The sequence below is a fragment of the Camelus bactrianus genome, chromosome 18 (assembly GCF_048773025.1).
Source record: "Camelus bactrianus isolate YW-2024 breed Bactrian camel chromosome 18, ASM4877302v1, whole genome shotgun sequence".
NCBI lineage: Eukaryota > Metazoa > Chordata > Mammalia > Artiodactyla > Camelidae > Camelus > Camelus bactrianus.
In genome coordinates this window covers 29,024,589-29,148,896 of record NC_133556.1, presented here as the reverse complement: position 1 = coordinate 29,148,896, position 124,308 = coordinate 29,024,589, and the positions used below count along the sequence as shown (strand labels likewise).

At 50.6% G+C, this 124,308-nt stretch overlaps 5 protein-coding genes across 17 annotated transcripts; 3 read left to right on the top strand and 2 right to left on the bottom strand.

Annotated features, from left to right (window-relative positions):
- Nucleotides 1–8,415: 8,415 nt before the first annotated feature.
- Nucleotides 8,416–36,589, top strand: FAM234A (family with sequence similarity 234 member A). The gene is made up of 15 exons (XM_045513680.2): nt 8,416–8,486; nt 24,085–24,172; nt 24,994–25,085; nt 26,290–26,339; nt 26,737–27,034; nt 31,748–31,864; nt 32,150–32,341; nt 33,162–33,292; nt 33,558–33,690; nt 33,877–34,006; nt 34,277–34,417; nt 34,706–34,781; nt 34,942–35,097; nt 35,492–35,594; nt 35,686–36,589. Exons 5-15 carry the CDS (start codon nt 26,770–26,772, stop codon nt 35,895–35,897), a joined length of 1,656 nt encoding a protein of 551 aa, XP_045369636.1. The 5' UTR covers nt 8,416–8,486; nt 24,085–24,172; nt 24,994–25,085; nt 26,290–26,339; nt 26,737–26,769; the 3' UTR covers nt 35,898–36,589.
- Nucleotides 36,590–37,759: 1,170 nt separating this feature from the next.
- RGS11 (regulator of G protein signaling 11) lies at nt 37,760–48,104 on the bottom strand. Of its 12 annotated transcripts, none has more exons than XM_074346698.1 (17): nt 47,850–48,100; nt 47,378–47,474; nt 47,252–47,302; nt 46,981–47,087; nt 46,420–46,471; nt 46,265–46,323; nt 45,973–46,049; nt 45,733–45,814; nt 44,627–44,695; nt 43,320–43,343; nt 43,157–43,218; nt 42,929–43,042; nt 42,728–42,843; nt 42,525–42,612; nt 42,293–42,431; nt 38,626–38,708; nt 37,760–38,547 (listed from the first exon to the last, which is right to left on the bottom strand). In XM_074346698.1, exons 1-17 carry the CDS (start codon nt 48,021–48,023, stop codon nt 38,424–38,426), a joined length of 1,518 nt encoding a protein of 505 aa, XP_074202799.1. In that variant the 5' UTR covers nt 48,024–48,100; the 3' UTR covers nt 37,760–38,423. The 12 variants fall into 12 exon arrangements, with proteins under 12 accessions (XP_074202799.1, XP_074202798.1, XP_074202797.1 ...); XM_074346697.1 differs by having other exon boundaries at nt 43,320–43,349; nt 47,850–48,098; XM_074346696.1 differs by having other exon boundaries at nt 42,525–42,740; nt 47,850–48,101.
- A 143-nt stretch (nt 48,105–48,247) lies between these two features.
- On the top strand, nt 48,248–52,770 carry ARHGDIG (Rho GDP dissociation inhibitor gamma). The gene is made up of 6 exons (XM_074346707.1): nt 48,248–50,412; nt 51,469–51,648; nt 51,723–51,806; nt 52,056–52,132; nt 52,214–52,277; nt 52,370–52,770. Exons 1-6 carry the CDS (start codon nt 50,340–50,342, stop codon nt 52,567–52,569), a joined length of 678 nt encoding a protein of 225 aa, XP_074202808.1. The 5' UTR covers nt 48,248–50,339; the 3' UTR covers nt 52,570–52,770.
- On the top strand, nt 52,768–56,047 carry PDIA2 (protein disulfide isomerase family A member 2). The gene is made up of 11 exons (XM_010950902.3): nt 52,768–53,116; nt 53,706–53,912; nt 53,994–54,127; nt 54,206–54,343; nt 54,426–54,542; nt 54,638–54,763; nt 54,832–55,029; nt 55,122–55,242; nt 55,316–55,497; nt 55,676–55,786; nt 55,915–56,047. Exons 1-11 carry the CDS (start codon nt 52,921–52,923, stop codon nt 55,957–55,959), a joined length of 1,575 nt encoding a protein of 524 aa, XP_010949204.1. The 5' UTR covers nt 52,768–52,920; the 3' UTR covers nt 55,960–56,047.
- Nucleotides 56,048–56,391: 344 nt separating this feature from the next.
- Nucleotides 56,392–115,026, bottom strand: AXIN1 (axin 1). Of its 2 annotated transcripts, XM_010950900.3 has the most exons (11): nt 114,836–115,026; nt 109,961–110,921; nt 77,313–77,453; nt 74,015–74,111; nt 68,791–68,928; nt 64,696–65,225; nt 63,931–64,101; nt 61,720–61,965; nt 59,851–59,958; nt 58,024–58,191; nt 56,392–57,244 (listed from the first exon to the last, which is right to left on the bottom strand). In XM_010950900.3, exons 2-11 carry the CDS (start codon nt 110,836–110,838, stop codon nt 57,118–57,120), a joined length of 2,604 nt encoding a protein of 867 aa, XP_010949202.1. In that variant the 5' UTR covers nt 110,839–110,921; nt 114,836–115,026; the 3' UTR covers nt 56,392–57,117. The 2 variants fall into 2 exon arrangements, with proteins under 2 accessions (XP_010949202.1, XP_010949203.1); XM_010950901.3 differs by lacking the exon at nt 59,851–59,958 and having other exon boundaries at nt 114,836–115,024.
- Between the last annotated feature and the right edge of the window lie 9,282 nt (nt 115,027–124,308).

Below are 124,308 nucleotides of genomic sequence, written 5' to 3'. Positions count from 1 at the left end.
TTCAGTTCTGTGACTACTACTTGGTGGTAGTCCCTCTCTGAGCTCATAGTCTGCCATCCACCAAGGCTACTGCAGGTCTAGTACACCCAAGACTGACAATGTACCATTGAGAAGTGCTCTCCTTTGACGGTAGGGGACCGCGATTCACCCCTATGGAACTGCCAATGTATCCAGATGTGTATTTGCTTTTCAGGAAAGCTCCACACCAGCACACCACACGCTATGGCCTGCAGAATGCCTACTTCACTGACATGGGATCCAACACAACACTGCCTCACATCAAGAAATCCATTTGATGATGAAGCAGGTCAATTATTTATCTCTGTGTAACAGGCCACTTAAAAATTCAATGGTGTAAAACAAAAATGATTTATTATTTTTCATTATTCTGTGACATTCAGACAGGGCTTAGCTGGGCCCTGGGCTCTTTGCTCTAGGTGGTTTGGCTGGGTTCACAAAATTGCTTGTATGAACTGGGCTGAGCAAAGAACCCAGAAGACTGCACTGACACGTCTGGCCCCTCTGTAGTGTTCCATATGGCTTCTATCTCTGTGCATGAGATCATATCACTCAGAAGTCTAGCCCAGGTTGCTTCATAGTGAGGCAGCTGGCAGCCCCCAGGGAGGGAGTAGAAGCTGTCACTTCTTTTAAGGCCTAGACTTCAACTCCCAGACCTCCTCACCTTATCTATTGGTCAAAGCAAGTCAAGAGGCCAACACCGATTTGAGAGGAGGGGAAACAGATGCTACCTTTTTGTTGTTGTTGTTGTTGTTGTGGGAAAGTAATTAGGTTTATTTACTTTTTTTTTTTAAGTGGAGGTACTGGAGATAGAACCCACGACCTCATGCATGCTAGACACTCTACCACTTGAGCTATACCCTCCCCTCAGATGCTACCTTTTAATGTGAGGACCACCTTGTGTGCACAAAGATGGGAGGAATTTTCAATAGCCATATTTGGAGACTCTGACTGCAGTCTCCAGTAGCTAAAACATACAGGCTCTGGAATGAAGGGTGGGAAGCAATACTGACATCTCTCCATTGCTCCCAGTGACCACCTTGTGGAATTTGCACTTCTTTCCCCAACAAGGTGAGGTGGGAAGCCCCATGAAAAAGAGCAGGACCCCCAGGCAGGGCCACTGCCCTCCTGCCAGCACCATTCGGTTCCCTGGCCCAGCGGCATTATTTCACTTTTTAAACTCTGAAATGGCTTACTTCTAGGAAAGCAGAACTTACCCCTAAGAGTCTATTGTTTCCTGAGCTAACTCCTGATTGGTCCATTTCTCTCACTCTTGATTGGTCCACTTCTACAAAGCTTGTTCCTAATTAGTCACCTTTGTTATACCTTATTTGCACGTGATATTGCAAAATGTTCCAAAGTCTAGAGTGGTAGCCTATAAAAGCCTGTGTAAACCTACAGATAAGGTCCAGAGCTCGAAGTGTTAACTCCTCTGGGCCCGCTGGCATAATAAACCTGAGTTCTCTAACTCTCCGAGTGCTGCTTGGTCTCTCTCCTGGATCCAGGTTGCTGTCACAACTGAGCTGTAACACGCTTTTCTGCAAAAAAGGGGCTTCCCTATTGTCACTGAGTCCTGCCATGAACACACATGTGCAACCCAGAAGCACAGAGGAGTTACATGCTATGTGATGGAACTTAAACTTTGACCAACTGGAGATGGAACCTGGTGGACAAACTCATGTCTCTTCCCATACACACACTCCCAGCCCCGGAGATACAAGAGTAGCCCATACCCTCTCGGAAAGCATGCAACCCAGAGTGCCTGACACTAAGTAGTAGCAGTGACACCAGCAACTTCACTTTAGTTCGTATTCTCCTCCTGACATGCCTCACTCCTTTCGCTGTCCTTCCTAATTCCCTGGGACTGAGGCTTTTAATAAAAGAATTCTAAAGCTTCTGCTTTCTGGGGAGCTAAAGTTAAAACACGGCTAAATCTAGGTCTGCACTAAAGGAATAGATGCCACTCAGAAAGAAAATCATCTTGAAAGACAGTCTGAAATGTAAGAAGGAATGGTGAGCAAAGAGGGGAAAATGGTGAACATATAAAAAATGGAAACAAACACTGCTTGTAAATAATAATAATAAGAATGGTTGTAGACTTTTAAAAAGCCTGATAAAATAATGAACAACAGCATGTTAGTCAGAAGGATGAATAATCAAAGAGCTCTATGATCCTTGTACTGTTCCAGAAGCGCATTAAGATATTGTTCAAACTCAGGCTTTGTTAAAGTAAATATGCATGGTATAATTTCAAGGGTAACCACTTAAAAATATAAATGGATCATATAAATTTGAAACAGGTGGATGGGGAAAAAATAATGAGAACACAAGCAAACAAACTTAGTCTAAAGCATGCAAGCAGCATTGAAAAAGTGGGACAAATAAAAATCTTCAATAATATGGCTAAATACAAAGTGATAGCCTGGATTGGATCCTTGAACAGAAAACAGACATTAGTGGGAAAACTGGTGAGACTGAATAAAGTCTGATTTTGTTAACAATAATGTACTGATATTAATTTCTTAGGCTTGACAAATGTATCATAGTTGTGTAAGATATTAACCTGAGTGGAAACTGGGTATGGGAACATTCGCACTATTTTTGCAATTTTTCTGTGAATCTAAAATTTTTCCAAAATAAAAATTTTATGTAAAAGATAATATGTAGAATCAAATTCAAATAAGTTATTATCCCAATAATTATAAAGAGATTAAATTCATTAGTTAAAAGAGAAAATCAAACAGGATTTCATGAAAATCCAGTTTTATGCAATTTAAAAGCAATATATCTGAAATATAAAGATATGTAAAGGATGAAAGTAAAAGTGTGGGAAAATATGTAGGCAAACACCAACATAAATAAAGCTGATATAGTTACAGTATAAGGTTTAAGGGGGAAAATATTATTAAGAATAGAGAAGTCATTGTATTGAAAAAAGTTTTGTTCTTCACAGTAAGATATAGTTATTTTAAACTTGCATGCACCTAGTAAAATGGCCTCAAAATATGCAAAGCAAAAGAAGACAAAACTGCAGGAAAAAACAAACATACCACCACAAAAGAGGATTTCAATATCCCCCTTTCAAAATGCATTGATTAGACAGCCCCAAAATCTGTAAAGATATGGAAGAGTTGAAAAACAAATTAACAAACTTGATATAAAAACACATGTAGAACTCTGCATCCAACAATTGGAGAACAGACATTTTTTCTCAAGCACACATGGGTCATTTTCAAAAACTGATCATACATAAGCACATAAAGTAAGTGTCAATAGATTAAGAAGAATCAGTGTCATAAAGCTCACAATCTCTACCCCAAGTCAACTAAATTAGAAGCCAATAGTAAATAGGTAAATTTAAAAATACCCACATATTCAGAGATTATAAAGTACAATTTAAAACAGATCATGAGTAAAATAAAATATACTTAGAAACGCGTGACAGTGAAAAGCTTACATATTTAAACTTAGCGGATGCACCAAAAATAACATTTAAAGGGAAATGTATAGTTTTAAATGCTTAAAATATTTTTTAAAAGGCAGAAATTTAATGACCTGGTGAGGAGGGTATAGCTCAGTAGTAGAGTGACTGCTTAGCATGTATCAGGTCCTGGGTTCAACCCCCAGTACCTCCATTAAAAATAAATAAATAAATAAATAAATAAATAAATAGGGGGGAGGGTATAGCTCAGTGGTAGAGTGCATACTTAGTGTGTACCAGGTCATGGGTTCAGTCCCCAGGACCTCCATTTAAATAAACAAACAAACAAACCTAATTACCTCCCCCACACAAAAAAGAAAACAAAAACAGAAAACAAAGAAATGAATAAAACACTTAGTCAATGTGTATATATGTATAAAGAAATATAATAACCTAATAAGTATTCGATTTAAGGAGTTAGAAAAGGAAAAACAGAATATGACTGAATAAAGCAGAAAGGAGATGACAAAAAGAGGACAGAAATCAATGTAGAAGAAAATAGACATACAAGATCAACTGGGCCAAAAGGTGGTTCTTTAAAGAGACAAATAAAACAGACAAACTTCTGGTGAAATTGATGGAAAAAGAGGGAGAGATGGTATAAAATAAAGAATAAAATAATACAATGGGAATGCAACTATAGAGAGAAGGAATTAAAAACTAGGAGAACACTATGGACTTTATGCCACTATATTTGAAAATTTGTGTTAAATGAAAACATTCCTAGAAAAGTAACTTATTAAAATTGACACAATAATAACTATAAAGTCAGAATTGTCATGTAACTGTTATATAAATTAAAAGAATAGTTTAAAATCTTTCTCGGGCTCCTTCAGCAGTTCGGTGAGCTCTGGAAGAGAATGATGGCCCAGGAGGTTCATGTGATGCTTAAGCCCTGAATTCATATATTACAATGTGTGTGAAAGTACAAAGGAAAAAAACCATACCCTTATATACTAGGGAATATTCTATTTTGCTCCTTCTTTAAATTTTAATTTCTCTCAACAGTCAAAAGGCTATAATTGTGCTTCATTTTAAGAACAGCAAGCAAGAACTGTCAAAATTTAGAAATGTCATACATCTTGGGATAAAAACCAGACTTATGCTATCAACCTTTAAAAGCTTTAAGCCTGCTGCCAACTAAAGAATGTAGCCTGCCATCCAGCTGTACAAGGATTGGTTCACTAGCCACCGCAGTCACTGACCTTCAACACACCCTGTAAGGATTTCAGGGCAGAGATGAGGAATGAGGCTGTCTATGCTCTGGGAAAAACTGGCAGAACTGGCCTTCAGATTAGTCAGATGTTTTCAGGAGGAAATTTTATGATCTCAGTTTCTTACATCTTCTCATACCTAGAAAAGCGCTCAAACAATTAATGGAGACATCTGCTCCTCATGACTAGTAGCAACCTTCTAAGAAGGTGCGTGCTTGATTGCACATACCCCTTTCACCAAAAGCATATATACATGGACCTCCTCCCTACCTCTATGGAGCAGTTCAGAAGTTCAGAGCTATGTGATGAGGCTGTCCCCCAGGATATGGTCCTCATTAAGCCCCAAATAAAACTGAACTCATTGCTCTCATGTTTTTTGGTTTTTAGACCCCCTCCCTCCACCATGTTGTATTTTTTTTTTTTTTCAGTCGACATTGCCCAGAACTTCACCTGGGTATCTGAAGTTTCCCTGTCCCCTCCTCCTTTAATAAGTTTGTTTTTTATGCACCAGCATTAAGATAATAATAAATCTTATTTTCAAATTCTTCCTCAACAAATGCATCAGGCCCACCTAGTTTCACTGGTGAAAACTTGGTTTTCTACCAAAATCTTTAAGGGCACAAATCATTCCAATCTACAGACCTTTTGAGAAATATAAAAATATGAAATATTCCCCAATTTATTCTACAAGGCCAATATCATCTTGACAGCAAAACTAGACAAGGATAATAAAATAAAGTCAGTATAATCCAATCTCACAATTGTAAAGGTGAACATTTTAAACAGTATCAGCAGATGAAATCTAGCAAAGTGTAAAAGGATAATAGGCCATAAGCAAATTGGTTTGGTCTTGGAATGCAAAGATCAATTATCATCAGAAACTTAATGACATTTACCACATTAAAAGATTAAAGGAGAAAAACCACATAATCATCTCAAGAGATGCAGAAAAAGCAGTTAATAAAATTCAGTGCACACTGATGATTAAAAAAAAAAACTCCTTGGAAATTAGGAATAGAAGGAAACATTCCTAACGTGTTAAAGAATAGCTACCAAAAAAACAAACAAACAAAAGGACAAAAAAAAAAAACAAACCTCCTACAGCAAATGAGCAACTATTGCAAATATTCCCTTAAAATCAATCAGGAACAGGACAAAGATGCCCACTATTGCTTCTATTTATCACTTCAGAATGGCAAGAAAAATAGACAGAAGGATTGAGGAAGAAGAAACAAAATTATCTTTATTCAGATGATATGATTATATTCTTGAAAATTCAAAAGAATCCAACAAAGTATTAAAAATAATGAGCTTAGCATGGTTGCTGGTTAAAAAGCAATATATGGAAATCTATGAACTATTTTGACATGCTAACAACAGAAAACAACTTTTAAAGACACTATTTTCATTAACATTGAAAACCACAAAATTCCTGGGAATAAATCTAGCAAAAGAAATAAAAATCTTACTGGAAGACATCACAAAAGGCCTACGTTAAGTGCATAGAGAGTCTGCTCTTTGTAGGAAGACACTATCTTGACAGTTCTCCAAAGTGATTTTATAGATTCACTATAACTCTACTAAAAAGCCCTAAGGGTTGCTTTTGTGAAACTTGGGCTGATTGCGATTTTTACTGAAGAATGAACAGCTGAAGCTTTCCAGTAGAAAAATAAGGTGGAGGTACCTGTCCAAATAGGTATCATGAGTTATGATAAGGGTATTGTAATTGAGACTGTGGGACCAGCACAAAAAGAGTGAGAACAACAGAAGAGAATGAAGACCCCCAGAGAGAAGCTGTGGGGAAATAAAACTTCCCTCCACTTCCCAGTGCTCCAGTAAAAGGTCCTAGTTGCCTGAGACTCTTCAAATACTTACGAGAATTAAATCAGTAGCCATTTGTCTAGTTAAGTGCTCTGATTCAAAAGTATAGTAATTTGCCTTATCTCTTTGAAAGGGCCAAATGGTTACAGCCTGGATTAGGTGCCCAGGTACTGGTTGAGGATGGCAGGGCTATCTTTCCAGGCACTTATGTTTCAAGGAGTCATGTCCAAGAATTTGGATGAGTCTCATGGTCTTAAAAGTCTAGACCAGAGACCCTGGGGCTGCCTGGCCCCTGGAAAGAGTCATTCATATAGCAAAGGACTTGAGTCAGGAAGAGAACATTTCAGGAGACTAGTAGGACAGCTGCCTCTTCCTCTTTATGAACAGACGAAAGTCATTTTTCCTAATTCCTCACCTATGTTGTGTGGGGCCACTCATAAAGGAAAAACTTTCACCAATTGTCAATGAATTGCCCCGGAGGGAAAGGCCAGTGCAGGGTGTGAGGGATATTTCATGCTTACTATTACTGTGGGGTAATTAATAAAAAACCTGATATGATGCAGAACACTTTGTGTGAGCATTAGGATAAAATTAAAGGCAATAAAGCTGAGTATTAAAAACCCAACAGAAACTCATGCATATACAAATTAAATACATACATATATAGTCAGTCCCTTTGCACATCTCTGGGAAAAGAGGGGCTAATAGAATATATGGCATGAGGACTTCTGGTTATCCAAATGGAAAGAAATGAAATTACCTTCTTATCCCAAGCTAAATCAATTCCCAACTGAATTAAGGACCTAAATGTTCAAATATGTCAATGAAAAATTTATCAGTCCATCTAAGAAAGAAATGAAAAATTTTATTCAAGCCAAATTTGGGGTTTATAACCTGGGAAGAGCATCTCAGAAAGCCCTGAGAACTGTTTCCCCCGTTAGAAATCAAGGCGCAGTTACACAAGTTTTTTGGAGTCAGACATGCTAGCATTGCGCCACAAGGTCACAATGTAAGTTTTTTGAGACAGAGGACTGTACATCAAATGACATATTAACGACAGTTTACATAACCAGAGCTAAGCATCATTGTGGTGGGTCATTTGACTCCTTACAAGATCAAGAAGGAACGTTATCTTTTAAGGAGTTGTCTTATTGATGCTAAGTGAATGTTGCTCTTTATAGTTGAGCAGGTATTCCTACAGTGAGCGAGGTTTGGTCCATATATAATAAAGATACACAGTGCACGGTATAGGGAGAGAGGAACCCAAAGGGCAGAGAATACTTTTATGTTAAAATTTTTGTCTTGGCATAAAATACAAATTTTACTTCACAAGTTTAAACTTTAAAAACCATTAGAAAAGTACATAGGAGAGTAAGTTGGGGTAGGAAAAGATTCCTCAAACAAGACACACAAAGTACTAACCATAAAAGGTTGGTAGTTTGTTAATATTAAAATAGAAACCTCTGTTCATCAAAAGGCACCATAAAGTGAAAAGAGGAGACGCAAACTGAGATATTTACAACAAACGTCACCTACAAAAACTTAACCAATACAAACTGCCACGAAACAATGAGAAAAATACAAGCCACTCAGCATAAAACTGGACCAGCAGCAGGAGTAGGCACTTAAGGAACAGGAAACGTCAGGCCAACCACGTAAAACTAACGAGATGGTCAGACGTGTTAATAACTGTGGGGCAAGAGCAAAGCCACAGGAGCCCTTCCTTGGAACCCGCAGGACTGACTTGGGGGGCGGGGCAGTGCCGGGTCTGGGGGTTATCCGGCTGGGGTCCCCCGCCACCACCCGCGTTGCTCAGCAACCTGGGCCGGCCGTGGGGTGGGGCCAGACCGCGCTTCCGCCCCGCCCACCCCGCCCTGACCGGAAATGACGCTAGGGCCAGGGCTGAGCCGCCTGGCAGCAGCGCATTCGGCAGCGCGAGGGTGAGGTGGTAGGTGAGTAGCGCAGGCTCGTCCTCCTCGCGCGTGCGCGTCCTGGGGCTCGCGCGGTCCCCACCTTTTCCCTCCTGGACCGAGTCTCTCTGCCTCGGCCACTGGGTCCCGGGAGATCCCAGCCCCAAGGGCACCTGCCCATACTTTCGCCCACAGCCCTGTGTTTGAGTCCACGCGTGTCCGCGCCGCCCTGTGGGTGGAGGAGCAGCCGGGGCAGCCAGCTCCGCGGTCCTTCCAGACCCAGCCTATCGGCAGGTCCCATTACCACGACCTGGGCTTCAGTGGCTTTCAGGTCAGCTCCGTTTTCCCTCACATACGGGATTTAACTCCCATTAGGAATCTTCCAACCTCAATGCTGCCTGCACAGTGGATAAGTCAGCCATTGCTGCATAGGTTGTTGAGAGTAATTAAAACTATATTAGTGCTAAAACAGGATGTCCATGTTGTCTCTCTCCGGGATCAGATCTTCATGCCCTCTTATTAGGGCAGCGTCTGTTAGACAGTTGGCAAAGTAACCTGAAGCTCACCTGACGGTTACTCATCTATAGAGGTGACCACTCACTACAGTCTGCCTTACTGAGCAAAAGGCAAGGCAGAGTTTAAACGGGGAAAGAACACTGTCGGTCTGCGAGAGTTCCCAGCTCCCCCATGAATTGATTGCCTGGGAGCTGACTGATAAGTTATCAGGGTAGACAATTGCAATTACTTGCAACCCTGTGATTTCAGCTGAGGAGCTTGTGTGGTGAGCTCACCTCCACCTACAGCTGATAATGTCCTTCTGAGCCACAACCAGATCACACTGCGGTTACAGCAGCTTAGATGAAGGCAACAAATACTGAGTGTCTGCTGGGTGCCAGGCATGGTACCAGGTGCTGAGAATATAGCATTCAACAAACAGAATTCCTGTCCTAAGGATCTCCAATTCTACGGAGGATATGAGGATATAGATAATAAGTAAGATAAGTAAGCAAAATATGGAGCATGCTAAAGAGACAATACAGAGCAGGGAAGGGTGAATTGGAAATGACCCTGTTGTCAATTGAGTGGACATTTCTTTGGGTATTTTACCAGTTCTCTGAGTCCTTGTCACACTGGTTGGGTGCTTTTGGCTTCAAGTGTCAAGTGTCCATTAAAACTAGTTGAACCACTGGAGGAGTTCTGCTGGCTTTCATTCAGGAAGGTCCAGGGGAGCAGAAATAGATGGGGCCTGTGGCTTAAATGAAATCATCAGGATTTGGTGATGACAAGTGTAGGTCTTACTGGTCCCCCACCCTCTCATAGTCCTCTTTGTCCTATTTCCCTCTGTGTTGGCTTACTTCTTAGTTTACTGCCCCTGTCCTACCTACTTGTATTAATTATCTTCTGTGTAACAAGTCAACACAAAGTTTAATGGATTAAAACATCAAACATTTATTATCAATTTCTGTGAGTCAGGAGTTTGGGAGTGACTTAGGTGATTATGTTTCAAGGACTCTCCTGGAGTTGCAACCAAGATACTGGCTGGGGCCTCCATTATCTAAAGTCTTGATTGGGACCAAGGATCTGACTCCAAGCTGACTTATTCACTCAAGGCCTCAGTTCCTTGATGGCCTTTGGCTGGAGTCTTTATTTCCTAGCCTAATGGGCCATTCCTTAGGGCCCATTTCCTCACTTGCAGTTGTCTTCCCTCAGAGCAAGAGATCAGAGGGGAGAGGGAGGAAGATGGGAACCACAATACCTTTTATGATCCAGTATTGGAATTCTGTTGCTCCAGCCACATTCTGTTTGCTGGCATCACTAAGTACAAAAGACTTTGTCTTTGAAGAGAGGCATATCAAGAGCTTCTGGGCATATTTTAAATCTACCATCTCACTTACCACTCCTGTGGGAAAAGACTGCCTATTCCTTTTAATTCCAGATGAAGTTCGAGACCTGTTGTTCAATTGTGTCTTAATCACCATGAATCTGATTAGTTAGCTAGGCCTGGGCAAAGAACCCTTCCCAAAGTTAACAGAACTCACAGAGCATGTGAGAAGGTGGATTTAGTCAGTGAAAATCCAGATGCTGTTATAGAGAAAAGGAATGGGTGTCAGGTGATCAAATTGACCCCCATATCTGATATATACTCTCTATTTCAAATCAGGTTTTAAAGCCAGGTGCTCCTACAAGATGTAGATTTCAAAGCAAACAGTAAATAAATACTTTAATAAATTACTCTTCCAAGAAAAGTTTATGAGCAGAGCATAGTAAGAATTGGATGTTTATTCAGACAGGTGAATGTGTGTGTTTATTTTATGCCAAGCAGTATGCTTTGTCCTGGAAAAACAGACAATATACAAGTGATGCCATCTGAAGTTCCTCACCATCTGAGGGAGAGGTCTCACCAGTGGCTCACTGAGAACGGAGGAGGTGGGGGGCATCTGGTTTGAGTGGGCTTTGAAGGCCCAGTTGCAGTTGCTAGATGAAGGTGAGCAGAGGAAAAGCAGGTGCAGAAAGATTGGCCTTGTGACTGGGGAACAGAGGCTGGGTAGAGGGTTTGGGGACAGATGACACTAGAAAGATGTGCAGGCAGACTCAGGTGTCTGGGCTTTGCTCTAAAGTTGTGAGGAGTTGTTCGGGGGTTTCAAGCAGAAGAATGACATGATCAGGAGATACTTTAGAAAAGTGTCTCTTACAGCATCAAGGAAATAATATTTGAGAGGGCTACAGTAGTCCATGTGAGAAGTTATAAGGATATGACCTAAAGCAGTGGTCCTCGAAAGGAGGAGCTAAATTGAAGAGATGAGTTATAAGAGATAAATTATGTTGTAATTGAAGTGATAAGTTGGAATCTACAGGATTTGATGGATGTTTCAAAACTTACTGTATACCTCACTAAGAATCAGTCTTTGTCAAATCCTTCACGGAACTTAGGTTGTCTGGATGTAGTGTCAAAAAAGAAGAATGCTGATTCCTAGATGAATAACCAGGAAGCAGATCAAGTGACATATCTCTAATTTTAAAAAAGTCAGAACAGATTTTTAAAATAATTAGAGGTGGGGCCTAGGGAGAAGTGTGCTGGTTTGCAGGTGAAAGTGATTGGCTGTGTGTTGGTGATTGTTGAATTTGGGTGATGGATAAATGGGACTGGTGGGGTCTACTTTTGTGCATGTTGAAACATTTACATGATGAAAGGTTTAAAAAAAATAAATAATAAAAATTAAATCAATTGAAATTAAAGACCTCCTTGTCTTATAGGGTTGGTCACAAATGATCAAATAAGGGTTATTCTTTATCTTTTCAAAAGCTTCTGCTCCCCCCAGGCCCCTCCCCTTAATGTTAGGATGAGAAGAAACACTGATTTGTGGCAGGGGAATCAAAGCAAATAAAATCTGCCTTAGAATTCAGGAAAAAGGCTTACTCCATGCTATTTTATGGACAAACATACAGAACTTTATTCTGTGTAGTAGTTACTAGTCTGAAATGCAGGTAGATGTTCATCCTTAACTTATTTTCAGCAGTATGTGTGAGCTCAGGTACTCTGAAAGTTCTGCGGTCATGTAAAGGAAAAGCTGTGTGCTAAGGGCTGGTTCCTAGGTTCTGACTGTGTGTCCTGTGAAACATTTGCCTTTATCCCGGAACCATAAAATTTTAAGGCATGACCGTAAATTTGTTCTCATTTGAAAGATGATTAAGGGCCTGTTCTTTGTCTTGAGATTATTTGCTTGGTGAAGAGAGGGCATAGTTGTTCAGCTGTAAACAACTGAACACTATAGCTGTCATTGTCTGACTTCTGCTTTGCTCAGCCGAAAATCCAGTGCTGCCCTTGGATTCTGTGGGTGCCTCTCAAATACCTCTGGCTGAACTGCTGTCAGAACACTTGGGCCACTCGGCTGGGAGCAGGCCTCCTAATGTGAACGATGTTCCTAAATCATTTGTATATATTACAGTCAGCTCTGGGGACAAGCATTTGGGCACATGTGCTGTAAGATCGATGACAGAGCATGAGGTCTGTGCAAAAAGATAGGCCCTTGAGTGAAGAGAATGGTGAGCACTGTCTTAGTCACCTTCTGGTCCAGGGACGGCCCCATAAAGCCCTCTCCTCTGTCTAACTGACACCTCCCCAGTGTCTGCCACTTGTTTGGCATGGGGACACAGCTGAGTCCTCCTGCCCTTAAATAGCTCTTAGTTGCCGACCATGGAAAGAGGATCATGAGTGCTTGGAGAGAAAAAGGCTGAGTTCTCTGGGGGTGGGGGGTGGCTAACCCAGTCCGACCAACAGCGCTCACACGGAACTCTCTAAGGCTTTATGCTGGTCCAGCTGAGGCTTGGAGGACTCAGAGACAGGGTGTCCAGGCGGGCGACTGGCGTGGGAGGTACTGAAAATCAGTGTCCCTTACTGCCACATCATCGTGAGGCTAAGTAGGCAAAGGCAATTTGCAGACAGGACAATACAGATGCCCAGTGGGTACGTGACAAGACGGAGCATGTTCTGTTCTATGTAATTCCTATCTTTTAGAAAATATTGCAACCCAGTGTAAATTAGGGGTGGGAGCTCCCCAAGAAAAGGAAGAAATCTGCTCTCCTCTCACCCACACCTTTAGGGGTCACTCCAGACCTTATCTGTGTGCAGTGCCAGAGTGGTGAGGTGGTCTTTTCATTGTTTTAATCTTTTGGCAAAATCCTTTCTGTGTCTGTTACTAACTGTTGAAGCCAGATGGTAAAGTTAATCCATGATCAGAATCTTTTCCTAAGTATTCCTTATGTATTTTTTCCATTTAAAAAACTTGTCTGCCGTTTCCTCCAAGCCTCTCCTCTGCCCATTTAAGTGTATTTTTACCCTCCCTCTCTGTTTTCTAATTTGCAGTACCTTTGATTAAAATAATGTCTACTTTATAAATTAGGAGTTTGGGATTAGCAGACAGAAACTGCTATATACAAAATAGATAAACAAAATCCTACTGTATAGCATAGGGAACTATATTCAATACCTTATTTAAAAAAAGTCTACTTTGTGAAATTGTCACCCTACTGAGGTCAAGTAATGCACAGAGTAGATATTTTTGTATCAGTGGTAGAAAGTGTTCCATTGTCTGTACTGGAATTTCTTGGCAAGTTGAAGTGGACTTCGTTATTCCCTCACAAAAATCAAGCTGTACTATCAAGCTCTCAAAATTCTCCTCCAAAACCAATGTGAAGACTTTAAGGCATGCAGTGAAAACTAAACAAAAATTCTCCTTACTTAAAAGCAGTTTTTAAAATATGCAAACAACCTTTTTGATTGAAGTGCTTAATTTTCAAAGTCTGATTTTGATTTGTTGTCTGAAAATTCCCTTAAAAGAATGCTATAAAATTCAAAATTTAAAAATTGAGGGGAGGGAGGGTATAGCTCAGTGGTAGAGCACATGCTTAGCATGTACAAGGTCCTGGGTTCATTCGCCAGTACCTCCATTAAAAATAAACCGAACTACTTCCCCCCAAAAAACCAAAACAAACAACTTTAAAAAAATTGAGGGGGGATTGTTTCTTATTAAAGTACCCTGACATGATCTTTTCTGCAAAAAAATGAAGTTACCAAATTTTAGATGAATAAGTTGGGGGTGGTCAGTGGTCGAGCACGTGTTTAGCATGCACAAGATCCTGGTTTCAATCCCCAGTACCTCCATTTAAAAAAATTATATAAAAAAAAGTTAAACCTTTACTTTCATAATTTCTGTAGGACTGTCAATAATCTGTTCTGGCAACTTTCCTCCTGTTCTTGTTAGAATTTTTATGCTTTCTTTACCCATTAAAAATAAAATTAGAGTAAGACTTTTTTATTTTTAAATTTTATGTTTTATCTGACTCAGTAAACAGTTCTCAGAGAAAGAACTCTTGGGGAAAGAAGAGACATCTTTATTTCCTTTCTGCAAATACTGTGTATTCCTGCCCCTTCAAATGTTAACTCGCTGTGCAACTATTGTTGGATTTTATTGTCCTTCCTCACAGCAGGAGGGTAGGTTTGGTGCTTAAATGGCCCTGAGCAGACACACCCACAGGAGCTGGTAAGGTTCCCTGGTGCCCAGGGGAGAATCCTTAGAAAAACTTTAAATGGGGACTCTGTTTATTTCTCACAGGTTATCCTTAGAGTCGTAGCTTTTTCCTTAATGTGTATCATGTTGATACATTTACTTTCTCATCCTTCACGTTTTTCTTTCTTTCTTTCTTGTTTTGTTTTACTTGGCATCGAGTCAAAAAGTAGACTATAGTTATCATTTTAGAAGCTCAGAAGTGACAGGAGAAAATTCCAGCCTGACTGTTTGAAAATCCTGTGGATCAGCTTCAGATTTCTGTCCTCAAGACCAGGAGCTTGTTAGAAATGACAGAAAAGAACATTAGATCAAGTGAGGTGAAGATCCTAATCTCTTAACCTTTGGGTCTTTCTCTTTATTATCTTTTCTTTGTCTGTTGTATCTTAACCGCTTTCATTTTAGAAGAAAACTTCTTAATCTTTTCTGTATCTGGGAAGCATTCATTTAATTTCGTGTATATGCGTACAAATGTGGATTTTGTTTTCATTCAAGACCTATTGCTTTGATATTCCCGAGGACCCCTGTTCTCCAGACTTCCTGTGTTGAATTTTGCTAGCGTAGAAATAGGCATTTTTATGTCCAGGTTGGACTTGCAGAGCCTGTCTTTCAAGTGGGCCTGGCTACTTAAAGCCCTTAGTTCCCAGGGGCTGTGGGTTGTTCCCACACTAGCAGGTGAGGAACTGATAAATACACGTGATTTCAGGGATGTGCTTTGTTCCAGGTGTATGGTTGCAGGTGCTTCATTGTGGTGTGAGAGGCAAAACACCTTTTAGGTTTCTCTTGCTCTCTCTTTATGTTGAAGTTCATAATAGCAATTGCAATTTGAAACAAAAATAAAAAAAAAAAGCCCCAAGTTTATAGACACACTGATTCAGTTTAGGGAGAAACCTCGGGTACTGTGTTTTGAGTCTGCCAGAGTCATGTTGGCATTTTGAGCCACTTCTGTTCCTTAGGTTGTGAGCCAGGTGCCCCATAACACACCAGGCTCTGGTTCAGCCTTGTCCCAGGTGCTCTGCAGAGTGGAGGAACGTGGAGACCCTGCCCAGCAGTGCCTCCCAGGGCTTTGAGACTTCTGCTGACCCTGCTCCTGACAGCAGGCCAGAGGGAAGACACCCTGGGGAATCAGGAAGCTTCTCTGCTCCCAGCGGAGAAGAACTGTGTATCCCACTCCCAAATCCCCCGGTAGATGTCCGTGCTCACCTTGCAACTTCTCCGCCAGCTAGGGGATCCAGTCGGGGTAGGTAGGCTTCATGCAGAGGGACTTTCTTCGTGCTGTGTCCTGTGAAATGAAAAAGTACTCATCTGGGGAGCCCACTCTTGGGCTAGAAACTCTAGGCTAACTCTTGGATTGAGAAAGTTTTTTGTTCTTGTTTGTTTTTTCAAAAATAGACAAATTGGGGGAGAGGGTATATAGCTCAGTAGTGGAGCACATGCTTAGCATGCATGAGGTCCTGGGTTCGATCCCCAGTATCTCCATTAAATAAATAAATAAAAATAAGTAATTCCCCACCCCCCAAAAATAGCCAAATGGCCTGACTCCTCATGGTGACTGCAGGGCCAGCACCAGCCTGGAAGGCCGCGGTGACTCACTCCGGCTGGTAGGCCTCCTGAAGCTCTACACTGGGTCGGGGGAGTGTGGGGCCTCCTGTGCACATGCGCCTCTCCTGCTGTTACTGAGTCCAAAATCGTTCTGCTTGCTGCACGACAGGCCAGTAAATCAGGAGATGAGGTGCTGGGACAAGGAATAGGACTTTATTCATTTGGAAAGCCAGCAGACAAAGGAGAAGGGACTAATGTCCTGGAGAACCATCTTCCCCAAGTCAGAACTCAGGCTCCTTTTATACTAAAAGGGGAGAGGTTGTGGTTGGTTGTTGCAAACTTCTTGGTGTCTGAAATCTTTGTTCTTGCAGCTGTCCAGGTAGGTCAGGTAAGGAGGTTCCTGGAAACCTCCAACGCTGACAAATGTTACTCTCTGTTCTGTAACTTTTTATCTGTAAATATGAATGGAAAAGTGTTACACCCTATAAAGGTCAGAGCCTTGAGAATGGGCTGCCCTGTATATTTAAGGCTATTGGTATCATTCTTTTACAAAAGGTGCAGAACCAGCATGACTAAGCACAGGAAACAGAGCACAGGCTTAGACAAGGGAGCAGATCCAATATGGAGTCAGATCTGTTCTTCCCTGTTACACTTGGGGCGAGCACACGGCAGTGAGAGCTCCCAGCCCTTGGGCACCTCTGGCTTCAGCGACCCTTCCTGAACTCTGGCATTTGCTTTGTGCCTTAAGTGTTTTGGGGGTATTCTTGTCAACAAGTTGTCGTGAGGAACTACAAATATCTCCTCCCCCCGCTCCCGGTGGGAAAGGAGAAGAGTCCTGGTGGTTTTCAGAAAACCCGTCATTATTTTGAAATTGTAGCATGTCGGGGGTTTGGCTGTTCTTTCAGATGTCTTCAAGTTGCCGCAGAACTCCTCTCTGATTGATACCCTGCCAAGAACAAACAAAACAAAACAGAAAAAGCTCCCTGCCTTTGGAACCAGAGCTCGGTAATAAGATGGCTTTGAGACATTCCCCAGGGCTGCCCCAGGGGAAGCTCTGACCCCTGCGCCCCCTGCTAAGGTTTTGTTTCTTTTTTGATCTTTTTAAACTGTTTCTTTTGAACTAATTATAGGCTGAGAGGATGTTACAAAAATCTGGCAGAGCTGTCCCCATGCCCTTCAGGCATTTCCCACATGGTGACACCTTATGTAATAACCAGCATGTTAGCAAGAGCAGGAAATGGACGTTGGCACAATGGAGTTCACAACACTGCGGACCTTTGTCCTACTGATTCCACCAGTTTTTACACTCACTCATTTGTGTGTGTCTCATTATATGACTTTTTTTAATTTTAATTTTTTGGGGGGAGGCAATTAGGTTTATTTTTAAAATTAATTTATTTAATGGAGGCACTGGGGATCGAACCCAGGACCTTGTGCATGCTAAGCACGCCTCTACCACTGAACTATACCCTCCCCGCTGACATTTCATCACAAGTAGATGTTTGTGTGGCCAGCAGCAGTTGGCTGTGGAAGTGACCCACCTGACACGGGGTCCTCGTCCCTGCTGACCCACCTCTGCCCTTGGAAACCCAGCAGAGGTGGAGGTTTCTAGAGCCACTGACCTGCTGGACATAACTTATTGTCCTTTCCTGAGGGAGTCAAGCAGTGAGGTTATCTCTCCATCGGTCTAACTCAGTTTATTTTAGGTAAATAAAGTTCCTGGAGTTGGGTCTGTGTTCCCTACCCAGTTTTCTCTCATAAAGAACAGAAGCCTTTAGGGAAGGATCAGGATATCTTTCACCTATTTGTTATAAAGTGTCTTTAACTTGGAACTCTGTTAATGATTAAAAGGAAAGGGGAAAAAAGGATTTGGAGGAATTCAAGTGAACCAGTGATTTATGTGAAAACAGTAAGTGAAGTCCTTGGTCTTAAAGAGATCACAGCAAACTGAAGCTGTAAGACCAGTTTGGGGTTCAGCCTCCAGTCGTAAAATATCAGAGCTGTCACCCTGCGCCAGAAACCTCCATCCGTCTGTCCGTCTCAGAGGCACTGTTGCCTCCCAAAAGGTTCAGCAAGTCTGGGTTTCAGCTGAAATAGCTCCTGTGGCTTCTTTCCTTTGGCCCTGGTCCTACTGCCATCCTTCCAACGAAGCCTTTCAATACTCCCAGACATTACAAGGCAGAAGTTAGTATTTTGCTTTTCAAAATTGTTTATTACTGACCCCAAGGTAAAAATAACGCTGCGAGGTCAGACTCTGCCCACAGTGAGGACTGTGGCCTTTGGCGTAGCTCACCGTGTTCTGTTGTGCGGCCTGGGTGACTAGGTGGCTTGACCGGCAGGACTCAGAAGATGTGATGTGACATGTCCCCCTTAGCCCTCTCCATATAAAAGATGTGCTGCTTTTGGGGTAGTTGTGTTTATACCGTGTGCTCGCTACTGGCTCCAGCTTCTCCAGGGCACGGGTGAAAGAGCGTGGGGGAGGGAAAGGGGCCTCGACCAGCACCTGCAGGGCCCGGCCTCAGGGTGTTGGGTTGTTCACAGAATGGACAACGGACAACCTCCCAGCCAGTACTGGGAGGATCCCACTGAGAGAGCCTTGGAGTGGCAGGGGCCTGGTGCCAGCAGCAGTGTCCCAACGAGACTGCTCTGCCAAGGGCCTTACTGTGGTCTCTGCCACCTCGCATCCCTTATAGCCACTATTTTCTGAGTGTGAGTGTGGCTGGTCTTCCCGTCAGTTCTGAGTACTTACTATCTGATCTCTTTCCAACAGATTCTCTTTTGACCTAAATTAGCTAACGTCTTTTTGACAGACAGGAACCTTGACTGGTGTAGAGGTTGGGTAAGAAGCCCAAGGTGCCTCAGATGGGAGGTAGTCTCCGGTCCCAGCCCCTCAGCTAGACTACTCTCCCACTTCTGGTGAGTTAGATTAGGTAGAAACGGTTCCTAAATGGTGACCTCCCTTTTAAACAAGTATCCCCACTGCCAAGGGGAAAAAAAGCCAGGCTGAAAAACCAGAAAAGGCTTCATACATGAGATGGCATTTTCCATGGGCCTTGAGGGGTGGTAGGATTTGAAGGGGAGGGGAGTTTTAGGCAGACATAGACAACAGGAAACTGTTAGGATGAGGCTTTCCATGTGAGCAGCAGCTTTAAGTGCAGCACGTTACCACCTCCTGAACACATTTTTAATTAGTGCTTTTTTTTTTCTTAATGAATTTTTGTTTTAATGGATGTACTGGAGATTGAACCCGTGACCTCGTGCATGCCAAGCACACACTTGACCGCTGAGCTGTTCCCCCACCACCATTAATGCTTTTCAGACACTTTGAAAGGCTTATGTGTAGAAAAAGGGATTAGATATGATTCCAAAGTGCAGAACCTGGATCAGGAGAGAAGATTTTAGTTCTAGATTTGACCGATTCCTGACAGCCAGGACATGCAGCAGATGGGGCTCAACTTCCTCTTCCGGGAGCTGAGGTGTCACCACCATCTGCAGGGCTGTGGAAACTGTGTTTCCACTTCATTCGTGTACACTCAGGGTTCTACTGTACCTGCAGAATAACTCTACTATTATTTTTACTTCATGCTTGTCTTTAATCAACTCACTTTTTCTGTTGAGATACACTTTAAAAGAAAACACTGGAGGGGCTGAAGGCACAGAGCTGGAGGAGGGAACCGTGTCCCACCCACCCCCCAGCCCAACCTGCAGCTCTCCCACCCCCATAACACTGACAGGTGTGCCACTGCTCCAGGAAACTGAAATAAATAATGGCCTAAAATACCTATAATTTGGCAAAAGTGGTACAAGTTGAGGAAGCTGAGCCCTACCCAGAGAAACCCATGCTAAGGCACATGATAATTAAACTTCTGAAAATAAAGACAAAGAAAAAAATTTGGAAGCGAGAGAGAATTGACGTGTTAGTTACAGGGAAAAGCAGTTCAAATGACAGCAGATTTTACATCAGAAACCATGAAGACCAGAAGGAAGTGGCAAGTGCTGGAAGGAAAAAAACTTAACAAATATCAAACCCGGAATCCTATACCTGGTGGGTTATTCATCAGGAATGATGAAGAAATAATGGCATTATCAAATGAAGGAAGATTAATTTGTTGTCAGCAAACCTGCTCTAAAAGAGTGACTGAAGGAAATTCTTGAAACAGCAATGAAATGATAAAAGGAAGAATCTTGGAACATTAGGAAGAGAGAAAGAAGAATAGAAAAGGCAAAAATATGAGCAAATATAAAAGATTTCATTCTCTTATACTTTCTAAATTATGTTTGATGATTGAAGCAAAACTAACATTGATGTGGTTTTCAGCGTGCGTAGAGGAAATGTTTAACACAGTTCTGTTACACCCAGGACTGGTTAGAGGACTTACAGTGGGGACTTTTCACTCAAACTAGTAAAATGCTGACACTGGGAGATTCTGATAAGTTAGGTCTGTCTAGTTAATATCCAGAGCAACCACTAAAAATCTAATAGAGATACACTCTAAAGCACTGTAGACAAATAAAACTGGAATTATAAATGATGTTCAAGTAATCCACAAGAAGTCAGGAAGAACAAAAGTTAGAAACAAAAAACAGGGAACAAACAACAAAAAGACAGATTAAAGGCCTAATATATCGATAGTTTCCTTAAAAGCAAGTGGTCTGGGCAGGGACGGTATACTCAGTGGTAGAGTGCATGCTTAGCATACACGAAGTCACGGGTTTGATCCCCAGTACCTCCGCTATAATAAATAAACCTAATTACTTCCCCTGACCAACCCCCCCAAAATAAGTGGTCTGAAAATACAGATTTGCAGAGTGAAGCTAAAAAACACAAAAACAAAAAAAAGCGTCATATGCTGTCTAAAAAAACCTACTTAAATGTGTGATATAGGTAGATTAAAAAAACAGGATAGAAAGAGATATCATGCAAACATGAAGAGAAGAGAAGAAAAGGGGGGAGAATATACTCAGTGGTAGAGCTCATGGTTGGCTTGCATGAGGTCCTGGATTCAACCCCCAGTGCCTTCATTAAATAAACAAACGAACAAACCTAATCTCTCCCCCTTCCACCCCCCCTGCCGAAAAACCCAAACAAACCAAAAAAGAGAAGATGAGAATGACTAATAATACCAGATGGGGTAGAATTCAGAGCAGTAATTGCTTACCGACAGAGTAGGGTATTGTGCAGTGATTACAGGGCCAGGCCACATAAAATACAGCAGCCCTAAATACGTGTGCAAACAAACTGCAAAGCTGCAGTTTCTTTAAAAACTAAACATACCGTTTGGCCTCTGTGTCCACGGGCTCCCCACCCATGAATTCAGCCAAACACAGGTTGAAATATTACCGGGGGGAAAAGTCCAGAAAGTTCCAAAAAGCAAAACTTGAATTTGCTGCATACTGGTGACTATTTACACAGCATTCTCTACGCAGTGGCTACTGTAGGTAATCTAGGGCTGAGTTAAAGTCTACGAGAGGATGGGTGGACTTAAGTCGTGTGCGGATACCACCCATTTTGTTTAAGGGACTTGAGCATCTGTGGATTTTGATACCCACAGTGGGGGGCCTAGAGCCAGTCCCCTGTGGGAACTGAGGGGCGACTGCTACTCAGCAATAAAAAGGTGTCAGTGTTGATACAGCAGCAGCAGAGATGAACCTCGAGGGCTTTGTGTTGAGTGAAAAAAGCCAATTGCAAGGTTCACATACTATGTGATTTCCATTTACGTAACATTCCCTAAATGACAACATTTTGGAAATGGAGAACAGATTGGTAGTTGCCAGGGGTTGAGGTGATGGATGTGACTCAGAGAGCACGTGGGGGACTTTGTGGTGACGGAGTAGTTCCGTATCCTGATAGACAGGAACCTACACAGGTGATGAAATGGCATAGAACCTGGAGCACACATTGTGCTGATGTCACTTTCCTGGCTTTGACACTCTGCTACAGTTGTGCTGTAACCGCTGGAGGGGCTGGGCAAAGAGGAGATGGGGTCTCTCAGGATGATCTTTGCAACTTCCTTGTCACTGACAATATGCACAACACTGGAATTGTATTCTTACTTTGCTTGACTTCCTTACATACTAGTTAAGTGTACATTAAAAGTATGTTTACCTTTAGGGAAAGTAACACATTAAAGAAATATTCTGTAAACGTAACACCTTTTCAGTATGTATTCCTGCTTTGTTTCATACATAAATAGCATTTTACGATATGAATAAAACTATCAACTCTTATGGCCTCAAGGTGTATATAGATTCTGGAGTTTAACAAAATGTTCTCTTTATGATTTTATAACCAAGGACATGCATTGTTTAGTGTTTCCCATCAGTCAAAAGACTTGTCATCACAAGTTGTTATTGAACCTGTTCTGCCAGTAATAGACCTTCCAGGGCACTTGGTAGAGATGCCCTGTGTTAAAAAGTCATTTGGTCAAAAGACTATGTTTTTGGAACAACAGTAGGGAAAGTTGCTATTTAAACGTTACTACGCTTTATTAAAACCACTTCAGCTTATCTGAAGAATAGTCCGTGAGAAATGCTTGTTACTGTCGTTTAAGTGGAAGCTGACAGCCCCGAATGTAAAAAACAGTAAAATCAGATGAAACGCACAGTTGTCTGGGGGAAAATATTACATGAAATTCTGTCACAGGAACAGAACCCATACGCTCCTAAATTTTCTAAATTTTATTTTGAATCATCACGTCAGTTAGTTAAAACTTGCAGAGTGAAAATAATTGCACACAAAAAAGCAATCTTAGAAAGGCACACTTAAAATTCCTGGCACAGAACATTTAATTATTTTGTTTTTGTTTTGAAATGACTGGAGGTCATTATTCCTTAAGAAAATATTAACCTGTTTGTTGAAAGACACCTCCTGTCTAGTGATTTATTAGGTAAGCACTCAAAATTATTTTGACATAATGAAAGTAAAAATGAATTTTGTGTGTTGTCTATGTTTCATTTTATCTAATACATCGTTTTGGGGGGCCTTCCCCTTCCTGCTTCTGAATCCTGTCACAGAGACGGGCGGCAGCATAGTTATTTGAGCCAGGCTGTCCAAACCCAGAGCCAGGTCTTTGAGAGACCGACCTTCTGTTCTTGCATGAGATACATTGTTTATCTGATTCAGCCAGGAAAATTGTGTAGTAGAGACAAAAATAATTTGAGCCCATGTTTCCTTTAGTTTTCAGAGATCAGATTTATAACTTGGTTATTCTAGTCACATTTAAAAAAAAAAAAGAACAGGAAGGGTATAGCTCAGTGGTAGGGCACATGCTTAGCATGCATGAGGTGCTGGATTCAGGCCCTAGTACGTACACTTAAATAAACAATTTAAAAAACACACTTTCTTCTTGTCAGTGCACAGAGTATTTCTGGAGGGAGCCGGAAGAAACCAATAACGCACCTCTTGTCTTTCGAGGGCTACGGGAGGAAGGGGATTTATGCCTGTACACCCTTCAGACATCAAATCATGTGTATTTATTGTTGACTTAAACAAACCCCAACTACCTCAGTAATTGTTTTTGGTTCTTTTTGTCCTCGGTTCTTAGCTTAGGGAGTCTAAGGCTGATTTAGGAAAAGGAGCGGTTGGTGTAACTTACTAGGTTGGGGTCTGCACTAGGATTTCTTTTACTAAGCTTGCCAAGAATACAAGGACCAGAACACCCAAGAAGCCAGCCTCAGGCATCTTGATTGGGGTCAGGGGGCAAGGGTCTACCTCCCTTTGCTTTCCTCCAGGCTGGCAGTGGAGAGATGGCATGGCCAGGAGGCAAGAGAAATCTAGCCCCTGGAGGCCAGAGCCAGGTGACCACAGCAGAAGGGCAGACTCCTGGGCCAGTGCTTCTCCACGTCACTGGACCTGGGGTTGATATTCCTGCCTGGCCCCACCCAGAGAGGGTGGTTTTAGTGGATTTTAAATGTGCCTAGGGGGTCTACGGGGAACCACAGCTGAGGACAGTGGCTCGGGTGGGACCTCTGTGCTCACTGCTGCACCCACGGGCTGTCCGAAACGCATTTCACCAATGCTCTGCAATCCCTAGATGCACCCGGGCTTGTGAGAGCAGAGTCCCTGTCCAGACCTGGTTGCCAGGTGTGCCGGTGCCCATCTTCCAGACGCCCCTGCTACAGGTAGGTCTGGGAAACTTGGGTCACAGGTGGGGTGTGAGCAGTTGTATCATTTTGAGCAGGTGCCCTCATGCCTGCAGAGACAGCCTCAGCTGCTCCACCTCTGATGGATGGGGCAGCTTTGGCTCCAGGGACCTTGAGTTTCTTTGCCTGACATTCTAAAGCTCTTAAGAGAACTCAGATAGAGCCTTTGAAATCAAGAATTATAGCCTTCTGGTCTCTCCTTCAGTTTTCTTTCCTTTGCTAAAGGAATCCATGTGCTTTACTTATTTTTTAAAGGATGTACTGGGGATTGAACCAGAACCCAGAACCTCGTGCATGCCAAGCACACACTCTACCACTGAGCTCTACCCACCCACCGCCATGTGTTTTAAATATTTCAGACACCCCCTCAACTGTGGACACGTGACTGGATGTGCTGGGTAGATATCAGGTTCTGTTGCTGGCCCTTTCCCCATTTCTCATCCCACACAAGCCCTGCCCCACCTTCCACCCCCACATGTCAGGGGCTTGCACTTAAAGAGATCCCTGGTCACGAGTCGCTGTGTGATTTCCTGTGTCCAACTCATTACCCTGGCAGGCACCCCTTTTCTAACTGTGAGATGTTAAAACTCATGTCTCTGTACTAAGGAGAATGCACACAGATTTGTTTGGTTTTCTTCTTCAATTGTAGTAAGGTAACACATAATGTTTACCATTAGTGACGTTTAGTACACTCGTGTTTTGCAGCCATTTTTCCCATCCTGGAACAAAGCCATGCCCATTAGCATCACCCCTGTCTCTCCCTGCCCCAGCCCCCTCTCATCCCCTTTCTGCCTCCACAGATCAGCCTGCTCTGGACACTCTGTATAAATGGAGTCGTACAGGATGTGACCTTTTGAGTCTGGATAATCTCCCTGAGCATCGTGCATTCAAGGTTTGTCTGTGCTGTGCGTGTGCTGAATAGTGGTCCAGGGTGTGGATGGACCTACCACATTCGGTTTGTCCATCTGTCAAAGGACATTTGGGTTGTTACGAATACTGAAGTTCTGGGCACTCTTGTACAGGTATTTGTGTGAGTCTCTGCTCTCCGTTCTCCTGGATAAACTGCTGGGAGTGGAGTTACTGGGTCAGGCAGCTTTTCTGTGTTTGACCTTTTGAGGAACCACCAGCCCATTTCCACAGCGGCTGCCCCATGTTACCCCCACCAGCCGTGCCCAAGAGTGTCTCCACCTCCTCGCCTATCACATCACCTTCCATTTTCATAATTAAAGCTGCTCAAGTGGATGCATACAGGTTTTTAAATGAACTCTTTTTATTAAATAGAGAAAAACAGTTAAAGCCAGAAAGTTAAACATTTACACAAAACCCAGCATTCTCTCTTCTCTCTCCATGCCCCATAACCCACCCTTTGAGGGGCCACCTCCAGCTATGCTGGTTTTAACCCCTGGCACATCATCATTCCAGTCTTCGACCTCCTTCTTGGGTCAATGGGGATTATGACTCACTAAGACCCTTTGACCCTTTCCATTCTCTCAGTATACCTTGTGTGACTTAGGACAGTGGTTTGGCTGTTTTAAAAGGACCAGAATAACAAATATCTCACCTCATGCAAGATAAAAGTTTGTTTCTTTCTCACATGATAAAGAACTCAAGGCTCAATTGTGGAGTTTTCCAGCTGTCAGGACCCATGCGCTTTCTGTCTTCTGGTGCATCTTCAAAAGTGTTTTCCATCTTGTTTTTCAAGGTGGCTGCACCAGGTTTCCTCCCCAAACCACTCCTGATGCAGCCAGCAGGAAGGAAGCAGAGCAGGAGGGAGGTGGTTGTGGCTTCTAACATATTTTGTCTTGTATTAATAATAGTTAGCATCTTGTAATAACCTTTAATGAAAAAGTATGAAAACGAATATATGTATGTATATGCATGACTGGGACATTGTGCTGTATGCCAAAAATCGACACATTGTAGTTGTACTTCAACTTAAAAAATTAAAAAATTTTTTAAAAGCTAGAGGAAAAACATAATAAGCTAGTGTTGGAGTGCTTACTATGTGTCAGGTACTGTTATAAGCACTTTGTACACATTTACTAATTTAACCCTTAAAACCATTTTCTAAAGTAGATGTTGTTTCCCTTTTACAGAGAAGGACGCCAGGCGCAGTCAGATCGAGGCGCTCGCCCCAGGTCACACTGTGAGTAAGCAGAGCCTACTTTCACTGGGGGCCGTGACTCTCTGGGCATCCGCCTGTCCGGCCTGTACTTGAGGCTGGCGGAAGGTTCAGAGGTTCCTTAGTTAACGATTAATGTGTGGTTTGTTGTAATCAGCCCAGCTGGCACTGCCCCACCCAGGTCAGCAGGCAGGAGACACTGGGTACTAAGATGACAGTATTTCCTGCCTGCTGCCTCTGAACTACCACTTGGCCTTTCTGAGTTGAAGACCTTCGTAAGGGGAGTCTGTGACTCCCTAAACGTTTGTTCAGCTTGTGTTTCTCAGGCTGATGGTCCACGATCATGGCTGCGCTGGGCTCCTAAGAGGCAGAGTAGGGCAGCGCCCTGGGCAGTCCTGACCATCTCGTTCCGTTGCCACAGTGGCCAGGAGTTAAACTTGGGGTTGTGCGCACAATGATGGACAGCAAGGACCTGGAAGCCGAAATCCACCCCTTGAAGAATGAAGAGAGGAAGCCGCAGGAGAATCTGGGAAACCAAGAGAAAAAGGAAACGAACCTGAAGACGCCCCCGCCGTCCCGCCTCTCCCGATGCCGGATGGTGGCCTTCTTTCTTTCTCTGTTTATCTGCCTTTTCGTGGTGTTTGTGGTTTCATTCATCATCCCATGTCCAGAGCGGCCGCTGTCGCAGGGGGTGTGGATGCTCCATTACAACGAAGCAGGTGCGCCAGCTGGGCTGTAGGCTCCCGCGGGGGTGATGGGTGGGCAGCGCTGTGTCTGGGAGAAGTGTCTTGGACCGTGAATCAACCCTGAGGGGCTGTCAGTTCTCCATCTGCCATTCTCCTGGAACCCATTTTAGGAAGGATGGATGGGTTCATGAAAGAAAAGTAATTACTTTTCTGAATTAAAAAAAAGATTAATAAAACAGAGGAGCTGGCAGAACAGAGATGAAGACGACTGTCCTAAAATGTGGAAACTGCATATTTTGTAGTTAGATCTCCCTAAAGGGCTCCAGCTAACATTCTGACTCCCTCAGCTGGAGTCCCACACACTTTGATTCATCTCATAAATTGGCAGCCTGGAACCTTGACCTTTAAGAAAGCGGCTGGTTCTCTGGACACTTCCCTGCCTGCTCGGAGCTGTGAGCACAGCGACTCCAGACCCCGTATCAGTGGGTGTGGATGTGACAGCCTTGGAATGTGTCTTTGCACAGACTTGACGCCTTCTCTGGTGGTGGAATGAGGCGAATTTCTTGCTTAAGCCCCACTTATCATCAATGTTGTTCTGATTTGGTGCTTAATTTTGAGACAGAGGAGTAATACGTGCTTCTTTGTTTACTTTTGGCAGCTTTATTGAGATACAATTTATATATCATAATATTTATTTCTTTTAAGTAGACAAGCCAATGATTTCTAGTCAGTTTAAGACTTGAGCACCAGTGCAGCTGTCACCACAGTCCAGTTTTTAGAACATTTCAGTCATCCCTGCAGGATTCCTTGCCATCGCGCCCCAGCCCCCGGAGCTGCTGGCCTGCTTTCTCTCTTTCTCTCTCCATACACTTGTCTCTTCTGGACATTTCATGAAAGCGAAATCATGTAAGATGCATCCTTCGGCTTCTTTCACTTACAGTTGACCCGTGTGGTGGCACGTCTCTCTCTTTTTACTGCAGAACAGTACCCGTTTGTGTGGTCAGAAGGGCAGTCAGTCCAGGGACCAGTTGCTGAACTTTTGTATTGTGTTCCGTTTTTGACTTTTGTGAGTAATACTGCTATGAGCGTTGACGTGCAGATCTTTATGTGGACGTATGTTTCTCTTTCTCTAGGGTAGATTGCTAGAAGTAGAGTTATTGAACCTCACGGTGAGCTTGTATTCAATCGGATAACTGCCAAGCTTCCCCCAGCAGCTTTGCCCGCTCACCCTCCCACCAGCCGTGTTGGCGAGGATTCCAGTTTCTCCACAGCCTTGCTAACACTTGTTATTATCTGTCTGTCTTTGCACAGCTGTGCCGATGGGTATGAAGTGGTATCTCATTGTGTTTATAACTTGCATTTCCCTGATGACTAATGATGTTCACACAGTTATTGGCCATTCTCACAATTTCTTTGGTGAATGTCTGTTCAGATCTTCTCTTCACTTAAAAAGATGATTGTTTGTTTTATTATTGAGTTATATACGTCCTTTATATATTCTAGATACAAGTTTGTTATTGTATGTACGATTGGCAAATAATTTGCAACCTGTCTGGGACTTATCTTTTCATTTTCATAGGGCATCTTCCGAAGCACAAAAGTTTTAAATTTAATGAAGTCAAATTTATATCCGTTGGGAGGAGGGTATAGCTCAAGTGGTAGAGCACATGCTTAGCATGCACAAGGTCTTCGGTTCAATCCCCAGTACCTCCTCTAGACATAAATAAATAAACCTAGTTATCTTCCCCTGCCCCCAAAATAATAATAATTAATTAATTAAAAAATTTTTTATCCTTTTTTTAGTATAGATTGTGCTTTTGGTGTCTAAGAACTCTTTGCCTAATTAAAGGTCATGAAGATTTTCTTCTGTCTTTTCTTTGAGAAATGTTATAGTTCTAGCATACACTTCTTTTTTTTGCAGTTTTTTTGCAGTGCCGTTTTATACTTCTTTTCCTATATTCAAAAATGTTTTCTTTGATGCTGCTGTGATAGGCCTTGTTTTGTGAATTTAGTTTTTAAGTTTTTATTGATAGTTTATAGAAACACTGCTGGTTATTATATGGATTTTTTTTTAATCTTGTCTCCTTGTGGAATTCTTTAATTAAGCTAGTAAGGGTGTATGCGTGTATTTATAATTTTCTAGCAGGGAAGGGTATATATAGCTCAGTGGTAGAGCGTGTGCTTATACATGAGGTCCTGGGTTCAATCTCCAAGTACCTCCATTAAAAAGTTTTTTTAAAATGCATAAACCTAATTACCTACCCCCACCACCAAAAAAAAAAAAAAAGGAAACAAATTTAAATTGAAATTTTTGTCTACATTTTGAAAAAGACAGCTTTACTTCTTCCTTTTCATTCTGGTTGCCTTTACTTTCTCTTACCTGATTTCACTGCTAGAACCTCCAGTACAGTGATGAATAGACGAGGTAAGAGGAGATGCCTTCTTCCGACTTGAGGTCTAACACATCACATCTCCCAGCAGTCAGCGTGGGGATCGCTGTAGGCTACTGTAGATGCACTTTATCAGTTTGAGCTTTTATCATGAAAAGATACTGGATTTTGTCAGATGCTTTTTCTGTGTCTGTGAGACGACTGCGTGGTTTTTATCCCTTATTCTGTTAATATGGTGTATTACACTGATTTTCAGACACTGATCAACCTTGTGTTCCTGAGTTGGAACCCACTGGATCATGTTGTGTAATCACGTCTTCAAGCTGCTGGACCCAGCTTGCTAATTTGTGCTGAGAATCACTGTCTGTATTAATGAGGGATGTTGAACACAATTTTCTTTGTCTGGCTTTGATGTTAGTGTTATTATGTGCTCATAAATGTGGACAGAGCTAGGTTCCTCTCTAGTCTCTCCTGACGGTGCATGAAGCCTTCAGACTGCCCAGAACATGTGGGGTCTTATCAGCACCAACTGAGGCAGTTTCTGGATGTCCCCGTTCAGTTTCTGGCTAGTCTTCTTAGTTGTTGTTTGTCCCATCTGTATCTCAGCCTGGATGGAGCTGGCTCCAAAATTGGCCTTCCCTTTGTCTGCCCAGGAGCAGTCAGCCCCTCGGCAGGAAGCTGCTAGTTTTTCAACTGTCCCCCTCCTGGTACCCAGCAGCCCACCGACTCCCACTGTTCTGACCCAAGGCCCAGAAGTGTTTCTTAAATGAGCGCTTCTGGGTCTCGGGTGTGCCTTTAGCCTAGTCCCAGAGTTGCTTTTGACAATTTTGTCCCATTTTATTGTTTTCTGGGGAGAGGATTTGCTAGGCTCTTCACTCCATGATTCTGGAAGTCACGCATCTGGTGTTCAGTTTTGTTTTGTTTTGTTTTTTTTAATGGTGGTAAAATGCACATCACCAAAAATGTCCATTTTAAAGTGAACAATTCAGTGCTGTTAATACATTCACGTTGTCACTATCTAGTCCCAAAACTTTCATCATCTCAGACAGAAATTCTGTACCCAACAGACAGTTACTAGTTCTGCCCTCCTGCCCAGCCTGTAGTCACCTCTGCTCCACTTTCTGTCTCTCTGCATGTGCCTGTTCTAAGTACCTCATCCAACGGGAAACATCTGTTTGTCTTTTTGTGACTGGCTGGTTTCACTAAGCATAATGTCCTCAAGGTTCATCCATGTGTTGCCGTGTGGCCAAATTTCATTCCTTTTGATGGGTGAATGATGATCCGTCGTGTGGATGGGTCACGTTCTGTTTATCGTTTCTTCTACTGTTGGACACTTGGGTTGTTTCCACCTTTTAGCTGTTGTGAGCAGTGCTGCCATGAACAGTCATGTGCTAGTAACTATTTGAGTGCCTGCTTTCAATTATTTGGGTTATTTACCCAAAGAATGGAGTTGCTGGGTCCTCCACTAATTCTATTTTTAACTTTTTGAGAAACTGCTGGAGTGGTTTCCACAGTGGCTGCACCATTTTATGTTCCCAGTGTTAAATAAAGCACAAGGGTTCCAGTTTCTCCAATCCTTGTTTTCTGTTTGTTTTTTTAAATAACAGTCATCCTAACAAGTATGAAATGGTAGCTCATTATTGTGGTTTTGATTTGCATTTCCCTAGTTACTGGTGATGTTGAGCATCTTTTCATGTGCTTGTGGACTAGTTGTGCATCTTCTTTGGAGAAATGTCCATCCAAGTCTTCTGCCCACCTGTGCTTTTATCTTTTCATACTCTTGATGGTATCTTTTGATGAAGTCCAGTTTATCTGTTTTTTTCTTTTGTTACCTGTGCTTTTGGTGTCATATCTAAGAAATCTTTACCCAAACCAATGTCAGGAAGATTTTTTTCTCTATATTTTCGTTTTCTTCTAAGAGTTTTGTAGGTTAGCTCTTAAATTTAGGTCAGTGATCCATTTTAGTTCATTTTTATATATGGATTGACGTAAGGGCCCCATTTCAACTTCTCGGTGTCTGATTTTAAAGCATGGAGTTTATCATTTGAGTCCTTGACTGAAAAGAAGGAGCAGCCTCCGAGAGTGTAGACATGTGGACTCCAGATACCAAAACGATCAGGGACGGGCTTGTTCCTGAACAGGTGTTCAGAACACCCGTTCATGATGCCCAGGTGTCCCTGGCCTCTGACGCTCGCCCACCATGTCATGAATCATTGCTGCTGCTCGGGAGAGGTGTGGGGTCGCCAGCCTGAGAGGGAGCGGCGCTGCCCCTGCAGTCTCCGCCCAGGACAGGCTTGAACTAGGGCACGTCGGGCCGGCCCGGCCTGGGGAACATAGCCCGTGGTTTTCTTTGCAGTCGCCTATGACTTTCTGGCCACAGAAGACGTAAACAAGGACAGGATCCAAGACATTCTCTTTCTTTATAAAAACATCAACAGCAGCAACAATTTCAGCCAGTCCTGTGCTGATGAAGGTAATTTTGTTTTTATTTGAAAAAGGAAGAACTCCTTGGTGGAGGAGGAATCCTCACCCTCTGGCAATGTTTGGGGGAAGCAGTTGGTGGGATTTCTGGAAACTACCATCACCCCCCCCCCAGGACTAGAAAGTGACCAGGAGGCAGGCTCTGGTCCCCACGCCCTGCTTCCCTGTGTGGTTGCTAACCCTGCGGGGTCAGCACTAGGACCCCCGGGATGAAGGGTTCCAGCCCGGGTGGCAGGGCTGCACGCACAGCCCCACAGAGCCGGGTCTCTCCCTCCAGGCTTTTCCTCCCCCTGCACCTTTGTGGCCGCTGTGTCGGGGGCCAATGGCACCATACTGTGGGAGAGGCCCGCAGCCCAGGACAGGGCCCTCGTGGAGTGCGCCGTCCCCCAGCCCAGGGACAGCGGGGCGTCTTCTGCCTGCGTCCTGCTCGGCAGACTGGGCTCTTTCCTCGCGGTGGACTTGTTCACAGGTAGGCTGTCCTCCCTGTAGCCACCCTGGGCCTCCACACACAGGAGGCTCCGGGAGGCTCAGCCAGGCTCTCCAATGGTGCAGCTAGAGAGGAAGGAAGGCTGAGGGGGCCAGGGAGGAACACCCCGTGAGGAGTCCCACGTGGCACATAGGCCACCGTCACCTCCAGTTTCAGTCTTACCCACGGTGGGAGCGGTGAGGAGGGGCTGGTGGAGGCACCTCCTGTGGGAGGGGGTCTGGGCCGGTTGTGCTCCAGCCCTGAGGCCGTGCGGCTTTGGGCCTTAACCTGACAGGCCCTCACGCTTTTCCAAGGCCCTAAGGAATTCTGTGCCTTGATGCTGGATTTTTCCCTTGTAAGTTGTGATTTTAAGGATATGGAGGAAAATAAAGAGCAAGCTGGAAATATTTTAGGAAGAGTCAGTCTAAAAGCGGGTGTGGACCAGGTTGTATCTGGGTAAGACGTGGTCACATCAGAATCTGCAGTCCCTGAGTCCAGCCACCTTCATTCTCCTCCTGTGTGTGGGGCAGAGGGTCCACCTGTGACGCTGGTGGGCGGTGGCGAGGCCAGGCCTGGTCCGTCCATGGGGGAGGATCCACCTTGGTCCTAAGACATTTTAGTGCCAAACACTGGAAAACACACAACAAGAAAGGGGGTGCTATGCAGGCCCCAGACGTGATGCTGCCGACATGTGGCTGTGGGCGCCAGCCTGTCTTCACACACGCGTTTGTATTGCAGCACCAGCGCACATGACACACTTGAGTGTGAGGCTGTCGTGGAAGGGGTTGGAGCTGACACTCGGTGGCCCTGTGCTTGGTTGTAGGGGAAACCCTGTGGAACCATCCCAGCCACTTTGGAGGGAGTGTGTCCGTCCTGAGTCCTCTGCTGCAGGTGCCCGACATTGATGCCGACGGGGCCCCAGACCTGCTGGTCCTCACCCGGGAAGAGAGGCAGGTACGGCCTCCTCTACCGTGCACTCCCCTGGCGGAATTAGGGTCTGACCACCTGTCAGGGGCCTTGACCTGGGTGCTCGGGCGCCTGCCAACCCAGCACGCTGGGGTGGCTCTGTCCTGTCGGGCACTTCCAGATGCAGCTCTGAGGACCTTGAGGGCCACCCCATGTCTCCCAGGTGGCTGAGCACAGACATCAGACATGCTTAAATCAAAGCAGTCTTTCCTCGTACTGGGAGAACCTTGACCCTCTTCTCTTTGTGCTGCAGATTAGTGGCTACATCTATTCAGGCAGCACCGGGCAGCAGGTTGGCCACCCAGGCAGCCTGGGTGTGGATGGTGCCAGCGGATCCGTCCTCCACGTCACCAGGGCGGGCGCTCACTACGTCCTCCTCCCCTGCGGTACGTGTTGTCTGCTGCTCCCAGGACCGCCTCCCTCATGGGCCCTGCTGATCTCAGATCAGCTCCGGACCCTGAGAGGATACAGGTTGTGAGGGCTGTGGGCTCCTGCTGTTGTTCCAGGCTCGTGTCTTGGGGACAGAGTTGCTGGGCACCTACGGTGACTTGAGTTCTTCTATGTGTTGATAGCAAACTCACTCTGTGGCTGCTCGGTGAAGGGCCTCTATGAGAAGGTGACTGGGAAGGCCAGCGCACTCAGGAGGGACCCCTTCTGGGAGGACATGCTCAACGCCACCTCTCACAGGCTGCATCCACACAGGTGGGTGGGGTCCCCAGGTGGGCCCAGGGCCTTGTGTTGGGTGTCGTGAGGTCATCCTGGGCTCAGGCTCGGGAAACCAGCCAGCAGAAACCAGATCAAGACCAGGGAGAAGACAGGTCCCCCCCTGGGTTCACTGGTCCCTACCTCTGGTGAGGGTCTTGTTTTAAAGTCTCACATGAGAGAAGAAACGGGGGGCTGAGCCCAGAGGTGGTGTTTGGAGGGTCCCACCTCCCACCCCCAGTCTGAGTCCCGTCCTTCCTGCCTGTGTAGCTCTGGAGCCGTCCGCTACCTGATGCACGTGCCAGGGAAAGCAGGCAAGGACCTGCTTCTTGTGAGTTCAGAGGCCTGCGTGCTGCTGGATGGGCAGGATATGACACCTAGGTGGACCTTCAGCCTGGCCTGGGTCCTGAGGTATGGGGTCCTACTCCAGGTAGCTGGGCAACTCTGGGGATGAGGCTTGTGTGCTTCTGCAGAGGCCTCTGGCCTGTCACCTGGGGCCACTTTGCATGGGATAAAGGTGGAGGGGAGGTGGTGAGACCCCTCGCCCCCCAGTGTCAGCTTTCCACTCAGCACCCTGGTGTGGCTGGGCCACCCCAGCCCTGTCCAGGTGTGGCAAGGAAAAGACAGTGGGGTCCCTGTCCCAGTGTCTCCTGACAGAGTTCCTGTGTGGTGTGAGTCCACCGTCTGCTCTCCTTCCAGAAAACCCATCCTCGGCCACTACAAACCCGACACGCCGGCCCTGGTCATCGAGAACGGGACTGGCGCTGACAGACAGGTCGGTGGCATTCCCTCCTGAGCCTCACCTTTGCTTATAGCTGAGGAAAGTGGGTCTACGTGGCAGGCAGGGCTGTGGCCGGGAGGCTGAGCTGGGGCGAGAGGCCTGGGTGAGTCACCTTCAGGGACGTGACCCCCCCATCATGGCTCTCCCTCCCCAGATCCTGCTCCTGGACCTGGGCTCAGGGGCCATCCTGTGGAGCCAGGCCCTCCCGGGCCTCCATGGGGACCCACCGGCCGCCAGCCTGCCGACCGCAGACCACCGTTCCGCCTTCTTCTTCTGGGGCCTCCAGGAGCTGGAGGATGCCAACCACACGGTACCGGTGGGAGGTGCCATGCTCAGGGGCTGGGGCGGGCAAGCTCAGGTAGCAGACTCCGTGGAGAGTGGGCAGGACAAGGTAGTCTAAGCCAACAGAAGGGGGCCTGGGCTGCAGGGGATGCCAGGGCAACCTGGGCAGAAGTGGTGGGGCACAGGGTTCCAGCTGGACAACACCTGAGAAGGGTCAGGGTCAGGTGGAGTGTGGATGGGCGGACAGTGGGTACAGAGTTGTGGGACCCCAGGTGGGGACCTGGGTGGACACAGCTTCAGGCATGGTGATTGGCAGGAGTGCCCCTCAGGACTAAGTACAGCACCCCACCTCCCGCCACAAGCCAGGGACACGTGGTTTCTCAGCCTGGTCAGCCTTACGCCTGTTGCTGCTGTCTCCCCAGGAGCCAGGGGCTGCCCCGCACCACCTGTACATGTTCCACCCCACACTGCCTGGCGTGCTGCTGGAGCTGACCAACATCTCCGCCAACATCGTCGCCTTCCAGGGTGAGTGGGGCCTCGGGGTAGACCTGGGCTCCACCCGCCACAGGCAGTCTGCCCTGGCCAGTCCTGGGACCTGACATTTATGTTCCCACAGTGGTTTTGCTAGAGCCAAGCCGCCACGCTGCCTGCATCCTCCTGACAGGCCCCACAAACCCAGATGTGCCTGGCCGGGTCTCCATGACCAAACACAAGGTGCGGGATCTCATACCGAGCAGTAGGGTGGTCCACCTGGCCAGGGGTGGGCCCGACAGTGACCAGGCCATCAGGGACCGGTTCTCCCGCCTGCGGTATCGGAGCGAGACCTAGATGTGCAGCGGAGGAGAAGCTCCAGCTCCTGAAATTAAACGTCCTGGGAAGTCGGCCCTCCCTCACTTGTCTGCACGCTGACTTCTGACCTGGTGACACGCCCCATGGGATCCTCGTCACCCCAGGGACACACCTGGGCCTCTCCCGCCAGCACACTCAGTCCTCACTCTTGTCCCCCACTGGGGTCACACACAAGGCCCACTACCTTCCCTATGGTCTCCCTAGGCAGAGCCCATGTCTGGAGCAGCTCACCCTTCCTCCTCCACACCTGGCCAGAGAGCCACAGCCATGGGAACAGCCCAGGCCCCATCTGCAGGAAAGTCCCCTCGCCTTCTCTGCACCATCTCTCTGGGAACATGAGCTCAGAGGGTGGTGGACCCCGAGTTCCAGCCCTCAGCCTGGGGCCTAGGAGGATGTGGTTGGTGGGGCTGCGTGGAGCTGTGCATGTCCTGTGCACCCCCTGGATACACTGGAGCTGTCTGTCCCTTGGGGTGTGGCCAGCGCCCCCCCCCCCCGGTGCTTGGACGCCCCTGCAGCTGGTGTCACTTGATATAAGACTCACCTCTGTGCCTTGTTCACTCCAGACCTGCCTGGTGCTCTGTGCGGCTCAGCCAGGCCCAGACAGAAAAAGCAGTCTGAGGACCCTGGGTGCCTCGGAAAGAAATCAGAATAAACACTGGTTTTGCACTGTCTGGAAAGCCCTGTATGTGCTGTGTCTGTTTGCTGGATCAGTGGGAAAGGCTGCAGGGGAGGTGAGCCCCCTACCTACACCTGCCTGATCAGAGACAGAGGTGTCCCACTTGGCGTCCAGGTGCATCTCAGGCTTGAGGACCCCGCCCTGCTTACCTGCAGCAAGCAAGGGACTCAGCCTATGGATGTGGGCGTGCTCCCACCTGGGACAGGCAGGGGGTCCCTCCAGCACCCCTGCATCCTTTAAGGGCTGAGCTCTGGCAGCCACTAAAGCCCAGGCAGGGGACTTAAGTGAGACCCAGGTTTGGGTAGCAAAGTGATGAGGGCCATTGTGGAGAATCTTGCAGGAATCTCCTGTGGGCATTTAATATATGCCAAGCCTGCTTCCAGAACCAAGTTCATTTCTCCATGTAAAGGCCTGGGAGGCAGTGAGGTTCAACCTGAGGTTGAAGGGCTGGGTGCCCTCCTCCCCAAGAGTGGGTCCCTTTTGTTCCTCTGAGAGGCCAGCCAGCCCACGTGGCCTCAGATGACAGAACTGCAGGGTAGAGTCCCTGAAATTAAAATAACCTGGGGGCTTGAGCAGTGTCCCACGGCCTTCCAGGGTCCCTCCCAACCCACAGCAGTGGACGCAGGAGCCAGCTCTGGGCAGGGACCAGCCTGCAGGTCCTGGGATGATGAGCAGGAGTTAAAGGTCGGGGCCTGGGAGACACCCTCACTGGTGCACCCTGGATTTGTAGATAAAGCAGCTGTGCCCACAGTCACTCTGGGGGCCTTGGGGGTTCTGGTTGCTGTGTTCTCTGTACCTCTGACGCCTTAGGGCACAGCTGGCCCAGGAGACACTGGGTTCAACACCAGGACAACTCCCTGGACTCAGTGTGCTTATTTCCTCCTTGTGCCACCAGAGCATGGACAGTGTCCCCTGCTGTCTCCCCCAAAGCCCAAAACGCAAGTCTGCAGCCTGAGGGCTGTGGCCCCCACCACTGCCTTTGACACATGAACTCCCCATTGTCCTTCACCACCTCCCTCACCGGTGCATGCCTCACCCACACACCATGCTTTACACGCCATGTGCACACACCACACATGTACACCCGCCAACCACACACACACACACACACCACAGGTACGCACACACCCACCATGATTTGGACCACAGCCGGTCAGGCTCAGACTGAGAATCCGAGGGTCTTTTATTTCTGTGCCAGGAGCGGGAGGGTGTGACCAGCCCTGAGGGAGGGGTGTCTGGCTGCACCCCCAAAGGAGCTTTCACCTATCACCCAGAGTCTCGGGGAGGGGGCCTTCTGAGCAAGGACCACTGGCATCTTTCCCCAAAAGGCTCTACTGCCCCTACTGTGAACCAGGACCGGTTGTTGGAGGGGTGACAGGGCTGGAACCATTTCTGTCCAACAGGGTGGCAAAGCTGTGGCCTCTGGGAGACCACAGAAGAGGAAGGCTGGTGCGGCCTGGTGGGAGTGGCACAACCCCCTGCACTTTCATGCCCCCTGCTGGTGACCACCAGACTGTGCCTCTTACTCTGAGTGTCAGTTCCAAAGGTGGGGCTGGGTGCCAGCAAGGAATGCCAGGCCTCTGCCAACTCAGTCCAGGGCCCCCCTGCCTTGTGGGGATCAGCCCATAGACCAGACCCTTCTGGAAGGAGGGTGTGACAAGGGAAAACGAGGATCCCTGGAGATGGCATCCTCCCCCACTTCCTCCCCACAAGGCTGGGCCCTCTGGGCAAGAGGGGACCTTGTGCTGCGGGTCTCAGCAGCTGTCAGGACCCTGGGCAAGAGGAGGGTGACAAGGGCATGATGGCCACCTCCTCCCACTCAGGCCCACCTAGGTCTCCCCATCACCACCCCCAGGGCTACCGGCAGCAGCCTCAGGCTCCCCAGAGGTGGAGGTGGGAAGGAGAGCAAGGCTGGGGCTGGAATGCCGCGGCTTCCACATGAATGGGAACACCCTGTGGGCGAGAAGGGGCCTGAGCATGGGGCAGCCGTCTGCGTCCTGCCCGCCTGCCCGGGGACACCGCCTAGCTCACCGGCGCTTCGTCTCCAGGGGGACCACAGCCTCCGCCAGCAGGTCTTTGTACAGGTCCGACTTCAGGAACCTCGGGTACGAGTCCTGCAAGAGATGACATCCAGCCCTGACCCCTTCCACCTCCTGGTCTCAGCCAGCACTGCAGGGGCCTCCTCTAGGCCCAGAGCCCCTGGTGGATGGGGCCAGACCAGCCCCCCGATACCTGCCCAGGCCAAGTCAGACTCAGGGAGACCCAGCCCCAATCCAGGCAAGAGCCTGGTGCCCAAGTGCAGAGGAGCAAACTAGGGTCCCTCCAGCTGGGGGATCCCGGAGCCGCAACAGGAAACAGGCGTCCCTGGTTCTCCGCATCCCTCGTGGAGTGAGGGCAAGGGCGCAGGGAGGAATAAAAACAGCAGCACAAGACTCAGTAAAGAGGGACAGGAGTCTCTAAGCCCAACTGCTTGTATTATAAAAAGAACAATAAACATTCATTTTAAATTGTTAACTTCAGCTGGAGGGGCAGGAATACCAGCTAGATTTAGTCGAATGTACTTTGCTTTGTAGACTGGATTTTGAAATTGTATAGATATTTTACCTAATTATGAAATAAATAAGGAATCCTCAACACGGAAAGTGAAGCTGGGCGACCAATGGGTGACGCCACCCCAACCACGTGACAGGGTGTCCGAGGGCGTTCGGAGGGATATGGATAAAAGACCAGAAAAAGAAAAAAGTAATCGATTTTCAGCAACTGAATTGTGAACTGTAATGTGCTGTTCAGCTGAGCTACTGAGTAAATCTTGAGAAAAGGCATGTGAGTAGTGTCGGCATTGTTGAAAACCCAGATTTTCAGTAGGGGAGTGGGAGAGAGACACGAGGTCAAAGAGGTTAAGGAGACTCTGTAATCCTGAATTTGAGTTACAAGTATCAGTATGAACTCCTGGTGTGTGTTTTCTTACTGTACAAGAACCATACCACAATAAAGTTGTTAGAAAAAAAAACAAACACGTACAGCCTAGAAATAAACTCACAAACTTTTGGCCAACTAATCTTTGACAAAGGAGGCAAGAATATACAATGGAGTAAAGACAGTCTCTTCAGCAAATGATGTTGGGTTAATTGGACAGCTGCATGTAAATCAATGAAGTTAGCATACTCCCTCACTCCATATACAAAACTAAACTCAGAATGGCTTAGAGACTTAAACATCAGACAAGATACCATGAACCTCTTAGAAGAAAACATAGGCAAAACACTATCTGACATAAATCTTAGCAATGTTCTTCTAGGGCAATCTACCCAGGCAATAGAAATAAAAGCAAAAATAAACAAATGGGACCTAATTAAACTTATAAGCTTTTGCAGAGCAAAGGAAACTATAAGCAAAACAAAAAGATAACCTACAGAATGGGAGAAAATATTTGCAAAAGACGAGACTGACAAGGGCTTAATTTCCAGAATATATAAATAGCGCATACAACTTAATAAGAAAAAAACAAACCCAGTCCAAAAATGGGCAGAATACCTAAACAAGCAATTCTCCAATGAAGACATACAAATGGCCAATAGGCACATGAAAAAATGCTCAATATCGCTCGCTAACTATCAGAGAAATGCAAATCAAAAGTACAATGGGGTATCACCTCACATCAGTCAGAATGGGCATCATTAAAAAGCCCACGAATGATAAATGCTGGAGAGGGTGTGGAGAAAAGGGAACCCTCCTACACTGTTGGTGGGAATGTAGTTTGGTGCAGCCATTATGGAAAACAGTATGGAGATTCCTCAAAAGACTAAAAATAGACTTACCACATGATCCAGTAATCCCACTCCTGGGCATATATCTAGAGGGAACCTTAGTTTAAAAAGATATATGCGCCCCAATGTTCATAGCAGCACTATATACAATAGCCAAGACATGGAAACAACCTAAATGTCCATCGACAGATGACTGGATAAAGAAAATGTGTTACATATATATACAATGGAATACTACTCAGCCATAAAAATAATTGCCATTTGCAGCAACATGGATGGACCTGGAGATTGTCATTCTAAGTGAAGTAAGCCAGAAAGAGAAAGAAAAATACCATATGATAACACTTATAGGTGAAATCTAAAGAAAAAAGACAAACTCATTTACAAAACAGAGACAGACTCACAGACATAGAAAACAAATTTATGGTCACCAGTGGGGAAGAGGGTGGGAAGGTATAAATTGGGAGTTTGAGATTTGCAGATACTAACTAATATTTACAAAATAGATAAACAATAAATTCACATTGTATAGCACAGGGAACTATATTCAAAATCTTGTAGTAACCTATGGTGAAAAAGAATATGAAAATGAATACACATATGTTCGTGTATGACTGAAGCATTTTGCTGTACACCAGAAACTTGATACAACATTGTAAACTGACTATACTTCAATTAAAACAACAACAACAATGTATTTCTTGATTCTGTCCACTCAAAGGCCTGAAACCATGACTAGCCCCAGCATAATGAACAGGTCTGGTGTGCAGGTCAAGACTTTTGAACCCCATCCCTGAGGCAGGACCAAGTTTGCCATGGAAATGGCTGACTCCAGGTCTGGGGCAGGATAGCCCTTTAGAAAGCAAGGAAGCACAAGGATTTCGGGGACACGTCACAGGACTCAAAAACAACCAGCCTGATATGGGGACTTCTGGACATCCTGCGGTAACAACTGAAAGGGATTCAAACCCATCAAATATGGTGAAAATGTGAGTTTATGATGGTATTAAAAACATCCCAACTTCACTGACCACCCTGGGCAGATACTAGGGTCCAACTCCTTATTTTGTAAAGTGGTAATTAAAGAAGAAATCAATCCTTGATTCCGTCTTTCCTATATGATGGTACTACTGGGCTAGCAAAGAGGGGAGGCAGCCTAAACAAATAGGCGGTGATGGGTTAAAACATCCCAAACCTTAATGAGATCATGAATCCAAGCAAGACTGCCAAGGCCGATTTCCTGAGCAGAGAACACACCAAGCACCACCTCAGAAGTAAATATTCTTGACAAAACCAAACAACAACAAAACTGAGGACAAATCTGATCAAAGAACAAGGTGCCTCTAGAAGATGCAAAAAGCAGGGAACGGATTCTCTCCCCTAGAGCCTCCAGAAGGAACCATCCCTGCTGTCACCCTGGTCTTACCTCCATGAGACCCCTGTTAGACTTCTGACCACAACCATGAGAGAAGAAATTTGTGTTGCTTGAAGCCACCAGGTCTGCTGTGTTGGTTACAGCAACAGCAGGAAACTAATTCAGGGTCAGGTGGGCAAGGCTGGACCCTGACTGGCTACTAGAAGGTTGAGTAAATACTGTTTGTGTTTCAGGTGTGATGCTGGCCTCTGCGGCCACGCTGAAGAGAGCAGGTGGTCCAGGAGGTCCGTGGAGGGACCTCTTGCGATGGCATTAATGTCCCCAGGAGGGGCCACGGGCAGGATGGACCATGAGTCTGGACAGGCCCTGAGTTGACCGTTTTTGAAGGCAGCCCGTAGGTACGTGGGGATTCGTGTTACACTACCTGTGTTCATGTCTGAACTTTTCCACAAGAACACTTTTTACAATCATAGCTGGACAAGCCCTTTAGCCCTTCAGAGCCTGAGGGGCATGAGTGCCACCTGACCCCAGCTCAAGGGGGTGATGGGGACCCAACCTTCTTCATCAGCATATAGATGTGCAGCTGGGCGTCGTCCAGCACGTGGCGGTGGGGCCGACCCAGACCCTCCAGGGTTCGCTCCATCGTCCGGCTGTCAATGTTGACCCAGCGGGCAGCGCCAGGGGCCAGGAACTGCCTGGCTTGGGGAAGGGGACCCTGGGTGGGTCTATGCTCTTCAGGCCTGCCCCCCCCCCCGCCCACCGGCTGGCACCCAGCCCTCAGCACTCACTGGTACACGGCATCTACCAGGGCGGGGACCTGGGCCTGCCCTCCGTGGCGCAGCTCCTCACAGGCCTCCCAGAAGCTGAGGTTCTCGGCTAGGGGTCCGGGCATCAGATCAGGCACACCCAGGGCTGGTGGAAACTCAGGAGGGGTGCCCAGGCAGCAGCCTCTTTGATGGGGGGCCAGGAGCAGGGGAGGGGGGCTTCTCACCACTGAACTCTGTCTGGAGAAAGTCCATGAAATGTGCCCGTCCCACAGGGTCCTCCAAGAGCTCCCGGAAGCTGAAGGCCCACTGCTCCACCCGGAGCTTCGTGGGCACAGCCACGCTGCGGGGACGGCAGCAGAGTCAGTAGCACAAGGAAGATGGGGGGCGGCTGCACACCTGCAAGCTCCCAGCCTGCCCCGGCTCACCTGGGTGCATTCATGGCCCAGTAGGTGTCATCGTCGGTGACCCAGGGGTTGCTGGGCAGGCACCCTGACAGGAGGGGGTCGTGTGGCCCACGCTGGCTGCTGAACTTCAGGTACCTGGGGGTGGGGGATGGTGCCGGGGCCAGTGCAGGGGCTGTGGGGACGAGGCACTGGAGGCAGGGTCTGGGCTCTGGGCTGGGGGTCTCCAGCCACCACCCCCATCCCACTCACGCCTCGAGGCAGACAGAGGACTTCACCCGGGTCCTGCCCAGTGCCTTCCGACAGCACTCAATCTGGAACAGGAGACCTGTGAGGTGGAGCCTGGGCTGGGAGCCACCAGCCCACCCCCCAACTCCCACCTCCCCAGCGCCCCCACACACCCCCAGCCACCTACCTCCCGCTTATAGAAATCCACCGTCTTGGTCTGGAAAGGTCAGGGTGGGCTGCAGTTAGAAGGCAGGCCCTTCTGGGGACTGACATCCCACCCCAGGCTGCAGAGACCGGCTCAAGCCCCTGCCCCGCCTCTAATGGAGGGGTCTGACTTTCCAGGAAGCTTCTTGGGGCCTGGAGTCTGGATGTTTTGGGGAACTCACCGAGCCCTCAGATGCTCAAAGTTGCCCTGAGTTTCCCCAACTGTCACTATTTCATATTTTCAAATGTATTTAAACTGTTTTTCGAAACAACTTATATTTGAGGAATGCTGCTTGGAGGGGGTTGGGTTGCACTGGTGCCCCAGGTGTGACTCATTGTGTTCAGAGCTCAGAGCCCGGACTCCTCCTCAGGCCAGCGAAGGAGCTACCTCCGGGCCTGCACAGCCACACCAGGCAAGCCAGAGGGGAAGGCAGACAGCACCCTTGGGTCACCTGTGACTACCATCTTTTGGTCTATTTCTGCCCAACTTCACGGCGGGAATTATAAACCTATCATCGTGAACTACAATTCTAAAGTCAGGAAAATATTTTCACAGTAAGGCACTAGGTGAATCTGTTCTTTTGGGTTCCATAGGATGTGACAGAGGGCTCTGCTGTTACAAAGTCCGGACGTATGTCATGGTCCAGTTCCCTCCATCTCCGGGACCTCTGGAGGGAGAAGGCTCATTGGCCCAGGTCCCTCTGGCACAGCCCGCGGCCCTGCTCGCCGCGCTCCAAGTCCCCTCGGGCCCTGATGCTGCCTGGCCTGGGGGGAGACCTCCCACCCCTACTCTACCCCACAGGGTCCATTGTACTTACTTGCACCCAGGGCAGCAGGTGGGAGGTGAGGCAAGAGAGGGCGAGAGTTAGCAGGGGGCTGGGAGTGGGGTCCAGGGCTAGGGGAGAGTGAGGGGAAGAGAAGCAGGAGAACTGGAGTGACTGAATCATGTGATGTTCGGATGGACAAATGGACAGGCAGCCCCAAGTAGTACCCTCGGGGTGGAGTAGGGGCAGTGGGAGAGGGGTGGAGTGAGGGGAGTTCGGGAAGGATGTAGTGAGGGAGGTGGGGGGGGTGGAGTAGGTAGAGTTGTGGGTGGAGTGGGGTGATGGAGTTGGGGGCAGTGGGGGGGCAGGAGGGGTGAAGTGGGGGCAGTCAGAGCTGAAGTGAGGGATGAAGTGGGGGCTGTGGGGGGGATGAAGTGGGGGCAGTGGGAGGTGAAGTGGGAGATGGAGGGGTGCATGTGTGCAGGGGTGGGGAGTGGGCTGGGGGGTGTCCATGCAGGGTCCTCACCATCTGCACCTGTCTGGCAGTGCAGGAACCCCTCTCTGGACCTTGCTCCAGCACACTGGGGACCCCTGGCTGCAGAGGGAGATTAAATGAAGTGGGGGGCACAGCTCAGGCAGGCCACTGAGACCCCTCACCAGGGCTGTGTTTCTCCTCCATTAACCACACAAATGGAAGCCCTGTGCCCATGTCCCCCTCCAATGTGGAAACACGCTCTGAGGAACTCGGCCTCCTGCTCCTCCTCTCTGCCCATCCCCCTATGGCCACTTGCCCATCCTCGAGCCCACTTCCCAATCCTTCTCCAGCCCTCACTGCTTCCTCAAGTCTCCCCACTCTTCCTCTTCTCAGCCAAGCGCATCTCTCAGCTCCCAATTGCTCACCTGCTCACTGTACCCACCTATCCTGCCACAATGTCCCCAAACACAACTGCTGGCCTGGTCTTCTCCCTCCCCGCCCCCGGCCCCCTCCACAGGGACCCCTGGCCCACTCCACCCACCTAGCCCTGTGCCCTGCATGACCCTCAGGCAGAAGAGTCAGTCATTTTCCCAGAGACAACACCCACACTTGGTGAGGTACCGCCCATGGAAGGTTCCTCTCACTTTTTTTCATGGGCACCCCCCTCACCCTCTGCTTCCATTCATGGTCTGTGACTGCTCCCCCACCCAGTGCACACGTCCCTGTCTACTGGTCTCTCCACAGACCCACACAATAGGGGAACCTCAAACCACCTACCAGGCCCACGCATCTGGGGAAGGCTTGACCTCAGGCCAGCACCCCAAAAGCTCTTGGCCTGTGACCTCAGTCCCTTGTGCTGCAGCTAAGCCCAGTCCCCACTCCCCACCCCTCACTGGCCTTCAGGTGCCCGCATTCTGTTTCCTCAGACCCAGAGAGATAATGGTATGTCCTGGTCTATGGGTAGGGGGAGCTTAGGCCTGGACTGCTGACCTCTGGGTTCTGATGAACCAAAGAACAAGAAATTTTGCCAGGATCTCAAAAGATACATCCTTCCCCAGGGTCAGAAGGCAGGTCCTGAGTGAACACCTGAGGGAGACACACTGACCCTGCAAGGACTTCTCTGCTGTCCAAGAACCACCCTCCAACAAGAGGCTCACCGGGGGCCTGTTCACCAGCCAGTACGTCTGCTCCTGGCATGCGATGACCAGCCTGTCCCCCTTCCTGCGCTGCTTAGCTGCCCTAGGGGGTAGGCAGAGTTGGGGGGACACTGTATCCGTCAGAGCACCCCCCGTGCCAGGGCCTGGGCAGGCAGCCAAGCAAGGGTGTGAAGTTTCTGGCCCCAGGGCTGTGGTGCCTGGAAAGCCGGGAGGGGCCTGCCGAGCAGGGTGGGGTCTCACCGCAGCTGCTCTCTCGCCTGCATCACCACCAGGTCCCATGTGTGGTTGATCTTCCTGTGCAACTGGTCATAGTGGGCCTGAGGGTGGTTGAAGGTCTCCAGTGGGAAACTCTTGCCTACACCCAGCTCTGGGGGGTGTACCCCCACCTCCCCTCTGAGATCCCCTCTATAGGGTGTGTGTGCTTGTGCATCTGAATCAGCTTGGAGCCTGGGCTGTGTGCTCCACTAGTGGGGCTTGGGTTCCTCTGGCTGGACTCAGCCGGGGTGGCAGGGGAGGGGTGGTGGTATCCCACCTTTTCATGGTCAACCAGGGCCCCCTGCTTTCGGATGTTCTTCTTGGCCAGGTAGATGGCTGGAAGGACAGGGCACAGACTGCACCTGAGGCCTCACCCCTGAGGCCACCAGTCCTGGGAGTTTGTCCCTGGCTAGCCCACCCCTCCTCACTCACCATAGTCTAGCTCAGCGGCTGGCCACAGGGTGCTCATCCAGAAATAGGGCGTCTGGGTGCAGTGCAGGTACAAAGGTATCTGTGACCTTCTAGGCTTTCCCACCCAGGAGTTGTCCCTACCCTCTCAGCTCTCTTGGGAGACTGTGCTGGCTGAGGGCAGGGGATGGGGGTGGTGGGGAGGTGTGCTAATGGCCTGGAGGCTCATCTGAGCACCACCATTCCCTCCACCTGAACCGAAGCTCCACTTGATTCACTGACTCTGGGCTCCCTGCCCAGGCCCAGGATGTAGCTGCAGCCTCTGCTGAGGGGTGCAAACTGAGGGCAGGCCCCACCTGGTTCCCTGGTGTGGCCAGGCCGGGCAGGAAGGGGGCTCCATCATGAGTGAGCACACACACTGAGTTGCAGGCCCTTCTAGTCCAGGCCTTTGGCGGAGGGGGCAGTGGACCACCAGGCCTGTGGTGACATCTTGGATCCTGCTCCTGCCCCAGCTGCCCCTTCCAGGAGTCCCCACCAAGGAGTTGTCTGGTGGGAGGGTCCCACCTGCTCCCAGTTGAGCCTGACCTGGAACCTATAGGGTGTTTCATCCGGCCGGAGCAGGAGGCGACGGGGGTCTCGCAGTGGGTATAGGTAGCCATGCTGCACCAGGAGTGTGCCCAGGTGCAGGGCCTCTGGGGAGAAGTGGTGAATTCTCAACAGGGGAAACCAAGTCAGGTGCGCCCCCCTCGACGAGTCCCCTCCCTAGCTCACTGGGCTTGGCCCTAGCCCTAGGCATCAGCACAGGGACCCCAAGGCCAGGTGTGGGGGCGGGAAGTGCAGCTGGCTGACCCCTTACCATCCTCTGCGATGCAGTACTTTTGGATCAACCACTCCACGACGTCGTTGCCTGCAGAGCAGAGACTGGGGTGGGGGGAGGCCGAGGCAAGGCGGCACCCCCTCACCTCCCCCGGCGGGGCCTCACCAGTCACTGCGTGGGGAATGACGGTGATAAGCAGGCGCTGGCTCTGCATCTTCACGCCCTGGTCGGGGTCCTGCATACTCACTACCACCCGCTCCATCTGGGCAAAGGGAATGGAAGATCTGCCACGGCCGGCCTCCCCCGCCCTCAGATCCTCATTCCCTGGAACCGGCCGGGATGCCCCAGATCAGTGTGCTCGGAGGAGATTAAGGCGCACTGATGGTGGGATTTCAGGCCGCTGCTGACCGCAGAGGTGCAGGGCGGGGCGGAGGCGAGGGGCGACCCCAGCTCCGGGGTCTCCGCTGCCCCGCCCCGCTCATACAGTGCCATCGCCCCAGGCCCGCGTCCGCACTGGCGCGCTCGCGTAGCGTCCACACTCACGCGCATCCGCATCCACTGCCCTCCGGCCCCTTCCGGCCTCGAGGTCCAGGAAATGGGCAGGGGTGGGGCGGCGGGCGGGACCACCCGCACCCACCTTGCTCAGATGCGGCTTCTGCGCGCGGGGGTGCCCGCCGAGGGGCGCGGGGCCGGCAGCCATGGCAGAGGCAGGCAGGGTGGGGTTGCCCGCGCCGCTCCGCCCCGGCCGCAGCCCCGCCCCGCGCGAGTTAACCCTCAGCGGCCGCGGGGTCTGGGGACGCGTGGGCGCCATATCAGCCACACCGAGGAGGCTCCCCTCATGTCACGAGAAACCAAGGCCTGGCCCGCGGGGACTTGCCGGGGGCTTCGAGAGTGGCTTGGACCTACCATGACAGCGTGGGGGATGTGAGGGAATGGAGCTCAGCTGGAACGGGGGTGGGGGAGATGGGGTGAGAACTCAGGGAGAGGGCTCCGGGAGGGGAGGATCTCAGGGGAGGGGACTGGTGGGGAAGGTGGGCTGGGAAAGGGGACAACGGTTTAGGGTCGACTGTAACCCCTTCGCCATACCCACCTCATGTGGGCGCACATCCTGGATGCAGGCGAACAGCGGTGCAGGGGCTGCGGGGTCTGGGCGAGGGGTCTCACTGCCCTAGGAGTGTGTCCCTGAGATTGTGACACCGAGCATGACCTGTGTGGGTGCTACCAGGTTGGTGTAACACTGGGTGGCTGCACAGTTGTGCTGGGTGGGGGTCCTTCAGGCTTGGGGCAGGCAGCTCACTTCCCCTTAGCTGCACAGAGGCCTGGGGTGGGCAGGCAGTTGGGGATCACAACACTTGCCCCTCAAGATTTGTGGGTAGCCTCTGGGCTCAGGGCCCAGCCTGGCCACCCACACCCCCGTTGGTTGGGACCATTTTTAAGTGGTGCAGATAGGTCTATTTCTGCTTCTTGGAGATAGATTGCCCCTCCTTCCCTACCCCTTCCCGGGATGCTGGGGGCAGGGCAGAATGTTGGAATTGGCCTTTGGCCAGAGCCTCAGATATAGGATCTGAATCCATTTTCATTGCTGGCAAAGCCAGGTCCAGCATGAGGTGGGGCAGGGGTACTGGAGGGGGCTCCTACCCCTCCAGGGAACCATCCTCCCTTAGAGTCCAGTGACATCCTCTCACCCAGCCCCACCCACACGGGTGGCATCAGGCTGGCCTCAGGCCTGGCTGTCCTCTCTGGTTGGGTGGGTGTCTGGAGAGGTCGAAAGCCACCAGAGGCCAGAGCTGGCCTCATCTTGGGGCACATAGCTTCCCTGACAAACTCCCCCAACCCCAGGGAAGGAGCAGCAGAATGCAAAGGGCCTGGGCTTCCGCTGGGGAGACTTGCCTTGGAAAGATTGTGGACAGGTGGGGCTCCAAAGGGGATAGTGCCCCTGGGAGTCCAAGTGCCCCTACTACCCACAGCCTGCTGGCCTCCTTCTCAGATAGGGGCTCCTTTGGGCAAGGGCAGATCTGATCCTTGGGTGTTCTCAGAAATGGGGGGGCAAGAGGTGTAAGGAAGCAGGAGGATTCTGGCTGGTGTTCCCCCTCCCCCTCCACGCTGACCCAGCTGTCCCCAGCCTCAAGTCCAGCTCACCCCTTCCCCTGCTCCACTGATCCCCATCTACCTGCCCCAGGGTCTGTTTAGGCATCGAGACCAGTAGCCCCTCTGTGCTCCCCTCTCAGCACTCCACCACCCTGTTCTGTTTTGGATCAGTGTCCTTTTCTCCCCAAAGACAGGGGCTTCCGGAATGGTCTGGGTCCCCAAAGCATATAAAGACTCCCCACCCTCTGCCACACTCACGCAGCCCAGCCAGTAAACATTTGAATAATGGCTGTGTGTCTCCAGATTGCTCCTCACTGCTGAGGGGACCCCCGGCCCCTGTATATGTGGACACTGGCCCCTCTGTGCTAATGACTGTGAACCTCTGGGGTGCGGGGCCAGAAGGCTGTGCAGACACCCATAAAACACTTCCCCACCCTCTATGGTCCCCCAAGGCTGGGCAGACTCCAGGAGTACCCACTGCCCAGACAGAAGCTCCAGCCGAGGTGGGAGTCGTGGAGGGTGGAGGGTGGGGGACTGCTGGGCCCCAGGTGCGGCCTTCACTGCCTGCAGGTAATGAGAGCCTGGGGACTAGGAGGGTGGAGAACACACCTGCTCCACTAGGCGCCCCCAGCCCCACCCGCCCCGCCCAGAGGGCTTCCCCGGAGACTCCCCAGACTCCTGGCGGCGCCGTGGGGGTGGGGCAGCGCTGACGGTCAGAGCGGGGTTCAGGGAGGCTGGGACCGTGACCGCGGTCGTGTGCGTCCGTGCCAGCGGCAGCTGTGCGGGGGCCGGGTGCGCCTGCGGCGGGGACAACCGGGTGCCGGCGCCGTGCGGGCGACACGCGCGTCTCTACGGGGCTGCGCGGGGTCCGCGGAGCGGCTGGGGGCGCGCGGCGCGGGCGCGGCGCTGGGCGCGGGGGGCGCTCCCGGCCGGGATGAGCTCACCGCAGTCGCGCCGGGGCTGAGCGCCGAGCCGGGCGGCGGCGGGGCGGGCGGAGGCTCCTCGGCGGCTCGGCGGCGGGGCCGGGCCGCGGGCCACCATGCTGGGCCTGGACGCGTGTGAGCTGGGGGCGCAGCTGCTGGAGCTGCTGCGACTGGCGCTGTGCGCCCGAGGTGAGCGGGCCCGGTTGGGGCCAGGGTGGCCACGTGGGCGGGGGGCTCGGGCGGGGACTCAGCCCAGGGCGGGGGCCGGCTTCTCCCCTGCGGAAACTTTGGGGGCGCTCGTGGGGACCTCGCGGCGCCATCCCCTGGCCGGGCTCTAGCAGGGTTGGGGGGCTTCGTCCAGACTAGACACTCGTGGGGCTAGGAGCCAAGAGGGGGTGGGTCTGTTTGTGAAGCCAGGGTGGCAGGGGGACCCTCTTCCCTTGGGAACCTGCCCCTTAGGTCCCCTCTCCCTTGGGTGGGGCTGGGGTTCCTTCAGGAAGGGTGTGGATCTCTGGAAAGACTGGAGCACAGTGAGCAGGGACTTAGAAAGACCCGGCCCCAAGGCACCATGGGAACCAACTCCTAGGACTGTGGGAAAGGCTCAGAAAGACCCCTGAACCCAGGCACTGTGGGAAGGGACTCTAGGAGCCTGGAGGCACCTGGGGATGTGGCCCCAGAACATAAGCTGAGGGGTTTAGAGAGAACCACTCCTAGCCTTCAGGAACGCTGTGGGGAGGAATCCCTAGGACTGTGGGAAGGCATTCAGAGAACCTAGTCCCCAAGCAGGGTGCTGGGGATCCAGAGGCATCCAGTAGCATGCTAGAAAAATGGAAAGAGGCTTTGGGGCACTGGGGACCCTAGTGGGTAGTGAAAGGCAGGGCCTCTGCTCTAGGAAAGACCTTGGAGGTCATCACTCTATAGTGGTGGCCCCTACTCCTCTGGGCTGTCCCCTATTTGGAGTCTTCCTTCCTTCAGCTTTGGCCTCAGAGTCAGGGAGGGGCCCTGGATGAATGGCTGGACCAGAAGGCAGCTGGTGCCTCCAGGGGTCGCCTGGCTCCATCTCTTGGGAGGCTCAGTCCCCTGAAGAGGTTGGGTGTGGGTGCTGCCTCTGCATCTTCCCAGAGCACTCACCAGCTTCCTCTTAAGATCTTTTGGGCAGTGGGAGGTACAGCTGGCCAGATGGCAAGCTCCAGTAAAGGCCACGGTCAGCTGGCAGCAGCTGCTCACATACCCTCCCGACCCCAGTCCTCCTGACCGACAAGGAGGTGGGGCAGCTGCCACCAGATGAGGCACTGGATGAGGCTGTGCCGGAGTACCGGGCCCCGGGGAGGAAGAGTCTCCTGGAGATCCAGCAGCTGGACCCAGACGACGAGAGCCTGGTCAAGTACAAGCAGGCGCTGCTGGGGCCTCTGCCGCCTGTTGTGGGTATGCACACACCCAGGGCCTGGAAGGGGACAGGTGGGGACAGGTGCCCCTGTAGACTTCTGGTTTCTCTTCAGACCCCAGCCTGCCCAATGTCCAGGTGACCAGGCTTACACTGATGTCTGAGCAGGCTCCAGGGCCCATCATCATGGACCTAACAGGTAATTTCCAGGATGCCTGGTACACCGTGAGCCCCAGGCAGGGACCTCATGGGTAACCCCCTTTTGCAAAGTACAAACTGATTTTGGGGGTAGAGACTTGGGCTTATCAGTTTGGACCGCTTAGTATCCCCGTGCTCAATCCCAAGTTCCCAGACTGTAGCCCTCACAGGTACAGCCCTCCGTGGGGGTTCCTGGGGTAGGGTCTCAGCCATCACAGGAGTTCATACTTAGCTGCACTTTCCCTAACAGGGGAGTTGGCTGCGCTGAAAAACCAGGTGTTTGTCCTGAAGGAGGGTGTTGATTACAAAGTGAAGATTACCTTCAAGGTGAGGGAGCTGTTGTGGGGAACACCAGCCAGCCACAGGCCTAGCCCCCAGAGGCTCCCCTTAACACCCTCTGTCCCTCAGGTCAACAAGGAGATTGTCAGTGGCCTCAAGTGTCTGCATCACACCTACCGCCGGGGCCTGCGCGGTGAGGGGGGTGTAGGGGGGCAGCCTGGGGGGACTTGGGGGTGGGGACCAGTGGGGCAGAGGGCAGCCCCTAACACCCTCACCCTCTCTCAGTGGACAAAGCTGTCTACATGGTGGGCAGTTACGGCCCGAGCGCCCAGGAGTATGAGTTCGTGACTCCGGTGGAGGAGGCACCCCGGGGCGCCCTGGTGCGGGGCGCCTACGTGGTCACGTCCTTCATCACCGATGACGACAGGACCCCTCACCTGTCCTGGGAGTGGGGCCTCCACATCCGGCAGGACTGGGAGAACTGAGTGCCCCCTGCCTGGGTGCTGACTTCCCATTTGGAGTCCTGGCTTCCCCCGCCTCTGTCAGTTGCTGCAAGGGACCCCTGAGCATTCCCCAGCCCCCTGTGACCAGCCCCACCAAGCCCTCTGTCCTATCCCGGGATGCCCCCTCCCCAGGCTTGGCACTGTGCCCTAAACAGTCCTATTAAATGTCGCTCTGTCTCAGTGCCCTCGGTGTCGCCTGTCTGCCTCCCCTCCCCCAGGTGGGGGGAACCTCCTGCCTTATCTTCCCTGTGACCAGGCCTACGTGCCACGTGGCAGCAGCCGCTTGGCCCCCGGCCCCCTTATCTGCCCCCACCTGCGGGCCCCGGCACTGCCATGGACGGTCAGCTTCTGCTGGTGCTGCTGTTGCTGCTCGGGGCCTCAAGCCTGTGGGGCCAGGAACCAGGGCCCGGGGGTCCCTTGGAGGAGCCCCTGGAGGAGGAGGTCCTCGAGGAGGATGGGATCTTGGTGCTGAGCCAGCGGACCCTAGGCCTGGCCTTGCAGGAGCACCCTGCCCTGCTGGTGGAGTTCTGTGAGTGCTCAGGGCCAGTGGGGCTAGGGGACCCACAGGGGCCACCCTGGAGGGTCCTGCCCCCCATAGTGGCCACAGAGGCTCCAGTGCCACTATGTCCTTGGGGCTTCATTGGAGGGCACCAGGGCAGAGCCCTGGGGGTCCAGTCCTCACACTGTGGGGGGCATGGGTACAGGGGAGACCTACGGTCATACTTCTGCCAACTCTTCCTGTAAAGGGTCAGCTAGCACTCAGACTTGCCTGTTCGTCTGGGTTTTTATAAATTTTTCACTCGGGAGAGCCATTCCTAGCTGGTGGGCCTCAACAGGCAGCCGCTTACAGCCGGGAAGCCGGCCACAGAGGGCAGCCGCTGGCGGATTCTTCTTAACCTCACTGTCGGGACAGTACTAGCTGCTGCATCCTGAGCTGAGAGCTGTGAAGAGCTGGTCTTGGTCCTTGGGCTCAGGGTGGCTGAGGCTTGGATGGTAAAGGTTGTATGGATAGGACATGCTTGCTCCCTGCTGGACCTGACCCCCGGGTCTGCCGGCTCTGGCCTGGTGGACAGCTGGGGTTGGGGAGGCCAGGGGGCATTCACAGTCCTGTCCCCCAGATGCCCCGTGGTGTGGGCACTGCAAGGCACTGGCCCCTGAGTACAGCAGGGCAGCTGCTCTGCTAGCAGCGGAGTCAGCCAAGGCCCGGCTGGCCAAGGTGGATGTGCCTGCAGAGCCGGAGCTGGCCGAGGAGTTTGCTGTGACAGAATACCCCACGCTCAAGTTCTTCCGAGATGGGAACCGAACACACCCAGAGGAATACACTGGTGCGGGGAGCAGGAGTGGGGAGATGGGGCAGGTTGGGCGGGTGGGCAGGGCTGGGCCCCAGCTGAAGGGAATCTCTGCAGGTCCCCTGGACGCGGAGGGTATCGCTGAGTGGCTGAGGCGGCGGGTGGGCTCCAGTGCCACTCAGCTAGAGGATGAGGAGGGTGCCCAGGCGCTGATCGATGCCAGGGATGTGGTGGTGGTGGGCTTCTTCCAGGTGAGCTGAGGGCATGGGAGCCAAGCCTGGGAGCAGGGCCTGGAATGTCTGCTGGCCTCACAGGCTCTGGCCCCTTAGGACCTGAAGGACAAAGATGTGGCTATCTTCCTGGCCGTGGCCCAGGATGCCCTGGACATGACCTTTGGCCTCACTGACCAGCCACAGCTCTTTCAGAAATTTGGCCTCACCAAGGACACTGTGGTCCTCTTCAAGAAGGTGGGTTGGGCCTGGAGTCAGGGCCAGGGCGGGGATAGGGGTCAGAGCCATGGCTACTGCTGACCCACTTGGTGTTGTCCAGTTTGACGAGGGACGGGCAGACTTCCCAGTGGACAAGGAGCTGGGCCTGGACCAGGGGGAGCTGTCCCGCTTCCTCCTCACGCATAGTATGCATCTGGTTACGGAGTTCAACAGCCAGGTGAGTCAGGCTGGAGGTGCTGGTGTGAGGAGGAGGGCCAGGGCAGTGGGAAGGTGCCCGTGGGAGCCGCCCCACGAGCTCCACCTGCCCTGCAGACGTCCCCTAAGATCTTTGCGGCCAAGATCCTTAACCACCTGCTGCTGTTCGTCAACCAGACGCTGGCTCCCCACCGGGAGCTGCTGGCAGGCTTCCAGGAGGCTGCTCCCCCCTTCCGGGGGCAGGTACTGGCTGGGCCCTGGGGGCGGGATGGTGGGGAGATGGGGCGCCCACTCGGCCTCCCTGTTGGCAGGTGCTGTTTGTGGTGGTGGACGTGGGTGCCGACAACGACCACGTGCTGCAATACTTTGGCCTCAAGGCTGAGGAGGCCCCCACCCTGCGCTTCATCAACATAGAGACCACCAAGAAGTATGCACTTGTGGACCGAGGTCCAGTCACTGCAACCTCAGTTGCGGCCTTCTGTCATGCAGTCCTGGGAGGGGAGGTCAAGGTCTGCTGCTGGGCTGCCCACCAGCGGGTGGGGGTGGGAGCAACAGTTCTTGGGAGAGACCCCTCAATGAAGCACCTGGCCCGGTTCCCCAGCCCTATCACTTGAGCCAAGAGGTGCCCCCTGACTGGGACCAACGGCCAGTCAAGACTCTCGTGGGCAAGAATTTCGAGCAGGTGGCCTTTGATGAAACCAAGAACGTGTTTGTCATGTTCTGTGAGTGTGAAGGGCAGTGGGCAGGGGAGGTGGTGGGGCACCCTGCAGGCTGTGCTGATGCCCCCTGCCCTAGATGCCCCATGGTGTGCCCACTGCAAGGAGATGGCCCCAGCCTGGGAGGCCCTGGCCGAGAAGTACAAGGACCACGAGGACATCATCATCGCCGAGCTGGACGCAACGGCCAATGAACTGGAGGCCTTCCCTGTGCAAGGCTTCCCCACCCTCAAGTACTTCCCAGCAGGGCCCGGTCGGAAGGTGAGGCGGGTGAGGCGGGACCCTGCTGTCCTTGGTCTGGGGCTCCATCCGGGTCCTTCAGGTAGTGGCTGGAGACAGGGCATGGCCTTGGTGGGGTGGGTAGGGTCTGGGTGGTATGTGGCCTTGGGCTTTGAGGCTTGGGAGAGTGTGTTCTCCAGACCCTTCTGTTCCTCCTCAGGTGATTGAATACAAAAGCACGAGGGACCTGGAGACCTTCTCCAAGTTTCTGGACAACGGGGGCAAGCTGCCTGCAGAGGAGCCCAAGGAAGTGCCTGGTGCCCCCTTCCCGGTGGGTGTCTGTCCCAAGGCTCTAGGGCTCTGGATAAGCCAAGTCCTCCAGATGGGTGGCTGTGGGCTGACTAGGGCAGGTCTGGGCTGAGGGTGCAGCTCCAGCTGGGGCTCTATGACCCTTTCCAGGAGACACCAGAAAATTCTACCTTGGAGCCCAAAGACGAGCTATAGCTGCTGCTACTGTCAGTGTTCCCTGGGCACTGTGTTCTCTGGTGCCTGTGGAAGCTGTGGGCTGTGAATAAAGAGCTCTGGTCCTGGGCTATGTGTGGTTCCTGAGCAAGGCTGACCCCTTACCCTTGGTTTTGACCAAGTCTCAGCCTCCTGGGGCCTTTATGTCTTGGATGGCGTCCAGTCCTTTCCCCCAGCCCTCCTCCTGGGGCCCCTCTGGGCTAGAATGGGGAGCATGGCTGGGTTCGGCACCGCCCTCTCCAGAGCTCTGCCAGCACTGGTCCACAAGACCCCACCCCCACCCCTCTGAGGCTGGCATGCCCTCCTTCAGTGCCCAGGAAGGCTACAGGAGACAGGGCACGCATGCCAGGAGCCCACCAAGGGCCATGCCCGCCAGCCAGGCCCCACCCATGTTAGGTACATTCCACAGTCAGAGAAGGTTCAAAAATGGTTTTATTTCATTATTATCCAAGTACCTTTGAAAAGATAATTGTACAAGTCAGCGCATGAAAAACGGGCTCAGGGCAGCCCCCCCACTGGCCCGGGCCTGAGAACTGTACATATTTACAGGGGCCCTTAGGAAGGAGGGGCCCGGGACCCGCTGAGCCAGTGCTCGTAAACCGAGGGCAGAGGAGGGAAGGCCTCAGTGCTCCGTTGCCGGGTCCGCACAGTGGCAGGCAAGAGACAAGCTGTGTTGAAGGCACTCGGTGACACGTACAATTGGCAGAGGCCCCGCAGGCCCTGCACCCCAGCTCGGGGACAGGCCTGACCAGGGCAGGCCATGGCAGGCGGCTAGTCTCAGAGGGAGGAGCAGAGCCTGTGGAGTGAGCGCCGGGGGGCTGCCGGCAGTTAGCAGCAGGGGCCGCTGGGGAGGTCTCGAGGCGGCCCCAAGGTGGGCTCCCTGCTAGGGCGGACTCTCTGAGTATTCCTACAGAGGAGTGGACGGAAGCCTTTGGGACCCTCAGGGACCTCCACCCACCTGGAAACAGATGGAGCCAAGGGGCAGGCAGCTGTGGGGTAGGTGGCACCTGGCCTCCCACCAAGACCCCATGTCTTCTACACACTCAAGAGCACGTGACTCCGCATGACCTTGCTCTCGGTGCAGCTGCCCCTGCCCCTGGCCCATGAGGGCCCAGCCAGCGCAGAAGCCAGGCGTGCTGGTCAGTCCACCTTCTCCACCTTTCCGATGATCTTCTCCTCGAAGACGGGCAGGACAGCCTCGTCTTCCCGCACTTCCTCAAACACCACACCACAGTCAAATTCGTCACTCACTTTCTTGAAGTAATATCTGCGGGGCAGGGAGGGGTGGTGAGGGTCACCCTGCCATGCCCTCGGGGCCTCACCACCCTCTATGAGCACAGCAGTGTGGCTCCAGACCCTTCCTGCAGGGCACATGAGCTGGTTCTGCCCGGTGCCTGTGTGCCAGAGGGTTGGAAGGGGACAAGCATGGTGACCACATGGGGTCCCCACCCTGGCTTCTGGGTGCCGTGGGGGAGGAGTGGGTGGGCACGGGGTTCCTGTCATCCTCACTGGGTTAACACCCCGACTCAAGCCCAGGCAGTGGCCACTGCAGCCCAGGCCCTCCTCCAGTGGCCATGCCCTCCAATGGTGCTTGGCCATTCAGTGGACAGAGGAAGCCACACACGTAGGCCCACCACGGACTGACCCCAGTTGAGACGCCATCTGCGCTCTGCTCCTCCTACAGTGCCCACTCAGGAGCCTCCAGGAGCTGGTCTCAGGCCAGCAGGGCCAGGTGGCCCAGGGCAAACCCTGGGGGAGGAGAGCCCGCGCTTCTGCAGTCCAGCAAAACTGGGCTGAATGAGGAGGCTGACATGAAGCTGACTCAGGTCACTGCAGCATGGGGACCAAAAGACCCTCAAGACCCCTTAGTCGATTGGCCTAGAGGCATCAGTCAGGCAGCTGGGCCGGGAGTTGGGACCGGAACCCTAAGGCTACCCATGCCTCACTCATTGCAGGGCTCACGCTAACGCCATGGCTGGACAGGAGGATGAGGTGGAGGAGGACTAAGAGATGAGAGACCCCACAGGCCCCACCCCAGCCTCTCACCTGTAGTTGCCTTTCTTTGTCAGCAGCTCCTTGAACTGGCCCAGGGTAACCGCACGGCCCCTCACCAGGGTCCGGTAGGGGATGGGCTCCCCACAGAAGTAGTAGGCCACAACGATACTGTCGCACGGCTGCATGCTCCCACCACCCGCCTTCCTCTGTGATTTCGTCCTGGGGGCAGAGAAGCTGCAGTGATTGCTGGGCCTGGGGTCCCACAGGGCACCCCACCCTGGACCCAGGCTCCCCAGTAAACAACAGGCAAGGCCTGCAGGGGTGAGCTAGGCCATACTCAGGAACGCCACACGTCCACAGGCCCCAATGCCCACCCCACCCACACAGCCACATCCAACCCCTGTGGGCTCACCCCATGCCGTGCTTCCACCCAGGTTTCCAATCCTGTACCAGCCCACGTGCCCTGCTGCGTGAACAGCAGCTCATTGCCTGCCTGCCTCATGTCTGACCAGTGCCTAGGCCTGCCTACTGCCCTCTTCCACCCACTGCAAAGCCCTGGTTTCCCTGTGGCCTGAGCTGGCCGGTGGGCAGCACCCTGACTCAGACCACACAAAACTCGGTGAGCAGGCCCCTCAGAGCTGGAACCTGGCGTAGATGCCTCTGGGGGCTCCATGAGGTAGCCAGGCAGTGGGGACCACTGCAGCCCTGCCTGCAGGCTGGTCTATACTGCTTGTGTCCCAGGGAAGTCTACAGCCCTAAACCTTCAAGAACACCTGAAGGCCGGAGGCTAGACAAACACCACTGTGACGGGTCTTGAAATGGACTTGCCCCACAGCAGAGAGCTTGATCCCAAGACTTCAGCGAGGGACATGAGGCCAGCAGCACCTTCTGCCCAGGCAGGGGTAGGACCTTCATCCCAAGGGGTGCTGAGGCAGCACCCTTCTCCTCCAGTGTCCCCTGTCCTGTGACCACCCCAGAGCTGCCCAGTGTGCTTGTGCATAGCCCTTGGCCTGGTCAGCTGGGTACGCCAGCATCACATCAGGAAGGCTGCCTGAGCTCACAGCGGGCTCTACTCTCCTAGGAGACCCTCCCCTTCCTGGTGCTCCTGGGCACACCCCAGGCGGACACCTCAGCCGTGTGGCCATCCACTGTTTGAGCCAGGTGCCCAGGCACCTGTTTCCGTCTCTCAGTCATGCGGCCTCCAATTCAGCCTGTCCTGGGAGCCCCCCAGGGGTTCCTGTGAGGGTGCATGCTCTACAGAGGGGTCTCCTGCATCTTCTGAGGCCAAACCTGGGGAATGACCTTTGGGGAGGCCCTGAGCTGCTCAGCACACTGGGCTGCACACGATGAAGTACTGTCTGGGGTCAGCCCGGCGAAGGCTGAGGTGGGGGACCCCTCCTCCTGCTCTGTCTTGAGCAGACGTGTGGGGGTTGGGTGGTCGGCAGTGTCTACACGTGGCCCACAGGTGCCTGGGGTGTGGACACGCAGACCCCCACACTCCATGTGAGAACAGAGCCAGCTCACTGCACATACAGTGCCCAGCGCTGATGCTTTTGGTCGGCGGTGGGCCAGGGGAATCCCAGTTGCAGCCCGACCCCATCAAGCCAGGAGGTCGCTGACCAGCGAGTTCCAAGGCTGGGTGGGGGACTTGTAGCCAGAACGCAGGAGGCAAGCAGACCTCCTGTCTGGCCTGTTGGTCACTTGTCACCATGTGGACGGTCAGCAGGTCCTCTGACAGATATACAGCTTGCAGCCCCAGCTCTTCAGGCGCAGTGTCCAAGCTCCCATCCCGGCAACAGCTGCGCCACCGCAGGGCGTGGCCCACGGCGTGGGCCGGGTGGACGGCACCAGGAGGACCCACAGGGGGAGCGCACGTACTCTGTCTCGGAGAGCTCCAGGTCCGACACCGCTGGCACCACGCTCAGCACGGGCGTGCACACTGGCCTGACGCAGGAGCGCCCCCGCTGGATGACCTCCTGCACATACCTAGGGAACAACGGCGTCTGTAAGCTGCATGGGCCTGCGGTGGGGCCTCCAGTGGCCAGCAGGCGGAGCGGGGGCTCCTGGAGCGGTCTGTCACCACAAACAAGGCTCCCACTGCGTGAGGCGGACAGGACACCAAACCCCTTCCTGGGCTGTGGTATAGGGCTGGAGGATCAAGGGCTCCATCAGGATCAGTTGAGAGACCAACGCCGCTTCCGTCCGTCCAGAGTTCCCAGATTCCTCCTACGGGCAGACCCCCGGGTTCCCGGAAACACACTCTGGGATCCTGTCACTTCGTCTGCACTCACAGGAGCCTCTGCCTTCTGGAGAGGAGATGCCTCTGGCCTCCTCCCTGTGGTGTGGCTCTTCCTGCTCCATCTGCCACAGACTTGGGTTCCGGACGCAGGCATCGCCCTGTCCCAAGGAGCTGGGAGGCCTGTCCTGGGGCTCGCTGCCCAGCAGCATCTCTCCCAGCGGTGTCTACCCCTGGGTGCGACGATGTGCGGCCCTGACAGTGACTTCCACTCTGACCGGCCTGGGTGGGGGCGCCCCACGAGGAGGGCCCAGCGACCTTTGCTCTGTGGTCTGCAGCCGTCTATAAAAGTACCACGCACCCTGGACCCCTGGAGTGGCTGAATAGGCGTCAGTAGCCAGAGAGCGGATGTGCTGCTGGGCAGGCCTGCTGGGCGCTGGCAGGAACAGCAGATGATGCCAGGCAAGGATGGTGGGCAGGAAGCCCCTGCAGAGGGTCTGTGCAGCAGGGAGGAGGTCTGCACGCCTCAGCCACGTCTGCCTCCAAGTCATGGGCCTGTCAGATGGGCGCGGCAACTCCAGCACCAGGTGAGGCCTCCTACACAGAGCCGGCTTCCCCGGTTCTACACTAACTAGACAAGGTCACGGGCTATGAGACAAGTGGCCATACATATGGTCACCTTCAATGACCCGGGGGACACATGCAGACTTCTGGCTGGGCCCGAGATAGATGCTGGGGACAGTCTGCACACTGACTCTGACCTCCCCAGAGCAGGACGGCCCCTCACACAGTGAGGCCAGACCCCAGATGCCCAGGTCTGCTGAAGACTGGGTGAGGGGAGCCAGGACGTCCGAGGAAAACACTGGCCACAGTTTTATGACCACATTTCTCTGATTTTCAGGTCCTTCACAGGGACCCTGATCTGCCTGGGAATCCTGATGGGCCATGCCTGGGAAAGTGACCTTAAGGCCCAGCTAAAGGGTCCAGCTTGGAGAGATCACCTGCCCCCATGAAGGCGAGGTCTCCCCACTCCACTGGGGTAGAATAGGGCTTGGCCTGAGGCTACAGTGGTAGCCAGTTGGGCCATCCTAGCCCTCAAGGCCAAGGAGGGCTGAGGGGCTGGGGTTTCTCTAGGAGAAGAGCTAACACCACACACATTTCAGTACTTTCTGCCTGCCTGCACATGACACATTTAGGGAGGCAGCCAGGAAGCCCCAGAACTGCCCCCTCTGAGCTCAGCCTGCACAGCAGCTAATGGTGATCTGACTGTGACTTCCAGCGGTCCCAATATGAACACCAGGCGAGCACATGCGCACAGGGCAGCCACGATGCAGGAAGGACTTCCTCCTCCTTCCCCAGGACAGTGACAACCACCTGCCCTCCAGCCACTGGCCACACACACAACAGAGCAGGGGGACCTCAGGTCTTGGGGAACTTCACCCCCAAGAGTGGTACCACAGCACAGAGAGGCCCTGACAGGAGGCCCCCTGCTCTCCCTGAGGCCCCCGTACCTCTGTTTTGAGGGCAACTTGCTGGCTCTTTTCTCTTCCTCCTCCAGACGCCTGCGGGCCTCCTCCAGCTGCGTCAGAGGGTTCGGGGCCGGGTTGGGTGGCATCGTGGGGTCTTGAATGAAGAGATGGGAGGGCTGGACCGAGTTCCGGAGCTGAGCGCTGACCCAGGGATGCACGGCCCCGGGACGCTCGATGGACAGGGGCCTGGAGCTCTCATGGGCCTGCTGCTTCTTTGCCCCGGATGACCTTTAGGGGCAAGAGAAGAAGGTGAGGAAGGCCTCAGGCCCACTACATTCCTCTCACACTGCGGGTGCACACGGTCCTCTCTCGAAACTTGTTTGGAGTCTTATTTTTTGTTTGTTTTAGGTTTTTTTGGGGGAGTTATTTATTTATTTATAATTTACTTTTAAGTTCAATGGATTGAACCCAGGACCTTGTGCATGCTAAGCAGGTGCTCTACCACTGAGCTATACCTACACTTATTTTTTAGAGCTTTATTGAAATGTTTTGTTTTGTTAGGGCGAGGAGGTAATTAGGTTTATTTATTTTAATGGTGGACCTGGAGATTGAACCCAGGACCTTGGGCATGCTAAGCAGAAACTTTACCACTAAGCTCACCCTCCTTGCCTAGCTTTACTGAAATGTAAATCATACCCTATATGAAGACTTTTTTTCCTCTTTCTTCATGAGGACTTTTTTTAAAAAAGTTCTTAGTGTTTTAAAAAATTATTTTAGTATTAAATACTTTTTGAGAAAAACTTGAAACATACAGGAAATTCAAAGAACAAAGTAAATGCAATTTAGAAATAGCTACTCTCAGTATATTTAGTATATTTCCTTCCCCATTAGAAATACTTGACACAACTGGCATAACTCTAAACATATGATTTTTCCTGATTTCCCCTCAACATGGTACCATGCCTTCTCTTTTGTTACTAACACTGAAAACATGTTTTACGTCTGTGTGATGTGCTGTCACTCAACCACTGAATGGAACTCGAGTGAAAACATAAGCCTCTCTCAGCTAAGACTTGAGGCCTCAGAAAGAGGGGCTGAGCATCAGGACAGAAATAAGGGAATTCCAAGAAGAGGCCCCAGGGGAGTGGGCTGACCCAGCGTCCTTGTGATGTCAGAACTGCCCAAGGGAATGTATCTCAGGGAGAGGTAGAGTCCTCCTGGAAAGTCCTATAAGGCTGGCCACAGGGAGGCCCCACCCCATCCCCCACCCCTCACTCCCTGCGCCCACAGGGCATGAGGAGAGCCTGGGGGAGATCCTGGAGCACTGGCACTTAACACAGCCCCTAGCCCATCCTGATGGCAGGAACCAAGGTCTCCCAAGCCTAGGAGACCATTTCCAGACTCTTACTCTATCCATAGAAACTCTCCATTTGGGATCGGGCGAGTGGCCAAGGACAGAGCCACTCCTCATGAAAATCGCAAAAGAGAGAAATCTGGAGAAGCCAAGAATCCACCCTTACTCCAACCAGAGCAGGAGAGGGGCTCCCAGAGAGGCTGCCCCCAAGACAGGCTCGGTGACTGCAGAGGGTCTGGACCCGGGCAGGGGCTTGTTCCAAGGTCATGTGGAGACAAGACTCAGAATGGGTAGGCAGGTAATCACCTGCCTCTCACACACCACTCAAACCTCCCCACTCGTGGCCAGGTGAGGGTCTGGGAGGTCTGCCTGAGGAAGGAAGGGTGACCCTCCCACAGACATGCAGACCCCACCAGCCCCAGGCCCCTGCTCAGCCCTGTCCCCACCACAATGGGTTAATGGGATGACACCGAGACTGATAACACAGAGCAGAGGGACAGAGATTGATGAGAACTGCTCCTTGGTCAGCTGGGGGACGAGATCAGACCTGGAAGGCCTCTCCTGTGGGCTCTGCCTCAGCTCTTTCTTACGGGAGGGCAGCCACGTAACAGCAGGTCCCTCCTTGGCAGGTGAGCTGCAGTGACTTTAGGCTGATCTTACCAGTGGATGCTCCTGCCTGGGACACTGAAGCTCGTCAGTAACCCCCAACCCCACCACAGGACCCACAGCATTGACCTTACGCTGCCACAGACTGGACCTGATTCCACAGAACTCTTGTTTCCGTAGCACAGGGTCTGCAGTAAGACCAGCTGCTCAGAGCAGCTCTAGAGGCTGGCGTGTCGGCTCCACACTCTGGTGCCCATGCCCAGGTCAGGGGCCTGAGTCCTGCTGCCTCTCACCCATGGCCGGCCTTCCGGTGCCGGATGATCTCCTTCTCGCCCTCGATGATCCACTGCATGATCTTCTGGTTCTTCTCCGCATCTTCTGAGGGGCCTGGTGCCTCCACGTTGGTGTTCTTCCCTGACTCGGCCTTCTTAGCATTTCTTTTAGAGGTTGTGGCCACCTTTCCACTGTAAGAGCAAGACCCAGGATACCTGTTGACTCCAGCTGACCTCTGACCCGTATGGCTCAGGGAGGACAGCCCGGGAGGGACCCCACCTCGAACTTGGAAGCCTTGACCAATTGACGCATTCTCACGGCCTCTGCCCCAGCCCTGCAGGGCTGACAGGGTGTTTCGGGCTAACTCTATGGCAGGAAGGGAAGGCAGGTGTCCAGCATGGGCTGGGAGGGCTGGAGCCAAGGGCCAGGCTGTAGCACGGTCCTTTGCCCTCCTGGCCCAGGCCACCCGCCCAGTGCTGGCATCCAGGGCCCGGTCCCTCCTCCTCACCCAGACACCTCTCTTTGAAACAGGCGCATCTGATCTAACCACATTTCAGGACTGGAGCCTCAGTGGCCAGCACACCCAGGTACACATGCCTGCAGTCTCTGTGGTGACTTCGGTTTAATGACCTTTAAAGGTCACTAAACAGAGTCCACAGAAGACACAGTCTCTCACTTTGAACCCCTCCTCCTGGGAGACAGGTGCAGCTTTTACTGACACAGACATAGGATGAAGGAACCGCAATCCCATCAGTCTCAGAGTGCGGGCTGCTGCAAACACTCACCTGTAGGCCAGATTGTCGCTGGCGTTGGGCGCGGAGCCCAAGTTCTCCAGATGGCCGCGGGGCTTGGCCACGTGGCCGTGTAGCTCTGGACCCCACGCGAAGCTGCTCTGGACCCGGCGGGAGGCCTCAGCCTCGGCTGGCTCCTTGGGCCTGGCTGCACTGTGGTGGCCATGGTGGTGGCTGTGTCTGTGGAGGTGCAGGCCAGCTGAGTCCAGCTTTGCCCCCAACTTGGGCCCGTGCTTCCCATGCCCGGGCCCTGCGGCCCCCAGCACCCCCGCCATCTTGGGCATATGTGCACTGTCTGGGGAGCGGTGGCCGGGCCCTGGTGACTGGCAGCCGGGCGTCCTCATGACTCGCTGCACATGCTCATCCAGGATGCTCTCGGGGTTCTCCTCGTGTGCGTCCCGCAGCCCCACGCAGCCCACGTCCGCGTAGCGGGGCGGGAAGTGGTGCCAGGCTGCTGCTGAAGGCAACTTATGACTGGCCCCTGGGGGACCAGAGGACATGTCGCCATCCTCGCCTTCCTCCTCCTGTAGGGAAAAGGCCATCCATCACCTCTTAGCACTGGCTGCACCACAGACACCCCGTGCTTGAGGAGGCAAACAACAGACAAAGAAGCCTGGTTGCGCTGTCCTGAGGGCCAGAAGCCCAGAGCCCAGGATGAGGCAGGGCCCAACAACGGGCTGGAGGGGCCGCCCAAACAAGACGACTCCTAGAGCCTCTTCTGTCCCTGTGGAGTCCCAGGCGGCACTGCTGGGCCCTGGCCAGGCAGCACAGACAGACGAGGACACAGGATGTGAGAGGCACAGGCACAGACCTCCAGGAAGCCTGGCACTGGTTCCCTTTCCTTCTATGTCTCAATGACAATTCTGTGTTTTTTCAGTTGAGCTTTCCTATTCATCGATCTTCTATTTTCAATTATATTTTCAAAAGGAACGTTGCCCTTGTACAGAAGAGCTCTCGGTGTTTGCTTACCTTGCTATATGTGTCTTAATAAATTCTCACATCAAACTAGTTGAATTCCTTTTGACACTCTAAGAGTTTCCATAACCCTATGTGTAAACATAAACATTTGATCACTTTTAATTCCAAAAAATACATCTCACATTAATTTTCTTGTCTTCTTGAGTTCTCCAAACTAGAATGTTGAGTAACGTGGTCATAACTGAGAACAGCGGGCAACCAAGCTATCCTGCACTTTAACATCAATAAATCTCCAAAGTGACCACAGAATTTCTCACTGGTGCACAAGCACCTAAATGTCATGTGGACAAGCAGGCAGCTGTGGGAGCTGCACCTCAGGGTGGAAAATGGCACCAAAAAGGACAGAGGAGGAGGAAAGGATGGATGGAAGGGACACTCACCCTGTGGGCACTGCTCAGAGCTGCCCCACAGAGACTCAGGCCCCTAGGTTCCCACATCCCATCCTGTGTCCCCACCTTGACCCTTGTGCTTTTGGGATGAGGGGCTGGGGACTCCGGGAGACTTTATGCCAAGTCCTCCCAGGGGCACCGGAGTGTTGATGCTATTTATCCCTAAGGCAGCAGTAAGCAAGAGGGAACCTCCAGACTCCTGGGGATCTATTTTCTTAATAGCTCTGCATGTGAAGAAATTCCATTTTAGGGTTTTAAAATGTAATAGATTTATGTAACTGTTCAGCTATTAGTTTTCATTTTCTCTTGTCTTTATTTTCCCAATTTTACAATGAAAGTAAGTCATTAAAAAATCCATATTCAAAAAAATTGTAATTAAAAAATCTGTAGCTATTTCTCTTCAGAAAGGACTATCACTTATAATGTATAGCATGACTCATACAGCTTATGAAATCACACCTAGTAACAGACTTGAGACTGCACTGCCAGGTGCTTGGCATACTGCCACACCCTGGGGACTGAGGGACGCCCATGGGAACAGACCAGCTGGGGCAGCCGTGGGCCTGAGGCCAGGCTCTCATGATCAGAGGCCACTGCATGTGGCAGCCCACCTGAGCTTGAGGCCCTGTGCCCGCCAATGAGTTCCTGAATCGACACTAGAGAAACACAAGGGGCTATTCGTGTGAACACTTTCTGTTAAGTCAGAGAACACAGTTGGGTCCAGCCCCTCTCCTGAGAGCTTGTGGGCTCCAGGCACAGCTGTAGTGCACCTGCCGGGGATGCCACGGAGAGAAAGTCTAAGACTCAGATGTCAGAAGAGCACACACAACACCTACAGTCTTAGCCGCTGTAAAACATCCCACCCACAACGCTGACCCGCCAGGACCGTAAGTACACACAGCCCCTGAGCCAAGACTAAACACTTGATGGAATGATTCCAATAGCTCAATTCTGTAGTGAAAAGGTGGTGAATTCGCACTTTCTTAAACTTCTTTTACAAAAGGGTGCACACGCTATTTCATAAGAGTTGTTAACAGCGATGTGCTCAGGGCAACCTTGCTCAGAGAGGCAGTGTCTGTGGAAACGCTACTGGGCAAGTAAAGATCGGCCTCAACACACATGACCTGGGACTGAGCTCCCACCAAGGCTCCCTGTATTTCATGGAAACTGTTTTGATTTGCTTTTTCAGAGAAGGCCATTAGGATGGTAAACTATGCTTCTAACTCAGTAGGCCTCCGATGGACCCCAGATAAGAGCTCCTCGGCAAGCACACAGCCAGTGCCCGCAGCCACTCCCTCCCCCAAATAGTGAGACGAAGTCAGTGGAACCCAACGTGGTGGGTTTCTGTCGGGTGATCTCGGGGAGATCACTGAATCACGGGGACGGTGGAGAGGACAGCTGGACAGCTCAGGCGAAGCCCTCAAGCTGCACCTTCACTGCCCACAGGAGGGTCACTTGGTGGCCATGAGGGAGGGAGGGAGAGGGGACGTATGTGCACACGAGCACGTGAGACGTTCATGCCGGTCACTTCCCAGCACGCACTGCCACCAGGCTGCGACCTCACTTTCAGGTCTGTATGACCACACCTACCTATCTCGTATCTGCTATGAATCCCAGGTCTGACACGCTATTTGAAATCTGCCTGTTGTCTCCAAGTAGGGGGAAGAAGAGGGGAACCAGGCCCCTTGTTTCAGGGCTCAGAGTGACATCCAGGAGATGTGGAGCCCAGGACAGCTGCTGTGGGGCACAGGCAGCAGGAAAGGAGACCGCCAGGTGTGACCACCCACTATGCCCCACGCCCACCCTATGGCAGGGCCTCAGACTTCAGGTGCCCCCAGCCCACCTAAAGGACATGTAATTTGGAACAGCAGGGTCCTCTCAAGGGTGCTGACAGGGTCTGAGTGGGGCTCAGGTTCTGTATTTTAAACAGGAACATCAGATGATCAGGTGGGGAAATAATTCCTTCAAAAAACATCACATTTTTGAGTTTCAGTTGTAGGACAAACCTATCGAGAAGAGAATGGATCCCTGATCTAAAGAAAAATCAAAGGCCTGTGTGCCAGTGACACCAAGGCCCACGGAGTCCAGGAAGGACCGGGCACTGCAAGGGACATTTGTCACCAGCAACTCAGACAGCGTCCCCAACGTGTGAAGCACATCTTATAAGATGACACCCAGGGCAACAAAAGCAAGAATCTTCTGGCAATTATGGGCAAAAAAGTATTAAAGCACATAAATTACAAATATTATGAAACTTCTTAGCATCCAATGTTTCATTGAACAGAGCCTGTGCCCAGACTGAAAAGCCATCCTGCCCTCAGAGGTGACAAGCGGGAGCCTCTGGCCCTTCCTGACACATGAACGCTCCACTTAGCTACCACCACCCAGAACTGGCAGTGCATGTGAGGGGCATCTCAGCTCCACATGCTAAGGGGGCACATGGGACACTGCCGGACAAGCTTGGCGGAGGGAGTGCCGGCACACAGTGAGCCAGGAGTACAGGCCAGGCCTGGGCGTGGGGGCGGGCGTCACAGGAGAGCAGGCCCTGATTAGCCCCTGAGAGGGGGTCAGAGGTGTCGGGAGTCAGTGTGCAATCCAGCGGGGTAGGCGGTGCTCAGGAGACCTGAAGGGAGCACCTTAGGGTCCAAGGGGCCCTAAACTTAACCAAGTGTAATGACCCAACTCAGAGACCTGGCCTGGCCTCCCGCCGGGACCCACTCACCATCCGCACACGCTTTAGCCGCTCCTCCAGCTTCTCCTCGGCCTCCCGCGTCCGCTGGATGGCCTCTAGGCGGTGGATGAGCTCCGCGGCGAACTTGTGGGGCTCCACACGGACTTCCTTTGGCATTCGGTAAGTGCGCTGCAAGGGACACGGTTGGTCAGCCCACGCAGTGTGGACCTGCACCCCAGCCAAGGCAGCCCCACCCCGGCCCCGCTGTGGGTGAGCAGAGAACATGTGGCATCTGAATTTTACTCAGAGCGAGTGTTTACTTTTCCCCTTCCACCTGGGAATCAACTTCCTCCCTGCCTCCTTTCTTGTCAGTACACTGTCCCTTCACCCAGCACTGACCCAGCAGTGGGAACACAGTGGACACCACGGGTCCAGACACTGAGCAGGGCAGGAGCTCAGTCTCTGAGGCAGAGGCCACGAGGCAGTGTCCAGCAGGCCACTCTGGTGCCCTGAGCCCAGATGTGTCCTAGACTCAGGGCCTCCAGACTATCCTGGAGAAGCACTTCTCATGTGATTGGCCAGGCCAGGACCCAGGGAGGCCCGGGGCCTGAGGCAGAGGCGTCTGGGCAGGGAGAGCAACGAAGACCACTGAGGAGGAGGACAAGCCCTCTGGCCTGAAGGACTGGCAGCTCCCTGCAGAGCCTGTCCTACAAACAAGGGGGCAGCAGCCCTGACATGCAGGTGTATGCTGACCAGGCTCTGGAAGAGGGACACAAAATTCAGGCACAGGCAAAGTCAGAGGAGAGGTGGGACTATAGAGGGCTCTCCTTTTCAGAGAATGGTAATTCTACCATGTATTGTATGGCAAAACTTTTGTAACTTTTCTTGGGGGATATAGCTTTGTTTGAAATAATTTCAAATTAAAAACAGGAGGAGCACAAAGGACTCCTATGCAAATTTCGCCTAGACCCCACCTGCCATCATTGGCAACACTGTCAGTTCTCCCGCAGTCATTGTACTGCTCCTGAGCCAGCAGAGAACATGCTGCACACATGATGCCTGTTAACACCTGAACACTGAGTATCTTTAACAAAGACCAAGAACATTCTTGTACCTAACCATAGGACAATCTTGTTACAGTACTGTTATCAGAAACCTTATTTCAACTTCATCAGCTATCCTAATAATGTTCTTTAGAGCAAAATGTGTTCAAAAAACCTAAGCCACCAAGGACTAAGTGAAGGGGGATGGGAGCAGCAGGGGTGCTGCCATGAGGAGGACGCTGGGGTAGGGAGGGGAGGCCCAAGAGAGGGTGGGTCTAGAAGGGCCTGGGGACAGGATGGCATGCAGGACGTCTCAGACCTCTGGGGGGCGACTGGCTATCAGGAACCCTGGCCTTCAGACTTAAAGACCAGGTGGGAAGGCACAGGATGGGGATGGAAACCCTCCCGTCAGTGGGCTCTGGATGTGGTCCTGACTCTGCACACCCACTTCTCATCTAGAAAACAGGAGTAAGAAGAGTCCCTGATTCCTCAGAAACGTGTAGGTTTAGGTAAGAACGTTACCTGAGGGGCTCAGAGACAAATGGGTGGGGCTGATGCTGATCATGACGGACTCAGAGGTGGCCACAAAAATCTGAGAGGGGCCTGGAGAGGGAAGGGGCTGAGTGCGAGCAGAGGCCAACACTTGAGAGGTGGAAAAAGTTGGTGCAGAAGGCCAGGCAGGGGGTTGTCCTAGAGCCAAGGAGGCCAGACCTAAGGAGGGGCAGTGAGGGTGTCCAGTGCTTCTAGATGGTCCTGGAGGACTGGGCAGTGGGATGGCCAAGAGGTCGAGACCCTGGAAGGAGTCTTCATGGGCCAGGCGTCTGGATAGCAGAGGACCTGAGGCCAGCCCTGTCCCACCAAGCTGGCCAGCCAGAGAGGCCTGGAGGCCAAGAGAGCTGGAGCAGAGAGCAACGGGGCTGAGCTGACAGCAGGGTGTCCAGATGGCGAGAGCTCATGGTTCTGGCCAAGCAAGAGCAGAAGGGAGAGCTCTCGAGGAGGCCAGGCCACATGGTGAGAGGGCACGCAGGACGGCTCGACCCTGCAGCCGGACACACACCCGCTGAGTGAGTCCATTCTGGAAAACAGCCTCTAGGCTGCACAGATGCGATTCCAAAAACAGGAAAGCGGTCAGAAGTTACAATAATTATCAAATTTATGGAAGAATGGTAACCTTTCCAGCTTTGAAGAAATAAAAAAAAAACACGCAAAGGAAAAAAATTCAAGTAAATAAAAACGTGAAACTTCTGAAGAATTAAAAAGGCCAAAAAGGAAAAGAAGAGGACCCTCTCTCAGCTTTAATGATTTCAGGACTGGATATTTTGTGACTGGAGGCCACTGGCTCCACATGCTGGCACCTCTGTCACCTGTACACATTCCCCCCACCGGCCCCCAAAACCCCTGGAGTCTCCCAGAGAGGACTGCAGAATGCAGCAGACCGCCCGAGAAATGCCATTTCCCAAAAAATGATCTGCAATAGCAGAGAAGCCCACACAGCTGGTCTGCCCAACTGCGCCCCGGCTCACTGGACCTGCCTCCACCACCTGGTGTCAGGTCTGATAAAGAAATGTGTAGGGCTCCTGGGGCACAAGCCACAGAAGACACGACCCTGGTGAGCAGAGAAGGGAAGCAGCGTTCTCGTCCTTTAAGTTGGAGGAGTCCACCTGAGTTATGACGGACGAAGGGTGGAGTCTCTTCACCTTGAACTTCACACTGCACCTTCTGCCCCAACTACATGGCCAGGCTGAGCATGAGCCACCATCCAGTGCTCCCAAACGATGGCATCGGGGCAGAGCTCCTCCCTGTGACTTGCCCTCTCCGAGTCCCTGCAGCCGCCTGCAGCACTGGGGCTCCAGAAGAAGCCCCCAGGCTACAAGTCAGCTGGCGATGCATTTCTCCTCATGCTCACCATCCACTCAGCATGTCCGTTTCCTCGAGCCTGTGCTCAAAGCATGGGGCTGGGAGACACAGATCCTCCGAGGGATGCAGGACCCCCACTCAGGTTGGGTTCGGTCTAAGTGCCCACACACAGACCCTGAGCCACCTGGCAGGAAGCCTGAAGGGCCTCTCTGCACTCCACCTCCCTGCTGAGTTAGCCCTGACCATCCAGAACCTGTGGGGGAGACTTTTCTCACTTCTGGAAGCTTCTCCCAGTGACACCTTTGGCTCTGGTCCCTCCCTTATTCTCTCTGCGCCGTGTTCTGAGAAGACTCTCCCCGGCTCTGTTCCAGCTCATCAATTTTCTTTTTAGGTTTCATCTAATATTGTTTAATTTTTCAAATAAAAAAGTCCTTATTCTGAAAAAAATTTCAAACTTGCAGACAAACTGCAAGACCAACACAAAGAACGTTGTTTCTGAATCTTTGACAGGAAGCTGCCTGGGGTCCTGCCCCCTGGACTCGCTGGTGGGTTTCCTACAAAGAGGACATCCTGACACAAGCACGTCCGGACCCTGGGTGTCCCCCTCAGCCGGGCTGGTGCTCAGGCCTCCTCCATGTGGAACAAGCCTTAGTGTTTCCTTGACTTTCAAGACCCCTGACCTTTGAAAATTAGAGGCCAGTTCTTGGGCAAAACAGCTCTCAATTCAGGCTGTGTCCTTGCAGATGCAGCACCGGTCTGTCCTGTCACTGACTCAGGAGGGCCTGGCAGGTCCTCCCGCAAACTCACTTTTCTCCACTGGGAGTAAATACTTTGTGAGAGGCAATCGGGGATGATGGAGACACCCTGCTTTCACCAAACTCTCAACTCCTTTGCTACGTCAGCATTGGCCCATAAGTGCCACTCTCTAGCACTCACTCCAATGCTCCAGCCATCTGGGTCTCAGCCAGCAGGGGCCCCTCGAGCAGCTCCCGTGTCCCCTCATGCCCTTACTTTCAGGTACCTCTTCTGCGCCCCCTGCCCAGCCCTGGTCCCCTGAGAAGAGCAGAGAAGATGCATGTGGCCACAAGCCAGGCTTGGGTTCTCCCCAGGGGGCCACCTGCAGGCAAGCAGGCACATGCCTGTGCTCACACATATGTGCACACACACACGTAAACACACACTACTCAGTGTCTTCCAGTCTTCCCTAAGCAGACACCATCAGTGCCTGGTTCAAGCACATTAGTGCCGAGGGCTGGCTGGGAGATGACAAAATGCTCTTCTAGGAAGTAAGAACGAACCAACATCCACTCCTCTTAACCATGAATAATCACTTTTCTCTTATTTGGAAATCAAAGTATCTGTAGACAAACTACCATATATACACTATATGAAATAAATAACGAGGTCTTACTGGATAGCACAGGGAACTGTATTCAGTACCTTATAATAATCTATAAAAAGAAAGAATATGAAAAAAAATACATGTATAACTGACTCACTTTGCTGTACACCAGAAACCAACACAACATTGTCAATCAACTATACTTCAAACATGAAAAAAAAAAAGTATCTGTAGAGAATCGAAAAGACTAAGGAATCTGGATGCAGGGTGGGTGTGTACAACGACCCTGAGGAAACACCCACTCTCCCTGCACGGAAACCACCAGGGAGACATGAGTCCCCTTGGGCGTGGCAGGTACTGGCAGAGCTAGACCTATGTAAGCTTTCCTCATCTTCCCTCCAAGGTATTCCCCGCTCAGAGTCAACATGTCCAAATGAGGCAGCTCATCATTCCCTCCATCAGCAAAGGGGCTCCTTGCTGGCCCCGCCCTGAGCTGGGCTCTGTGAAGCCTCCCTCCGCCCCGGCCCATAATCAGGAGAACTACTGTCATCTCACTATTTTTATCCAGGAGGTGAAGCAGAGACAGCTCTGAAGGAGGCTGACGCCTGGTTTCATTCTGCACAAAGCAGTGCTCGGAGACTCAGGAGCAAGGCTCCGAGAGGCACTGCCAGGCTTTCCAACAGAGCCACCAGCCGACACAGTCTGGCCAGGCCTGGGCATCAAGCTGGCAGCAGAGGCTCAGAGCCACTCTCCCACCTCAGGGAGAAGCACCTCACTTCACACAACGGGAAGGACTGCGTGGAGGGCAGTCCCAGCCTTTCTAACCAACTGCGCGGGCGCAGGCCCATCCGCCACAGGGCATGAAGGCCTGGACCACACGCCACGCCTGCACCTGAGCCGAGCTCACAGGAAGCCAGGTCAGCGCCACGGGCGGCCCAGTAACAGTGCACAGAATGGGTGGAAAGGGGCCCGAGAGGCAGGTGAGCCCCAGCTTGGAGGCAGGGAGAGTGAAGGCTGTGGCGGCAGAACTTACAGGAATGTGAGGTAGAGGCACCCGCCCGTTGACCTGGACGCTCTCCTGCATCTCCCGGCGGTGCTGCTTGCGGATCCTGTATGGTGGGATTCCATCCCTGTCGGGAAGAAACAGTCCAGTGTGAGCACAAGTAGAACGGCTCAGCAAAGCTCAGCTGAGCTCTTTATCATCTCAGAGCAGGGCTGGTGCAGCTGACTTTTCTGAGGCCTGACAGCTAAGAACAACTTTCACATTTCTAAAGTGGAGGAAGAACATGTGACAGAGATGGTACAGGGTCCTTTATAAAAAACACCTGCTGCCCCCTGCTTTGTTGCCTGGGCAGGATATGGTGTGCCTACCCAGAAAGAGTGCTCTAAATGGGCTGGAAACATTTGAGGGCTGCAAAATGGGTGGTCAAGACAATCTCGATGACGTTGGAAAAGATTTCCAAGGTTCCTATACTCTGCTTTCTTCCAGGGTCATTGGTAAAGCAGTGTAATCTCTCTGAGGGATGCTCAAATTAGTTTTCTTGATGTAAGTTTTAGTTATAAACCCTTTTGAAAATTATGATAAACATATAAATCAAATTCTGTACTGCCTTTAACATTACTAAAGCACTCATTCATGAGACAGGCCAGATCTAATGGGTGACACACTGTAAATACGCCATCCCTAAAAGCTCTGCAGCACTCTCCCGCTATTTAAAGCTACTCTGGGGAGCACAGCAGTCAACAGGAGCCTTGTCTGGATCCCTGCTTTCATGTCCCTGAAGGATCCTGCAGTAAGCTGCCTTCTCCGAGAGCTGGAAAAGACGGCTCTTCCAATCCTCTGCTCCAAAGACCCCAACCTCCCAGTTTTCTGATGGGTATAGTGAACATTTGTGCCAGTGATTCCTCCTGACCCCTCACCTTCTTCTCAAGCACTGCCCTCAGGGAAGGTCCTGGCAGAGCAGTGGTGTTCTTACTGGACAGCAGGATGCGAACACACAGCCATGGCAATTCTGGTCTCATTGCACTGACTGCTGGACAGCCTAGTGAAGCCACCACTAAGCCCCTCAGTGCCCCAAGCACAGTGCTCAGTGTGTCCTGGTCTACATCCTGGGCAGATGCACACCCACAGCTCAGTGGCTTCGTTGGCAGGCAGGGCTGCAACATTCTCTCTTAAAATCACACCCCAGAGTGCAGCCTGGGTGAAAAGGGTGCATTTTGGTTCTTTGGTTCAGAGCAGGGCAGAGAGAGACTGTGATGGTGCCCCGGTGTCCCTGGCTGTCAGAGCCCCGCTTAGGAGCCACAGTGCAGCTGGCTCAGCGATCCAGTGGGGGACAGAGTGCTCAAGGGGATAGTCATTAAGACACAAGAGAGTCAAGTGCATCTGAATGCACTTACACGCCCTAGGGTTTATTCAGGTGTCCTGAGCCACCACCCTTGTCTGTTTCTCATATACTCTGGGCACCTGAATCCACACATCTCTAAGGATCAGGCACTGGCCTCAGACATCCACGTCCCAAGTCAGTGGACTGGGAAGCATTTCACCACATGGATGAGCTATTGAGTGCAGAAGCCCCCAACAAAAATAATTTAGATGAAATACACCATCCTATTTATTGCCTCATGTACATTCAAGTGTCTGTCACAAGTTTACATTCCAAATTCTTACCTATTCCTGTATTTCTGAGTCTCAGTGTAAATCAAGATAAACAGAATATCAGGGAAAATTATTTTTTAATTTTAGATCTTCCCTTTAGCAAACATATGTCCTTTTCCTGGAGAAAATGAAGAGATTAATTTTCATTGTAGTAACAGAGTCTCGGGGAAGGAGAAAACAGATCTTATGTTGTCAGCTGCTCCTGGAGGTCTGAGGGGCTGCAGCTCACTGTTACTCTTTTATACAAACTTTATATTCATGGCAGATGCTGTTACAAACCCCCAGTGATTTCCAATAAGAAATTGTTAAAAACATTTTATATTAAAGATTCAAACTAAAGGAGGATGTAATGATGAATGTGAAAATCACACATGGGCTCAACCTGACAGGATGATGTCCACACCACGTGGTCACCAAAGGGGAGAGAGAAACCGTCCCAGACGCATGATGTGGGGCCGCCTAGGGGCCGCCTAAGTCTGCTCTGAGACAGCACGTGACAACCTGTCCTGTTCACTAGAGGGTGCAGGGCAGGAAGCACGCCCCTTTTTAAAAACACAGGCAGTGCAAGGCACGAACTGGGAAGACAGCACACAGAGCAGGTCCCAGCATGGGAACGCATGCTCACCTACAAAGGCAGGATCAACAGCATTCTCCTCACATAAAGCTGTCTGACCTCCAGACTCTACACCCAGAAGGGACAAAGTCCCTGTGATCCACTGACAGCTTTTGGGGCCGCAACCCCACATGCTCTTGCAGGGATAAGACACCTGTGGATGCAGACATGGGCTCAAACCTGCTCACTTCACAGCCAAAGGCTGACCCCCCTGGCCCTGGGCCTGGGCCCAGCCAGAACCTTCCCCTCAGTAGTGCTCAGACAGGAAACAGCTACAACCAAAAGTGAGGCAAGTCTGACACCCATGGGAGGCTAAGTTAGGGCCCCATGTGACCCAGCAGGCAGACAGGCAACACCCTGATGTGACAAGGGCATGTCTGACACCATCAAACTTCTGACACTTGCTGGGGTCCCAAAAGCCACTTGCCAAAGAAGGTGTCAAAAACAAGCCCTTCCCACAAGGAGGGCTTCCCTGGAGAGGACAGTGATAGACGAAGTTCACTGTCACCATTGAGGGATGTAGAGGCACAATATTGCTCATGAGGCCCCTGAGACCTCCTGGACGTGCAGCCTTGCGGCTGCCCCTGAGCCATCGGGCAAAGAGGCTGGCACAGAGCCACAGTGAGTGGATGACATGCATTCTACATTAAGAGGGGGTGAGCACAGAGCAGGATGGGCTGGAGATGCCCTGCACAGCTGTGCAGCCCTCGGGGACAGCATGGTATCACCACCCGGGCCTACCCTGGATGTGCACCCCAGACACGAATACCAGAGAGACCTAGAGCCCAAGGCTCCGTCCCCAGCAGCGCTGAAGCCTGTCTCTACCTCACTCCTTGGCTTTCCCCTTCCAAAAGTTCCAGCAGCCTCAGCCTTGGAGAGGAGCAACTAACGCGGAAGTCGGTTCTGGTTTACATTAGGGGTTTTAATGATGCTCCCGGCACCGTAGATGCACTGACGTCAAGCTGGGGGAGGACCACCAGACACCCTCTGCAAACTCAGCCCTGCTGGGCTGGCCCAGGCTGCCACTCAGAGGGGCTGCTCTTGCCAGGCAGGGGTACTTACACGCTGCTGTCGGTGAGGGACAGGCTATCAGCATCGCTGGACAGGCTCTGCTGCTCACTGTCGTTGGCGCTGGTGGCTGGGGCGAGTGCATAGCCAGAGTTGACGTAGTAGGGGTTGATGGGCTCCCGCCAGGATCCATACCTGTGAACAAGGACGGCACGTCAGCAGCTGCCAAACAACATCCTCTCAAATTAATCCAGAATCACCTGATATCCTAATACCTGAACTAAAAATGCAAACAATTCAGGAAAGAGAGCAGAAAGGGCAGGCATCTCCACCCCGCCTCTAGCCCCACCATTCTTCCCAGAGAGGTCAGCATCTTCCACATCTCTCCTGCGTCCAGGCAGACATGGAAGTGGACACACAGCGTTACCTGGGGTTGTTTTTAATGCACGAAACTGCATACGGGCCACAGCTGTTCTGCTCTTCCTGCTTCCATAGAGCAGAGCCTGCAGACTTGTGCACGAGCCACAAAGCCAGCCCACCCTCCCACCACCTCATGGGGTTCTCACAAGAGCCTGATGACACAGCAGCCAGGACCCCTTCACAAGGGTCCTGAAGCTGCCCAGGACTCTCACACACAAGTCTGAGAACTGTCCCAGGATAGACATGGGGGATGGTGGGTGAGGGGGGCCCGCGGGCTTAACAATGGCTGTCATGCTGTCCTCTGGCCACTTCCTCCCAAAAGTAGTGACCATCCAGCACTCCATGGCTGGGACCACCACCACGCGTCATGTGCCGAACCAGAAACCAACCCTTGGTTTTAGTTTGCATTTCCCTGGTTGATAGTCAGGCTGGCCAGTCTGGGGTGTCACTTAAATTTCTTTCCCTTTATTTTATTATTTATTTTAATGGCGGCACTGGGGATTGAACCCAGGACCTCATGCATGCTTAAGCACACGCTCTACCACTGAGGTATACCCTCCCCTGCAAGTTCTTCCTCTTTAAACTATCTGTTCGTACCTTCTGTCCATTTTCTATTGGGCTGTTTATGAGTATCTTAATGATTTACAGGCGCCTTTTAAATATTCTATTAACTTCTCATTATATATGTGAAAATATTTTCTCTCTAAATGTCACTTTTCAACTATTTACATTGAGTTTGGTATTACAAAACTTTTTTTATTTCTACAAAATCAGATTTACCAATCTTTTCCTTTACACATTTTCTTTGTATCTTACATAGGCCAGCCTTCCTCATTATAAATATATTAAAGATTATAAATATATTACTCTATTTTTCCTGAAATGCTTCAATAGCTTTTTTTAATTTAGATTTTTACCTGAAATACGTGCTTGTAAAATCTACCTACTCCCTCGCACCAAAATGGAGAGCCAGCTGTCAGCACTACATACTGAATAATCCACCTTGTTCTGAATGCTTTCAGATGCCATCCTTCCTCACACCTGACTCCCCTCACACACGCACCCACTCCTGGAGCCTAGGCTGTGCTGCTGCGTGCTTGCTATCCCCACACTGCCTCTTCCCCCCTCCCACTGAAGCCTCCCTTGGCAACAATACCGGTCAGTCTCCACAGCTCACGGTGAAGGTGGGAAATGACTGAGAGGTCTCTGAAGGCTATGACACGCAGGGGGCCCACCAAGCCTGGGTGGGTGCCCCCCAGCTCCCGCCTCATGTCTGATCACAGCGCTGGTGAACAGCAGCCTGCACTGACTCTGGGGACCCAGGCTGAGTCACCTCGTCCCTTGGACTTGAGTGTCCTTGGAGTGGAAAGAGAAGAAACCAGAATGCTTCCACGTCAACGCAGCCCCGTGTGGACACCCACCTCTGGATGAACAGACCCTCTGGAAGGCCCAGTTCATGCTGTGCAAACTCAGGAAAAGGCACTTTAATGAGCAGTCCCAAGCCCTAGGTATCTCAGATGCCTGTCACACAGAGGACAGAGCTGGGTTGGAGAGAGGCCCCACCAAGCAAGGCCATCTCCCTTGGGGACCTAAGCTTCCATGCTCCCAAGGCCACAGACACCAACAGTGCAGCCACAGTGCTCCTCCTATTCCACCGAAGCAACGGCAGTGGATGGTGATGTGGCTCGTGACTCACCCACCAGCTCAGGATCAGGTGCTTGTCACCTCATGCCACCAGGGGTGGGGGGGGTTAGTCACTCAGTCACCAGGGTCTTTCTAACCAACCCACTGCAGCCTGAGGGCATCCTCGGAGACCACTAATGTATTCTGGGCAAATGAGGGCAGCGGCAGGGCTGTAAAGGCTCTCAGGACGCACCACATCTAAAGGCTTTACGGGAAGGGATGGGGACATCTTCTCAGACCTGGACAATCCATCCCTAGGTCCCATGTTTATGCTGATGTGGAGCAGACAAAACGATAGAGTCTGCAATGTCACTTTATTTCTAAATGACAGTCATTCCTCTGGTACTTAAAAAGTAAAACCACCAACAGTGTCACTGTCACAAACACTGTACTGGAACTCTCATCACAGGGAGCTCTAGGTTGTGTCTCAGTATCCCTGTGACATCACAGCCAACACCCCACACACCCTCGGGCTGCCCTCACCTTCCCCCACGTGGCAAGAACCATATTGAGCAGGACCAAGCCTTCAACTCCAGTACATCTGAGATGGCCTGCCTTCCTCCCCAACAGGTCCTGGGTGTGTCTTCCATGCGTAGAGAAAGTCCACCTTTATGGCAAAAAGCAGGAAAAACGTGGATCCCCGCCAGGCAGATCTGCAGCTGCCAGGACAGAGCAAATCCCACTTGAGCTCCACACTCAGACACAAAGGGAAGAAAAAGCCAGACAAGACAGCACAGGAAAGAGGAAGGGCTATCAGTCAAGGAAGGGTTCACCTCTTTAAAGTTCTGGCAGTGAAGCTGGCTCTTAGGATGGAGACGGTTCTGCTCAGCCCTGCAGCTGGGCCTTCAATGCCAGCTGACAATAAAGTTCTAGGAAATTCCACAGGGGACACCTGGACGCTCCCTACAAGACAGCTGGGAACCAGAACTGGGAGGAGTGTGCTCCTTGCGTGTGCAGACACGCCCCGCACACAGACAGGCATTTAGGGAAACTTCGAGCTTTGCTGCATCTTTCGAGTCCTCAGAATAAAACCTGACGGGACCCCGCATTCTGCCTCCGTGTGGCCTGCTCTCTGGGGTTGCTGTTTGCAGGTCTTGGCTTTCCATCCTTTCACATTTAACCTCCCTAGATCCTTTTACTTTTGTGTGTTCTTTGTAAGCAGCCAGCCTCTTCCAGATCCACCTTGGCCATTTTTCCTTTTAATGGCGTCATTTGGTCCTGCTGCGTCCATTTGTGGTTACTGAGAGAGGACCCTCCATCTCGTCATTTGCTTTCTGTTTGTCGTATCTCTTCTGTTTTCTTTTGTTCTTTCTTACCTTCTTTTGGAATATTTATTTTCCCTGTCCTCCCTCTAATAAAGTAATAACCCTTTTACTATTCTTTCAGTGGTTCCTGTAAAGATCACAAGAGGTACCCTTCATGCATCAAGTCCAATTAACACCGTCCAAATCAACCCCACTCATCTCCTCCACACCCATGTGCTGCTGGTACCTGGATTTAATTCTACGTATGTCTCACACCTCACAAGATAACATCATCATCATCATCAGTCTTGTTTTTTTCCGCCAACGGTCACCTAGAGTTACCCACATACTTGCCCTTTCCTTCCTGTAGAAGGCATCTCCACCTGAGAGCACTTTCCTTCTGCCTGAAGAATATCCCTAAATACATCCCTCAGTAAGGGGCTGCTGGTGACAATTTTCTCAGTGTCTATTGGTCTGAAACTTCTTGATTTCCCTTTATTCTTTAATGGTATTTTCACTGGGTTAGAATTCTGGTGGGTAATCATTTTCTATTTCTTGGGAAACTTGTGTGCTTTCAGTGGAAATGTAATATGGTACAGTGACCATGGAACACAGTACGGTAGTTCCTAAAAATTAGAACAGAATTACCATGGTTCAGCAATTTCACTTCTTGGCATATATTCACAAGAACTGAAAGCAGGATCTTGAAGAGACACTTGTCCACCCAGGCACTTTGAAAATATCACTCATCATCATCGACCTCTCCGCCTTGCTCCTAGGAAGGTGAGGAGGTGCCAGACTCGCCCACCTGCCCCGCTTCCTAAGGCCAGAGTGCCACATCACTCCCACATCTGGGATGCACAGGGCTCTGTCCTCTGTCCATCCCCCATTCCTTACTAAATCCCAACATGCCACAGACCAGCAGCTGGCAGCTCAACACTGACACACATACATCTTCCGAGGGTGGGTGGGTGGGAAGGATCCCCTTCCTCCCAGGCCGGCCTCAGCCCCTGGAGGCCAAGGGCCAGCCACTTTCCAGCTTGCCTCCCTGGGCTCCCTTCTCCTCACCTGGGCTGCCACTCCTTCCTGCTTGGTTAGCTCTCCAAAGGCTTCAATCCGGTTAAAAAAAAAAAAAAAAAATTTCCCAGCGTTTCTGGCCATTTTCAGCAGGAGGCTTGCCTGAACTGCCTGTTGTCCAAATGTGATTCCTTCATTTAAAGTGAGACCTCCTATCTCCTGGAAACCCTCTGGATGAAAGATGACGCCTAACTTGCATGGCTCCCAGGCGGAATGTCATCAGACCTCTCCGCCCGCCCCACCACCTGCAGCCCGACCAACACACTCTCACCCAGAGAGCAGCCCCACAGAGCCTGGCAGGCGAGGCCTCACAGAAGCACTTCTCCATCTCCTATCGAGCATCCTTGAGCAAGAGTCTTGTGACTTTTTACTCAGAAATTCAGGCACAAACTGCATTATGCTTCACATTATCCTCGTTTGTTGTGGCACAAAAATAATGCCTTAAGTGGCTTACCAAGAAGTCCGCTCAGCATTCTAGAAACAAGCTCAACTTCCTGCCCTGCAGTGACCACACGCAGCATCTGAGCAGCAAGGCTCCCATTCCCTGGAGGAGACAGTCCCTGCGCTGTCACCTTCATGGCAGTTGGTTGGGAACGTCAGGGACCAGACACCTCTCTCCCTAGACTATCTCTCCTAAGCAAGTTGGGAGGTTTCTGAAGAGCACGTAAGATGCGGTTCTGTGTTTGTCTTTTTTAATGTTTTAATCTGGCCAAATAAAACTGCAGTCACCTCAGGCATCTCCTAAAATTATATTTGTAATTCTACTGGTCCCCAAATCCTAAACCTGCCTGTGGGACCCTGATCCTTGCTAGTCACTTGGGCTTGGCCATTCAGAGTTACTAACTGTAGCGTGGGGTGCCCACCGCACTTCTGTCAGGTGAGAAGCTTCAGAGCAGCACCAGGCATGACGTGCTCACTTGCTGATTCAGGGATGCGGCCCAGCTACAGTCTGAGGTTCTGCAGGAGAGGAACCTGTCTCCCAGCCAGCGCTGCTGAGAACACAGCCAGCGAAACAGAGCTTGGGATGCGGCAGGGGTGGTAACAATGACAAAGATCATTTTAGACGAGGAAAATAAACAAAGACTAGAGGAAAGGAGCTAGTTAGCCACGTGGCACACAGTCTCCTCAGCACAGCCCTGTGGCGCCCTCTGGGCCCTGGTCCCCAGCATCACGCGGCCCACTTCCTAACCCTGGGTGGCTAGAGTTGTTTCCCACCTAGGCAGCCTTGTGTCTTGCCCACAGTCCTTCTGCTCGGTGCCACACGTGCTGGAATTGGTAGGGCTGACCCCTAAGAAGTCACTCTCATCTTTACCAAATACCTGCACTTCACTTAGCTCGAGTCTCACCACTCCCCAAGCCCGAATCTTATGTGGGTAGATTGGCCTGGGCTCTGTGGGGTTCCTGCTCACACTAGGGTGCTGGATAAGTACAAGTGCACGCCGTTAACAGAGATCTGCCTTGGGAGCTATCGGGGTGGGATGCTTGTCACTTAGCTGAAATCATTAACCCAAAGGAACATAAAGTCCACTCCTAAGACAGCACCTCCTCCATCAAGACCTACAACCCACTAGTGGGGATGAGTTATACCTTCTAAATGAAACAAACCTTCCTGAATGCGACCAGCGCTCCCCCTGCTGCAATAGCACATCCATACATGTGCGCATTAGTGGTCCTTGGGATTTAGACAACGCCTTTCTCCCTGCCCCCGGGAGGGAGGCGAGGGCACAGCTGCCATGTCTTTAAGAGGTAAACGCATGCTGACGTGACCCAGCCCAGCTCAGTGCCCCTCACCATGCTCACCCCTCCGTCTCTGCATGGGCAGCCTGCCACACCTGGGAGCTCAAGACCTGAAGGCCTCCAGGCCACAGACATTTCAGGGTCTGAGTCACAGGGCCCCAAAAAGTGTGACAGAGTAGGGCTCTGCTGCGCTGCCCAGCAAAGGGCTCAGCTGTGGCTCCCAGTGGTCCAGGACCCTCTGAGTTGCATCCTCCCCACCCCACCCCACCGGTATCCCAAGTGGAGTTCCAGACCAGCCATTGTGTGCACTCCCACAGAGACGTGAGCAGAGGTGAAGTCCACCTGTGCCTGGGCCCCCTCCTTCCACACAGTTCTTCTCCCCCAGCCCACAGGCTACTGCTGCCGTGTATCTTTATTCCATACACGATGTATTCTTAAACCCAAGGCACTTAAACAACAGTGCTCCAAACAATGTCACACAATTTATTCAGACTTTGAGGCTGTTTCCAACAGAAGGGCTGGTCAGAAGACCTTGGCCCTGGAAACAGGAATCTTGCCTTCTTTCATTTAGGGGTGAAGAGGGGGCGGTGTTACTTCTTTCTCCTGAGTCTCCATCAAACTCTTCAAGGTGCAAGGACAGCCAGAAAACCTCCTGTTTCGCAGCATGGCCCATGCTTACCCCCTTGCTCACACAGACGCCAGCCTAAGACGGCTGTGGCTCAGGCTGGCCTGGTCAGCTGCGCCCCGCCTGCCCTGCACCGCTTCTCTCCACCTTCAGCGGGAATGGGCCCACTCTGCAGTCGGCTGTTCTGTGCCCATGCCTATACGCCAAGGACAACAGACCCAGAGCGAGCCCCATGGGCCTGCCCGCACTGGTAAGTGAGCAAGTGGTCTCGTCCAACGAGCAGCCACCTACCCCAGGAGGGCAGAATCCCGCTGCCCCGGAAAAGCGCCAGGAGAGAGGTGGGATCTTGTTCCTGCTTCTTTTCTTTTTAGACCCTCGCATGGCCTCTACCCAGAGCTTCTCTCTCTAAGCAAATGCATGTATTTAGTTTTCAGATCACATAATGCATTTGTATATTCAAAAATAAGAAAGGTTACAAAGTTATAACCTTTATAACTAGATGAGTTTATTTTCCCCATTTCAGAGATGAGGAAACAGGATGAGGGCCACCCCACAAGCAGGAGCAAGGGCCTGGGCCTGCTTCCTGGGTACCAGCCCTACCTCTGCAGGCCTGTGCCCTCCATCCTGCATCTGTAAGAAGATAACATGTCCCAGGTCCCTGAACTAGAAGCCTCAGATCTACAGCCTTCCCTGACCAGACCATTCCCCAGAACAGCAGAACAGAGGCCTGAAGCAGCAGTTTGACCAGTGCAGGGCCTGTAAGGCCCACAACTCAAGGCCACCTTGCTCCCTGCAAGGCCTGGGGTACCTGAGCGGAGGGAGTGTTCTAACTGTGAGATGAAAATTCGAGAGAGAGGGTAAGAGAGTCAGAAGGCAGAGCGAGGCCAGGCCCTCTGTCAGGGGCTACACTGGGGCCTCACTTTTTATCTTCCACACACTGGGCCTCACCAACAGGTTTGGGGAGGAGGAAGTGATCTTGCATGGAAGGAAAAGCAGGGGACAGAGTGAGGGTCAGGTGGCCTGGCCAGAAGGGTGGGAGTTGCAGGAGGGAAGGCGGAGGGAAGGCAGCCTCTGATGAGCTACTCCAGCTGGGTTAACTGTGAGGCCTAAAGTTCACACCTTTTACTGTTATTGGAAACCCTGGTGGAAAGACAGGAAGAGCCAAGAAGGCAGCCTGGCTTCCAGCTTCTCTTTGCTGTGCTCTGGCTGAGCTGCCCCCTAGCACAGCCCTGTCCTTGCAGAGTGCTGCCTCATTGTGCTTCTCAGCAAGGCCACCGAGGTGACATGGTGGCGACACCGCACTCACCATCAGCCCTTCACCGGGTGGATCACAGACGACACGGTCAGCACCCGCGCTGACGGCTCCTCAGGACGAGGGTCCAAGATGTCACAACACCCTAATCCACTCTTCCTCCCGCCCTCCGTGACTCAAGCACGAGAACGTGACCCGACGGATGCACTTGCTGGAGCTCACTTCCTCCTGTCACACCTCCGCCCAGGACAACCTTCAGAGCTCCTGGAAACAAAATGGAGGCAGACGCTGACATGGCACACAGGCGAGCTCCTTGCACAGATGGACATCGCCAGTGTCTGGGGCCCAGAGGACACCAAGCCCACCTCTGGATGCTCTACAAGTGAGCATCCCTGACCTGGTGGCATCCCCTCCTCCCCGCGTGGCCTGGACGGTCCACCAAGCTCCCTCCCCAACACAGATGGGCACAGTTGCGTGGGCCACTGCAAGAGTCACTTGTGGTCACGTGTGGCCACTTCGTAACACAGTGCTCTCCCGCCACCCTCCACACCTGAGAACTGAGCCACATGCACCCTGCTCTGAATGAAGCTTTTGTTCTAAATGTTCTTCAGGCTCCCGTAACTTTCCATTAAGAGTCAGTGAAAACGGTCTCGTCCCCTGAAAGTACCTGACAAATTGCTATCTGCCTGCTGTCAGCACACTGCAATCATCCATGCACCCAGCTAAGTGGGCTCACAGACTACATCAGCTAAACTAGCCACAAAGGGACAAATGCCTTAAAATGACTCTTATGAGGTAAGAAGAGAACACCAATAATGCAACACAGGCTAATGCAGTTTAAACTGGAAAACTACAAAGAGTTACAAATTTATACCGTGATAGTGTCATTTAGAAATTTAGAAAACAGGTCAAGCTTCCACACCGTCCCTTAAACACACACACTCGTAAATTCAAGAGACTTCAGGCTTGTAAATCTGCAAACCTGGAAATCAGGCCTTTCTCACCAAACACCTGAAGAGAACATTGTTAAATCCACTTAATATAAAAATTAACAGCAAAAAAATCTAACATTGAAAAACCAAAAATTAACTGGCCAGCCCAGTCACCCTGGTGTGAGGGAAGCTGCTCAGATTCTCTGACTGAGAAGGCAGCAGAGGGAGCTCTGTCACTAGGAGTCACCAAGAGCGGTGTCCAGATCTGCCTGCCCCGCCTGCCACCCTTCTTCCTCCTCCTGCCACTCAAGGTCCCCCGTCCTCACCAGAGCCTACCCTCTGCCCTTGGCCACACCACTGCAGTGGGTGGACATCACTGTGAAAAAGCACAGCAGGCAACGGGCGCAGGAGAGCACAAGCCACTCCAAAGACCTCTGCTCCTGAGAGAGGGCACAGATGGCTGTGTACACAGCACAGGATGGCATGGCCTGCTGCTGAAAATCATCATGGCCACTTGGAGAGGCCAGTGCCCTTGTCTCCTGCAGTTGTGAAGGACAGAGGTGGCATTAACAGTGAACATGGACACTGGGTGATGGGCCAGGGATGACAGACACACACCCAGCAGTGCTACATGCACAGGCCTACGTGACCCTGAGACAGACAGAAGCCTTCCACGAAGCACAGTAAGCCCACGCGGAGTCTGGACATTCTGGCCCACACCAGGGTCCACGGGAGATGCTCCCATGGCCACAAGCGCCTGCACCCCCTTGAGTCTCTCTTCAAAAAGGGTTGTGTCCTGTCCCACCGACCTGAGCCTGAATGCATGGCTGTGCTGCAGCCCTTGCACTGCCCTGACCATGGGTCTGGGTGGTGTGGCCACAGTGGCAGCCAGAAAACACAAGCTCCACTAAGGACCCAGCTCCCACTGGCCACCCCACCCACTTGGCACACCACATGTGGCCTCAAGAATGTCCCCAGCACCACCTGTCCCTCCTTACGGCCTGTCTGTCCCTCAGAGCCCTCCCCATGCAGCTCCAGATATCTGGTCCCAGAGACCACCACTGGTTCAGGGAACCAGATCCGTGCTCAGCTCTGAGGGTCCTGGTGAGGCCCTTCAGCTTTCCGACGTCCAGAGCACTGGCAGAGACAGCGAGAGGCAGAAACCCGTCTCAAAGCAGCACCAGCAGAAGGCAGGTGGGTGGTCTCGAGAGGCTGGATGATCCCCTTCAGAGCGTCATCCTCGTTCCCCAAGACCAGCTCCGCCAGAGCCCAGAGCACACAGCTGACCTCAGTCAAGGGACTGGCCTCAGCCCCATTCACATCTGAGATGCACCCCCTTGTTCAGGGAAGGGACTCTGGCACCAGAGGGCAGGGGGACAGTCACTGGGCAGACAGAAATCATGGATCCCACTGCCACCAGCTTCTAGAAAGGTAAACCAAGGGTGTGGCCTAGGCTCTGGCATGCGCAGTCCTGTATCCCAGAGGGGCACATGGCCTTCACTGTCTCAGGGACCAGCAAAGAGCCTGCACACAGCCAGCCCAACACATCCAGGACCCTCTGCGTTGGTCAGCAGCCTCCATGGGGTAAGACTTTCAGCCAATTATCAGAGAGCGGTTGTCGACCGTACCAGGGATCAGCATGTGGACACCTCACCGATGATTCCAGTTACTCCAAGTGCACCTTCTTGTCTGGTCCCTCTGGAGCCTCCTGGGAATGAGGAGATGGTGGGGACAGGAGGAGGCTGGAAAGCTCAGGAAACAAGCACTGACTGGAAGGCACCACACAGCAGATGGGCGTCTGCTAAGGTGTGTGGGGATCCTGGGCCGGGTCATGAGCAGCTTCCAGACTGACTGGGCGACAGTGTCCAGCCAGACTTTAGGGGTAAACAGAAGCTCAACGAAAACAATGTCACAGGCTGCTCACAGCCTGAGAGCACAGTCATAAACCACACACAACTTACGACATATACTGTTTTGATGAGACAAGCGTTAACTTGTACTAGAAACAGAGTGTCCATGTTACTCTCCTCAGCACCACAAAAACCACCAAGGGGGAAGGCCTGCTGGCTGAGCTCAGCCCTGCCAGGGTGTCACCTACCTGCACCCACGGAACCAGCAGACAGACAGGGTACCCAAGCTCGGCCAGTGCCTGTTACCCTGTGAGCACTGGCAGCAAGCAGCTTCCAATGACACCAGTGCCTCCACAGAGCCTGGACCTCGCTGACCTGAGTGACGGCGCCTGCGCAGGGGCCCACCTGTCATAGCCCCACAGAAGCAAAGAGCTGGGCTCAACCCACACCTTCAGGGAACCGGATACTGTGTGCCCTCTGGTTCTAAAAGCCCAGATCCCTGAGATGAAGGCACAGAAACTGCTTTTTAAAAACAGCTTTGCTGAGGTGTGACATACAATAAACTGCACATAATTACAGAGGACAGAGTGAGGAGTTCTGACGCACATCCGTACCCAGGAGGCCATCACCGTGGACCAAGATATGAGGAGTCCTGCCTGTGTTCACCAGGAGGTCATCACCTTGACTGAGACAGCGAGGGCATCCATTCCGTAGTCTCCCTGAGCTCCTCTGTGATCCTGTCCAGCACCCTCCCCAACCACTGTCACCAGAGGTTAGTCTGTGGTTTCTAGAATTCTACAGAAATGGCACCAACAGGGAGCACACGCTCCCTTGTCTAGTTCACTCACTGCGTGCATTGCTTCCGAGACCCACACAAGATGCAGGCCATTCTCCACACCGACAGTCTGTTACTTTCTTGCCAAGCAGAGCGGAGCAGAGGCACCACCTGCTAGGCAGTAGCCCCCAGGCTGGGCCTAGAGTTAAGGGGTGCATGGGGCCTCCTGGCCCTTCACTTTACCAACGGGAAGGAATGGGAGTCTAGACCCACATCTTGGGGGGTGGGCTCAACCTAAGCTCTTTCCTACCGTCCTCAAGGAGCCCTCAAGGAGCCAGGAGAGAGTGAGGAGGTCACCACCCAAACCCAGACAGACATGGCCAGCCTTCACTCAGGCTCTGCCCAGCGTCCGCTTGTTACTTACAGGCCCGTCCCTCAGGAGGAAGGAATCAGGGCCCACCTCCTAACAAAGCAACTCACTCCAACAGCTTCGTCTTCTCACACTACAGCAACTTCAAAACCAAAAGAAATGACCGAGACAAAGGTACTAGATGGTTAAGATGGACGTTTCCTCATTTCTGACTAACCTCTATGCAAAATGCAGAGCAATGACCCACACATAAGATGTGCTTTTCTGAGCCACAGTGACATTTAAGTGCACGATGCCCACATTCACACAGATGCTGTTACTTATAAAACAAATAATTTGCTACCTTTGCAACCAAAGGTGAAAAAGTTTATACTAAAAAATGGGATAGAAATCAGGCCAACGTCAACTATAAAAATCTCTATTTTACATCCTCCATGCAAAATGAGAAATTTGGCTTCTACGCAAATGATCAGCCCAAGGTTAGCAGAGCCCCCAACAAGCCCCCATCTACACAAGGATTGTGGGCTCTGTTTAGATGACAGACACTTGGGGTCACTGCTGGGGGCAGGAACAGGTGATATCAGAGGCTGAACAGGCACCAAAGGGCATGCACACTGCCTCTGTGACAAAGCTCAGAGATAACTCAGGATGGAGGAGATGCAAGGCTGAGAGAATGAGTCACCTGGCGGCATCAGGTGGGAGCTGCCTGCTCAGTCATCACATTACCTGTGTCATGAAGTTGCCTTCTGGCTCCACATTCTGTAAGGCATTTTATTTATTTTCATTACCAGCTGGCACATCCCACCCACTACTATGAATAAACTCTGAATAGCACAACACATCAAAAGCCACTTAAGGTCACAATCCAACAGCAGAACAGGAGGATATCTGTTCTACGGAACAGGCACAGCACAGACTGGGCATGGTGGCTGCTCACACCTGCCTGCTAAGAGGCAGACAGTGAAGAACCCTGGCTCCAAAATGGCCCCAGGGCCCAATCCCCCTTTACCACGACTTGTCAGCTACTGACCTGGGGAAACGTCACCATTCCTCCCGCAAAGTGGAACGACATGGTCGCCTCTTAGAAAGGGTTCTGAACATGCTACGGAATAGTACACATAAAGTGCTGCCAAGGGCCAATGCAGAAAGCCCTCAATACAGATGAGCAACCATGTGTCCTGCACAGGATCCCTCACATGGAGCAGGAGACAGGCTGGGTGGCAGAAGTTTTGGGTCACAGTTAAATCCCACAGTTCCACTAATTTTCCATAAGAGTCAGTATGAATGCCTAACCAAGCAGATTCAAGGCTCCAAGAAGTCAGAATAATACTCATGGGAAGCCATGACTCACAGAAGAGAAAGTGAGGGGTGAGGGTATCCCCATTTGGTATCATTTCCTTTCTGCCACAATTCTTATATGGGGCTACACTATCAAGCCAGTAACTCTTTAAAATAACTGCTAAAGATTCACATTATGAGTTACATGAATTAGGAGCCCATTTTCACAGGGAGATTCTAGAGGAATCTACATAGAACAGTGCTATCTCTGAGCAGTGGGATGCCAGATCATTTTTTACTTAACCAAATTTTTAAATTTTCCTGCACCAAATACATTTATATAACTGATGATAATGTGTCTCTGGATATTCATTGTTGCAGAGCAGCTGTTGAAATGTATGGAACAATATACATGAAGAGCACTTTGAAAATCACAAAGTATTGTACAGAAGTCACCTACAGAACGTCCCCACAAGGGCTTCAAGTGGTAACTAACCAAACCAGAAGCCCCATTCCCCTCTGCTGGGTTACTGCACATTCAAATGGGCTTTGCTCTGCTAATGGCTATCTTCTCCAATGTCAGCAGAAGTCTCTTTGGGGCCTGGACTTATACAAATGTTTTACATTAGGTTTTTAGGTTACATGGATCTGATGGAGAGGAACTTTATGTAGTAGTGTTTAAAAACTGGAACACGATGTTTCACAGAATCTGCCATCTTGATTTTTAACGAGTCATTCTCATTTCAATGGCAGGGCCTGCTGGAATACCCTCCCCTGGAGACTCCAGCCTGGACCCCTGGAACAGAAGCTCTGAGGAATCTACCAGTCCCAAAGAAGGAGTGCCAGTCACACTTCACAAACTCAAACAAGTCATGACTGTGATAAACATTTACAAGTGGCAACTCCCAACAAATTGTAGGCAATTTAGAGTAATTTACAGAGATACTATCTGTGCCTATCTCTGAGGTCTTTCAAACTGAGCTAGAGACTCTTGGACATAGGTCCCCACTGATTTCAAAATAGCAGATCCCATGGCCCACCCATGATCTCTTTAACACAGGCCTCAATCAGTCATCAGTCAAGAACATGAAATGAGGCACAGAGGCTTACAGCTGCAACCCCGAGATCCCACAAAACTCTGCTTAGGAGACTGGTTTTCAGTGAAGCTACAACATCAAATCAGTGACTTCTAAAAACATGGCTTATTAAAAATTTTAAAACATCTGCTTATGAACCTAGTCAAAGTCAAATTTCTGATCATAAAATAGAATGATTTGTTCTCATGATGCAATTCAGAAATCAGGAACTCCAAGCCTCATGTCACCCTTTCCCTTCACAGCATCACCAGGTAACCCTCAGTTCCTCTCTGAGCTCACAGAGCGCATGGCAGCCCTATACCCACGCAACACACGTTTCCTAGACTCAGCACATACAAGAAGTGTGTTCAGAAAATGAAAACTTGAGGGAGAAAGCCTGCAATTATTTTTTCTAAGAGTTATTTGGAAACTATATTTAATATCTTATAATAACCTATAATAAAAAATAGGAAAATAAATATATGTATATGTTGGTCTGAAACATTACATTGTACACCAGAAATTGACACACTGTAAACCGATTACACTTCAATATTAAAAAAAAGGTAGAAATAGACTCACAGACAGAGAATACAGACTTGTGGTTACCAGGGGGGTGGAGGGTGGGAAGGGATAGACTGGGATTTCAAAATTGTAGAATAGATAAACAAGATTACACTGCATATCACAGGGAAAGATACACAAAATGTTATGATAACTCACAGAGAAAAAAATGTGACACTGAGTGTGTATATGTCCATGAATGACTGAAAAATTGTGCTGAACACTGGAATTTGACACAACATTGTAAAATGATTATAAATCAATAAAAAATGTTAAAAAAAAAAAGGTATTTGATTTTTCCACCTGTGAAGTTTTCTTTCACAATGTTTCAAAAGGATTTTCTTTTTAAAAGAGTTTCACTATATCCAAATGAACTTAACAAGACCACCTTGTGAGGAAGCCCAACTACGTTAAGATACACCCAATGTTCCGTGTGTACACAGAATGTATAGTGATGACTAGACCTTGTGGCAACAAATGGCCTGGGCTGCTTTTACTTGCCAATCTTTTTGTTCACAGGGGAATGATTTATCTTTAAATTATCTCCAACACAACTGCATGTGGCACCACAAAGCAAATGAAATTTCAAAGAAACAAGGTGCAAGTCTGACATTCCTTCAATGCTGTGATGCCCAACAATGTGTCTCTGTCGCTGGCCTAAGCCTGGCTCTGATCGCTACCTCAGAGCACAGCACCAGGCCTGATCAGGCCAGTGTCCCTGGAAGGCTTCGTGGAGGGTGGGGCACAGCCACGTCACTGATGGGAACACCTGGGCGGGGTGGGGGGATGGTGCAAGGGCTCCAGCACAGGTGCATCTGAGGGTCTGTTTTCTGTCCCCAGCAACAGTGCTGGTGACACGGGCTCAAACAGGGGCATCCTTCACATCATGTCCAGCGGGTACATGTGTCCCACACACATGGCACATGCAGGGCTGAGCCAATCTGGTCTGTTCCCTGGGTAACACTACATCCACCAGGGCCCTGATCTGTCTCTCATTTGGGCCAGTTCGTTACGTTTACACTCTGCCCCAACAATGAACTTGGCCACTCATCCATCCAATCAACTCTGTCACATGGGGAATGGGGCAAAAGTGGATGAGAGCAATGTAATTCAGAACACAAAGAAAATCCTAAAGATGTTTACAGTAATTAGCAAAGTCATCTTTACACCTGAAAAATGAATGCATATGTAACAGATCTAGAGCTCACCCTCAATGTATACCATAGTCTGTGATGGACCTAATTTTTTAGGTCACGTCCATTCCTCTTAAGAATATTCCTACTTTAAAATGCATTAAGCATTAAAAATAGAAGAATATGTTCATATTAATTTGTAGCTGCATAAAGACACTTTGGAAGGACACATAATTATTCAGATTATTTACCTTTAAGCAGTATTGAGGGGGCAAATGGGGTGGGTGTTTGGTTCTTGAGAAATACTTGCATTTTATAACCTAAGGAGCATATACTTTGACTTCCACTTGTGCACCTGACTACAGCAGGCCCTTGCCGTGGTCTGCAGAAGGGACACCCCTGAAGAACACAGCTCTCCAGACAAGTGCCATGGTCACCACAGGGCAGAACAGCCTCTGGGCCCAGAGGCCATGTGAAGGCAGGTCTGGAGAAACAGGGACACACCTATAAATACTCAGCTCTTCGCAGATTTTTCTGACTTTTAAAACCACGCAACAGAACTATCTGACGTCAGGGTTCATCTAAATCAAGCTCTAAAAAAACAGCTGATAAGTAAAATAAAGTGGGCTTTGGACTTCCACTTGCTGCATACCAAACCACCTGTGAGGACAATTAGACAAAGATGTTTTAATCTGTTTTAAGACACCAGAGCACTACCAAGGCAATGAGGTCCTAAGGGGCCAAAGCACTAGAGATAAATGGTAAGTCACACCCATAGTCCCACTTCTCCCCTTGACGTTCTCCAGCAATGACTAGTAGGCTGAAAATGAAAGGCAAACTTCCAGAATTCTTAAGTGGGTGCTCATCATATACCAAAGATGTGGGCCCTGGTGAAGACCCCAGGCTTTCAGTCAGGACCCCAAGGGGCTATATCCAAGGAGAAGGCATATAGCAGCCTGCCCAAAGAGTAAAGCCCAGTGTTCCATCAGATGCGTTCCAGGCTAGAACAAGGTGATTGGTCCCCACACTAAAGTCCAGTCGGAAACAAAAGTAAACTCACACTGAAGAAAAATATGATTAGGGATTTCAAAGAATCTCTAAATTGTTCGTATACAATATCTGGTATTCAATAAAAAATTGCCTAACATATGAGGAGATGGGACCAACTGACTCAAGAACAGAAGAAAAAACAGACAATAGAAACAGAACCACAAAATACCCCCATTTAAGAAGTACAGGACATTAAAATACATGTGATTAATGTGTTCAGTAAGTTAAAAGACAAGTTGGAGAGTTTGAGCAAAGAACTGAATATTAAAAAAAAAAGGAATCAGCAGGGAGGCTATAGCTCAGTGGTACATATGCTTAGCATGCATGAGGTCCTGAGTTCAATATCTGGTACCTCCATTAAAAAAAAAAAAGTCAAATGAACATTCTAGAATGGAAAAATACAATAGAAGTTAAGAACTCAACAGAGAGGCCTAATAGAAGGGTACATACAATGGAAGAGAAATTAGTGTAATGTAGAAAGGTCTGAAAAATACATATACTGAAGTATGGGGAGGAAAAAAAAGACAGAAACTACTGAAAAGGATTAAAAAGAAGAAAAGTCTAACACAGGAGTAACTGGAATCCCAAAAGGAGAGGAGAGGAGAGAGACAGACAGAAACAGAGCAGAAGCAATATTTGAAGAGCTAGCTAACTGAGAATTTCCCCAAATTCATGAAAATCATCAAGCCACAGATTCCAAAAGTATTTCAAACCTCAAGTAAGATAAACAAACATGACAGAAAAACTTCAGTAGTTTTACCAAAGACAAAGAAGAAAATCTTAACAGTGTGACCAAAAAGTGACAAGTTGCCTCAATGGTACAGCAGTGAGATTGACTTCACAGACACAGTGGCGTCCAGAAGGCAGAGGAACCAAGCCTAAAGGGTCAACCTCAGGTTCTGTGCCCATCAAGAGCTTTCTTCAAAAGTTGAAGTGAAATAAAGACATTTTCAGGCTATCAAAAACTGAGAATTCATCACCAGTAACTATACACCAAAAGAAATACTAAATAGAGTTTCATGTAGAGAAGAAAAATGACCCCAAATGGGACACTTAGAGAAGCAGGAACAGATAAAATGAAATGGGATGGGGAAATATTTGAGTAAATCTAAGTAAGTACTGACTGTACAAAAATAATGATCATGTCTTAAGGAATTTAAAATACATATACAAATAAAATAAACAAACGCAAAAAGAGCAATGGGGGAGTATGTAATTGGTGTGTTTAACCCTGAGTCTTTGCAATTTCCAGTAAGTGACAAGAACCAACTTACATTATACTCGAATAGGTCAGGGAGGCATGCTATCATCTCTAGAGCAACCACTTAAAAAGTAGTATGCATTCAGCATCACCAAACCAGCTTTACAATAAATGTTAAAGGAACTTCTCTAGTCATCAAACCATAATAAAAGAGAACAAAAAGAAGAGAAAAAAAAAAAAAAGACCTACAAAAAAGATTGCTTTGGCAATTTGGGGGTCTTTTGTGGTTCCATTTAAATTTTGGAAATGTTTATTCTAGTTCTGTGAAAAATGTTGTATTTTGACAGGGGTTGCACTGGATCTGTAGACTGCTTTGGGTAGTATGGCCATTTTTGATAATGTTGATTCCTCCAATCCAAGAGCACAAGATATCTTTCCATTTCTTTGTATCATCTTCAATTTCCTTCATCAACATTTTAGTTTTCAGAGAATAGGTAACCTCCTTGGTCAAGTTTATTTCTAGGTATTTTGTTGTTTTTGATGCAACGAAAATGTTTATGCCAGTTAAAAAATACTGGTTTTTGAAGCAAAACAAAAACAAAAACAAAAAACAATGAAGGGCCACAAATGGCAAAATATCCTTTTTATGGGTGAGTTGTATTCCATTGCATATATATGCTACATCTTCTTTATCCATTCATCTATTGATGTGTACTTAGGATGCTTCCATATCTTGGCAATTATAAATAACACTGTTAATAGCAGAGTGTGTGTATCTTTTTGGATTAATGTTTTTGTTCTTCTCGGATGTATGCCCAGGTGTGGAATTGCTGGGCCATATGGTAGTTCTATTTTTAGATTTTTGAGAAACCTCCATATTGTTTTCCATAGTGGCTGCACCAATTTACATTCCGACCAACAGTGTACAAGGGTTCCCTTTTCTCCACACCCTCTCCAACATGTGTTATTTGTGTTCTTTTTGATGATGGCCATTCTGACAGGTGTGACATGGTGTCTCATTGTGATTTTGATTTGCATTTCCCTGATATTAGTTATGTTGAGCAGCTTTTCATGTTCCTGTTGGCCATCTGCATTTTCTCTTTTGGAAAAATGCCTGTTCAGTTCTTCTGCCCATATTTTAAATGGGTTGTTTGTTTGCTTTTTAATGAAAGTACAGTTGATTTAAAATCTCATATTAGTTTCTGGTGTGGAATTGGAGGGCATTATGTTAAGTGAAATAAATCAGAGAAAGACAAATACTGTAAGATATCACTTACATTGTGAAATCTAAAAAAAACACAACAAACTAGTGAATATAACAGAAAAGAAACAAACTCACAGATGTAGAGAAGGAACTAGTGGTCACCAGTTGGGGGAGGGGAGGGGAGTGGCAAGATGGAGGTAGAGGATTAAGAGGTACAAACTATCAGGTATAAAATAAGCTACAAGTATGTATTGTACAACATGGGGAATACAGTCAATATATTATAACTATAAATGGAATATAACCTTTAAAAATTGTGAATTACTATATTGTATACCTGCAACATATAACACTGTACATCAACTATCCCTCAATTTTTTAAATATATTGTAAAATAAATACAAAAATACATTTTAAAAATGAAAAAAAAAGTAGTACACAAATGTATAACAAGCTAATAGAGGGGGGAATTTGAATAATAAAAAAATAATCCAAAAGAAAGCAAGAAAAGAGAAAAAGGAGGAACAAAGAGAACATACAACTTAAGAGACAGTTTTAAATCCAAATATATTGGTAATGACATTAACCAAACCAACTATATATGCCACTTAAGAGAGAGAATCTGGATTTTTAAAAACTAGACATACCTAGCTTATAAGAGAAATAACTTGAATATAGAATTCAGAAAATTTGAAAATTAAAGATTGAGGTCTCATTACAAGAAAAAAAGATTTTATAACTACATATGGTGACAGATGTTAACTAGACTTAAACAATGGTGATCATTTCACACTAAATACAAATACAAATCGTTATGCTGTACACGTGAAACTAATACAATGTACTTCAATTATATCCCCAATACATAAATAAGTAAATAAATAAAAGGCTGGAAAAAACATAAATCATGCAAATACTAATAAAAGAAAGCTATACCAATATCACACAAAGTAGGCTTTAAAGCAAAAAGCATTATTAGACATAGAGAGATTTTATAATAAAAAGGTCAATCTACATGGAACACGTAACGACTCTAAATTTGTAAGCATTTAAACTATGGACTCAAAAAACAAAGAGCAAAACTTGACAGAAAAAAAGAAAACAAATAGACAAATACACATTCATAATGGGAGACTTCAGCCATTAAGTTCAGCCTTGACAGTCAGTGGTAGTGGTGTGTTGAAACACATGAGCCACAGCTTGTAGCTGGAAAGTTAATAAAAGGAATCAGATAGAATCTCTCACTTCATCTGACTGTTTTTTAATTTATCAAAGGTGAGAGGCCAAAAAAGGTAAAAACCAATGCAGATGTAGCCACTGGCCAGGACATAAACCACAGCGGAAGCAGCAGCTTCCTTAATAAAGATGGCATCCCAGGAAGATGCTGTGAACACCAGGCTTGGGTGCACAAAGCCATCCAACTCCGCACGCCCTGAAGGTGTTTTCTAGTAGCCAGAGTCATTCCAATTTAGTGCATACTCATCAAGAGCAGACCTGCACGACCTCACCTAAAGCCAAGGATACAAATAAGACTAAGACACAGTCCCTTCTCAAAGGGCTGTGAGCTCTTTCAACATGCTGTTACCATCTCCCAGGACCACCACAACCTGGGGTTACCAGTAACCTCCATGTTGCTGACCTTGATGACATCAGTCCCCATCCTACTTCATCCACCAGCAGTGCTGACGGCCAGTCATCCCATGTTTCTTGACACACGCCCTTCACTTGGGCTCCACTGGTGTCTCCCTCCTCACTGGCCTGGTCTCCTCAGGCTCCGTGCTGCTTCCGTCCTTTCTCAAGCTGTCAGCCATGGAGTGTCACTGGCCCCCTTCTCGTCCCTGTCTACATCCACTCACTGAGGACATCAACAAGGTCAGGGCTCTAAATAACATCAACATACTGACAATCTGACCATGGCTTTATAACCCAGTCTCAGAAATGTCATGTCACCTCTCTGAGCTCATCTCCTATTCCTCGCCCCTCACTCCCTCTGCTCCAGCTCTGTTGACTTTCTTACTTTTCAGATCCTGCTCTCCCCTCTGCATAGAATCACCTTCCTCCGGGTACACAGTTTGTGCTCTCACCTCCTTCAGGTGCTGCTCAAAAGTCATTCTCTCAAATGAGACCCTCTCTGGCCACTCTTGCTAAAACTGCCATTCTCCCTCTGTCCCACCTTAAACTTCACCATCTGAAATGCTCTGTTTTAGTTGCTTTGTCATCATGTGTGTGTCCTCCCTGTTGAAGAGTAAGCTCCATGACTGGAGGGACTTTTATCTGCTTTGTTCACTAGTAAATCTGCAGCTTCTGGAGAGTATCTGGCACATGGAGGGCACTCAATGAATGAATGAATCTGTATTTCTGCCAATCCTCTTTTTAAGGGGGCGGCTGTATTTGAGCCTCACAGATTTGTCTTTTCCTGTCTGCTCAGACACTGCTCTTCTTGGACATACATGCACCACTGTCCTTGATCTTCCTTTTGTTCTCCAAAACTCCAAAACATTGTGATTATAATAATCCGTTGAGATTATCCAGTTATTTTATCAGCAAAATGGATTTATTCGGAAATAGCAGAGAACTGCAATTCAGGACAACAATGCTATAGCAAAATCTATAGGCAAGTCTAGCAAACAAAGGAGAGGAGCATTACTTTATAGAGAAAAGGAGGAAGCTAGGATGGGTGCTTTGAACCAAAGTCCCCTGAAAGAGAAGCCAGGGTTCAGGGTGGTGATGGCCTCCCACTGGCTGAGTTGCCAGGGTTCCTACTGGCAGGGCTTGAAGCTGGTTCAGGGCAAGAAGAAATTTTCCTTCCTCCTGCAAGGATGGTAGACACCTCCCTGCTGGGATGCGAGATACCTCTCTTCCTGTCAGGTATGTGGCTGAATGGAGTGGTAGGGCACGGGAGCTCCCCTTCTGGCTTCCAGACTCCAATGTAAATGAGGTTTCCTTTATTCAGTTTCACAAGTCCACTGCCAGGATAGGGATCAATTGTCCTAAGAGGACCAAACAGTTCTCAAGAAGATTCAATAAGAAAACCAAGAGTTATACAAGAGTGAGATACAGCACCCATATCTTCCCCAAAACACCAACCCTTCAGCTACGCCTGACACAGAACAAACGTGCTCCTGAGAAGTTACACATATGCATACAATTTTTACTCACTGAGGGATCTCAAGGGTGGTAAAGGATCCCAGGAATCCTTCCACAATGTTACCACCTATAAATTACGTATTTTATGGTCATCACATTAGATCTTCCCTAAATAGCAGTAGTGCTCATATCTCCTTTTCCTTCACTGAATTATTCCCAAAGAACTCTTCTCTTGCTTTTCTATTTAAAATAAGCTTTCCAAACTTATTTCCAAGCCTAGCCCTATAGTTATAGAAAAAAAGAACAGTCTTTCTCCCACATATATGCAGGATTTCTTGGCAATAACCCACCTTGCCTCCCTACGGAGGAGCGGGTAGGAGGCATGATGCAAATGTGAAAGTTAATAAAGAGAAACCTCATTTAAAATGGAGTTGGGAGGCCAGAAGAGGGAGCTCTGGCACCCTAACATCATCACCTGCAGCCCGAACAGGAAGAAACATATCTTTGCATCTCCAACATGAAGGTTACTACTTCACTACCAGCAAGAGGAAGAAAGATTTTCTCTTTGCCCAAGGAACAGCCCAGCCAATGAGAGACTGTCACAACTCAGTCAGTGAAAAGTCACTATACTCTGAACTCCCAGTTTCCTCCAGTGGGCTCTTTGTTTATAACAGCCCCTCCCAACTGTCCCTTCTCCTCTATAAGAGAGTCTCCTCTCCTTTGTTCTGTGGACTTGCCTGTGGCTTGCCATAGATGACATGTCCCAAATTGCAGTTCTCTGCAATAAATCCACTTTGCTGGTAAAATAACTGACTGTTACATTGTTTTAGGTCAACACCATTAAGATTTTTTTTTTAATGTTCTTTTTTGGGGGAGAGGGGAGGAGTTAGGTTTATTTATTTATTTTTTTTAAATTTTAATGGAGGTACTGGGGATTGAACCCAGGCCCTTCGTGCATGCTAAGCATACACTCTTCTGCTGAGCTATACCCTCTCTCCTCAGAAGGATTTTTAAATGTTGATCCATGAACCAAAAAAGAAAGGATGATTTTTTAAGAGTATATATTCAGAAAACAACAGCAGGAAAAATTTAGTAGAAAGATCCGAAAGCACAACAAAAAGAAACGGAAAATAGAAGAAAAAGAGGCTTACAATTTAAAAGATCATTCCAAATGGTCCAACATCTAAATAACAGGGGCTCCAAAATAAGAAGTGAAAGCGGAAAATAGGAAATAACCAGAGATAACATTTTTTAAATTCCCAGAACTGAAGGACAAGTTTCTTCAACACAATGAAAGAAAAAAGCCCCAGAGTAACACACAGAACTGTGAAATAGCACTGAAGATAAAGAAAACATCTGAGAAACATTCAGAGAGGAGGGAAAAGTTACCTCCACGGGAACATAAACAGAATGATGTCAGGCCTTTCCAGTATAATTCTAGAAGACAGAAGATGATGATGCAAATCCTTTACATTTCTGAGGGAGGTGCTGCCCAATCTAAACTCTAAATCCAACCAACCTCTTCTTCAAGTACTTCTGGCACAAGCACATCACAGCAGACACACAGCATGCTGAAGAGCAATCATCTCAAGTGGAGTGAAAACAGGGAAGGTTTTAGGAGACAAGTCTCTTGGGAAAAAAAGAGTTTATCTGACAGGTTTTACAGTGGAGAAGTATTTTAACAGGTATGTTTTAAGCTGATGCAGCATAAGGCAAGATTCATGTCAGAAAGTCAAGATTCTAATCAAATTTTTAAAATGCAACAACTATAACTTAAAAACATACACCAAAAAAAAAAAAAAAAAGGTACAAGAAAGAAAAAATGCTTGCCTAAACTTTGGCTCAGCAATGAAAATACCAAATATGGATATAAACCACACCCAAGATATATTAATAATCAGGGCAGGTGGTGGGAGAAAGGAGAGTGCCAGGAGAGACTGCCTAAAAGCAGACAACTCAAAAAGCACATTACTCAGAAAGGTAGGTAATGATGGATTGAGAGTCCACACTCCCCCAAAACCCATATGGTTGAGGTTCTGACCCACCCGCCACTGTGTCTATATTTGGAGATGGGGTGGGCCTCTAATGAAGTCACAATGGTTAAATGAAGTCATAAAAGTGGGGCCCTGATCTGACTGGATCATTGTCCCTAACAGAAGAGCTACCAGGGAACTGTGTGTCTACAGGCACACACTGAGAAAAGGCCATGTGAACACAAGGAAATGGTGGCTGTCTGCAAACCATGAGAAGAATGGAATGAAACCTACCTTGCCGGTGCCTATAGAACTGTGAGAAATAAATGTCTGCTATTTAAGCCCCCAAGTCCGTGGTACTCTGTGCGGCAGCTTGAGCTTACTAATACACTAGTGTAAGACACAGATGGAAGTGGCCAACCTGGGAAAGCCAAGGGGTGGTGAGACTGCTAAATTTACTTATCAGCGTTTTAGCAGTATTTGAATTCTTCCTTGTCTCCATGGGTTTTTTTTTAATAAAACTTAAAATTAGTTTCAAATACTGGTATAGTAGTGCAAACATTAAGAGGACCTAAGATCACACTAAAAGGAAATATTTTTATGCATCCTTTTAAGAGTCTCATGCTCTACTGACTGAGCTAGCCAGGCACCTATGCATCATTTTAAAAGAAAAAATATGCTTTTGAAAAGTTGCATATAATTCAGACCTTCTTGTGATACATTTTTGTATATATTAATAATATACTTTCCAATTACAAAGAAATATGTTTTATAGAAATTTGGAAAATGTAGAAAAACAAAAAGAAGAAAATAAAAAGCCTGTGTTCTCTAACCATACAGAAAAAAACTCCTGTGCAGTCAATTCTACTATTAGACATTCAAGTTATTCTAACTGGTAGCTATTACAAGCAATACAGCAAGCAACATTCTACATGAGCAGTTTCAAATGTCTGTTCAAGACAAACTGATAGGCCCTATAGACTAAAGATAGTGATCCAGAGACGGTCAATAACAGATAAAAGTATTTAAATAATTCAAAGAGCACAAAGCTAGCTAAGCAGAGGATAAGGGAATAGGAGCCCCCTGCTGCTGGGGGCCTGAGGATGAAGCCCACCCGGCCATACCATGCAGGGCTCACCTCTGTCTATCAAAACTGGAGGAGTCTGCAACCATAAAAAAGAATGAAATAATGCCATATACAGCAACATGGATGGAGCTACAAATTATCATATTAAGTGAAATAAGTCAGGCAAAGAAAGCCAAATATATATCACTTATATGTGGACTCTAAAAAAAAAAAAATACAAATTTTATTTACAAACCAAAAATAGACTCACAGACACAGAAAACAAACTGTGGTTACCAAAGGAGAAAGGGTGGGGAAATTAGAAGTTTGGAGCTAGCAAATACAAACTACTATATACAAAACAGATAAACAACAGAGTCCTACTGCATGGCACAAGGAATTATATTCAATTTCTTATAATCAAATATAATGAACAAACATTTACATTTTTAATATTTGTACGTATGTGTACATATATAATGGAAATATATACATATATGTATGTATATAACTGAACTGTTTTACTGTACACCTGAAACTAACACTGTAAATCAACTACACTTCAATAAAAAATAAAATTAAAAAAAAGAATAAAGATGAAGAAAAAGAAGAAAACAAGAAACTGGACGAATTTGGTCCAAACAAAAGAACTAAGTCCAGTTGCTACAAAAAGTTTCAACAGTTCAGAGAAGGCTCATGGGCCAAGGCTGTAATCCACCCAGCAAACAGGAGTCCATTGCAAAAGAAGCTTGGAGGGGTGGGAGATGAATCCATTCATCAACATAAGACCCTAAGCATGGCCTCTTTATGGGCTCTTTGAAGATGTTGATGCGATGTGGAGGCTGTTTATTTTAACAAAGTCAGATGGCCAGCCTCAGTCCCAGGAAGGGGCTGAAGAGATTTACAAAGTTGTTTCCTCAGATAAAAACACTTTCTGGAATTAATGGGCTCTGAGAGGACCCTGAGTGGCTCACAAAAACATGCATGTGTATTGATGTGACATGGGGGAAAAATAAAGCAATGCTGATTTTCTTCCACACGCAAGTATTCAGCCTCAAGCTGGACTGAAGAAAGAATTATTAGACTGCTGTCCCTTCTTAACTGAACTACTGCTATTCAGCCAAATTCCAGATTTCTAAAATTGCAAATTGGTGTAAATGAAGTCAGGATTCTAGGAATAATTAACACAGCTGGTGGGAATGAATCAAATTCACATCTCAGTGACACTAACTGGTGCACAATCCTGAGAATGGGCTGATCACCAGGCAACTGACCGACAGGTATGGCTCAATTTCAAGAATTGCACAGCGAACAAGCACGCTGGCCTGGCCTGCCACGCCCCACACACCAGCCCTAGGCTCCTGAAACAGGTGCTGCACAGCAGAGCCACGGGCATCGTGGGCCACGCAGAGGGCCTTGGTCTCTGCAAGTGCTTCCCTTTCATAAACCCAATGACACGGAGGCCCAGACAAAGGGCCTCCAGAATTTTTCAGTCTGATGGCTAACTACACTTTCCTGGACTTTGTTGAAACCTGCCATCAAAGACTACAGTTTTATAGGACTAAAGCAGAGAAAAAATATTTTTAGACTCTCCTGTAACTAGTTTAACAGCCAGCCTCCCCTCACCAACAGGGATATAAAATGCACACAGTGTGCTGGTACTGCGACGGGGTCCACCACAGACACAACTGTGTCACAGGAACCTGGGGCTGATACTGGGCACAGTGGGGAATCCTGATGTTGCTGGGAGAAGGAACAACGTGATCAGACTTGCATTTAGAAAAGATCCCTTTGGGCGCTGTAGGAAAAAGAGACTGAGGCAGAGACTCAGCCAGAAGGTGGGGTGGTCCAGAAGGAGGTAGTGAGAGCCAGAGTCCAGACAGTGCAAGGCAGAGGGATTTGACACACATGTGAAGGTGGTATCACGTGGTTTGTTGACCTAGCAGATGGTGGTGCCACTTCTGGAGGTAAGGAAGATTATTAAGAGGAACACATTTGGGGTGGGGAATTAAAATGCCTTGCTTTAAGGAAATTTGATTATTCCCTTCTGAATATGTCATTCACCACTTTAAAATCATTCGTAACCCAGATGTGAATGTCACCACCACGTAGCAGATCAGTAAATGGAGAACCAGCACAGGAGGAGCTTTAACTCACCGAGCACCTGCTGTGGGCAGGCACTGACCCAGTCGAGCCACCTGCAGGTTAAGTTATTGCATGGAACCTCCATGACAATCTCCCCTGGCAGGTCCTTCCTTCATCCTCCCCATTTTACAGAAGAGGTGTAGTAGCAGCTTTCCCAGTCCCACAGCTTGGAGAAGGCTGACCCCACCAGACACAGCCTAGTGGAAAAGTCATCAAGCGAGGGGCCCTTAAGTTAAACTACCAAACTTAACGTTCTCCCCGTCCAGCCAGCAAGGTGAGTGAAAAGATCTGTAAACCCTGGTCTTGAGAACCCCACAGCTGCACACTAAAGGCTTGTCTTAAAACATCTCCAGTCACCTACTTTGGGATCATCTGTTCTGTTAAAGGAATTCACCTAGTTAGACAAGTCACACATCTGGAAGGTGACAAGGGGATGGCAGCAGGGCCATGCTCTCTCCCTAAGCTTCGTGCCCCACACTTACAGTAACTACAAGCACAGCAGTAGAAAAAAGAGGGGGAAGGCTACAGGGAGAGCCACACTTTAAAAAGGAGCTACCTTCTATCACAAAAGACCTAAAAATTTAACAATGAAGAGAATTTGCTGGAGGTCAAATCAAACAGGCTCACCATTAACAAGACCAGTGTCCTGAGACACCCACCACCTGTGTTACCGCATATGCACTCCACCCTACTGACGTCAGAGCGCCTCCCCAGCTGGGTGCCCAAGTTACGGCTCCAACCCCACCCCTCTTCACTGCAACTCTGATCAGAAACCCCAAATCCATCTCACTTTTCTGCCTTCTGTATGTAATTGTACACATTTTATGTGCTTCCTCTTTTTACATTTCTTCTCTTGACCTTTTAAGCCATTACCAGAAACACAATCAATAAACCAACAAACAGGCCAGATAGTTCCTCAGTCTGTAGAGCAAAGGCTGGTCACCCACTCTTCACAGGACCCACAAGTCACTGGGTTCCTACTGCTGTGAACAGTAGCTGCAGTCCACTCTGGCCGTGGCCATGATGACCAGCCCTGAACCAAGAGTGACTCACTGGGCTGGCCCACCAGGAAGATGAAAGGAAATGCCAGGTGAGACCCTGTCCTTGGGGAACTTCTCAGCCAGTAAAGAAGGTAGTAAAGGGACAAGGAAAGCAACTGCTGCTGTTAGACATGAAAACCAGCAGTGAACGCTGAGTGCAGCTGGTTGAAGGGCTGAAGCTGATGGCCTGACTTCAGCCTTGACCAACCAGGCGCAGCACGGCACTTGGCAGGCCCAGCCCAACCAAGCTTTTGATGGGGAGTAAAACCAGAGCCTGGCAGCTCATGTCTTAGACCCTGGACCAAACCATTAAGTAAATCAAGAGCCAAAACACCTCTGTATCATCAGAGGCCCTCTGCCAATTCACAACAAAGTTAAATGGTGGGTATGAACCAACCAAAGCTATGTTCAAAGTTCCACTGACAACAGGCAATAAAGACCAGGAAAGTCTTCCACACAGAGAACATGAGAGCAGCGAGGAATTTTGTGACCCCCCCCCCCCAGCCCAGGGGCTCAAAATGACCCCAGGTGAGTAGAATCAATGCAGAAAAAGCCAGGGGCAACACTGTTTCTGTTCTGATCAAGATCCAAGTACAGACTCATTTAAGTTTTTTCAAGCAACTATATGGAAAACAGCCATGTGTGCACACATGAGGCAGACAAGGACTGACACTCTGGCTTCCCGCTGGGGAGCAGGAAGCCTGAGCAACAGCCCCGACACAATCGGAGCAGCCTCACAGCAGAGAGCCCATGGGACACGGAAGCTCTCAGTTCCAGAGTCCCTTGGAGTTGTCCTACTGTAAATATATGGCCCTCCTGACACACCCCCACTCCATGCAGAATCAGTGCTGAGACAGGCACCTGCTGTTGATAGGAAACGCATCCCCTAACAGTGAGATGCACAGTCCGCGCCGCCTCTCAGCAGTGGGTGCTAGGTGCCTACTCAGTGCCCACTCCCCTTCTCCCTCTCCATCAACCCCAACCTTCCATCAAAGACCACTCTCCCCTGCTGGGGAGTAGTGATGCTGTCTGAGTTGGGCACCCTGCTTTTCTTCTGGGGTGGCCCTGCCCAGTGTAAGCCTAGCAGCAGAGTCTCAGCTCTCACACAATGACGATGCTGGAGTGGGCAGAACACAGTGGCACACAGCATTACCGGCCACTCACGGCAAACTGGAGGAACTTCCTTCAATGGGAAGCCTTTGTTTACAAACCAAGGGAGCCCAGAGCCTAAGGTCACTGTGGTAGCCACCCTCCAACACAAGGGAGCCAACCTGAGAGCAACGCTGGCCACAGGAAGGCAGAGGCAAAGCATTCAGAAAAGGGGCAGTTTCTTACAAAAGTAAACACAATCTCATCATACAATCCAGCAACTGTGCTCCCTGGTATCTACCCAAAGAAACAAAAACTCATCTCCACACAAAAGCCTGAACACAGATGTTTACTGTGGCTTTATTCATAACTGCCAAAAACTGAAAATCATCAGGATGTCCTTCAGTAGGTGAATGGATAAGTAAACTGTGGTACATCTGTACAGAGGAATATTATTCAGTGCGAAAAAGAAATGAGCTACCAAGCCATGAAAAGACACTGAGGAAACCTAAAAGTACATTACTCAGTGAAAGAAGCAATGTGAACAGGCTACAGACTGTACAGTTTCAACTACATGACATTCTGGAAAAGGCAGAACTATGGAGACTGAAAAGATCAGCAGTTGCCGGGGTTTGGGGGCTGGAAAAGGATGAACAGGTGAGCATAGAGCATTTCTAGAGCAGTAAAACTACCCTGTATGATACCATACTGACAGAAGTATGTCATTACATATTTGTCAAACCCATAGAACGTACAACACTGAGTGATCCTAATGCAAATCAGGGACTTCAGGTGATTACGATGCAGGTTCACTGACGGTAACAAATGACCACTCTGGTGCGGGAGGTTGATAACAGGGGAGGCCATGCATTTGTGGGGGCAGGAGTATACAGGAAACCTCTGTACCTTCCTCTCAGTTTTACTGGTAACCTTAAACTGCTCTGAAAAATCAAGTCTTAAAAGAAAAATGGCTGAAGTCTGGACCAAACCACACCTGAAGCTGGGCCTGCCTCTGGACTTTTCATTTATCTGAGCCAACCAGTCCCCTTCATTGTTTAAACTGGGGTGGGATGGCTTCTCTGTGACCTTCGACTTAGTGCATCCTAACTGCCCACCCCTCCAGGGCATGTAGAATGTGCTGGGCTCCATATCCTGTTAGTACTAATAAACAATGACCCTGACACCAGAGGTCTTCCACCCACAAAGCCACCACAGGCAACCCCCAGTGGGACGGGGTTCCATCGCAGACAGGACTCCTGAACTCCAGGCCTCCGCAGCCACCAGCTGTTCTGCAACAGGCAAGTTGAAACCAAAATGTGCCACGTTCCTTACAGCTGAATGCTATTAAACAGGCAAATCCAACACAGTCTATTAATTCAATAGTAAAGGTTACTTACTGCAAATAGAGCAAACCAAAGAGAGAAAAAGCAAAGATGCTGCTACAACTGACCCCGAGCAAGGACTGAAAAGTGTGCAGGCTGGCTGGCTGGAGAAGGGGGTGGCATGTAGGAATTTTTAAAACTAGAAAACAGAATTGAGCTCAATTTTTTCCCCCTGCAGCTCAGGCCTCAAATTTTATCCCATTTTAAAACTGTTCTAATCAAATATAAAAACTTCTAGGTTAAGTTTTTTTAGGGGGTGGTAATTAAGTTCACTCATTTAATTATTTAATGGAGGTACTGGGGATTGAACTCAGGACTTCTCGCATGCCAAGCATGTGTTCTACCACATGAGCTATACCTTCCCCCTCAGATGAAGTTTTTAAAGCTACATCAGTTACTAGCCTAACTTAACAGGATGAGTAACGGGATAATTTTATAGCACATTCGTTTAAACCTTAAAAATGTTTAATCCTGTTTGTTAGCAAGTAGCCAATTTCTCTGCCACAGTAAGCTTAAAGAAATGACTGAGTTTTACCAACTCCACAGAAGAGACCCAGCACCTGGGGATGTGTTCCCAACTACTGATTAAATCAGTAGGGTCGCACGAATTCCAGGCTTTCAAAGTTTCACAGGCAGGAGTATCTGGAACCAGCTACAGGAAAATGAGTGAAAATGAAAGGGCCCCTGCTAACAGGTTCCAACTCAAGACCAAATAAATCCCCAGTAATCTCGGAAAAGAGAATGAAGAAACAGGCCCCCAAAGTCGTAGCGAAGTACTGATAACACCACTCCACGCCTCCAAATTTGCACTCCAAACTGCCCGTGTGCAAAGACTGTCGTCACAACTTCAGGAGGCCCTGGTGTTAGGAACAGACTACACAACAGCACAACTCATTTCCTTGGCCGGGGCAAAGGTCCAATCCTAGAGCTACAACCACAGCCACAGGAAGTTCCCAAAGGGTTTAGACAACCTACCGAGCACAGCAGCCTCCTCATTACCACTTTCCAACCTCTAGGAAGCATCTTAGAAGATGATTATAAAAAGCAATGATCCAGAATTCTCTAAGTACTAAGGCATTTCAGTGTCCCCTCCTCTCTTTATTAAACCAAAAGGATTCAGTTACCAGATAAAGCCATCTTCTGTGCAGGAGGACATAAATTTTACTGCTAAAAGGTAAAGTTTAATCATCATATGACTTCTAAGAATTCCAATGTTCCTAATGACTTACAGAGTCATATCTTAGGCTGTTCTTGATAAAAGTATTCTCAACAGACAAATACTAAAAACATCTAATGAAAAACGTGAAGGTATCGTGAGTAAAAACTAAAACCACAACTCACCCACTGTGGGGCTGAAGGCCGAGACCACTCCTCAGCAACACCTTTCCCTGGCTAGTTCTCCAGGTCTTGGAAGTGAGCACAGAAACGGAGGCCTCGTGTCTGACTCACCTGAATTCTCTGCCTTCGCTGTACCGTCTACTTGAAGAGGCCCTCGGGGCGGCTGTCTCCAGGAGCAGCTTCTGTGCGAGCCTGCCAGGAGGAGCAGGGTCTCTGCCACTGTCTTCGTCTGCATCCTGGTCACACTTCCATTCCTCGTCTTCATTCAAAGTGGGCAGGTATCCGGGGACACCCTTCCCGGTACCTGACCCAGAGCTCTGGTCACTACAGAGCTTTGGGCTCTCCGAGCCTGTCCTCGTGTATTCCAAATAAATATCAGACTTGAGGAATGAGGGGTAGGTATTCTCCTCCATGGTGGACTGGATTTCCGTCTGGGCCTGGTCAAACATGGCAGGATCGATCTGCTGCTTCATGATGCAGTCCTTTATGAAGCTCTTGGTGGCTGGCTTGGTTTGCCTGGACACAATGCCATTGTTGTCAAGGATGTACTTTCGGTAGATGGCTTTGGCCAGCTTAAGCCTCTTTTCCTCATTCGAGTCACAGGGCTCCAGCTTCCTGAAGCCGCTGCAGGCAAACCAGAAGTCCAGCAGATCGGCGCAGTCCTCCTGCTTCAGGAAAGTCCTAAACAGGTTTATCCCGTCTTGATCGTCTAGCAAGGAGTGCAGCGACTCGGCCCACTTCAAGTATGGCGGGGTAGGGGACGCGCTGCCCTCCGGCTCGTACCCCAGGTCCAGATCTGAGCGCCTGGGAGTGGCTGTTGAAGTCTCACCTTTGATCCCAGCACCTTTCCCAGAGCAGAAGCTGTGGCTGACAGGCCTAGGGTCTGTGGACACCAGTTCACCCTCCTCACCGGGCACTGGGGGTCGGGGGGCATCTTCGGTGAAACTTGCTCCGAGGTCCAAAGGGAAACCCTGCTCTTGGATATTCATTTTGGGACTCTGTGCGTCAATGAACAATGAGCGCTGCACCCTAATACATCAGTACTTACAGCTCCAAAGTGAATCAATCTGTCCTGTTGAAACCATTAAGAGGACAAGGATTAGGAAAGGTGGGTCCACGGAAACACGACCACAGGGTTTTCTCAAGACAAGACTCGCAATGATGCCCTCCCGCTTGAACTCAAAGCCAGAAATGCAGTTTGAATTTCCAATCTTTTGTCACAAGGTTTGTATTATATCAAAACAATTTCTGGAAACTTTTATAACTATAGGAATGCCTCTGGCACTAAGAAATGAATGCCCAGAACACAGAGAGCACCACTACCCTCAAGTGTCATTCTGTGAGAACAAAGAGAGACTAGCAGCCAGGGGACTACCCATCTTGGCTACAGAGCTGAGTGCCCAGTCCTTCTTGGCAAGCTCCAGGATGGCAGGAGGACTGGAGGAAAGAAAGGTGCTTCTAGTCCTCCTAGTTGTATGAACTTGAGTGAGAGCCAGTCCCTCAGACTTAAGATGAGGATATGTATCTGAGGATCAGATAGAAAGGAAGGTACATCACACCCCAGGAGGCAGGTGGTCGTGTCTACTCGCCACACTTCCTAGGCCCACAGCCACTGTGCCTTCTGCCTGCCCCCTCCCTTCACACTCAGTGTACCTCCCAACATGTGCAAACACACAGCAAGTTGTTCCTCTAACTCTCAACACGTGCCCAAAAGAGCAGTTCATCATGGTCATTTTCAGCGTTTTCAACAGAGTTGATCGAAGGACATCACTCACATGCACATGCACTGAGGCCTTATCACCCAGATGAACAATCTTAAAAAAGCTTCCATCAGAAAGCTGCACGTGACTTTTAAAACCTTGCTTTTAGGAAACTGTCCTTCTGATAGCAAACAGCAAACAGTTGAGTGCTCTGAGGAACAGAGAAGGTAGAGAAAAACTGAAATCCACATACAATAAGCTAAGGAAGCATACAGCTCATATGATTCAGCTCTGTAATCTGAAAACCAATTACCCACCCTCGTAGAGGTCAGGGAACTCCGGGTTTTGCTTCTGCTGTGAAAAACCTATCCTGTCTGAGGGAAGACTGTCCCGGATCAGGACTCTGCCACAGTCTTCCGTCCTCCCTGTCACTGAGCCCACAAGCTCAGGCTCCATCTTCAACCTGGCCAAGGGGGTCTTTGCAACATGGCCCATCTGATGTCAGTGGTCTGGCTATAAGTTAACTGAAGAGATGCATGACAGGTCCAAATACCTAGAGCACTCAACTGGCCAGAGGAAGCAAAATAAAACCCTAAAACCTAGTACAAACACAAAGAATCGGTCTCCCTGGTTACCACTCTGCACTCCGGGCCCTGGCCTACATACCTGCTTTCTCACATCGCACACGCTTTACCTGCCAGCAGTTGCCAAAGGCTAAAAGTAAGAAGCATCCAGAGATGGAGGATGGGTCACAATTATGTGCCCTAAATGACAGTTATGCAGCTAATGACTTTTTATAAAAACTACTAGGTAGGCTGTAATCTCGGCATCAGCAGGAACAGCCTGTTTCTTAAGGTCAAGGCCCATGGGCTGTGACACCCTGCTGCTCACAGACTACTTCAACTGCGAAGTCGCTTTCTTTGAGTCCCGCCAACAACCTTTGGTGTCTCAGCTCCACACCAGCTCGTGGATGTCTCATGTCCCCTTGTCATGGACACCATCTCAGGAAAGAGGACCTGCACCTGGCCCCCTGAGCCTCATGCTTGGAGATACTCTGTAGTGCTCTAGCCTTGAGAAAAAACCAACTCACTGTGTTTGAACAGGAGGCTAATTACAAGTAACTGTCACTTCCTCTTAAAGTACTTGTGTCTTTCTTCTATGTAAATTATTTGCAGCAGCCTGATTTAAACATTTTCTGCAGGACCCACAGCACTTAACACAAAGTCTTGCAACTAATGGGCCCCAATAAATATTTAATTCATTGGCATAAAGCAAAATAACATTTGTCATAGACGCCAAATGTTAGCTTTTTACAGGTGCTGAACTATTGTGCTATAGAAATAGCAGCAAATTTAAGATCTAGCCCTTCATTTAGAGTTCTGCACTGTCTTAATAGACTTTTAATTCATGTGTGAACAAGTTCCCCTAATCACTTAAAACTATTTTTTCACAGCCCAGAAGTAACACTTCTTATAGTTAACATCTATTTTTGGCTGTCAACTGACAGAAGACCTTTGGTGCCCCTGGAAGCACACGAACATCTCTCCAAATTACTGTCGTTATTGAAACATGCTCCAATTACCAAAATCTCTGGATTCCCACAGAGAAGTACACCAAGTATTTAGTGTACACACATGTAAATACTGCACATAAAGCAGTTATAATAATTCAGGTTAAAGTCAAATGCCCAGAAGCACTGAATCTGGCCAACAGCCTGTAACTGCGGTCAGTAAAAGGATTCCATAAAAGGAATCCACAACTCTGATACCTCATTTAAAAATCTCCTTTAGTCACTGCCTAGGCCTACCCCCGGGTACCATGGCAGCCAGCTCAATGTTATAGGTGTGTATGTATATATTTTACTCAAATATCACTTTTGAACTTTTGATTTATGTGGAGTTTGTAAATAATAGAGTGTGACTCTCATATCTTTCCTTCCGTCCGTTAATTAAGCTCTTGAAGGGTTACACGTAATCCATTCCTGCACCACCTACATCCTCAGTGACTAATGTAACGCAAAATAGTCTAGTTTCTCTGAAACTAGGAATCCAAGAAACACCAACACTTGCTGAAAACCAAACAGAAACATTGTATTTTGTACGGTTTCCCATCCTTGTCCCTGAGTAGACGTTCTTAAAATTGAAACCCAGATACTGCTATGTTGAGAGGTCAGGTTTAGACTGTGTTCTCCAAAACAGGGCTGGTCCATGTACGTCTGAGATTCTTTCCAAAGAAGCAGAAAACCCAAGTGCAAGCAAAAAGGAGGGGCTGAGATGCACAATAACTCTTTATAAATTATCTTAGAGATGGGCTAAGAAAAAATCCACAGAGGATTGATGTATTTTTCTCTACTGTCCTCAATGCTGAGCTATGTTTCACTGCCCTGACTGTACAGCTCTGATTTCATGAGGGACTGAATTCCAAAATGAAGGGAAGAGGTAGAATCTAAAATGCACACTCAAGAGAAAGTTCTGGGGGCAAAGCACCAACATGAAACAGTAAAGCCACTCAAGAAAGCCAAACCACAGCGTGGACCCAGCCTAAGGCACCTCTGTCTCGTGGGGAGTGCCCTCCTTGGATTTCAAACTCATTTCTACTTTTTGTTGGGGGAGGGGAAGGGACACTCCACTGTCCTGCTTATCTACAGGATCCCTGCAGACAATGCCTGGCCCCAGCAGCTACTCTGCACCCCACTCACACATCAAAACAGGCCCCAGGGCCAAGGACCCCAGCACGCACCTGGCAACATCCAATCTAACAAATCAGCTGCAGACCCCAGCCTCTTCCAGCAGCATCACCTCCCACCCCTTCTCAGAACCCTCAGTCTTCCTTACTCCCTTCAGCTCACCTAGAGCAAGGGTCTGTCCTTTTTGAACAAAATCCCGGAACTCTTCCCCAATCACAGGCCCCAATGTCAAAAGCCCTTGCCTTTTGCATCGCCTGATAGCATCCCTTTTTGCACACACCTGCCCTCCCAGCTGTGGACCCCCACACCCTCCTCACACATCACGCAGTCTGCACACCCTCTCGGAATAGCCTGCCACTCCTGTCCACCTCCCCTCACACACTCCCGGCCCACACACCCTAGGAGCCCGCACAGCCTCCCTTCACGCACTCCTGGCCCGCACACCCTCGGTGTCCGCACAGCCTCCCCTCACGCACTCCCGGCCCGCACACCCTCGAAGCCCCTCTTCCGGGTCCTGCGCTCTGCCCGGCCTATGCGGCCTACAATGGGCGCCGCAAGGCCCGCGCCCCTCAGGAATGCGCGCTCGGCCGCACTACTCACCCGCGCGGCGGCGGCAGAGGCAGCGGCGGGGCCCCGGGCCCGGCTCCCGGAGCGGCGCAACACGGCGCAGCCCATGCGCTCAGCGGCGGCGCGGCGGGCGGGACGAGGCGGGGGCGCGGCCCCGGGCGGCCCCCATCGCAGCGGCGGCGCGGAGGCGGGAGCGGGGCAGGCCGCAGGGGCGCCGCCGAGGCCGGCCGCCCACTCTCACCGGCCTGCTCCGCGGGGACGCGGCTCCGGCCCGACTCCGGCCGGTCCGGCAGCGGCGGCGGCGGCGGCGGCAGCGGCGGCCGCGATCGCTTCCCCGAGCCGGGAGTCGGAACCCAGAGCGCCAAAGCCCCGGCCGGAGCGCCCCCGCCGGCGCGGCCCGGAAGTGCGGGGGCGGGGCCTGGAGCGTGGGGCGGGGCCTGGAGCGTGGGGCGGGGCCCTGAGCGCGGGGCTGGGCCCGGAGTGTGGGGTCGAACAAGGAACGGTGGGTGGGCGGGGAGCGCGAGGCGGAGCCGGGAGGGTGGGCCCGAGAGCATGAGGGCGGGGCTGGGAGCGCTGTGGGAGGCCTGGCCGTGGGGCGGTGTCGGGAACGCCAGACGAAGCCCGAGTGCGGTAACAGGGAGAAGAACGTGTGGGCGGAGCCTCTAACGTGGAGGCGGGGCCGAGAGCGCGAGACGGAGCCGGAGCGCAGAGAAGGGCAAAGAGCATAGCTAGTGAGGCCTCAAGTGTGGGGGCGGAGCCTGGAAGTAGAGGATGGGCCCTGAGCGTGGAGGCGGGGCCAAGCACGTCAAGGCGGGCCGGAGGCGTGACGAAGGGCCAAGCGAGGGGGCGTGACGAAGGGCCAAAAGTGATCAATAGTTCCGATTGGGGCGGGGCCTTGGGGTGGGCGGGGCCAAGGCGCTATGGAGGGTGACCCGGGAGGGGGCGCGGGAAACCGCTGGGACCCTGGGGCTGTGGCGACCGGGAAGGTGATCCGCGAGGTTCCCCGAAAGTCCGTAGCCACTGGCGAGGCCTGGCTTGTGGCCCCGAGCGGACGGCCGGCCCCCACGCGGCACTGCGGGTGCATGCCAAGTCACAGCCTTTTTCTGCCGCCCACAAGGCGTCCACCGACCCAGTGTTCCAGAGGTTGGCTCACACAGGCACCGCCCACGCCCAGCAGGCCTGCCACGCCCTCGGAGCTCCAGGGACAGGAGGACCCTTACTGGAGGATGACCACCAACTGCCCACAGCACTGAAGGAAGCAGAGGTCCAAGAGTTGGGTGGTTGGAGGGTAGAGCCAGGCTGACCAGGAGCTGAGCCCCTGGTAACATCCAGCCCCTTTGTTCCCCTTCCCCAGGCCAGTGACCACCAGCGAGCCAGAACCCTGAGGTGGGCTGGAGCCGTGCCCTCCTTGAGTCCCTGGGCAGTCGGGACTCAGCCAGGGCCAGGGCACACCATAGGCATCCAATAAATGCTGGTTGTCACTTGGGCAGGAGCCCCAACCTCCGAAGAGCTATGCATGGGACTGGCTGAGGCCCCACCCCAGCTGGGCCAGCCTGCCTTGATTTCTCCCAGGCATCATCCAGGGTCTGGACAAGGGCTTCACTTCTCACCACCGCTGGCAGGTCCCACTCACCCAGGCCAGCCTGAGAGCAAGGGCTTCTGGGTGTCCCAACCCCTGCAACCACCACCTTTCTCCCCCTGACTGTTTCCATGGCAACCCTCACCTGATCTGTAAGCCCATTTAGCCAACTCCCCTATTGCCCATGTCTCACCCACCCTTCTCAGAGGGAAGGATATGGGCACCCTAATGAATTGCTTCTGCCGCCAACCCGTGATCACCCAGGACCCTGTCCTCTAGCAGAGCCACATCAGGCCTGACACCCTGAGAAGTGTTCTACACAGGGACCTGATCACCACCTCCTGGCCCAGGGCTCCCCAACCCCTCATCCATCTTACACTTTTCCCCAGCAGCTCTCACCTGGCCTGCTCTCTGGTGCTCTTACAGCCTTCAGGGCCCTTCTCTGGAGTCTCACCCATACCACCCTCCCTGGGTACATCTGGTCACTTGCCCATCTACATGCTTCTATTATGCTGCCCCTCCAACTCCCCAGGTCACCTCTAAAGCCACCACATTTGCTAGACACTGCCTACCCTCAACCTTTATAGCTCCCAAGTAAAGGAGTAAGTCCAGACTCAGGGCTCCCTAGACACCAGCCAAACTCCTGCCTAGCTGCCTGCTGGTGTCACCTGCCTGGGGTGTGTGGTACAGAGGCATCCCAGCCTTCAGCCTCCCAGGACTCAGCACAGCCTACGCCACCCAGGGTTTCATAGGAAAGGGGAGCAGTAAGGGATGCAGGCCACCTGGAAAGCATCCCTAGCCTACCAATGGCTCAAGCCACCTCTTGGGCCATCACCATGCACAAGGCAGGCTGGGCAGGAGTGGGGACTGTGGTGAGGACAGCACATTAGAGGAGCTGCACTGCTGAACCCAACTGGATCTACTAGGGTCCTGGTGGCAGGTGTAACTCTCACCCACATCCAGCTGGGATGGTCCTAAGTCCCCAGTGCTGGGTACAGGAGATGCCTTTGCAGCCTCTCCCCTACCCTGCTCAGCCTCAGAGCCTCAGAGACAGAGTGGGTGGCCATCATGGTACAGCCAAGTATCTGTGGGGTGCAGGAGTCCTGAGTGTGTTGGACAGACAGCAGATTCTTCCAGACATTGGTCCTTAGGCTGCCTCCCCACTTCCAAACATGGGCCCTCAGTGCTTGCCTTGGTTCTGCAGAGCTGCTGCTGTGGCCAGGCCAGCCTCCCAGGGTTGTGTCCATGTCCATCCTCCTCCGGGCCCATGGTGGCAGGTGTCCCCAGGCCCTGGGATCAGAACAGGGCCCTCGCGCCTCTGGCTGCTCAGGGCCCTCACCCTGTGGAGACAAGAAGAGAGTCAGAAAGCCTGGAGGAAATGCTTCAGCCCTGCTTCAGTGGGTTGTGGCTACGAGCACACAAGGGAGACTGGAGGAGGGTACAGTTTCAGGGAAACCAGAGTTGGGAGTTTGGGGAGGCTCTGAAGAGAGGAAGGTGGGGAAGGTATCTCTGCAGGCCTGCCTGGAACAGGAGTGACCTGGCAGGGGGACTACATCAGCCCCGTAGAGCTGAGAGCAGACACAGAGCCATGGGAGCCTCACTTGTGAACAGGGGAGTCCTTGATAGAGCCCTCTTTTCATACAGAGATCTTTTAAAACGCCCCCCTCCCTGGGGGCAGAGATTGCACATAAGCCTTTGATCTGATAAACTGCAGATGACACTTGTTCAGGCTTTCCAGGAACTAAACAAAAAACTCAAGAGCACAAATGAAATCATTTTCTTCAACTTAGACATAAAAGGAATATTTAAAATACAGTGACTCTGAAGCCTTACACATTTGTCAGTTGGCTGGGGAAGACCACTTGTAAGAAGTGATCCATAGGAATCTTCCAAGATGCACCAAGGAGGTATGTTGAGGAGTGTCCACCATGGCACCATGTGTGGAGGATGAGCTACAGAGACGGAATGTTGTTCCTTGGAGGGGAAGACACGGAGGGACTCTTCTTATTTGGACTTCTGGAGGAAGATAGGAGCCTCAGGCTGAGCCCTATCTGGGCTCTACATTTTCTGCCTCTCTGGCCCGGCACAGGTATGGGAGGTGGGCGTGGGTGGTGAGCAGGCAGGTGAGGACCGGTTCGGGGAGGGAGGCCTTGGCTCATCCAGTTCTGAAGAGTGCAAGTGGACTTCCCTTCTGAGATGCAGATGCAGACCCAGCCACAATGGCCAGCTGCCTTCCTGGCCGTAAACTCGGCCCCCAGGGCTCCCTCTCTTGTCCCGGAGTGTCCTTTTCCCATGGGTTCTGAGGTCAGCAGGGAGGGCCAGGTATGAACCCGACCCCATCCTGCACTCAACAACTGATGCGGAGACATCACGCCAAGGGTGTGAGCCATAAGACCAAATAGAAAGGCTGGGAATCCACACACACAAGGTACCCATTTTGATGAATGCAGAGCATGTGAGTACAAAAGAGGAACTACCGGAGCCGTTTTTGGTCATTGCTGGAGAGCAATCAGGGCGGGCTCCAGCCTCTTGTATGCATCTAGAAGACCATCTAAAAGGATGTTACTGTTAGGATCTGGGGAAAAGCAGGAAGCTCTGCAGCAGGCGCCATCTTCCCATCAATGGTCAGTAGAAATTAATCCGTCAGAGTAAGACAGGCAGTGGGGGTGAGGACCCTGGAGTATGGGACAGAGGTGACCCGTTGGGCATTGTCAGGCAGGGTGTGACTGTTGTGGTCACCTTGAGTTGGCCCCAGGACCAGCAAACGGGTGCCACCTAGAGCTTCTGAGCTGGCCAGCTCCGTGGGCACCCCAGGCTGGGGCCTCCCTAAGCAGGTCCCCTTCCTCTTTCCTCCTGTGTCTGGCTCCTCTCGCCCTTCACACCTGTGGGGCAGGTGTGTCCTCCAGGCTGGCATGTTGCATCCTTCTTGCTGTTTGGAGTTTTCTCACCAACTTTAGCCAAAGCTGCTGCAGACACGCCCCAGGAGTGACCCCGGTCCCAGTGACAAGCTGAGAGGTAGGGGGATAGGAGCAGAGCTTTGCCTCAGACAGGTTGGTTCCAGGGTCAGCTCAGTGGCACAACAGACAGTTTCTGACCCTGCTGCTCTGTGTAGTCCAGGCTCGGTGGCCCCTGCTCCCACAAGACAGTGGGTCCTGCCCTTCCCTTTCATAGGCAAGATGAGAAGTGAGGCACTGCCATTGCTGCTTGTGTGGCCATGCTCTCAAACATGGCTATGCAGTTATCTGCTTCTTCCCATTTGCTCAGAGCCCAGAGTCCCAGGCCCAGTGAGCCAGTGCTATGCTATACTGAGGTCCCTGCAAAGACGACTCACCCAGCAGACTTGATGCAGACTCCCAAGTCCCTGGCCCCCAAGGAGTCAATGGTCAGGCCCCAAGGCCAGCACATTCCAACCCAGGGTACCCTCCACACACCCTCAACTCGGTTCTCACCGAGTGTCCTAAAGGAGTCCTGTCACTCCAGGCCAAAGGGCACAGCAGGAACACCTTTTTTGCACTGCCTTTCTGAAGGATTCTGACCCCAGAGGTGTGTTTAGGAGTCTAGGAGATGGACAGGCAGGCTCAGGGATGGAGGATGGGTGTTGAGGGTTCAGTGTCCAAGATGGTGCCCACCAGCTACAGGGGCCTAGGAGAGACGTGGGGTGAGCAGCCTGCCCACCACCAACCAAGCAGCTCCCTAACTTGGGGGGCTCAGGGTCATCTGCCCAACTCCTGCCTCCCTGGAGACTTGGGCCAGCCAGAGACTCTGGGCTGGGCAGCCACCTCCTGGAGTCAGAGTATCCTCCTTGGCAAAGTGACCTGATCCTGGGCCCTCAGAGGTCCATGAGCAACCCTCCATGAGTGGGCCCAGGCCACAGAAGGGAGCCCATACTGGCCATGGTCCAGGTCAAGTGTCTCAAACAGAACAATGGGCCTGCTGCCCCAATGCCATCCCCGGTGCCATTTTCCCAGGAGCGATGGTGTTCAAGTGGAGGGGCCAGTTTCCTGAGGGACCTCGGCCCAACTTCTGGAAGCAGCAGATATAGTCTCATGTTCCCAGGCAGCCTTTGGCTACTTCCCCTTCTGGTCTCAGGTATGCCTGCCCTCCTGCTGCACAAATCCTCATGCTGGGCAGACTTCCACCTGTGTCCTTGCTATTCCCTCTCCTGGAATGCCCTTCCCTGTCCTGACCAGCCCATCCCTGGAGGCCTCTCCTGGTGCTGTGAGCTCTTACTCCCATCCATTGGTTACCTTTCCTCCTTCCCCCTGACACACCCCATTCAGCCACTCCAAGCCTGCACAGTCCCAGGGACCAGGGCCACCCCTCAAGCTGCAGCTAGGGGTCTTGGCGATAGGTGGTGGGGTGCTGCTGCCTCGGGTGGGCCAGCTGCCCTCACCAACAGCCCATGCCCTCCAGGTTGGCCTCCACCCATGGTGGCCTCTGCCACCCGCCCTTCACTTGGCTGTCCGATGTCTCTCTTGGCTGCCTAGGAGCCCAGCGGCCGCTGCGGCCCAGTTATAAGTATGTGATTATGTATGCCAGGGTTCCTCTGGCCCCTTTGTTGCCGCAGAATCTGTCATGGCAAACAAAAGTGCACTGGATTAGCCACAGTGGATTAAAAGATTTGCTTCTCAGAGTTTACCTAATAACCCAACAATCGTGCCGACAGAGGCTTTGAACCTCTGAGACATGCTCGCCAGGCCATCTGGGAGCTCTCGGCCTCTGCGGGCAGCAGGACGGTCGGGGTGATTACAGGCAGCCACCGCCCTTACTCACACCCGGCTACACAGCGGCGGGCCTGTGCTCTCTGCTCCTGCCAGGCCTGTCTGGGCCAAACTTGGGGACGAGACCAGACTCCAGGAGAAGAAGATGGAGGCCCAGGTTGGGGAAAAAGGCCCAGCCAGGACTGCCTTCCCAAGGGCCGGCTACCAGAGGCCAGGTGTGCGTGGTGGGGACCAGGCCTCGCCTGCACCCGGTCCGCCCCCTGGGTGCATACACACATCGCACACAGCAGCAAGGACACCCACAACATGGAGGGTGGCCGTGCCGGGCAGGTGACACGCCAGGCTCCACCACTCCGTGGCGCACAGCCCCACTGCCATCACCCTGCACACACGCGTGCACACGCGCACGCCCGCACACACACACACACAAGCGTGTCCCTCTTTGATCTCCAAAGGACACTCCATTTACAAGCTCTTAATCACAGCTGCCTTTCGGGGCCTGTCCTCTGAAGTCCCGAGTAATGGGATTTGGCGCTTCTGATCCATCTTGGGCTGACCGCTCCCCGTTATAGGTGGACATTTTTTCTCTTTTTTCCGCTTTTTCTTTTCTTCTTGAAAAAAATCCTTCTTAAACCATGCTGCCTTGACATGCCTGTTGCCCAGCCCTGGGAGCGGTGGCCGGGAGAGGGGCCAGGTGGCCGTTACGCTGAGGGCCCTGGCCAGTTGGGGGTCTTTGATGCCGCCTCTATGTGAAATCTGATGTGAAAGACCCAGGAGAGTGATTTCGGGACCAGGGCGCGGTGGGATTCATTCTGCCTCATGCTGCTTCCTTTGTCTCTCTTTCCGGGACCCTTCCTTGGGACATTTAGGGAGAGGGTCCCAGGGTGAGGGTCAGAGGGCGGGGTGGGCTGAGGGCAGAGCCTCAGCCAAAAGAACAATGGGCAGCAGGGAGCACGTCCACCTGTCTGCCTGTCCGTCCGTCCGTCTGTCCGTCCGCCCACCCGGCTTACCTCACCTGCCTGGCTCCGTGTGCCTGCTCACGCCCCACCGTCCCGCGGTCCGCCATGATGGGCTTGGCCGGTCCGAGCGAGCACTTTCAGCCACTCCAGGAAGCGGGTCCCTGCTCTTGGCCACTGTGTGGCTGGGAGGAAGAAGCGTGACTCTAGGCTGCAGCTCGGGCTCCCACCTCCGATTGGCTGAGGCAGGGACCAGATGACGGCCTCGGAACCCTATGGTAGCCATGGCAACCAGCCCCTTTAGACACCGCCACCCCCGAGCCACTCCTGACTGCCGAGGGAGCAGGCGGGCGCCGCTGGTGGGCCCATGCCAGGGTCCCCTTCGAGGGTCGGGTCAGACGTGGCTGGCTGGTGGCTGCTCCTGCACCAGCTGTTGAGTGTTTGTGTATGCGTGTGTTTGATGCATGTCCAGCATAAGGGGTTCCTGTCCCTCTCTTGGGACATGTCCTAGGCCATTCCATGCCCTCCCTGATGTCTTGGCAGAGGCAGGAAGAGTGTCCTTGCAGCCCCTACTGAGAAAAGGACTTCAGGTCAGGCTTGCCCCAGGGGCTGAAGGTCAGGCCCAGTCGGGTTAGAAAATAATGGGTGAGAGCAGCAGGAGAAACTCTCCACTCCCAGGGACTGCCCCTCAGCATTCTCCTCAGCCTGCTGAACACATAGACACAATCACAGCCCCTTCAAGAGCCTGCAGAGGTCCCAGCATGGCCCTGCTGCTCCACGACCTTGGGCCCCACCCAACAGGACTCTGGGACACTTTCCAACCCCGTGGAAACTGGCCGTACACCATGACTTTGCACCAGCTCTTCCCATTGCCTGCCTCAGGGTCTCTTAGCACCAGCCTTCAGCAAGGCCTTCCCTGATGTCTCAAGGCCACAGCTTTTCAGCAAGGGCATGATGCAGCATCACTCCAAGGACTGACCATCCTGGGTGTTGCAGGACAGTGAACATCCCAGAGCCACCCCGACCCCATCTCTGTGACAGCCCCTCGCCTGTCCAAACGCTCCTGGGATCAGCACCACCTGGTTGAGGCCCCCATGAAGGACACCTGAGGGCCCTGGGAGGAGGCCATGCCCCACTTCCTGACCCAGGACCAGCCCACATCTGTTAGCAGAAGATGGACGGAGGAACAGCTGCAGGGCTTAGAGGAGCAGGCATGAGTCTCAAGCCCCTGGTAAGAGGCCAGGACTAAGGCAGGCCCCTGGGGCCCAGCAGCTGCTAAGGAGGCCACTGCCAAAGCCAGAGGGACCCAGGGGCCAGGGCGAGCCTGGAAAAGGTGTCCACAGGGTCACAAATCTGAGGGAACAGGCACACAGCAGGCTGGGCTGGACCCAGAGCCACAGGGCACAGAAGGTGCTCAGCCAGCACCCTGGACTAGTCTCAGCCTTCTTCACACTGGCCTGGCCCCAACCCAAGCTGCCCAGTCCACCTCTAGTCTTATAGGCCTCCCATCACACACAAACAGGTCTCGTCCAGGGGCAGGGTCGGGGTGGGTACTCAGGCCTGTGTCAGGTGTGGTAGAGGGTGCCAACCTGCACAGGGCTAATGTTGGATGGGTTCATCTGGCCCAGGGCTCCAGCTTGGGGGTAGCAGGTGGGGGTGGGAAGGAGAGGGGCTCAAGTGGGCATCAGTGGATGAAGGCTGAGGTGGGTCCCAGCACCGCCAGCTCAGGGAAGAGCAGACAGTGGATGTGGATGGAGGTCCCCCAGCAGCTCCCCTGTGCTCCCAGCACCCTGACAGGGCCAAGGGCAGGGGCGAGGCTGCTCTCTGCACACCTGCAAACATGCAGCCAGTACATACCTGAGCAGGACTCAGGTGTGACCCTCAGGGTGAGGGCTCAGGTATAGAGCTGTTGACTGGACCCCACCGTCTCTCCCTTGCCCTTGGTTGTCCCATCTCAAGATTAAGTCAGTCTTTTCACCCTTCCTGGTACTTGAGGACATCAGAATGAGACAGTGGACACAAGGCCTCAAGACACCATGGTGCTGATGGCCACACTACTGTCATGGACCTCCAGTGCTTGGTCCTGAGGGCCCTTCCCCAACCCATAGCCAGTGATGGTTCACCCTCCTGTCCACAGCCCAGCAAGACTATTGACACTGAAGCTGACTGGTTGAGCTGTTGTCATGGAAACACATGCAGAGGGAGGGAGCTTGCCCCTAAGGCCTTGGACACGGGGAAGGGTCGATTTAG

Excerpts from the sequence above, each read along its gene's own strand:
- FAM234A (XM_045513680.2), top strand. The coding sequence starts at position 26,770 with ATGATGGACAGCAAGGACCTGGAAGCCGAAATCCACCCCTTGAAGAAT. Across the intron at positions 34,418-34,705 it reads AGCCTGGCCTGGGTCCTGAG|AAAACCCATCCTCGGCCACT; the intron begins GTATGGGGTCCT and ends CTCTCCTTCCAG. Across the intron at positions 35,595-35,685 it reads CAACATCGTCGCCTTCCAGG|TGGTTTTGCTAGAGCCAAGC; the intron begins GTGAGTGGGGCC and ends ATGTTCCCACAG.
- RGS11 (XM_074346695.1), bottom strand. The coding sequence starts at position 48,023 with ATGGCGCCCACGCGTCCCCAGACCCCGCGGCCGCTGAGGGTTAACTCG. Across the intron at positions 38,709-42,292 it reads TCTATATGCTGATGAAGAAG|GACTCGTACCCGAGGTTCCT; the intron begins GTTGGGTCCCCA and ends CATCTCTTGCAG. Across the intron at positions 38,548-38,625 it reads CCCCTGGAGACGAAGCGCCG|GGTGTTCCCATTCATGTGGA; the intron begins GTGAGCTAGGCG and ends TCTCGCCCACAG.
- ARHGDIG (XM_074346707.1), top strand. The coding sequence starts at position 50,340 with ATGCTGGGCCTGGACGCGTGTGAGCTGGGGGCGCAGCTGCTGGAGCTG. Across the intron at positions 51,807-52,055 it reads CATCATCATGGACCTAACAG|GGGAGTTGGCTGCGCTGAAA; the intron begins GTAATTTCCAGG and ends TTTCCCTAACAG. Across the intron at positions 52,133-52,213 it reads AAGTGAAGATTACCTTCAAG|GTCAACAAGGAGATTGTCAG; the intron begins GTGAGGGAGCTG and ends TCTGTCCCTCAG.
- PDIA2 (XM_010950902.3), top strand. The coding sequence starts at position 52,921 with ATGGACGGTCAGCTTCTGCTGGTGCTGCTGTTGCTGCTCGGGGCCTCA. Across the intron at positions 54,543-54,637 it reads TTACGGAGTTCAACAGCCAG|ACGTCCCCTAAGATCTTTGC; the intron begins GTGAGTCAGGCT and ends CCTGCCCTGCAG. Across the intron at positions 54,764-54,831 it reads CTCCCCCCTTCCGGGGGCAG|GTGCTGTTTGTGGTGGTGGA; the intron begins GTACTGGCTGGG and ends CCCTGTTGGCAG.
- AXIN1 (XM_010950900.3), bottom strand. The coding sequence starts at position 110,838 with ATGAATATCCAAGAGCAGGGTTTCCCTTTGGACCTCGGAGCAAGTTTC. Across the intron at positions 74,112-77,312 it reads TCCCTCACCGACAGCAGCGT|GGATGGAATCCCACCATACA; the intron begins GTAAGTACCCCT and ends TCTTCCCGACAG. Across the intron at positions 65,226-68,790 it reads GGCTAAAGCGTGTGCGGATG|GAGGAGGAAGGCGAGGATGG; the intron begins GTGAGTGGGTCC and ends TTTTCCCTACAG.